The 103,292-nt window shown below is 34.2% G+C and overlaps 5 protein-coding genes across 12 annotated transcripts; 4 read left to right on the forward strand and 1 right to left on the reverse strand.

Annotated features, from left to right (window-relative positions):
* Nucleotides 1-11,957: 11,957 nt before the first annotated feature.
* Nucleotides 11,958-15,576, forward strand: LOC107849761 (hyoscyamine 6-dioxygenase). The gene is made up of 4 exons (XM_016694322.2): nucleotides 11,958-12,186; nucleotides 12,912-13,162; nucleotides 14,107-14,425; nucleotides 15,106-15,576. The coding sequence occupies exons 1-4, from the start codon at nucleotides 11,992-11,994 to the stop codon at nucleotides 15,355-15,357; spliced, it is 1,017 nt and encodes a 338-aa protein (XP_016549808.1). The 5' UTR covers nucleotides 11,958-11,991; the 3' UTR covers nucleotides 15,358-15,576.
* A 20,354-nt stretch (nucleotides 15,577-35,930) lies between these two features.
* On the forward strand, nucleotides 35,931-46,140 carry LOC107851410 (esterase AGAP003155). Of its 7 annotated transcripts, none has more exons than XR_007048118.1 (7): nucleotides 35,931-36,309; nucleotides 37,040-37,138; nucleotides 38,702-38,888; nucleotides 40,085-40,186; nucleotides 43,065-43,163; nucleotides 45,495-45,591; nucleotides 45,810-45,847. XR_007048118.1 is itself a non-coding variant. In XM_016696409.2 (5 exons), the coding sequence occupies exons 1-5, from the start codon at nucleotides 36,094-36,096 to the stop codon at nucleotides 40,909-40,911; spliced, it is 696 nt and encodes a 231-aa protein (XP_016551895.1). In that variant the 5' UTR covers nucleotides 35,938-36,093; the 3' UTR covers nucleotides 40,912-41,029. The 7 variants fall into 7 exon arrangements, 3 of the variants coding, with proteins under 3 accessions (XP_016551895.1, XP_047256593.1, XP_016551896.1); XR_007048117.1 differs by having other exon boundaries at nucleotides 45,490-45,591; nucleotides 45,810-45,839; XR_007048116.1 differs by lacking the exons at nucleotides 45,495-45,591; nucleotides 45,810-45,847 and adding an exon at nucleotides 44,839-44,887 and having other exon boundaries at nucleotides 35,934-36,309.
* Nucleotides 46,141-47,052: 912 nt separating this feature from the next.
* Nucleotides 47,053-50,380, forward strand: LOC107849853 (GLABRA2 expression modulator-like). The gene is made up of 4 exons (XM_016694398.2): nucleotides 47,053-47,531; nucleotides 48,374-48,475; nucleotides 49,203-49,474; nucleotides 49,978-50,380. The coding sequence occupies exons 1-4, from the start codon at nucleotides 47,222-47,224 to the stop codon at nucleotides 50,164-50,166; spliced, it is 873 nt and encodes a 290-aa protein (XP_016549884.2). The 5' UTR covers nucleotides 47,053-47,221; the 3' UTR covers nucleotides 50,167-50,380.
* A 15,182-nt stretch (nucleotides 50,381-65,562) lies between these two features.
* LOC107851138 (ATP-dependent 6-phosphofructokinase 5, chloroplastic) lies at nucleotides 65,563-75,186 on the forward strand. 2 transcript variants are annotated; one of them, XM_016696065.2, is made up of 13 exons: nucleotides 65,563-66,018; nucleotides 67,761-67,851; nucleotides 69,098-69,171; nucleotides 70,008-70,119; nucleotides 70,248-70,343; nucleotides 70,464-70,565; nucleotides 70,649-70,723; nucleotides 71,119-71,259; nucleotides 71,864-71,980; nucleotides 72,066-72,170; nucleotides 73,887-73,967; nucleotides 74,348-74,476; nucleotides 74,586-75,186. In XM_016696065.2, exons 1-13 carry the CDS (start codon nucleotides 65,702-65,704, stop codon nucleotides 74,751-74,753), a joined length of 1,608 nt encoding a protein of 535 aa, XP_016551551.2. In that variant the 5' UTR covers nucleotides 65,563-65,701; the 3' UTR covers nucleotides 74,754-75,186. The 2 variants fall into 2 exon arrangements, with proteins under 2 accessions (XP_016551551.2, XP_016551552.2); XM_016696066.2 differs by lacking the exon at nucleotides 65,563-66,018 and adding an exon at nucleotides 66,187-66,574.
* Nucleotides 75,187-89,894: 14,708 nt separating this feature from the next.
* Nucleotides 89,895-94,097, reverse strand: LOC107851733 (cyclin-D4-1). The gene is made up of 6 exons (XM_016696817.2): nucleotides 93,489-94,097; nucleotides 92,104-92,190; nucleotides 91,888-91,986; nucleotides 91,463-91,664; nucleotides 91,115-91,242; nucleotides 89,895-90,702 (listed from the first exon to the last, which is right to left on the reverse strand). Exons 1-6 carry the CDS (start codon nucleotides 93,765-93,767, stop codon nucleotides 90,436-90,438), a joined length of 1,062 nt encoding a protein of 353 aa, XP_016552303.2. The 5' UTR covers nucleotides 93,768-94,097; the 3' UTR covers nucleotides 89,895-90,435.
* Nucleotides 94,098-103,292: the final 9,195 nt, after the last annotated feature.

The following is a 103,292-nucleotide window of genomic DNA, read 5'->3' on the forward strand; positions in this document are numbered from 1 at the left end:
CGATGGTGTTACTGGTGCTGGTGTGGGTACTCGAGCTGGTGTAGCTGCTGGAGATATTTTTGGTGCCGGAGTTGGTGATTGTGCTGTGGAACAAGCAATGAAAAAGGCTAAGAAGAGGAAAATTGTGAAATATGAAGCCATTTTTTTTGGATTAACAAAGCCCAAAGGATTGTGTTTTCTCTTTTCTTTTTTTTTTTGAATTTGAGAAAGGGAGAAAAGAGAGTTATTTGTATTTTAGGAATGGAAAGTGAATAAAAAAGAAACTGTGAAGAGGAATATATATAAGGAGGTGAAGAGAAAAAGGAAGGTTCCTTTGAAGGAAAATTTTTGTAGTTTATATATTTGGTGTATAAACTACAGTGATGATGTTGTAATATTCATACTTATTAAGTTTCAAAATAACATAAATTTCAATTTTATTATAATTATTTACGCTCTCTTTTATTTTCTTAATTACTTTACTCTTTTTCGATTCACATACATAATAAAGCCGATATATATATGAAAATCTTTGTATATGACAAGATCAATATATGCATAATAAGGCCGACATATACATAACAAGATCGACATAGAAAGCTATGTATATGTATTAACTTAAAAAATGATATTTTTATAATATATTTAAAGAGATGAAATTTGTTATAATAAGTGAAACTTATGTTGTGGGTTTGTACAATCTTTAGTAAGTTCGTGCATTGAAAGGCTAGTCAAATGTCTATTAAAAATAGTTTTTTTTAAATCTCATTTTTGAAATAACGATATAAATCGTGTATATTTATCCTTTTTCATAATTTAATTTATAAAAATAAACTGAATATGTTATTGTTATTATTGATGCATGGAAGGAATTTGTGCAGTTTGTCGTTCATTCATGATATTAGATATTTAATTTGAAATTTAATTAAATTTAAATTTATGTATTATATGGCTATTTTATAGAACTGCTTTTCCAATAAAATGAACTTTTTGTAGTTCATGATCACTCAATATTTGATGTTTGTAAATTTGAATTTTTGCATTGCAAACTCTTATAAAGAATGATTTTTTTGATAAAATTTTCATAATTTATTATTTAGTTTTCAATATTTATATAAGAATTCAATTAAGTTTGAATTCACATATTGCAAAATTTAATTTTATGACAATGTTTTAAAATATATATATATATTTATGTTGAGTAGCTTAAACTCGAAAATTTTGATTAAGAATGAAAGCAACTATCCCAGGACAAATCATGTTGGTCTTGGAGGAAATTATTTGTATAATATATTATTAAATTTATAATCAATTGTTTAGTTTGAAATACAGATATAATGTAGGTGTGTATGTCTGTTGGTAATGCTATACAGTTTTATATTCCATGCATTAGTGTGCATGAACAGCTAAAAATGACTCATAGTTCATAATTCACCACCATAATTTGTGAAGGATGGGATTCATTTACTCATAATTAAAATTCTCGAATTTAAATTATTTTTTAGAAAAAAAAAATCAAAAAAATGCTATCCTTTAATAGATTTTATATAATGCAAATCTAAATTAATCAATATTTCAAATAGCGAACATTAAACATCCAGTTGCAAAAATATAATCATAATTTAGGAGTTGGTTGTGTTGTTATTAAAGATGTTTGAAATTCATGTATTCTAAATTTTAATTCTTTTAAGTTTGTGAGAATTCGACATTACTTAATAATTTATATAAATTCAATCAAAAAATGATTGAGTTTGACTGAATTTGTAATTGACACTTTAACTCTATCGAACTATAATAATAAATTATCAAAAGAAATATTTTTAAAAAATACTCCCAATCGAGTCAATTTTTTTAAAATATAAAAATAAAGTAGTTTTGAGAAGAGAACAAAAGTTTACAACAATGCAACACCTAATCTTTCTAATTTTAGTTTAGGCACTTCAAGCACTTTCTCAGAAACTTGTTGGAACTAACTTTTAAAGCTAAAAAAGGATTTTGCATATTTATGGAAAATGTTATCGTCAGAAGAATATAGTTCTTTTAATATTCTTTAAAGATAGAACAATCGTGAAGTTTCATAAACAATTATACATCCTTCAAGTGTGAAATCTGAGTAATAAATTGACATTTTCATATAAATATAGTGTATTTGAATAAATATAAATATTATATACTTATACACACTTTTTTGTGTGTATAAGTGCGTCTTCAAAGCTACGGGTAAAAATAACAAATCAGCTTGTATACCGATAAAGTTACTGAATCGAGTCAAATATCATTCGCTTCACTATTTTACTACGCATCTCATTGAACTATTGATTGTATTATTGAACGGATAGGAATAAGCAATACCACAAACAAAAGAAAACAAGAAGAACACACAGATTTTATGTGGAAATCTTTGATGGAGAAATTAAAATCACGAGCAGAGGAGGAGGAAATTCACTATAATGGAGAGGAATACAAGGAGGAGACGAAAGTCTCAATGATATATTTTTAAAACCATAAAAAAAAACCTAGATCACACGTATGTAATACGTGCGTACAAATAAATCCTAACCCACTATCGACCCGATCTCTACGCTACCACCACAAACCCTCCAAAAAATCTCAAACATGGATCGCACCAAAATCTTTTCAGGGCCGAATCAATAAAATTCGAATCACAAACTCTAACAGATTAAAATTAATTAATCAAAAATACTTTTAATATGATGTGATATTTTTCGCTTTAAATTAAACTCACACAATTTACTTCAATACAAATCCCGTTCATAAATATTCAACACTTTATACTATTAATTTACACACACAACATATATGTAACCAAATATTTGTTTTGACAAATATGCCAAGGGACCATTTCCTTTTTCTTTAATGAAGAGGTACCTAAAATCCACCAAAGAAAGACAAAACAATTTGGTGGTCATTTTCTCATGTTAAGTAAAATGTCATTATCTACTTAGTTGTAATTTACTTGTATTTACAATTTTCTCAATCATTTGTCCAACTTATTTTCATATTTATCTATTCTTTACATATTCAACGTTAAACTTTCAAAATCATTGACGATCCTTTCATTTTTAGAATTATTGCGCCGCAGAAAATCCTTTTCTATACGAATTGTTTATTTTTTTCAATGTCCAATACTTGTTTTAGGACCCTTGATTAACTCGAATTTGTACAACAACAATAATAACATTATACTTCATATATTTCCATAAACTAGAATTCAAAGAGGATAAAGTGGACGATTGGACGTAGTTCATCTTTACTATCAAATTTTACTATCAAATTTGTATTATGTAAAATTCGTTAAGTGGAAAAAATCTTTTCTATTTAGATTTAAATCGCTTTAAAAGAAATGTAAAGACCACATAAAGTAAGTCAAATCAGTAAATTTCAAATATCGGAGCACTTTTTCAAAAATCATTGTATTATGTAAAATTCATTAAGAGGGAAAAATCTTTCCTATCAAGATTCAAATCGCTTTAAAAGAAATTTAAAGACGACATAAAATAGTCAGATCAGTAAATTTCGAATATCAAATCACTTTATAAAAAAAAAAAAAAAAAAGGTTGATATCAACACTAAGACCGTCCAACCAACATTAACGTGGCCGGCAAATTTTTAATCTTAACATTTAAGTTCCAACACTAATACCACTAACCTCAAATAATTTAATTAGATTCTAATTAATGCTAATTATATCCTACAACTTAATGCTTAATCTAAGTGTTTCAATATGTGTCAAGTACTTATTTCATCATTTTCAATATAAACTATGGTCAAATTAACGTGACTACATTTTCGCTACTACCTATTGCTTCATCTAATTTGTTTATTTTGCTATTTAGCGATCGTTAATTGATTGTCATTGCGATTTTGTTAAGTCGAGAGTCTGTTAGAAATAACTTTTGTATGTCATAAAAGTAGGAATACAATCTACATATATCCCACTCTCCTCATGCTTCACTTATGCGGTTATACTCACTGGCAACGTCAGAATTTTCATTGAGAGGGTTCAGAAGTATATATACGAACTAGTCGAAGGAGGGTTCAACATCTACTATATATGCATAAAAAATATTTCTAACCATATAAAAATAGTACTCTCTCCATCCCATATTATGTGTCGTCATTTTCTTTTTGGTCTGTCTCAAAAAGAATGTCGTCTTTCCTTATTTGATTATTATTTAATGACATCATCCTCATTTTATTCTTACTGGATCCCACTTTATAAGAAAAACAATTAAAAAGTAAACTTTAAGAGTGAGAATTTTGTAAACTTTATAAAATTATCATTTATTTCTTAAATTTCGTGCCCGATCAAATGACGATACATAAAATAGGATAAAGAAAATATACAAACTATATAATTTTTTATTGAAAGGAATTCGAATGAACCTTCTGAAGGAAAGATGGCTCCGCTTGATTATACTGAATATGATGTTATTCTACATCAAATGCTTAATATTTAGTGTCAATATGCGTGGCAAATGATTATTTGATCATTTTAAATTAAACTAAAATTTAATTAATTTCTGCATTATTTTCTTAATGTGGGACCAATGAAGGAGACATACAAACTCTGGCTCATATAAAATAATATTAGTTTTATATTATTATATTATCTTCATAAGTGTGTTTTGCTTAGCTGTATTATAGCCGTTTAACAGGTAAGATCATTGGACATGGGAATTATTAAACTAAAATTTTAAAAAATTAATTTTCTATTAAATTAAACAAAATAGTTAATTTGAACTAGTAAACGGCCTACATTTTAATTTTATAATGTGTTGCTGTCGGTGCACTTACCATAAATCATTAAAAAATAGTGATATAATAACTCTTTTTAGTCTTTCGGGAGTAGTATTTTATTTTTACAAATTTATATTAAGTACACTAAATTTTTAATTAATAAACTCTGCATTTTTTTAAATTTCTTCACTTGTGAATATTCATGAATTTATCGTTATTATTGATCGTTTCACCATTTAATAATTATCGATGTGATATGTTAAATTGGTATTAATATTACTTCATGTTCTATAAGTAGTTAAATATAATGTATTATCTACATGAAAATATATAAAAAAAAAACTCATTTATTAACTAAAGATTAAGTTGATAATAGTATTTTTAGCCCCTAAATTATTGTTAAATTCTGCTCTTAGTCCTCTTGATATATGAAGTCACACATTTTTTGTTGCTGTTTGCAAAGGAATTCGTTGTAACCGCTACTTTATATGCGCGCAACGTAAATTTTACTTTTATATAATTTCTTATAAATTCATAGGAGAAATAAAGTCACATTAGATAAATTTCATGTGACGAATTCAATTGAAAAAATATTCAGTAAATGTTGAATCTGAAACATAATATTTGAGAGATTACCTGTCCAACCAACTCATCCACCTTTATTACTAAATACAAAAAGTTCTTAGGGGTGCGCATCGATCGATTCGATTCGATTTTGTGCATTAACGATTTGGTTTATTGATTTTTCGATTTTTAAACATGCGAAACCGATAACCAAACTAATAAGATATTCGTTATTGATTTTCAGTCAAATAGTTTTGGTCTTTATCGGTTCGGTTTAATCGATAATACTCCCCTAATATTTCTTTATTTTCTCTTCTTTTAATTTATTCTACACTATCTTTATGCATAAAGTCTACACAAATTAAAAGAACTACGACAACAACTATAAATTACAAACGACAATAAGATATGCATACAAAATCTAAAGTCATTTATACAAAAGTAAATAAAAGTATTATTTTAATATAATTTTATTGGGTTACCGGTTTAACCATTAACCAAAACCTTAAAAATCGAAAATCGAATCAATAGCCCAATAAATTTTTTTTAGAGAACCATTAAAAATTGTTAATCCTATAATCCAATACCAATAAATCAATAGCATTTTTATCTATTCATTTTATCAGTTGAATTAATTTTTGCACACCCCTACTTTTATGAACCAAAGTTTGAGGAATTTATTTAATTTATTGGCCAATCATATGGTTCAATAAGTGTTTAATCAATTTAAGTGACTCTACTGAAATCATGAACACACGTTATGTGATGTTGGAAAAGGCATTGAAGTAACTGGCAAATAGTTGTCAAGCACATATGATGATGACTAATTGTATGTTAATTGGTTGGTTGAAACATCAGTATACCCAAAAGTTTAGTTGAACTTAAGAAACAAAAAAAGAAAGAGTGAATATATGTGTTTAAAAAAATCCTAAAATTTCATTATTTTTATGAGTTTCCTACTTAAATTTATACATGTTGCTGTATCTTGGACTATAACTTCCTTTAGATTAAAAATTCTCCAGCTATATGGTGAAACGTTAAGAAATTCACTTCTGAATCTAGTTATCGACTTATCGCTATATATTACTGTTTCTATCATAATTTATGTGACACTTTTCGCTATAAGAAGTCATAAATTTTAAATGCTAAATCTACCTGTATCTGATATATCCATGATTTATTAAGATTTGATATGTCCACCTAGAAGAATCACCTTTAACTTTCGTCTAAAGAAATAAAGACGGAAAGAAAACCTCCACAGGGTTTGAACTCACAATCAACAGAAACATGACACGCACCTTAGGTGTGCCCCTCCTACGGCTACCACTGAGTCATCCCACTACTTAGTTATGAATTTCCACCTGTTAATATTAAATCTATTAATAATTTTTCTAATATAATATTAAGAGCCCGTTTGGATAGGCTGGAAAAAAAGTGGCTGAAAAAAAGTTCTTTAAAAGTGCTAAACTTATTTTAAAAATAAACAGTTAATTGTTTGGATAAAAGTGCTGAAACTGAAAAAAAGTTATTGATGTATTTGGTAAATAATGTTTTTAAGCACTTTTTGGGGTCAAAATGTCTGAAATATCCCTATAGCTGTTAATATATATATATATATATATATATATATATATATATATAAAATTCATGAATGATTATTAATTTATGTGCTAAAAAATCATTTTTTAAGAGTTTAAGTGTTGAATGTTTGTATTTGAAAAAGATAGTTATATATTAAAAGATTATTTATTTCTTCATGGTTGTGTTAAAATTTCGTATTATATTGATGTGCAATTAAAAGATAATTTGTTTCTTCATGTTTATGTTAATAATATTTATTTCAAATATTATTTTAATTTCCTTATATTACATTGTTGAATTTATTGTGATATAATGGTGAAATACTTTATATTTGACATTATAATAGTAGTAGAAAATGACACATCTATCCAAACGTTATAAGTATTTGTGTAAATTGGAGTTAGAAATTTTAAATTAGTAAAGATGGGCAAGACAAATGTGAAGAGAATTTGGACAATTGTGATAATTGGCCAACAGTTAGTATAATTGCTTGTGTGAAGAGAAATGTTACGTATTTTGTCCTAGGTATAATTTGAGAGAAATGTGAAGAGAAATATTACATATTTTGTTCAATTAATTGTCCACTAATTATTCTCTTCACATTAATTGTCCACTAAGGAATAAACCAAATTATACTAACTTGCTTATGCGAAGAGAAATCTTAACTTTTCATTCAGACAAGTAAATCTTCTTTCCCGCCAAGCGAACACCAATAAATGAAAATTATAAGGACAAAAAGTCAATTACTTGGTCAAATATGAATAAATTATAAATTAGAAAAAAATAAGTTAGGATTTGCTACTTTTTGTTTTTGGCTTAAAAAAGTCAAAATTAACTTGTTTTAAGCACTTGTAAAATTTGCCAAACACCTTTTTAATCAAAAAATAGCTTATAAGCTATTTTGACCAACTAATAAATTAAGTCAAACACCCATTAAGACTTGCAATAGCGGGTGGAGGTTTTCGCTACCGTAGATCTGCCCCGATCCAGAAACACCTTTTTTTAGAAAGAAAAAGCATACATTAAACTCTTAAACTGGCCCAATAAGATCTCATAAACTAAGCCCAAAAAGTAGTCACCCAAAACAATGGGCTAGATTTCAGTGGTTTGACCATTTAATGGGGCAAGAGCCAGATAGTCGATTTGAGGAATACTATTTAAGCCATAGGCAAAGTATATAAACTTTTATAGATTTTGAAAATAACATAAGTATATATTTTAACTTTATCATATTTACATAAATTTTCATCTTTATAATATAATTACAAAAATCTCAACTAATTATGTATTTTCGTTAAATGTATAAGGGAGTTAATTATGTAGAGAAAAGACATCTTCTCCCCCCCCCCCCCCCCGCCCCCCCCCCCCCCCCCCACCTTAAACCCTAAAATTAACCTTCCTTTATTTACCCCCCTTAACAAACTTTAAAGTAATTAAATTTCCCCTCTAGGGTTGACGTGGTAAAAAAAAAAAGGGCGAGTGAATTTTTTATTTTTTTAAAAGGGCCACTTTATTGCTATTATTATTTAAAAAGGTCCACTTTATTGCTGAAATTAAAAAAAAAATCAAAGGACATTCTTCTTCGTGAAGACATTTTCATCTTCTTCATCACTCCCCTTCCCCATCCCCACCCCACCTCCAACACTCCATTTCTTCATATCTCCATCCCGTTTCTTCGTAATCTTCTTCCTATCAAGTACTAATTGATTCAAAATTTCATTTTTCGACAATCAAAAGGGCTTCAAGATTGATGAACAAGTTTGGTTCTTGGCCAAGAATTTCATGTCATGCGAATATCATCTATGTTATTTCTGAATTTGGGACTGTTTATGCCATTTCTGTAAACATTTTGAGTAGAAGATTGAAAAGTTGGGAGTTTTTGAGATTTTGTGTTTTGGTTAATGTGAATGAATTTGAATTTGAGATTTTGTGTATTGATGTGTTTTTGTGATCATGTACTTGTATTTAGTCCATTGTTGAATTTGCTCAAGTTAATTTTTTATTTGACAAAGAAAAAATCACCGAAAAACTTGCAACATGGTTCACCGGAATAGTGAATTCCGGTGATGGATGGAGTATTTTGAATGTTGTTTCTGGTGTTCATGGGTGAAATCAAAGGATGTGGGGGTCGATTTTGCGTCAATGGATAAAATAAAGATTATTGTTATTGTTCATCAATTTTTTTTTCAAAAATTCAATGTTTTTAGTGTTTCTGGAATTGGGTTGTACTTAAATTTACATAATTTATACATTTTAATATATATTTTACCTTTTTTCAAGAATCTTTATGAAATTCTTTAGTGTAATTTTGGTGGTGGCAGCCGCCGTGGTGGTGACAGCGGTGGTGGTTGTCGGAAGTTGCCAGCAGAGGTGCTGAGTTTGGAGAGGATTGGAGGAAAAGTGGAAGTGGAGGAAGTTAGAGCTAGGTCTGTTCATGGCCCCTCCAATTTCTTGTTTATGGTTTCTCCTCCTGTGTATAGAATCTGCAGGTTTGAAGACGATAAAAGGTAGGGGGGAGAGTGTTGTATTTTTTTATTTAAAATATTTAAAAATATTATATATATATATATATATATATATATATATATAAAATATTTATATATTTATTTTTATTTTATATATATTTAAAAAATATTTTGCTTGCGTGACATTGACGTGGCGCTGATGTGTGAGCGAGTGTAACACACTCTCCGGTGTGAGAGTGATATTCAGTTTTGAAGGGTGAAATTAATACATTTTAAAGATGTTAAGGGGAGGGGGGTAAACAAACAAAAGTTTAGTTTAAGTACTAAAGTGAGTTTTAAGGACAAGTTCCGGGGGGGGGGGGGGGGGGAGATGTCTTTTCTCAATTATGTATCTTGACAAAACCAAAATAAAAAAAATGTATTGAGAGCTAATTACGAATCTTTACAAGGAAAAAATGTATCTTCGTTGAATGTATTGTGTATTTTGACAGAACCAAAATCGGAAAAAATATATCGAGAGATAATTATGTATCTTTATAAAGAAAAAAAATGTATCTTCGCTGGATATATTAGAGCTAATTATGTATCTTGACAGACCTAAAATTGAGATTTTTAATAATCACACAAATGTTAAGATTTTGTAATTAAGCTCCAGGTTATCAAGATTTATGTTATTTGTACTTATAAATTTTGTCGAGTTAAAATCAACTTTAGAATTATTGGAGTGAAGTTGAAAAATTCGTATCTAGAATAGCAAACTTCACACATATACGAGTCTAACGTTAGACTTGCCAAGGCACGACTTCATAAAAGATGTCCAAAGTAACAAACTTTAGACATGCAAAGATTGAACTTTTGCCAAAGCCAAATTTCATATATGTAGGTTTGAACTTTAGACATATACAAAGTTGATACGTGGAGTTGAACGTCTCTCTACAATGTTGCGTAGGTAGACTGATTATTGTAGGTGACTGTCTCTAGTGGTTTAGAAAGAGTTCTGTTGCTACCAACTTCTTTCTTTGTAGTCTAGTAGATCTACATGCTCTAGTGGATCTAAAGTAGGTTTAACATATTTAAATTTTACGGGAGTCTTATTATCATTTTAGACTCGTTTTTATGTATTTTTGTGCTTCTATTTAATGATGTGGCTGTCAAGTAGCAGAATATTTTTATGCTCTTTTAATTTTGTACTGACTTGGTAATCATGTCAGCATAAAAGGAACACAAAAATACAGAAAGAATGAATCATAACAACTTCGGATATAATTTGAAATTGTACTTGTGCCTCATGTATCTCTTTCCAACGGTTTACATTATTCGTCATTTGGACATTCCTATAGCAAAATGTAAAAGATGATATTGTTTTCGGACCACCAACAATAACATATTCAGTGTAATTCCACAAAGTGAGGCTTGGAGAGAGTATCTTACGTCTACCTTAGAGGCGAGGTAGAAGGTTGTTTCGATACATCCTCGCTAAGACAAAAGCATATTGTTTTTCCACCACCAGCACCACCAGCATACATACAGGGCGACTTAAGCAAATTCGTGGCCTAAGGCTAAAATTAAACGGAGGCCTTAAGTTTTTAAGAAAAATTAATTATTTTTATAAAGTCCATTTTTAAATTATATAATTGATTTCATGTAATAATTCTTTTTTAATTATAATATAGTCAATGCATTATTTCTTGAGATATAATACTTTGAACCAGATATATCAAACTTCTTCTAAATTTCTTTTATATAAAAAGTTTATTTTTCTACAAATAATATTTAATAACTTTTTTAAAAATATAATCTATTATTATTTTAAAAAAATAAGGCTCCTCAAATTTAGAGGTATAAGGTGGGCCACCTATTTAAAAAAAGGGTTGAGCCGCCCTGACAACATATCCAATATAGTCCCATAAAGTGAGGTTTGAAAAAGATAGAGTGTAGGCAGACCTTACCTCTACTTCAGAGACAAGTAGAAGGTTGTTTTCGACACACCCCTAAGACAAAAACATATTGTCGAGATTGAAATTTACTCTTTTAATACTTCAAAGGAATCTAGAAATTTGATTCTCTTTAACAATGGCCTTGTCCTCACTTAATGAAAATGAAATCTCCTTTTTTAGTATTTATAGCACTATCCTTTAATTAAAAACAACAGATCATTTGCTTGTATTTACAGTACTATCTCTTAATTAAACTCAACAAGATCATTTGTTTGCATACATAGTACTATCCCTTGATTAAAAACAACAAAATCATTTATTTGTATATGTATATAGTACAATCTCTTATTTAAAATCAACAAAATCATTTATTTGTGTATATAATATATAGTATCATTACCAACATCAGTTGTGGTGAGATGATTGAGATTTCTCCGCACTTAACCAAATGTCTCAAATTCGAGCTCCTATAGATGAAAAATGTATTCTCTTTGCAGCGTCGCCCCAGAAAATAGGCCCTGTAGTGCATGATACATATTTAATCAAGACTTCAATGTGGATACCGAACACCAGATGAAAACCAAATAAAATAAAATTTATTACTTTTCATTGATGAAATCTATTTCATTTGTCATTTATTCATATCATCTATGTACAAATAGATCAAAAACATAACAAAATTCATTTGAAGAGACAAGAAATTAATGGAAATCTTGATTTCAAATTGGTCAAATGTTGAATGTGTGCCTAAAAAATATATTTTCCCACCAGAAAGAAGACCAGGAAAGCTTGAATTTCCTGTTTGCCATGATATACCACTCATAGACTTTGCTCATAATCATCCTGATGAAATAGTTCAACAAGTCATTAGAGCATGCCAAGAATTTGGAATATTTCAGGTACAATTTGTAGCTAAGAAATATTTGTGTATACGAATTTTTTATCGATAGTGGCGTGCGCAGAATTTTTCGTAAACTACTATGTGTAAATCTGAGCGTCTTCTTCTTGTTTTTTTTTTTTTACTTTATGGTATTGCTTATTCTGTCCGAACATAACATCTAGATGTTATTCTTGATAGATCCTCAACTCAATAACATTACTTTTCAATTTTCATATATACATATTTACTAAAGTGCTGCTACTACAACAACAACAACTACAGAGTAGTATGTACCCAACTTTTATTCCTATCTTGTGAAGATTGAGAGACTAGCTAGTTTTGATGGGCCATCGACTCAAATAACAACAACAACAACAACAATATACCCAGTGTATTTCTACAAAGTGGAGCCTGGGGAGGGTAAAGTGTACACAGTCCATACCACTAACTCGGATGAAGTAGAGAGGCTGTTTAATTTCCGATAGACCCCGACTCAGGATAGATAACAGTATGATCAAGCAAACAAACGAAATACATAAAAAGCACACAAAAATGGGATATTCAACCTGGATATATAATAAAGAAACAAGACACCCACAAGGTAATACTACAAACTATCTATTCAAAACTAAAGACATCACGGAAACCATCGACTCAAATAAAACATATCAAAACAAATATGAAAAGAAAATACAGTAAAAGCATGGAGTACTTATTATTTTTTTTTCTATATATGATGATCAGGTGATAAACCATGGAGTATGTGAAAATCTAATGGATGCTACAATGAATATGTACAAGGAGTTCTTCAAATTGCCTAGTGAATACAAGGCAAAGTTTTATTCAAATGACATCAACAAAAGCTGCAGGATTTATTCCAGCACATTTGCATATGATACTGAAGAATTTCACTATTGGAGAGATAATTTTACCCATCGTTGCCATCCTTTAGAGGAATATATTCAGTCTTGGCCAGATAAGCCCCCTAAATATCGGTAATCTGTGTATATGTTTTTTTTTTTTTTTTTTTCAGTTTATGTGATACTTCTTTTTATTAGACGTTTTTAAAAGGAGTAAAGCATCTAGTATACCCCTTCTGAACTATGACCAAATTAGCTACGACATACTCTGATTTCACGAGGGTCCTATTGTCAATCTTTTTAGCTGACGTGGGCCCTATTTTATGTAATAAAGGTGTCACGTCAGCATAAAAGGGTGGAAAAAATATGCTAAACTTGAGTTCAGGGGAGTAAGAGGATCCTGTGAAGTTGAAGTGTGTCGTAGCAACTTTGACCATAGTTCGGGGATACTAGACGCTTATCTCTTTCAAAAGAGCAAAATATTTTAAATTTGAAAAACAATTAACTTTGCACTTTTATTTATTCCTTAATGAGAGACTTTTGTAATTATACAAATGTTATGACATATTTAAGAACATAAATTTCACTAGTTTTACCGACTGAAATGTCGTGATATGTTTTAGATCATCAGTTTAAAACATATGTTTCTTTTTAAGACCCTACATCGTTTCAAACTATGCCGCATGGATTGAAACATAGGAAGGAACTCGTAATAAATTCATATATCCCACCGAACGTTTTTAGGGCCACGGAATATTCGATAGTTAGGTGCATCATACACATTTTTAATTTAAGATGGTGGGTGGGTGGGTGGGTTGAGCCGAGACATATCAAAATGAGTCGAGTTAAAAAGAACAGGTTAGTAATTAACTCGCCCAAAAGTTACTTGAATTGAGATATCTGGGTCAACATGAGCTAAAGAGTGGGTCACAGCCCAATCCATTAACTCGTTCAATCTTGAGCCAACCCATCATGTTTTCATAAGCTAATTTTATCATCTCTCATCTTCTAAATCCAGTCAAAGTAAGAGTTAAAGTAACATATTATCCTTGTCTTATTTTTTTTTTCTTTTATTGCAGAGAAGTGGTGAGTGAGTATTCAAGAGAAACAAGGAAGCTACTTTACAAGATTTTGGACATGATATGCAAAGGATTAGGACTAGAAAAAGGTTACTTTGAAGGTGAAGTGAGTAAAACACATTTGTTATCTGTGAATCATCATATCCCATGTCCAAATCCAAGTTTGACACTAGGTATGCCAGTACATTCTGATCCAAATCTCATAACATTGCTTCAACAATGTGATGTTCCTGGACTTCAAATACTTAAAGATGGTCAATGGATTGGTGTTCACCATGTTCCTCATTCTCTAATTGTTATTCCTGGTATACAATTGAAGGTACCTTTTAGTGCTAAATGCATGCTATGTTGCTCAGACTCTTCGAAAATATCAACAAGTGTGTTGGATCAGAATCCAACATCGGTGAGAAAACATTTTTGAAAAGTCCGAACAACTTAGACTAAATGTATGGAATTAAAGGTTTTGTTATTGGTTTCAAAAGATTGCATCCAGTGTGATTTAACAAGTGGAAGTGGGGTCAGACCGTGATATTGGATGCAAACCTTAATCCTATCTTTGTGGGATAGAGAAGTCGTTTTGGTACACATCTTTTGAGGTTAATTATCAAATATAAGAAGATTAAGGGTGTGTTTTGGTAGGAAGGAAAATATTATCTTAGAAAGTTTTTTTTCAGTAAAATAAGTGGTTTTCTTATTTATTTCCGATTTGATAAGTATACAAAAAATATTGTTGTAAAAGCATTTATATATTATTTAGACAACACTATAAGGATGACCGTGGGGGAGGGGGGATGAGGGGTGGGAATGCTCGTTGAGGTGGAGGTTAACGGGGATACAATCAACATAAAATGCTAGTTATGGAACTCATTTTGTATTTTTCATATGAGAAATTCTTTTCCTTATATTTAAAATGCTAGTTATGGAACTCATTTTGTATTTTTCATATGAGAAATTCTTTTCCTTATATTTAAGAAACTTATTTTTCTAGTATTTGTGCAGGTAATGAGCAATGACAAGTTCATAACTCCGGTTCATCGCGTGGTCACACACCGGCTAGAGGCTCGAACCACAATTGGTGTATTTCTGGGTCCATCGCCCGAGTTTTTAATAAAACCGGCCACTGCTTTGGTTCGCACTGAACCGGCCGAGTTTAGAGCCTTTACTTATCCAGAGTTCTTTAAAGTATTTAATGGTGGGGCTAATAAATCAGATGCACAACTTACACTCAACCATTTTAGAGACAAACATTAGACTAAGTATGTGAAGAAAAGAAAAAGATTGTTGTAAAAATATAAATGTATGGTTAGCTAGTGGTACTATGGTCACATAATTGGAGAAATTTGTGTAGAAAAACATGTTATGTATGGTTTGGTTTTGTACCTTAATTTACCTTGTCAATTGTAGAAAATTGTACCTCAAAGAAGAGCCATCCTTTAGGTTGTGTTGAGTAATGGCTCATGTAAATTCATGTGATGTACTGTATAGTAAAACACGTTATATATCAATTATACTTATTATTCGCATGGAATGTTTATACTAAATTAATTTGACTAATCTCGATTCCTTTAAACACAAAGTCAAGTAGAGATTTCATGTTCAAACTTTAATCGGTATATATTTGGTGTGAATCTAAATTAGTCCTATTACTTTTTGAATTCTGAAGTAAAATAAAAACACTATACAAGTAAAATCTTACTTATACACATATGTACTATTTTCTTCAAATTTCAACTATGCTTATAATCATTATCGTAAGAATTGGGCTTAATCTTTCCACTATCTCTTCTTGTCAATGGACTCCTCATGTATGCAAAGGATAACGATAATTACTCGTTTCAATCTCAACCAAGTTAATATTGATTATAGGAATCTAGCTTACCATATATATTGCTCCATTTATTCTCAAACTAATATTACACGTGTATAATATAATCGTTATATTCTGTATGGACTATGGACCATATGGCATTATAAAACTATCCTATTTCGAATTATTCAAGAGTAAAATTGGTCATTTTCTTCTGTTTTGGAGCAATTATTAGTAAGTAGGGTGGTTTTGACCTATCTAATTTTTATTTTAATTCCTTCGGGGAGCTACAATCTTACCTTTTTTTGTTCTCTTAGTGAGTCAAGACTCAACCCACAAACTCAAAAGTAGGAGATGGATGATGTCACACCCCCTTTTTAAACGTATTCAAAAAAAATTCAATGTTTTATTAAGGGTCGAAAAGGGTTTTAATTATTAATGTGACAAAAGATGAAAATTTGTTTCGAAAAAGGATTATTTTTTAACAATCAAAACTCAGAGTCGCCACTTGGCATAATCCGGTGTGCCAAGTCACCTTTGAAAAATCCTTTTCGAGACCATTTGACTCTTAAACTGGTTTGCGAACAGAGACTCCGGCTAAGGAATTCTGTTGATCGAGGGGAAGCTGTTAGGCACCCCTCGATCCCGTGGTTCAACCACGGTCGCTTGGTAGAGTGTGTCGACTATTTTGGCATTACGAAATGTATAAACCACACAAAAGCACGCAAAATCATCAAACAATAAACAAAGCAAAACAATCCAAAAAAATGTAAAGTCCAGTCCAATTATACAGTCCGAAAAATAGAAAAATACGAAAATATAAATCCTAGTCTAAACTAAATCTAGGCTAAGCTCCAATGCCCTACCCAATGCCGTGGGCCTTCATCACGATCATTTTCCGCCAACATGTTACATCGGGGCATTCCCCGGTGAATAAATACATCAATCTTCGGGGCATTCCCCGGCTAAGTGAATACATTTGAATTAAATACGATAAACTAGAAAGAAACATTCACACGCACATTCCAACATTCAAACAAAACATCCTTCTTAAATTTTTGCCTACCTGAACTTACATTGCCTATCCGTTTCCACATGTCATAATTCTTTCACGTTCACTCAATGTTTACTTATTTCGGATTGAACGAAAATAATAATAAACCCATGTTAATCTAATTCAACCCTTTTTATCAAGTTCTCAATTCCACCCCCCGCTAGCTTCGTTTTTATCAATCAACAATCAACACATGGTCAAATTCTTTCCTCAACCCACCATAGCCAAATCAACAAACGTAATGATCAATATCAACAATAAAACCAACAAACAAAATAACACCACACATAATCACAACCAATTCGACACACCAAGATAAATAAAAAGAGAGCGGGTTAAGAAATGGACCTTCCGAATATTCTCGCTTGATTAAGAAGAATAAAGCCATTTCGAAACCACAAAGAATACCACAAAATCTCGACTATTATCCAACTCCAACCCGATAACCTCCGAAATCCGATTAAAACTCAACAGGAAAACCCACGACAACAGTGAACACCCAAAACAAAAAATACGAACAAAATCGAGACTGGTAGAAAGAATTTTGACGGGATTAAACTGAATCTTGCCAGAACCAGATTGAACCCCATTGGAATTAGACCCAAAATTGATCAACACGACTGATTCGGACGACCCGAACAGCCAGTTGCTGAATGGATTCCGTACAGAAACGAAGAATAATGGAAGAAGGTTTGACCGTTTATACGAACGACGAACGGAAGGGATGACTCCGGCGAAACTATCGCCGGAACAGTAACCCGAATCAATCCCCGCTTTCTTCTGCGTTACGGATTTCAACCTCTCTCGCAGCTGTCTGTCACTCTTTCGCTTCTCTCTCGCATATCTCTCTCACTCTCTCGCTTCTCTTTATTGTTTTACTCCGATCTCTTCACTATTTCCGATCTATCTCCCTCCATTCATCTTTCTCGATCCCTAATTCTACTGTATTTCTCCTTTTCGATGATGTGTGTGTGTATACCAATATGTGGGTGTGTGCCAATCAGTGAGGACGAGTGATTATTGTGAGCTCGGGTAGTGTATAGTGAGGACGAAGTTGTGTGTGTGAGTGTGTTCTCTGTGTGAAGAAGAAAAGAAAACAAAATCAATGAATCCTCCTGAGATATGTTCTGTGTCTTCTCTGTGAAGAAGAAGATGGAGTTTTTTTTTTTTTTTTTTGTAAAAAAATGATTTCCGTATTGAGAGCCTTTTTTTTTGTGTGTGTGCTGTGCCTATTGTATATATATATATATATATATTTTGGAGAGGATGATATCTATCTCCTCTGTGAAGAAGAAGATGAAAAATATATAGGAGTGTGTGGGTTCCACGGGTAGGGGGTAGGGTAGGTGGGGTAGAGTGATGTGTTTTATTTTGATTGGGTAGGTTTTTAGGATGTGTTGTCAATTTTTGGTTGGGTGGGTTGTTAGGATGTGTTGTCAATTTTTTGTTGGGTGGGTTGTTAGAAGATTAGGATAAGACAAAATTAGATAGGAGGTTGTTATTTTTGTCATTTTGTGGAGGGATTATCACACGGGTGAGGGTACACGGTAGGATAAGGTAAACAATAGGTAAAACGATATCGGGGAGGGACGAAATTAGGTGTCTACATCATGTCCCCTTTGAATGTAAACACGAAGTGTTTTCAAGCAAAGAAATAGACAGCGAGACCAAATTTTGACCCGACCATTATTCAAAGAAAGAAACAGAAGGAAGAAGGACAACCGGATCTTGACTTAAGACATCCTTCCTACCCCAGTTATGAGTGAATCAAGTGACAAGTATCTCAAAGGATTGGAAGGAGGTGGACTATACCGAGTTGGAGAGTCAAGTGAGATTCTATAGAGGTTTCGGTTCGCGACTCTGTTATTACATCAAAAATGAAAATTACAAGTTAAAACATAAATGAAATTACAACAATCCTATCTATACAGCTTCTGTTGGTTCTTGACTCGACTTTCATCACCCTATTCTTCAGGTGGGCTCCTGACTTGCAATTTCATTCAACTTGTTGCTTGGCTTTCAATTGCTTCACTTTGTTGCTTGACTTTTCATTTCTTCACCCTATTCTCCAGGCGGGCTCCTGACTTGCTATACATCACTTTGTTGCCTGACTTTTCATTTTTTCATTCCGTTCTCCAGGCGGGCTCCTGACTTGTTATTTCATCACCCTGTTCTTCAGGCGGGCTCCTGACTTGCTATTTCATCGCCCTGTTCTTCAGGCGGGCTTCTGAAACCCTAAATTAAAATTAGAACGAAAATTATCCCAAACAAAGATTATAGTAAAGTAGTATTTCATTTTTGAAAGCGTTGTCCCATTTTCCAGGAGGGTCCTGAACAGAAAGTAAATTCCCGTTTTTCAGGAGGATCCTAAAAATAAAGTAAAATCCCATTTTTCAGGAGGGTCCTGAACGTAAAGTAAAATTCTCATTTTTCAGGAGGGTCCTGAACATAAAGTAAAATTCCATTTTTCAGGAGGGTCCTGAACATAAAGTAAAAATCCCATTTTCAAAGAGGGTCCTGAGCAAAAGTAAAATCCCATTTTTCAGGAGGGTCCTGAACAGAAAGTAAAATCCCATTTTTCAGGAGGGTCCTGAACATAAAGTGAAATCCCATTTTTCAGGAGGGTCCTGAACATAAAGTAAAATCCCATTTTTTCAGGAGGGTCCTGAACAAGAGTAAAATCCCATTTTTCAGAAGGGTCCTGAACATAAAGTGAAATTCCATTTTACAGAAGGGTCCTGAACAAAAGTAAAATTCCATTTTTCAGGAAGGTCCTGAACAGAAAGTAAAATTCCATTTTTCAGGAGGGTCCTGAAAATAAAGTGAAATCCCATTTTTCAGGAGGGTCCTGAACATAAAGTAAAATCTCATTTTTCAGGAGGGTCCTGAACAAGAGTAAAATCCTATTTTTCAGGAGGGTCCTGAACAGAAAGTAAAATCCCATTTTTCAGGAAGGTCCAGAACATAAAGTGAAATCCTATTTTTCAGGAGGATCCTAAATCGAAAGTAAATTCCCATTTTTCAGGAGGGTCCTGAACATAAAGTAAAATTCCATTTTTCAGGAGGGTCCTGAACATAAAGTAAAATCATATTTTTCAGGAGGGTCCTGAATTGAAAGTAAATTCTCATTTTTCAGGAGGGTCCTGAACATAAAGTAAAATCCCATTCTTCAAGAGGGTCCTTAGAATAAAGTAAAATCTCATTTTTCAGGAGGGTCCTGAACAAGAGTAAAATCCCATTTTTCAGGAGGGTCCTGAATAGAAAGTAAAATTCCATTTTTCAGGAGGGTCCTGAACATAAAGTAAAATCTCATTTTTCAGGAGGGTCCTAAATCGAAAGTAAATTTCCATTTTTCAGGAGGGTCCTGAACATAAAGTAAAATCCCATTCTTCAGGAGGGTCCTGAACATAAAGTGAAATCCCATTTTTCAGGAGGGTCCTGAACATAAAGTGAAATCTCATTTTTCAGGAGGGTCCTGAACAAAAAGTAAAATGACATTTTACAGGAGAGTCCTGAACAGAAAGTAAAATTCCATTTTTCAGGAGAGTCCTGAACAAAAAGTTAAATCCCATTTTTAAGGAGGGTCCTAAACAGAAAGTAAAATTACATTTTTTAGAAGGGTCCTGAACATAAAGTAAAATATCATTTTTCAGGAAGGTCCTGAAGAGAAAGTAAAATCCCATTTTTCAAGAGGGTCCTGAACAGAAAGTAAAATCCTATTTTTCCGGAGGGTCCTGATCAAAAAGTGAAATTTCAATTTTCAGGAGGGTCCTGAACAGAAAGTAAAATCCTATTTTTCAGGAGGGTCCTGAACATAAAGTAAAATCTCATTTTTTGGAAGGGTCCATAATATAAAGTAAAATCCAATTTTTCAGGAGGGTACGGAACAGAAAGTAAAATTCCATTTTTCTGGAGGGTCCTAAACATAAAGTGAAATCCCATTTTTCAGGAAGGTCCTAAACAGAAAGTAAAATCCCATTTTTCAGGAGGGTCCTGAACAGAAAGTAAAATCCCATTTTTCAGGAGGGTCCTGAACATAAAGTAAAATCTCACGGATGTGCATTTCCAATGGTAGCTGAATCAAGTGAAACGAATTTGCCCCTGTTTCAACAAAAAAAATTTGTCAGTTAAAAACTTAGTGGTAGCTTGCAAATCTTGACTTATCAGGTATCTGCCCAGCACTCGTTCCTTTCATCTTTGTTCCAAATCGCTAACACTTACCCTGTCTTGCCGCATCATTGACCCGGACCTAGATTGAGGGAAATGAGTTCTGACTCAAACAACGGGTTTTTATTTTACCATGCCCCTGAGGTGCACTTTTTCCCCAAATCTGAATGTTTCTACGAATCCAATAGCCTATCGGTTGATAGACTTCCTTTGCTTTGTGTTGAATTATGATCATATTTCTTCCTATGCTGTTCCTTGGCTTTCCTCCTATAATTGAAAAGACTGGTAGTAAATTTTGAAATTCTTTCTCGCTTGTTTTGACACAGACTTGACTTAAAATATAAAGAAATGATGGTGACTTTTATTTTGATAAATGACATAAGAAAAGACAAAAAGCATGAATATGTAAATGAAAGAAAAGGGCAATGTCCCATATTTAAAAAGAAAAACTTATCTGAATACGACAACCAACTCCAATGATTATGACATGCATTTTGGATTGAGCTACCTGATCTTCCTATCCAAACTCCCCATTTGTTATTGAGTTCATGCCTTTGCTGCTGAGCCATTTCCTCAAATCCATTGGACTTCTACATCACATTCGACTGACGACATCTTAAAAGACTTTCGCCAGCAACTCTCTTTCTTTTCACTTTTCGTTTTTCTCTTGAACTCTCCATCGCCTTACGGTGCCCATGAGGGTTTTCACCAATAAGACTCTCTCATTTTTATTTCTCTCCACTCACCATCGCCTTATGGTGCCTGCAAAGGTTTTCACCAATAAGACTCTCTTATTTTCATTTTCTCTTAACTCACAATCGCCTTATGATGCCCACGGGGATTTTCACCAATAAGACTCTCTCATTTTTGTATTTCTTTCCTGATTTCTTATGCTGAGGGAAAAAAACGGTACCTCACAATATATCATCATATCCATTGCACACTTAGCCTTAACATTATCAAAAATTGATCTGAAGGACTTTCTTTGGTTGTAACTTGGCTTTATGTTAAGGTTAGAAAAGATGGTAAGGGGCTCAAACGATACTTAAAGTGGGGGTGGGACTTACAACTTTTGGAATCGACTCAAACTACACATTAACTCATGCCCCAGTTTTGTTGACTGGGTGAATCTTAAATCTTTATTTGGTTGGACCGAGCTCGAAATAGGGCAGCCTACGTATCTCACTCTCGAGAGAGGAGAATCAGGTCCCACGTAGTTCCATCAGCTTGTTCTTTGTTCTAATTTGATTTTGATTATTTTTTTTCTTTTTTTTTTTAATTTTCAAAATCTTTCTTTTATTCTCATTTCCTCGACATTTATCTTTGACTCTATTTTGATTTCAAAAGAGGGATATGAAAGAAAAATAAAACGAAGCTCAAACGGGTAAACAAGGGATGACACAATGTTTGGATAGAAGAATAAAATGCCTTCATCATATCAATCTTCAAAAATGCAAGCACTAAACATGCAATAAAATCAACAAAGGATCAAATATCATACATAGTATCTTTTGACCGCATTAGCATTGATAGCCATTTCTGCCATTTTGCCTTCAGTATCTGTCAAATATAAGGCTCCATTGGGCAACACTTTCTTCACAACAAAGGGACCTTGCCAGTTAGGGGAGAACTTGCCTTTCGCTTCAACCTGGTGAGGAAGGATACGTCTCAATATCAATTGACCGACTTCAAAATTCCTGGGACGGATCTTTTTGTTATACGCTCGAGCCATCGTCCTCTGATACAACTGGCCATGACACACAGACATTATCCTTTTTTCCTCAATCAAACTCAAATGTTCCAGTCGGGTTTTTACCCATTCGTCATCATCAATCTCTGATTCTACAATAAATCGAAGAGAGGGAATTTCAAATTCTGTAGGGATGACTGCTTCTGTCCCATACACCAATAAATATGGAGTTGCCCCTGTTGAAGTGCGAACAGTGGTGCGATAACCTAGCAATGCAAATGGCAACTTTTCATGCCACTGTCTAGACCCTTGTACCATTTTTCGCAGTATCTTTTTTATATTCTTATTGGCAGCTTCTACAGCACCATTGGCCTTTGGGCGATATGGAGTAGAATTTCGATGTGCGATCCTAAAGTGTTGACACACTTTTTGCATCAAATGACTATTGAAATTGGCAGCATTGTCTGTAATGATCATCTTAGGAATTCTAAATCTACAAATGATATTGGCATGAACAAAATCTACCACAGCCTTCCTTGTCACTGACTTGAAAGTTACTGCTTCTACCCACTTTGTGAAGTAGTCAATGGCTACCAAAATGAATCTATACCCATTTGATGCCTTCGGCTCAATCGGTCCAATCACATCCATTCCCCAAGCCACGAACGGCCATGGAGCGGCCATTGCATGCAACTCAACAGGAGGAGAATGTATCAGATCACCATGTACCTGACATTAATGACACTTTCGAACAAATTGAATAGAATCCCTTTCCATAGTAAGCCAGTAATAACCTGCTCGAAGAATCTTCTTTGACAAGACATGATCGTTCATGTGTGACCTGCATACTCCAGAGTGTATTTCAACCATGATTTTCGAGGCTTCTTTTGCATCTACACACCTCAAAAGTCTGAGATCTGGGGTTCTCTTATACAAATTTCCCCCACTTAAGAAAAATCCACTAGCCAAACGCCTAATAGTCCTCATTTGATCGTTGGTGGCATATGTTGGGTATTCTCCTAACTTAATGTACCGATTGATATCCAAGAACCAGGGTTCTCCATCGAGCTCTTTTTCAACCGCATTACAGTAAGCATGCTGATCACGACTCTGTATATGCACTGGATCGATGTAGGCTTTATCAGGATGTTGGAGCATTGAAGACAGAGTGGCTAAAGCATCAGCAATTTCATTATGAATCCTTGGAATATGCCTAAATTTTACTAACACAAACCGTTGACATAGCTTCTGCAAGCATTATCGATACGGGATGAGCTTCAAATCTCGAGTCTCCCAATCGCCTTGAATTTGATGGATGAGCAAATCCAAATCTCCCAACACCAATAATTCCTGGACTCCCATATCAACAGCTAACCTCAAACCAAGAATGCAGGCTTTATACTCTGCCATATTGTTAGTACAGTAGAATCGAAGTTGTGCTGTTACCGGGAAATATTGTCCCAATTCAGAGATAAGAACCGCACCTATTCGACTCCTTTCATATTGACAGCTCCATCAAAAAATAACCTCCAACCTGGATCAGCATCTATAACGACTTCATCGACACATGACACTTCTTCGTCAGGAAAATATGTCTTTAATGGCTCGTACTCTTCATTGATGGGATTCTCAGCAAGATGATCTGCCAAGGCTTGGGCTTTCATGGCGGTTCGAGTCACATATACAGTGTCGAACTCGGTAAGCAATATTTTCCACTTTGCCACTCGACCCGTCGGCATAGGCTTCTGAAAGATATACTTCAAAGGATCCATGCAGGAGATAAGATAAGTAGTATAGGATGAGAGATAATGCTTCAACTTCTGTGCTACCCAAGTTAGGGCACAGCACGTCCTTTCAAGAAGAGTATACCTGGCCTCATAAGTGGTGAACTTCTTGCTAAGATAATAAATAGCCTGCTCCTTTTTGCCTGTGACATCATGTTGACCCAGGACACAACCGAAAGAATTGTCCATGACTGATAAATATAAGATCAAAGGCCTACCAGGCTTCGGGGGTACCAGCACGGGCGGATTTGACAAATATCTTTTGATTTGATCGAACGCTTCCTGACATTCTTCAGTCCATTTTAACGCAACACTCTTTTTCAGCAACTTGAATATGGGCTCACAAGTGGTCGTGAGTTGAGTAATAAACCTGTTAATGTAGTTCAGTCTACCAAGAAAACTCATCACCTCCGCTCTATTCTTGGGCAAGGGAAAATCCTGAATGGCTTTGATTTTCGAGGGATCCAATTTAATTCCCCTACGGCTGACTACAAACCCCAACAGCTTTCCAGATGGAACTTCAAATACACATTTTGCCGGATTGAGTTTGATATTATACCTGCGAAGCCTTTCAAAGAACTTTCTTAAATCTTTAACATGGTTGGCTTGACTTTTTGACTTGATAATCACATCATCCACGTAGACCTCAATCTCCTTATGCATCATATCATGAAACATAGTAGTTATGGCTCTCATGTATATTGCTCCAGCATTCTTGAAACCGAACGACATCACTCAATAAGTTCCCCATGGTGTGATAAAAGATGTCTTCTCCGCGTCTTCATCATCCATAATGATCTGGTGATATCCGACATAGCAATCCATAAAAGAGGTAACCTCGTGTTTAGCATAGTTTTCTAACAAAATGTGAATGTTGGGCAGTGGAAAATCATCTTTCGAACTTACTCTATTCAAATCACGGTAATCAACACAGACTCAAATTTTGCCATCTTTCTTTGGTACGGGAACAACATTGGATAACCACATGGGATAGTGAGTCACTCGAATTACTTTGGCTTCAAGTTGTTTCATGATTTCCTCTTTGATTTTAATACTTACATCTGTTTTAAACTTCCTCAACTTCTGTTTGATAGGGGGGAACGCGGGATCAGTTGGCAATTTGTGAGCCACCAATTTAGTGCTTAAACCAAGCATATCATCGTAAGACCATGCAAAAACATCCTTATAATCCATTAATGCTTGAATCATTCCATCTTTTAGCTGTGGCAAAACATGTACACTGATTTTAGTTTCCCTAACATCTTCTTGATCCCCTAGATTTATTGGCTCGGTCTCATTCAAATTAGGATTCGGTTTGTCTTCAAACTGTTCCAACTATTTGCTTATTTCTTCTAGTGCTTCTTCTTCATCATATTCCCCATCCTGCTACATTACATCTTGATTAGTTTGAATTTTAAGATCAAGCTGAAAATTCTGCATACATGTCATGTCATTAGAATCAGCATAAAGAGAACTGTGTAAAACAGAAAAACAAAATATATTAGACACGAAACAAAAGGGACATTTCATTTCATTAAATAAAAGATAGAAGGGTTTAAACACAGATGCCAACATAACATAAACAAACTAAAATCCAAACTACAACCCTGAAATAACTTCGATAAACAGAAAGAAAAACAAATAAACTACCAAAACTCCCTCCTGACGGGGAGAGGAGTGACTTTGCAATTATTAAGTCGGACAGCTGGACTTATGAATTACACGTCTGCTATAATGGTACCTTCTCCTGCTTCGACCATATCAACTTCAATAAAAAGGTTATGGAAGTCATCAACCAATTCAACTTCAAATTCCACATGCTTCGTGACACCGTTCTTAACAAATGATTCACTGAGTAGTGGCATTGGGCGAGGGAGTGACAATGTTTCCTTTTTCCTTCCTTTGGCTTTCTTCAGATCTTCAGCCGTAGGCTTAAATCCCAGACCAAAAGTGCCCACATTCTCACTCGGACATATGGACGAACTATACCATGCAGAGACGCTCCCAAACCCTTTCCTGGCTCAAATCCATATTTCCAAAGTTCACTCACCATCATGATAGAAGCAGAAGACAATTGCGGTTCTGGTATAGCCTGCCATTCTAGGATACGATTTACTGGCACTGTATCAAAAATTTGATAGACGAATGTCTCCTCTACGTTATTTGCTTGAATCAGAGACAAGGGAAAATCTTCGCAGGCTGACAAATCTCCTTCACCATGAATAACTACTTCTTGCATGTCATGCTCAAACTTAATTATTTGGTGCAGTGTAGATGCAACCGCCTTGGCCTTGTGGATCCACGACCTTCCCAACAACAGATTGTAAGAGGAGTCTACATTCAATACTTGAAACTCTATGGCAAACTCAACAGGCCCTATGGTCAACATTAGTTCTATTTCGCCAATGGAATTTGATTTTGCTCCATCGAAAGCCCTAACACATATATTGTTGGGCCTGATCCTGTTAGTACCAATATTCAACTTTTGCAAAGTAGAAATAGGGCAAATATTTGCACCTGAACCTCCATCAATCATAACATGAGTGATGTAGAAATCTTCACACTTCACTGTAATGTAAAGGCCCCGATTATGCCCTGTACCTTCAACAGGCAATTCATCGTCAGAAAAGCTGATCCGATTGACCTCAAAGATTTTTCCAACCATTTTTTTAAGTAGGTTGATTGTAATCTCCCTTGGAACATATGCTTCATTTAATACCTTCAGTAAAACATCACGATGCTCCTTGGAGTGCAACAACAAAGATAAAAGGGAAATTTGAGCAGGGTTTTCTTCAACTGGTCTAATATTGAATACTCTGGCAATTTCATCTTTTTCAAAAATTCTTCAGCTTCTTCTTCGGTGATAGGCTTTTTGATAGATGACGGTCCACTCACCATTGGATGGGACTTTCTTAAGCTTTCAGGCACGAAGCATCTTCCTGACCTAGTCACACCCCTACCTCATCTACATCTTCCACAACTTTTTTTCCGTGATAGGTCATCACAGTCCACCCATAATTCCAGGGAAATCTTTTTGTATCAACTATCGGAGGTTGGGTCACCGGTTTGAGGACAATAGGAGCTGCCAGTGCTCCTTTCACCGTTAAGATGGGCTGACTCAGATCTCCTACCACCGTCAACTTAGGTTTATCCTGACTTGAATCAACATACCTTCTGGTGCCTTGTACTGTTATCAGGGGTTTATTTGTGCTTTCTTGGGCTTTATCTTCTCTCATTCCTTCCCGATTCAATGACATTACTTTCAAAGACTCCGCTACATTTACCGAATTTTCCTTAATGGTCTATATCATGACAATAGGCTTATAACCCCTCGAAGACTCTTTCCCGTCATATATAATTTCTAATATATTGGCTTCAGCATGGGTTGCCAACGGATTCTGGTTAATGTTTGGACCCTCCGGGGCCTGGACCAGCATCTGATTTGTGTCAATTAAATCTTGGACAGCTCTCTTTAAATGCCAGTATTTCTCGATATCATGGCCTGGCATATCAGAACAGTACACACACCTTAAAGAATAATCGAGATTCCTTGGCGGTGGATTTGAAAGCCTTCCTTGAATTGGGCTTAAAACCTTCAACTTTCTCAACCTATCAAACAAGCTAGCATATGACTCACCAAGAGGTGTGAATTGATTTTTGACCGCCTTCACCTTCTTATACTAAGACCTAGGCTGAAAACTGGGTCTGGAGGGGTTTTGGTAATTTGGTGGAGCCAATGGGTGATTTTATGGAGCTTGCGCGCGCCACTGCGGGTAAGAAGGGGTTTGGGCATATGGCTGCGCGCTATATACTGGGTATGGGGGTGGTGGAATGGAATATAAAGGGTTTTGCGGAGGGTAGTAATGGTGGGGAGGAATATATGGAGTTTGGGTATAGACTTGGGCTTGGGATTGGGGATAGGGGCGAGGTGGTCTTTTGGGATAGGAATGGGTTCCAGCTACGATAGTTGCCACGTCCTCTTTCTTTTTTTTACCTCCAAATGCGCCAGATCCACCTGCTTTTAATGCAGCAAAACTCACTATTCGGCCGGTCTTAATTCCGTCCTCTATCATCTCCCCCATTTTGAGGACTTTCATAAAAGACTTTCCCATTGCCGGAAGTAAATGTTGAAAATAGGTCTCATCCTGCGCTTGAATGAAAACTTCTACCAACTTACTTTCTTTCATTTGAGGCTTTACCCTGGCGGCCTGTTCACGCCACCTTATCGCGTATTCCCTAAAACCTTCAGTGCTTTTTTTCTTCATGTTGACCAAGGATTTTACGTCCGAAATTAGGTCAAAAATGTTGAACAAATTCAAAAGCCAAATCATCCCAGCTGTTCTATTTATCGATATCTCGATCGATAAACCATTTTGAGGCCAGATCAGAAAGACTTTCGCCAAAGAAGGCCCTAAGCAGTTCTTCCTTTCCTTCTGCGGCACTCAACTGGTTGCAATAACGTCTTAAGTGTGCCACGGGATCACCGTGTCCTACATACTTCTCTAACTTAGGCATCTTAAAACCCGGGGGAAAGGTTGATGTCTGGGAACATGTAAAGATCTTTATAGGAAACACTCCTATAATCTCCGATTCCTTGCAAATTCCTCATTGCCTGTTCTAAACTTTTCAATTTCCGTGCTATGATATCCTGTTCCTCTGCTGCGACAGGTTTCTCCGTATCAAATGGAAATGCAGGCGGCTGAGTGTACCCATACGGTTCATTCGTTTGCAAAGTAGGCTCCGGGGCATAATACTGACTATCTGAAACCTTCAATACTGGCTCACTGGCAGACCTAGGAAGCCTCATTGTGGGACGCACAACATATATGGGAGTTTCATGTGGTGGCGGAGCCACGAATACCGGTATGATCGATGGCGCTGGCTGAGCAGCGGGTCTTGATTGGGGAGCTTCCAAGGGCACACCAGAACTGCCAGGATAATAATGTCGCGGAGTGAATCCTGACGTGTGCTCAGGTGACTCAGTAAGAGCAGAGAATTGCGCCTGAGAGAGCGGTGGGCAATTAGAGATATTCCCAAGACCTTTAGGGAGCGGAGGAGGAGGTATTCCGCTGGCCCATGCCCGGTGTAAATCTATCAATCATTGTTGAGCCTTACTACCTCATCATTGTGTTCAGAACTTTCTTCCCTGCGATCCTGATCTAGGTCAATGAGCGAATTTTCAATCTCCCTGCTAGCCATGACGAGCTTTGCTTTGGATCTAGTGAAGTATGGGTGACTAGCTAGAGTGCTGCAAACCTACCACTGTTATCTGAAAGAACATGCTCATCAAAGACGACATCCATTAGGATTAGGGCATACAGCAAGCATGGGAATCACATTGGTAAAATTGTCCTAACTTCATGTTCATTTCTACCAGCTTTTGAGGGTAGCGAGGTCATTTTAACATCATCCTGATTTTTGTCTACACTTATTTTTTTCATCTACACTTATTATTATTATCGTTATATTGTTATATTTTTTTCGTATCCATCTCTGCTCTTTTCTTTTCTCTCGTTATCTGCCTTTATTTTATCATTCTTTATTGCTTTTGTTTTTTCTTTAGAAGAGGAAAAATAATGAAAAACAATGAAACAAAATGATTAGATCGAACCCAAAAGTAGGTTGCCTACGTATCATGCTGTACATGAATCAGATCTTGCGTAGTTCAGGCAGTATGTGCATAAACATTACCCTTTTTTTTTTACAAAAATGAAATTAAACAAACCAAGGAAAGACGTAACATCAAAACATTTTTAAGAAAGAAACCAACAAAAACGTACAAAAGTTTGGGACCACTTTAAAACTAAACAACAAATATGAAACCAAATTATAGACCCCTAAGACGACGTAGGTGAAATTACTAATAAATACTCTAATACCAAAACCAACTTGACTTCGACTTAAAGTAGACACCACCTTACAATGACAGACACATGAAAGACTCAAACTGAATAAAGATAAGAAGTGCTCTTTCAGACTGGTGCTCTACGCGACGACCCTGGCTGATATGGACTTGCCTCTGAAGTTCTCTTTCTCCCATTTAAGCTTTGTAGTGTATATTGTAAAGACACCCTGATACCGGGGAGGAAGCTTCGGGTCCATATTCCTGCTTCATGAGGAGTGCACTTGGAAAGATTATTCTGATACCTTTCTACCGTCTTGAACAAATCTGCTAGTTGAACCCTCAGTGCTTCCACTTTGGACCCTACACTTTCATCCTGATGATCGTCTACTATGCATTCTTCCTGTATTCTCCCTCTAAGCTGCGCTGGTAAGGGTTGACTGATACCCCGAGGGATAGATTGAAGCCAAACCCCATATCCTTGAGTGTAGCCCAGATTATCCAAACTTTCTTTGAGTGTGTGCATACACAGCTTTGTTGCATATTTCCAAAACTGTTCATACTTGCTTTCACCTGAGGCTTGGTCCTTGAAGTACTCAACATCCTTCAGAAGATCGACTGCTGGTGGCACGTCCTGCAGCTTACCCAACTGACGCATTACCCTAGAAGGACTGTATGGTCTGGTGCAATTGAGCCCTAACATAACTAAAGGGAATTGCGTCTGACAACCCAACAATACTATCTTTGGTCGAAGCCACAGATAAGTCCACAAAATGTTATCCCTGGTTCTTGATTCAAGAAATTCAATCCAAGCGTCGACTCCCATGGGAAACGAGAATTTATCCAAACGCAACCTGGAGTCCATGGCTTTCACTCGATTGGGAATACAACATCCAACACGTTTGGTCTAACTAAAGAAGGTGCATGTAAATGCTCTATCACCCATATCTGCAATATCAGGTTACTGCCCTAAAAAAATCTCCTTCCCCCCTTCACTTCGGTTAAAGCCTTATATATTTCTGTTAAGATCATGGGTATGAGACTGAACCTTCCCTTTTGATTAATGCCCTTGTCGTTTTGATCCTTATGAAATAGGGCCATCACCACAGATTGCAAACAGGTATTAATACGTCTTTCTTCTAGTGGAAACACTAAAGTACCTAACAAAGCTAGAGTGAAGACTTCAAGACGCTTTCTCTCCCACTTCTCCTTAGTCACATGAAATTCATCCCAAAAGCAATCAAAACCTTCCGAGGGCCCGAATCTAGTGAACAAAAAATCTAGGGAAACCCACGAGTAACTTAAACAACCCAAACGGATACCCTTACTTTTTAAACCACAAGACTGCAAAAATCTCACGCCAGTATGATTTCGTGCTCGGATCATGTCCTTCTCGATATAGGGAAAATGCAACAAACCGGATATTTCTGCCAAAGTAGGAGTCATTTCACATTCCCCAAACCTGAACACCAAACTACTTGGATCCCAAAAGGTCAACAAAGCCTCTATTAAATTTGGACGAGGGGTAACATGCAGAAGTTCTGTAAGATCACCTAATATTTTAATCAGTTTCTGCTGATCAACATAGTTAAATATTTCCCACCATTTGATTAACTTTTTGGGCACTTTGACAACCATCAGAACTCTAGACTTGGTGGACAAATCCATCCTGTAATAACACACAAGACATTGTCTAAAAAAAAATTCGACAGGGGTAGAAGATTCCCAACCCTTGGGATTTTTTGACGCGAACATATGTCGATGGGACAGACCACATCCATGATTCCAATTTGCCGAATAGAAGTACTGAGCGAAATCAGTCTACTTGGCAAACAACTCTAGATTACGGGGCGAGAGACCTAGGCTAATACTAAGACAAAGGTCGACACAAAAAATTACCGAACCCACTGAGGGTTGCCTACGTATCCCAACCCGAGGGAAGGGAATCAGGTATGCGTAGTTCATCCAGATTGGACAATTAACGATTTACTAATAAATTGACCCTAACTTAAGAGACATTACCAAAGGCAAACGAAAAAAAAAAAAACTTTTGAATTTTCAGCTAGACACTGACACCACCAACTATGAAAAAATCTTTTTGGAATTTTTGTTTTTGACAAATAAGTAGAAAAGGCAAACAAAACTTTTTTTTCTCTTTTTTTTTTCATTTTTTTTTCTTTTTGAATTTACGATACTTTACAAAACGTAAAAAAAAATCTTTCTAAGTTTTTGGATTGTGAAAAACAAAAGCCATAACGAATTCTAAAATAAACTACGACATTCCTCTTTTTTTTTCGTTCCTTTCGACTTACTTTTTCTATTTTTTTTCTTTTTCGTTTTTGCCTGCGCGCCTTACTCCTAACAATTTTTTTTTCAAAAATCAGTTCGTCAAATTACCACGTTACCCTTAAAAATGCAGTAGTTAGCACGTAGGGATGCTTTAAAGGGAAGTCTCCTACAAAGGGTCATGTGGGTCCCGCTAGGTCTCCGTATGATGCACATAAGCATGACCTAAAGGCTGACCTACGTTGTGGTTCACTGACAAGGCTATTCGGGAGAGCGTATGGTCGATAGTGGCTGCTTTGCTTTCCACCTACTCCATAACACCGACGGCTCCCCCCCTAAAATAAGGGTGACTCAACTAGAGGTTGTGTACAACACGTGCACTACGGACTTATTGCAGAAAAAAGGTCGGGGGGTGCACTCATGATGACAGATATAAAGCGGTAACACATAGGATAAATACTATAAACAAAGAGCACGAAAATGCATAAAAGTGAAAATAACACAAACAATAACCACAAACAATGCTTATACACTCGTAATGCCAAACAAAGTCGATACGACTCCAAAAATAGCTCAAATTCTGAAAACTTATCATTGAGTTCCCAGCAGAGTCGCCAGAGCTGTCACACCCCCTTTTTAAACATACTCAAAAAAATTCAATGTTTTATTAAGGGTCGAAAAGGGTTTTAATTGTTAATGTGACAAAAGATGAAAATTTGTTTCAAAAAAAGATTATTTTTTAACAATCAAAACTCAGAGTCGCCACTTGGCATAATCCGGTGTGCCAAGTCACCTTTGAAAAATTCTTTTCGAGACCATTTGACTCTTAAATTGGTTTGCGAACAGAGACTCCGGCTAAGAAATTCTGTTAACTGAGGGGAAGCTGTTAGGCACCCCTCGATCCCGTGGTTCAACCACGGTCGCTTGGTAGAGTGTGTCGACTATTTTGACATTACGAAATGTATAAACCACACAAAAGCACGCAAAATCATCAAACAATAAACAAAACAAAACAATCCAAAAAAATGTAAAGTCCAGTCCAATTATACAGTCCGAAAAATAGAAAAATATGAAAATATAAATCCTAGTCTAAACTAAATCTAGGCTAAGTTCCAATGCCCTACCCAATGCCGTGGGCCTTCATCACGATCATTTTTCGCCAACATGATATATCGGGACATTTCCCGGTGAATAAATACATCAATCTTCGGGGCATTCCCCGGCTAAGTGAATACATTTGAATTAAATACGATAAACTAGAAAGAAACATTCACACGCACATTCCAACATTCAAACAAAACATCCTTCTTAAATTTTTGCCTACCTGAACTTACATTGCCTATCCGTTTCCACATGTCATAATTCTTTCACGTTCACTCAATGTTTACTTATTTCGGATTGAACGAAAATAATAATAAACCCATGTTAATCTAATTCAACCCTTTTTATCAAGTTCTCAATTCCACCCCCCGCTAGCTTCGTTTTTATCAATCAACAATCAACACATGGTCAAATTCTTTCCTCAACCCATCATAGCCGAATCAAAAAACGTAATGATCAATATCAACAATAAAACCAACAAACATAATAACACCACACATAATCACAACCAATTCGACACACCAAGATAAATAAAAAGAGAGCGGGTTAAGAAATGGACCTTCCGAATATTCTCGCTTGATTAAGAAGAATAAAGCCGTTCCAAAACCACAAAGAATACCACAAAATCTCGACTATTATCCAACTCCAACCCGATAACCTCCGAAATCCGATTCGAACTCAACAGGAAAACCCACGACAACAGTGAACACCCAAAACAAAAAATACGAACAAAATCGAGACTGGTAGAAAGAATTTTGACGGGATTAAACTGAATCTTGCCAGAACCAGATTGAACCCCACCGGAATTAGACCCAAAACCGATCAACACGACTGATTCGGACGACCCGAACAGCCAATCGCTGAATGGATTCTGTACAGAAACGAAGAACAACGAAAGAAGGTTTGACCGTTTATACGAACGACGAACGGAAGGGATGACTCCGGCGAAACTATCGCCGGAACAGTAACCCGAATCAATCCCCACTTTCTTCTGCATTACGGATCTCAACCTCTCTCGCAGCTGTCTGTCACTCTCTCACTTCTCTCTCGCATATCTCTCTCACTCTCTCGCTTCTCTTTATTGTTTTACTCCGATCTCTTCACTGTTTCCGATCTATCTCCCTCCATTCATCTTTCTCGATCCCTAATTCTACTGTATTTCTCCTTTTCGATGATGTGTGTGTGTATACCAATATGTGGGTGTGTGCCAATCAGTGAGGACGAGTGATTATTGTGAGCTCGGGTAGTGTATAGTGAGGACGAAGTTGTGTGTGTGAGTGTGTTCTCTGTGTGAAGAAGAAAAGAAAACAAAATCAATGAATCCTCCTGAGATATGTTCTGTGTCTTCTCTGTGAAGAAGAAGATGGAGTTTTTTTTTTTTTTTTTTTGTAAAAAAAATTTTTTCGTTTATTGAGTGTTTTTTTTTTTGTGTGTGTTTTGTTTTTTTTATATATATATATATATATATATATATAATTTTTTTTGGAGAAGATGATATCTATCTCCTCTGTGAAGAAGAAGATAAAAAATATATAGGAGTGTGTGGGTTCCACGGGTAAGGGGTAGGGTAGATGGGGTAGAGTGATGTGTTTTATTTTGATTGGGTATGTCAATTTTTGGTTGGGTGGGTTGTTAGGATGTGTTGTCAATTTTTTGTTGGGTGGGTTGTTAGAAGATTAGGATAAGACAAAATTAGTTAGGGGGTGTTATTTTTGTCATTTTATGGAGGGATTATCACACGGGTAAAGGTACACCATAGCATAAGGTAAACAATAAGTAAAACAATATCGGAAAGAGACGAAATTAGGTGTCTAGAGATATGCTTACTGCCTTAGCAGATATGCTTACTGCCTTAGCAATCTCCTAGCTCTTATTACTTTGAAAGATACTTTCGAACTAGTTGACAAACGACCATAACCATTTTGATCAAAAGCGTAACGAAGGGTAAAAATATCCTATTTTAAGATATTTTCAACTCTTTCCCCCCACCCCCTCGAAATCCCTTTATGGGGATATAAATATTAATATAAGAGCCCACCAACCAACCCTAAGCATAGTCAATTTTGGCTGAATGTGAAGATCACGTGACAACCTAGAATCTATTATATGCTTGCTTTCGTTTCGTTTGGCTATAGATCTTGAAATTTTAAATTCTTAAAAATATAAGTTTCTAAATTTAAAATCATATTTGACCATAATATTAGCCATGTACACTTAAGTTGTGTGTTCCATTTTCCATAAGAAAAAAGAAATACTATGGAAAGAAAATCAGAGAAAAAACCAAGAATTCTATGTCTTCATGGCTATAGAGAAAGTGCTAAAATTCAAAAGAGATTAATTCTCCGATGGCCGGAATCAGTCACCGGAAAATTGGATTTGGTGTATTTGGATGCACCATTTCCAGCTCAGGGAAAATCTGCACTTGAAGGTGTCTTTGATCCTCCTTACTTTGAATGGTTTCAATTTAATAAGGTATTAATTAAACACTTGATATATATATATATATATATATTTCTTTTTCTTTTCCGCTAACTATATATTGTGTATTCGAATTTCAATGATCTGATCAATTTGAGGAAAAAATAGTTCATGACAGGAAATTTTCCTCGTTACGAGGGCTTAGCTTGATTGAGATGTTTATTAAGGATAGAACGATCTTATTTGTTTGGACATAATATAGAAGATTAGATTAAGATCCAAATTTGGGTGATGTGTTTGGAACGAAAGAAAATGTTTTATATGAAAAATAGTTTTGAGAAAAAAATGGTTTTTTTAAAAGGTAAATTATTTTCATACTTATTTTATGGTATTTGACAAATAGATAAAATTATATTGTTTTAAAAATATTTATATGCAATTTAGAAAAATACTAAAGGGTGAGAAGAGGAGGTCAAAGAGTGGGGATTGAGGGTGGTGTTGAGAGAAAATAGATCATTCAATGTCCGATATTCGTATTAGGGTCGTCCAACTGAATCTGAATTTCCGTTAAAAATCCCATAATGAGATTTAAAAGTTTCTAACAATGACAATTCCGTAATCAACCAGGCTTGAACTCGAAGCCTCTAACTAAAAATGAATGAATAATTATCACACCATCATAGTTCTTGTTGGTACTGAGGAAATCATGTTTTTATTTTAAGAAATTTACTTATTTTTTGTAAAGGAAATATTTTGTCTAAAACATTATTGTATATTCTTGTAGGATTTCACGGAGTTTTACAAATTTGAAGAATGCCTAGAGTATATAGAAGATTTTATGTTAAAGCATGGACCTTTTGATGGTGTTCTTGGTTTCTCACAGGTAAGCTTCATCTAACTAGTTTTTTTTCCTTCTCTCTTGCAATAACGAGAAAATAATCTCTTATGATAAATTATAATTATAATATCGAGGAAAATGATTATATAAAATTACTTGTGTCATATAGTTGGATATAATAACATCTTTGGTCTCTCAATATTAGTAGATTCTTATTATGATCCTTGTGATATCAGATAAAATACATTTAATCTTTACACTGTTTGGGTGGTTGGTATGTATTGTTTCATAATGTATGATATGTATTGTGTGGTACCGTATTGTTTTAATGGATACAATGTTTAGATAGATTGTATCATTTCTCGTCTTTACATAATCTCATACATTAATAATTTGAAGAATAAACCTACAAGAAAAGTAGAATACGAGATATGACTACTATGATAAGGTAGGATAAAGGATAAATAGGATTTTTTAAATGATAAGTAAAGGTGAAATGACAAAAAAAATAAAGTAACGATGGATACCATCAAACCAGTAGTTACATAAAGTGAAGTTTTTCATGGTTACCTAACCATGGAATCAAATCATATCATATATATATATAAGAAACAATCAAAACAAACATGGTACTCTTAGTAACCATACCATACTCAGGGCAGCTCAAGCACTTTGGTGGCCTAAGGCGAAAATTGAACTGTCACGACCCGAGCCAAGGCCTTAGCCGCGACGGACATCCCTAACCAAGAAGGCCCGAGAAACCCCTTAGCTCAGCCCACTAGTGATATTGTCCGCTTTGAGCCTAGATCCTCACAATTTTAAAACGTATCACCAGGGAATAAGATTTGCTTACTTATATACCCATCATCCCTCCTGTGTTTTGCAGATGTGACACTCCTTATCTAAGTTGGGGAATTACAGAGGTCTTAAATTTTTAAGAATATATATATTATATATATATATATATATATTTTTTTTTTTTCTTCTTCTTTTCTAATCTAGTTTTTAGATATTTTGAGATGCAAACTTGTTAGTATTTTTTTAGAGTCGATTTCTTCATAATTTTTTTCGTTAATATAACTAATGCATTTAATATTTCTTGAGGCATAGTACTTTAAAGTTTAAATACATCAAATTTCTAATAATTTCTTATATTTGTATAAGAAGTTTATTTTTTCTACTAATAGTTCTTAATATTTTTTTTATAAAAAGCCTATAATCTATTATTGTAAAAAAAAAATGAGGCTTATTTTTTAACTATATATAGAGCCGACCCTGACCATACTATACCATGGATAACCACCGTCCAAACAAAGTGTCAGGGGTCATTAGGTACACTAGATGGGATAAATAGGGGTATCCCAATTCATGGGATTATTTTATCTCACCGTCCACATGATATCTAATCTCACCATTTTAGTACAAATGGTTAGATGAAATAGTCGTAATTCCTCACACTAAATGTGAGATAAAAGTTAATCTCAAATTTTATATAGAAATTATTTTTCTGATCACCTGTACCGAACGACTCCTTAGTTAACAAAAAATCATGTGATTTTAATCAGTTTTTTAATTATTTTGTTTTGGTGTGTGCATGTGTGGAAATAGGCAGCTATTTTATGTGCAGCAATATCAGGCATGCAAAGGGATGGAATGGCTCTAACAAAAGTTCCAAAAATAAAGTTTGTGATACTAATATCAGGGGCTAAATTTGGAGGGCCTTCATTTGGTGTACCAAAATTGGCTGCCAATGCATTTTCATCTCCAATCAATTGTCCATCCCTTCACTTCTTAGGTACTTTTCATAATTAAATTTCTTTCAAGCATAAAGAGTCAAAATTACTTTAGAATTATGAGGTGTAGAATATTTTTGCTTTTTGATAATAGTTGAAGTTATCTACTTGACTCGGACTTTATCTGAAACAATCTTTATCTATCTTTTATGATATAGGATAGATATGGGCAGGGGCGAATCTATATTCTGTTTTTTTTTTTTTTGGATATTCTGGCATCCATTAAATTTGACGCGAAATAAGTAAAATTACATAAAAATAAAAATAGGTATAAAATATATAAAAACACCCACTAAAACACAAAGTTAATTGGGTCTATTGACATTTAGGTTGATCTTAAGGTTCTCTACTGAAAGGGATGTCCCGAGTTCGAACCTCATTGAAGTGCACTTTTATTTTTTTTCAATTTTAAAATTTTTTAAACACCCACTATTCTTAAATCCTAGTTCTCCACTGGATATGGGCGGACCTTAGGTGATATAGGTCGTCCGGACACATCCTTCGCAGGAAAATTATATAGTGTATAACGGTTAAATGTTTAGCTATTATGACTGTATATTTAGTTTTGCACTCCATTAACACAATTGTGAAGAAAATTTGTACTCTTCATCAAATTCATGGGTCTTCCACTAGGGATAGAGAGATTATTTTCGATAGATCCTCGATTCAAGAAAATCATTTTTAAAAAACAGTTTTTGGGAGAATACTTCATGAACAAAATCGAGTATAAATACCACCAATGCAGTGGATGGAGGGTTGCTTCTCCCTTAACTAGTGGTCATGATTTTGAGTCCTAGGTATAGAAAAATAGGAGTGCTATATATATCCTTGAATGACCCTATTCGATGCGAATCCAAATTAGTAGCGCTCTAATGCAGGTACCTGACTCGAAATTAAAAAAAAAAAATATAAATGACACAATAATCTATTTGGAGTCTGACTAATTTAAGTTTACGCTGAAAAATCTCATTTTAAAGGTAGGAATATAATACACTGCCTGCCAAAGCCAATTTCACTCTTAGGCTTTATGTGTGTATGAAATCCCTCTTTATTTTCCCTTTTAGGATCAATTTTTTTTTTTCTTTTTTTCATATAATTATGTTTTTAATTTATTTAAATATTTCTACTATTTATTGAACATTTGATAAATTATCCAATTCAATTGGTGTTAAATTCTCTTGTTTTTTCCTTTATTAAGGAGAAAAGGATTACCAAAAAAAAGATGGTGAAGTTCTACTGAAGTGTTTTGTGGATCCTCAAGTGATTCACCATCCTAAAGGACATGTCATACCAGAACTAGGTGAGTAGTTTTGTTTTTTGAAATTAATTTCATGGTCTATTTTTTTTTTTTCAGGTGTGTGTATGGAATATGAATGTGATTTTTTACTTTACCAATATTTAAAAAAAAAAATCAACTAAAACAGTTGAGCATCAACTATCATGATCACAATCACCAAGTTATCAGTATCGTCATGATAATTAACTGTCGTCATCAACTACATGATCAACAACCATTAATGTTATTCATCTTCACTAGCTACTATCCAGAACTATCGTCATTATCTATTATCCTTAATCGCTATTCACAATCACCATTGTTGACCATCATCACTTCCAACTTATCAAGATAATTTTGTAAAATTATTTTATTAAAATATCATTAGATTGATTTAAAATTTTATATAACTTATATGTTTATTAATTTTTAAATAAAGACAAGTTATATGTACTCCGATGTTGATAATAACACAATCCTAATTATCCATTATTCATCAGGACTTAATACAACATCACATTATTCAAATGTATTTTAAGATTCAAACACCTAGATTGTAATGTAAATCTTAATATTTAAATATGCATTCATATTCGAATATTTTAATCTTAATAAAAACAAACTAGACCTAATTATACCTTTATTTTGTCCTTGCAGATGATAGGAACACTGAAATAATGCTTGGGTTTATTGAAAAAAAAGTCAACAACTTCGAGACAACACGAAAAATAGCATTGTCCTCATTATAGTTTTGGTGTGAGAACAATAATTCTTTGTGATATCTTGTAATGGAATTGATCACAAGTAAACACCAAAATTTATGTGAGAAAAGGGTTAGAAAATTTTTTGAACCCTAAATTATTTGAATAGGTTTGATTTACCTTTCGTTACGTCTTTTAGCTCAAAAATAATTTTTAAATAATTTATAATATTTTTCCGGGTAAAATAAGAGAAAATACGTCAACTTTGTCCTTCAACTAAGACGTACTTTCCCTCCACTTTACAATCGGCATTTTGATTTGTGAAAATAGAAAGTCTTTACAACAATAACATATTTTGTGTAATTTTACTAGTGAGGTTTGAGTGAGTCGTGCGTACACAATTTTATCCTTAGAGGTTGTTATTTTTTAAAAAAATATTTATACTACTTATTTTCTTATATTGTTCTTATATGTCTCACACATTCACGATTCACCCACCCATCCCCCAAAAAATAATTTAGGAACAATGATGAAGCTATTTCATTTTGATTTTTTTTTTTTTTAAATCTCATTCCGAATAGTTGGGCTAAATTGACTTATTTTTCCTTGTTTTAAAATTTAAAGCACTAACATGGTCACTTATGTATTGATAAAAATTTACAAGCACCCAATGTATACATCAAATTAATATTTTTTTATCATAATTAAATAATTAAATTAAGTAATTTATTTGTTAATTAATCATGGTTAAGTAACATAAACTCTAAATTCAAACACATGTAATGAATGTATTGGCCTAATGTATACACCGAATGCGTATAAGTTTTAACCATTATTTGATATCATATAATTATTTAAGGTCTTGAACAAATTTTACCTCATAAGCATAATTTTGAAATTTACACCTAAAATTCATTTTCTTATCATGATATTAAAGCCAACTCCACCCATAAAATTTTACTAAACCGAATAACGCACCATGATCCAAGGAAAGCTTGGAGCCTAATTTTTTTTCCTCCTAATTTTCTACTCAATATTCACTACAATAAAAAATTATATTTTAAGAATAGTATGTTACTACACTATTTCAATTTATTTGTTTGATTTCGTGACTTGATATATAGTGTTTAAGGAAGTAAAAAAAACTTTTGAATATTAAGGTTTTAAACTAAAAATAAGATATTCAAATTTCAGCTCAATTGTCAATTAGTAAGCACTCTATCTTTAAAAGTGTAGATCTAAATACGTGATACATCAACTTGATTTGAACTTATAACTAAACAATAAAATTCTATCATAATTGTGCCTCTTAAATATTTTGAAGGTGTCTAAATAATTATTTTATAAATTAAAATATTCAACTGATGCTGTGAAAATGATGGTACCAGTTTTTTTCTTTAAATATCAACAAATTCATATTCAAACTCCAATAATTTCATTTATATGTTTCTGAAAAAAAATACAAAAACCCACCAACCAACACTATGGTCAATTTTGGCTAAATCATGGGGACAACGTGACAACTAATTAGCCATACACACACAAATAAATAGTAATAGGTGCCTAAATAAAATACTATATGTTTAGTGGGACTTCCATTTTTCCATAAGAAATTAAATAAAAAATTTTACTACTATGGAGAAAAAATTAAGAATTTTATGTCTCCATGGATTTAGAGGAAGTGGTGAAATACTAAAGAAATTAATTCTCCGATGGCCGGAATCAGTCACCGGAAAATTGGATTTGGTGTATTTGGATGCACCATTTCCAGCTCAGGGAAAATCTGCACTTGAAGGCTATTTTGATCCTCCTTACTTTGAATGGTTTCAATCTAATAAGGTATTTAAACACTTTTAATTTGCTTCATATCTTATGTTTATTCAAATTATTTTTGTTGACGTGTGTACGTCTGCATGCTCAAAATTGGAGTGCTTACTTAGGTTGTCGGATGAGATGAGTGTTTACTTATTTATTTATTGTGTCTAGTTTCTTTGCGGGACATGAGTTTATATTTTTGTATCATCATATGCCCAAGTATGACTTCAGTTTCTAAAGAACGTCACACAAATATAACTTTACTGTTTCCCCAAGGCTCCCCCGGCCCCTTCATAATCCAAATCAGCTACATGAATTTTGGTCAAGTTCAATTACCACTTATCAAGTCATCAAAATTGTAAAAATTTACTGCATTTTTCTTGTAGGATTTCACAGAGTTTTACAAATTTGAAGAATGCCTGGAGTATATAGAAGATTTTATGTTAAAGCATGGACCTTTTGATGGTGTTCTTGGTTTCTCACAGGTAAGATTTACCAAGTTATATTTTCTTCGTTTTTCTTTTCTGTTGCGGTAAACGAGAAAAATAATCTCTTAGTATATAATTTGAATAAGAGAAAATGATCTTACAAAAACTACTTTTGTTATTTTTAAGGGATAGTAGTTCTTAGTTTTGTCCTTGTTGTATCGGACTAAGCATATTTAACCTTCAATTAATTAAAGTGTGCTTTTTATCTCCCCTTTTTTCTTGGTAACTAATAATGTTTACTTACCAAGTAGCGATGAAACTACCAAAAAAGCCGCAGTTTTGACCACACCGGCTCAAAATTACTTGGCATGTTCAAGGCTATCCAGTAACTATGCTGCTCGGACTCTTCAAAACTGTTGTCGCACCGGTGTCGGCTCCTCCAAAAATGCACTAGTTTTGGAGTATCCAACATATGCACCAGGGAACACTTTTAAAGATCCTGAGCAACATAGTCTTTGCTATCTGCCTTGTCAGAAATAACCTCTCTACCTCCCACTAGCAACAAGTACCAGGTAATTCTTACCACCACGATTAGGACAAATGAAAAGAAATCACCTAATGTTTTTGTCTCTGCCTGCTTCCAAGTAGTTATTTGCATTTAGGATTTTGCTAATTAGCCATGAAGGCTGCTTACATTGAACACCACATACATCCAGGCAACCCATAGCTTATCCTTTTTACCAATCAAAGTTCCACAACAACTTATAAATGGCAGCTCTGTTCCATCCTTGTATGCCCAGCAAATTTAGACCACCTGCACTCTTAGAATACATAATCTCTTCCAAGCTATACGCTAAGTTGATCGGACTCTTCCAAAATGTCTACGGGTGCGTGTCGGATACTCCAAAAATAGTGTATTTCTGAAGGATCCGACACAGGTGCGGCAGCATTTTTGGAGAGTCCGAGCAACTTAGGCTATAAGAGCTTTCCTAGACTTAGTGGTACTACCAGTCCAGAAATATGATGGCTTCAACAAGAAATCACCAGAATGACCCAAGGATCTACCAGAAACAACCTCTCTACCCAAAAAGATAGGAGTAAGGTCTGCAAACATTTTGCCATCCCAAGAGTTCGCTTGTGGGATTACATAAGGTATGTTGTTGTTGGCTTCGATAAGATCTATAATCTTTTCTTGTAGGATGAAGACTTGGGACCAATATTTTTGTATTGCAAACAACACGCTTTTAATCAACTTAATCCTTGCAGAAATAGGACAAAAAAACTTAGCATTCCATGATGAACATTATTATCCTCATCATTTTGGTCCCTTTATATAAAAGGGCAGCCCGGTGTACTAAAGCTATCGCTATGCGCTGTATCCGGGGAAGGGCCCCACCACAAGGGTGTATTGTACACAGTCTTACCTTGCATTTCTGTCAGAGGCTGTTTCCAAGGCTTGAACCCGTGACCTCTTGATCACATGACAACAACTTTACCAGTTACTCCAAGGTTCCTTCATTTTGGTCCCTTTATATAGGAAACATATTATATTTAGATTATTTTTGAAACTGAAGATTGCAAAGAATATAATACAGTGTAATGACTGATACTCATTGTCTTCAACTAATTGAAGGTTCAATATGCTTAGTTAGATATTACAACTGATCTCTCTTTTCTTACCGTCCTCTTAACATTTTATCTTCGTCATTTTTTTTTTGGTTCGCGGAATTAGGGAGCAGTTTTAGGTGCCGCGATACCCGGCATGCAAAGGGAAGGAGTAGCTCTAACTAAAGTACCAGAAATAAAGTTTGTGATACTAATATCAGGGGCTAAATTTGGAGGGCCTTCATTTGGTGTACCAAAATTGGCTGCAAATGCATTTTCATCTCCAATCAATTGCCCATCCCTTCATTTCTTAGGTACTTTCACATTACCATAATATCAGGCGTGATCTATCGAAAACAACTTCTATATCTTCTCAAGATAAAGGTAAGGTCTGCATACACTCTACCTCGCCTACCTCGCCTGCCCTACTTTGTGAGGTAGAGAAGATGTTTCTGATAGACCGTTGGCTCAAGAAAATCGTTTTTCAGAACGAGTTTGAAAGAATACCTCATGAACAAAATAGAGTATTTCATTTAACATTTCATTTTTTTCCAATACAATTAATATAAATGCAAGGTAAGTTGTTGCCATGTGACCAGTAGGTCACGGGTTTAAGCCTTGGAAACAGCCTCTGGCAGAAATGCAAGGTAAGACTGCGTACGATACACTCTTGTAGTGGGGCGCTTTCCCGGACACCACGCATAGCGGTAGCTTTAGTGCACCAGACTGCCCTTTTTTTTTACAATTAATATAAATGCATTTATTTTTCTTCTTAAAGGACAGACAGATTACCAGAAAAAAGATGGTGAAATTCTGCTGGAGTGTTTTGTGGATCCACAAGTGATTCACCATTCTAAAGGACATACAATACCAAAACTAGGTAAGTTTTATTTTTATAATTTTCTGGTCTAATTTTTTGTTTAGAATATGAATGTAAATACTATTAAAAAGTCAACTAAAACATTTTCTTGAAGTAACTCGGGTGGTGCTAGAGTTCTAATTACGAGTTCGGTAGAACTCAATAGCTTAATCTTAGATTTTGTATTATTGATAATAAATATACTTAATTATATTATGCCTTTTATTTTATCTTTGCAGATGATAGCAGCCTTGCAGTAATGCTTGGATTTATTGAAAAAAATTCAACAACTTTGAGACAGGACACAAGTGTTCTGACAGTATGAATTAATTTTCATACAGATATTTTGTCTTCTGATGTTTCTTTGTTGATTTTTGTTGTTGCTTAATATACATTTCATAATTACCTGTAATATGTCGTCCGTCTCAAAATACTTGTCATATTTGTCATTTATACATCTCTTAAAAAAACAATGATTAGAAGGGATGATAAATACTTCTCAATTTTCCAATGATTCGTCTTAAACAATAGGTCAAATACATAATGTTACGACTTTTTACTTAGACGTTTTAAATAAAACTGTTATTTATGAGACACGCAAAATGCATGTCGTAACAAACAAAATAAATAGGGACTTCATTAATCGAAATAAAAGATTTTCAGCTAAAAGAGAAACAACAAATTGCAATCATAATAAAATGAAATGAAGTGGAATCTTCTATCTATAGAAGCTAGCTCGGGTCCTCGGGATGGCGTCAACTGAGTGCAAGGGGTTCATCCGAATATACTTTTGACAAAGAGTTACATTGTGTATGCATGTAAGGTGTTAAAATTACTTTTTAGTTATATGTAGTAGTAGATGTTGAATCCGCTTAGCTTCTTCGCTTATTTATTTTTTTATATTTTAATTTCGCTAAATAAAAATTATGATTTTGTCACAAATAGAAATATGAAGTAGAGAAAGGAAATAATAGCGAGAAGAGGAGAAGGCGAACACCAAATGAAGAACCAAAAAGACACCATTTTTAAGTAAAAATATAACTCAAATATTTCACACTACACACTAAAAAAAGTTGTAAAATACACATTATGTCATATCAACAAGTGTGCTTGGAAGACATTGTGTTATAATTTAGACTTTAGAGTTACAGTTTCAGTTTAAGTGTCTAAATAAAAAATTTATATATTTAGTAGACACATTGAGCATATGATGTAAACTAACAATTTTCAGTTGAAGTGTTTAAATAAAAGATCATAATGACTGTAAGGATTTGCATGTACTTGGCCTAAAAAATATTCAAGGATTATTTAGAACACAAGTTTTAAAAATCTTTATTTTTTTTTTCTAAATACCGTGTCAATATATTTTGTAAACTTGATGTCCCATTGATATTCAACTTAATTTTTTTTTTTTCCAAAATTATTTTATTTCCCTTTTATTTTTAGAAAATATATAAATAGTATATAAAAGATAAAAATAGGCTAGCTGTTAAACCAACCAGAGGTTCAAATATAACTAACCTTCCATACAGTTATCTTCCCGCGTTAAAAATTCTCCGGCCTCTCTCTCCCTCTCCTTTGTCTCCCCCATCGTAACCAAATCAAAAAACTGCCTCGTTATCACGAACAATTCGACATTTTTTTTCCTCATATGAAGAAGGAGCTCCATGTCGATGTTGCAGAAAATAACACGAGGGCGAAGGAGAACAAGATCATAATGAATGATCGGGATCAGGATCAAGGTCCGGAAAATGTGCAAAAGGAAAATAATATTGAGAATGTTCGAATTGGTGATGATAAGGAAAATGAAGGCCTGAAATCGGGGAATGGATTGAGTAAATCGAAGAAATTGGTGCATTGGAGCGAGAAATTGGTGACGGATTCATCAGTGAAGAGGATAACCGATGGCAGTGATCATTCTCAGGTTCCGGTTGGTGATTCTGGTTCAGTCGATATCAAAAGTTAGTTATCTTTTTCTCTCGATATACATATAATATACACATATATTCAAATTCACATGCCTATGTATACATAAAGGGCAACTCGGTGCACTAAAGCTCCCTCTATGCGCATAGTTCGGGGAAGGGCCCCGCCACGCGCAAGGGTGTATTATACGCGGTCTTACCTTGCATTTGTCCCGGAGGTTGTTTCCAAGGCGTGAACCCGTGACTTCCTGGTATACATACATGAATAATAGATATTGTGAACAGAGTCAAGGATTCTTTTTGATAACCGTGGTGTCCGGACCAGCTTGTGCGCGCCTCGATTAATTCCACGGGATACATGAGTTCAATCTTAAAGTTTCTAAATTAATCTATCAGTTTCAATTTATTTGTCTGATTTTGACTTTAGAAAAGGAGCACGGCTAAAAACCAACCTTAGGGAAGACCTTAAGTACTGAGTTAATGAAATTACGCTATATAGTGAAAAATACATGAATTTTAAGAAAGTAAACAAACTTTTGAATTTTGTGGTCATGTGGTGTTAACCTAAAGATCTGTTAATGGTACGAAAATGTTCTTTAATCCTGTGTTTTTAAGCATTTCATGAGAAAGTTAGTATTAAAAAGTTGTCAAAAAGGAAAGCGAGTTCTTTTTTTAAATGGACTAAAAAGGAAAGTAAAACAAGCAGATTGAAACAAAGGGAGTAAGTATTGTTTTAAAACAACGTGTTCGTACCTTCTATTTGTTGCGAAATTAGTGAACTTTCATACATAAATCTATGTTGCATGTTAAAAGTACTAGATTCAGATAAACTCGATGCCTGCATCTGACTGTGAGGATATTATTTTCATCTATGTTAGATAAAATGGGGAGCGTCAAAGATGTACTTGGTAGATGGGGAAAGAAGGTTGGTGAAGCAACAAAGAAGGCTGAGGATTTCGCTGGCGATACATGGCAACACTGTAAGGATTAGCTTCTTGTTCTTTCGTTTTGTGGCCATCCCTGAGTGATTTGTAATTTTTAGTTCAACGTATATAGTATAGGTAAAGAGTTTGTTGTTGTTGTCTAGCAAAAACCTCTTTGGAGGAACTTATAGATGACATAAAAGCCCTATTTTTATGTGTATTAATGATGAATGTTATCATATGAGTAGCTGAAAAAAAAAAAACAAGCAATATCCATTTAACATGAGCTTAGATAGGAGGCTATGGAATACGCAGATTAGCGAAGAAGGCTAGTAGGTAGTGGAGTGTTGTTTCACTTACCTGTCTATACTAGTAGTCGTAGTAGTACTCTTATAGTTTCTTGATCTTTCAGCTTTGTTACTATATGTTGTTTCTTGACTTCAAATATGATATTATTTTGTTGTAGTTAATGTGCTGCAATATGTTTTGTCATGCTATATTTAGTATTTTGTCGTGGCTTCTTCAATTTTATATTTCTTTTCCCAAACTGCTTTGATATGCTTTTCCTTGAGCCGAAGGTCTATGAGAAACAACCTCTCTACCTCCTAAGGTAGAGCTAAGATTTGCGTACACAATACCTTCCAAGACCCCACTCGTGTGATTACACCAAATATGTTGTTGTTGTTGGAGTTGCTTCCTTATGAGGCTACAGTAGCTCTTTTAGTAAAAAGTTAAGGAAATCGATGGCTGCAATAATTTTAGTATCTTTCGTTGACTTGTATAGTTAAAACGAGCCCAAGTATTGCTGATGCTGCCTTAGGAAGAATTGCTCAGGGAACAAAGGTTCTGGCTGAAGGTGGTTATCAAAACATATTCTGCCAAACGTTTGAGGCAGATCCTGAGGAGCAACTTCAGAATTCATTTGCTTGTTATTTATCTACATCAGCTGGTCCGGTAATGGGAATGTTTTATTTATCTACCGCAAAGCTTGCATTTTGCAGCGATAGCCCTCTTCACTACAAAATCGGAGACAAAATTGGATGGAGCTATTATAAGGTATATCTCTATACATTCAATACTACTTGAAGTACTTAAAAACCTGTTTTTGCTATGAATTGTTCCATCTGTTTAGTTATCAGTCTCGCGTGGTTATTTACTTTAGCTTCCTAAAGACGCTGAATCATTTTCTTCAAATGTAACTAATTCCATATAATCTGCTCGTTTGCATTTTACCTCTGCGCAAAGCAAGTTCCTACCTGGTTTTACATATTAGGAGATGTAATATCTTGTTCCTTTTGGATATTTTTACGCATCATTCACTATGTGCCATGACCCTTCGGGGTGGCTCAGATGGTTTGCATTGGGACCTCCATAATGGAGGTCTCAAGTTCGAAGCCCCTTGCCTGAGATAGCAGGGGTTGGCCTTCTGAGTCAAGCTTGCCGCACAAGGCTTGCCTAGTGCAGTTTACGTCTCTAGTATGGTTTTTGATAACTTTGAATTAAACATTTGAGGAACCGTATTTACTCACATTTCCCTTGTTTACTATTGATCTGAGCAGGTAATTATCCCGTTGCATAAGCTTAAAGCAATTAATCCTTCGTCAAGCAGAACCAATGCATCAGAAAAGTACCTCCAAGTTATATCTATTGATAACCATGAATTTTGGTTTATGGGATTTCTAAATTACACCGGTGCAGTAAAATGCCTGCAAGAGGCGCTACAGGCAAACACATTGCAAGTCGTGTGAGTTATGAGATGGCGCACAGTCACCTTCATACATCTTGTTGCCGTTGAAGATTCTGAAGATTCATTTATACGAAAACTCAGTGTCCTCGGCACCTATAGCGGATTATCTTTCTAATTGTATCATTTTTGCATCAATGAACTTAATTAGCAGCTTAGCGATGCAATGCATACGGAATCTGAGGCACTTATATATATAATACATCTTTTATCATATACTTCTGTTGGCTAGTTTTGCCTCTTCCTTTTGTTGAACCTCTCTTTCTGCATAGTCTGCTGTGTAATCATCAAATTAGCCAAGCAGGAGATAACTCGTGAACCATTTCAGCAGATGCTCTTTTTTTTTTTTTTGGGAACATTACAACTCTACTTTCTAAGAAAACCTATACATCACGTCTAAAAAAGGGCAGCTTAGTCCATAAAGCTCCCGCTATGCAGAGGGTCCGGGAAAGAGCGCCCACCGCAAGGGTGTATTGTACGCAGCCTTACCTTGCATTTCCGACAGAGACTGTTTCCAAGGCTTGAACTCGTGACCTCCTGATCACATGGCAGCAACTTTATCGGTTACTTTAAGGCTCCCCTTCCTATACATCACGTCTAAGGATAAAAGTTTAGCTCCCTAAGTCTGTTTGTAATCTAGAGAAGTTGCTACCGCTTGAATGAGTTTCCTGTATCATCAGTTGACGGACTTGTTGAGGGCTTTGTGGATTTCTGTTGAACACTCTATGATTGCGTTGAAGGGGAGTCTTGGAGTAATTGGTAGAGTTGCTGCCATGTGAACAGGAGGTCACGGGTTCAAGCCTTGGAAACAGCCTCCGGCAGAAATGCAAGGTAAGGCTGCGTACGATACATCACTTGTGGTGGGGCCCTTCCCCGGACACCGCGCATAGCGGTAGCTTTAGTGCACCGGGCTGCCCTTTTTTTACTCTATGATTGCGTTCTTGTCAGATGTAGTATAGAGCGCCTGCTAAAGTCGGGTGATAAACATCCACCTTTTATGATTGGGAAAACGTGATTGGATAATAATCACGTTTGATAATAATCAAATCTACCACCCGACTCGGTGGATGCACTCGGTGGATGTTTATAATAATGAACACTTACTCCACATTATAAGTGAGGCAAGAAAAAAGAGATGTCTCGCGCTGTCGTCATCGCACGGATTCAGATTCATTTATTTTTGGGAAAACGCAAACGCAGTAAAATGTTTTTTCTTTTTCCTGCAGTGTTTCAAACCTCCATTTATACGTGCATTCAGAATTCAAAACAATGTTTGGAACCTCCACCTTTTCAGAGAGGCATGTTATGGCTATATAAATCTGCTTTCATTCACAGGTTTAGATACGAAATTTACAGAATACGAAATTCTTCCTGTCTTTAAAATTACTCTGTGTGATCAATCAAAACGTTCTGTGTATTCGAAGATATTCCAGTTGTTTGAGGTACCACTACAATTGGTCTGTTTGGCCATTTTATCCTGGGAGGAAAACTTCCACAACCTCGGTTACAGTGAGGGAAATTATTTTCTTAAGGAAACTCCGTGAATTCGGACGACTTGGTCATTTCTGTTTCATCTTGATTTCTGAAAATAAAATACACTTCTAAAAACAAGAAAGAACACTTTGATCTTGTGTTGAGGGTATTTTTTGTACTTCATTGAGTTCTTGTTTTAAACTTTAACTAGTTGAAGTTCTTGTTCTGCATATACAGATTCTGCATACCCGTAGAAGGAAATAACAATCTTAAGGAAATAAATTTATAGAATCTGTATTACTTGTTTTGGAGATTAAAGCTTTAAGCTTTCTACTCCGCTTGAATTTAACTAGTGATTAGAAGACATAAAATCTTCATCACAAGTTAAGTTCACTCGGTTGGCGATTTGAAGTTATAAAAACTTCATCGTTAACTAGAAACAAGAAGAAAAGTTTAAAAAGTTATTTAACTTTATAAGTAGTATTCTGAAAATACTAAATTTTTCTGTCTTGTGGTGACAGGAAAAATGACAAGCGATAGTCAAATGCAAGATGCAACGTCTGTGAGGGCAACTAATATTGCCACATCAAGTCATACAAATGCTTCGCCTACAATGGCACCGGCGGAGAAGCCTGAAAAATTTGCGGGCATTGACTTTAAGCGATGGCAGAAAAAGATGTTCTTTTACCTCACCACTTTGTATCTGCAACGGTTCACTAGCGAAGACGCTCTTGAGGTGCCCGAGGAAACCTCGAACAAAGAGTGTTTCGTAATTGTAGAAGCTTGAAAACATTCAGACTTCCTTTGCAGGAATTATATTCTGAGTGGTCTCCAAGACGACCTCTACAATGTTTACAACGGAACTAAGACATCAAAGGAATTGTAGGGGGCACTTGAACGAAAATATAAAATAGAGGATGTGGGAATTAAGAAATTCCTTGTTTTACGGTTCCTGGACTTTAAAATGATAGATAGCAAATCAGTTGTCTCTCAAGTGCAGGAGTTGCAAGTCATCATACATGATCTCCTAGTAGAAGGTATATCTTTGAAAAATACCTTAGTTGAACAAATTAAAAAGGTTCTTAATACTCACATAAACTGTTTTATAAGTTTGATTGTGAATGATGCATTTCAAGTAGCAGCGATAGTTGAGAAGATACCACCTTTGTGGAAAGACTTCAAAAACTACTTGAAGCATAAACACAAGGAGATAACTGTTGAAGATCTTATTGTCCGACTGCGTATTGAAGAGGATAATAAGGCTGCCGAGAGAAGGTCAAAAAGGAATTCTACAATTAATGGAGAACATATTGTAGAAGATGATCAAAACAATTCTAAGAAAAGGAAGAAAGTTGAACAAGGAAGTAATCAACCCAAGAAGAAATTCAAGGGAAAATGCTTCAATTGTGGTAAGATTGGCCACAAGTCCACAGATTTTCATGCCCCTAAGAAAGGCAAGAAAAAAGAACCAAGCTAATATGGTTGAGTCCAACAAAGAATGTGATGATCTTTGTGCTATGCTCTCAGAATGCAACTTGGTGGGGAATCCTCGCGAATGGTGGATGGATTCTAGTGCCACCCTCCATGTAAGTGACAACAAAGAGTTGTTTTCATCATTTTCTCCGGCTCAAGTAGAAGAATATATCTACATGGCTAACTTTTCTACTGCTAAGGTGAAAGGAATAGGGAAAGTGTGCTTGAAAATGACTTCGGGCAAGGTCTTGACACTTAACAATGTCTTGTATGTTCCAGAATTATGTAGGAACTTAATTTCTGTTTCACTTCTAGACAAGAACGGATTCAAATGTGTAACCGTTTCTGAAAAAATTATAATTAGCAAAGAAGAAATGTATGTAGGAAAAGGCTATCTCATCGAGGACCTTTATAAGATGAATGTAATGAATGTTGAAATAAATAAAAGTTTAAATTCTTCTTACTTGCTTGAGTCCCATAATTTATGGCATGAACATTTAGGCCATATTAATTACAAAACGTTACAAAAATTGATTAACTTAGAAGTTTTGCCAAGCTTTGAGTGCAATAAATCAAAGTGTCAAACGTGTGTGGAATCGAAGTATGCAAAGCATCCTTATAAGTCTGTTGAAAGGAATTTCAATCCCTTAGACTTAATACACACTGATATTTGTGATATGAAGTCAACACTATCACGTGGTGGGAAAAAGTATTTCTTTGCTTTTATTGACGATTGCACTAGATATTGTTATGTCTACTTGCTATATAGTAAGGATGAAGCAATAGATGCGTTTAGGCAATATAAAACTGAAGTTGAAAATCAGTTAGACAAAAAGATCAAAATGATAAGAAGTGATAGGGGCGGAGAATATGAATCTCTGATACAAGAAAGACAAGGGAAACACGAAACAAATACCAAATCAGTCCATAAGTTTAAAGAACCGAGGACCCCTTTGATGACCACTCTCGGATTCACTACAACAACAATGAAAATACAATAACAACAAATATTGAAAGTGTAAATACACCAAAACAGCAACAATATGACGAGATGGACAACAATAACAAGATAGGAAAAACACACGGTTTTACTAACTAGAGATGGAGACGGTTACAAGAACACAAACTACTATAAGATTACTATAAAAGTAAAGGGATAGTTAGATAGATTTAATGAAGGTATAATCTTAAGAACCCAAGAGCATATTCCACTCTTGGACCCTTAACACTACACACAACATTCACCTATCTCTTACGAAGACACAAGGTTAGAATCCACCTCCCAAGCATCACGTTTCCAAGCCATGAGATCAACAAGAGTGATTCCACACTCTTTATGCCTAATTTCGATTTTGGTGCCTCAAGGAGAGAGGACTTGTGTTTCTTTGTGTTTCAAGACTTACAACATCATGAGCAATCTAAGTCTAAAAGCCCTACAATATTCTATTTATATTAGGTTATAAATTAAATACAAAATGTCCAAAATGCCCTTTTAAGAGCTAGGATCCCTTCAAGTGTATTTAGGGCTGCCTTGTTGTGTTCCAAGGCTCCTCTTTACACTCCAAGTGTGAGATTAGGGTTAGTTTGGTGTGTTTTAAGTCCTTTACTCACACACTCCAAGCCCCGGGTTCATTACATTCTCATATGCGTCTATCTTCGTGGTCGTACTTGTATCATCCTTCCCTCTTTAAAAAGGATTCGACCTCGAATCCATGCCTTGCAAAATCAAAGAAAGACAAACAAGCACACTCCCTCATGGCATGAGGTTTAGGGTTAGAAAAAATAAACAATAATAATATTCACTCAAAACAGGCCACAACAAAAAAAGAAACCGAGGACCCTTTGAGTTCAAGTCTCGGCCAACAACAAGTCTCGACATGCCAAGGTAGTTCATATTTGACATATAATCAAGAGTCTTTAGTGTTAAACATTGTGAATCTATCGAAAAATTCACCATGGACTTGGCTATGATAAGCACCCAAAAGAAATGCACCTAAGCCGAGAGTAAATCTTCCCCACCCTAAGATGGTACCGGGATCAAATGGGAAGAGTGGCCATAGACACGGGTATAAACAACACACCCGTTTCCCATAGTCTTTACCATAACCACACGGCCTGCTCTCTACATTGGCATACATATCATCACAAGTAAAGAGAAAGTATAGAAATGTGGCATTCAATTCTACTTCTACTATGGTGTCCTCGAAAAAGCCACACAAAGTAGAAAAAGAAGTAATTTCCAAGACCACACATTCCTTACCCTTAAGAGTACTCTCATCTTCCAAGAAGAAATTTCTATCTTTAGGAGGAATGTTGTCACACCATACTGGGTTAGCATTAGGCTATAGCTTCCAAGGCAAGCTATACCATCATTTTCACCACTTGGCCTATTAGGAGTGTTTAAACTACCTTCAAACAAGACATTTTACCTAAAGAGTGAATGATCTAACCTGCAGACAGATTTGGAACTTTCACTCTCTAAGGAATCATTATCAAGTTTCAAAGATATGTCAAGCACACAATTAACCCTATGAGCCAAGCAAATATTAGAATCTTTACAACAACATAGGCTCACGGGTTCACTTTTTTTTTTCTTGACCAATATTTTCAAACTCTTCACTCACTTGAGACTCATTAATCATATCACACATATTCTCAAGTGGTGGGCAAGTTTTACACACAAGTTGGTCAACACAAATTTCACTCGACGATGTACTTTTATTCAACACAATAGCGTCAACACTAGGTGGACACAAATCGATCTTACTAGAAGTGTCGATTCGGTCATCTATAGGATTAACTAGTGTATCCACTCGCACAACATGTACATCATCCACAAGTGGTAAGGAATTAATAGACTTATACGTAGGTAAGCTACTACTCACACTCAATGGCTTATTAGTCACACGTCCATCATCCACATGTACCAAAGTGTAAGAGATAGATATTTTACCTTGACGTTCATGAGTACGTTCGTCTTTAACTTGGTGTGAAAGTCCTTCACAAGTTTGGGCAGCAAATTCCTTTGGGAAGCTCTCACCACAAGGTGTTTGAACCTTAGATTTTGGAATTGTTGGGATAAGTATGGATACCAATTGGCGTAGCCTTTGAACGTGCCATTCCATGTCTTCAATATTATCAGTGATGCGGTCAAACGTGGCATTAAGATTGGTCGCAGCCACGGTACCTAAGAAAAGACAACAACGAACAACAAAACAAACAAACTTGTTAGCTCAAAACTGCCTCACCACACTCTTACTCTCAATTTTTACCCCACACTTAGTTTCACAAGTGTTGAAAGCCAGCTTGTACTTCGTAAGTGATTGAGGGAGGAGTTCACCTTGGCCCAGAATAGATTTTTGTTTGAGTTGACTTAAAGAAAATTTGCTTACAGACTTGAACCAACAAGATACAACGAATTTACAAAAGATAAAAAGCACAAAAGAAACGTAGACACGAACAATGGATTCTAGAACTAAGTGACAACCTAGTAGAAGTTTACTAGATTGTTAATTAGTACTAGGATCAATTAAGCGAAACTAAGAGACAACAAAATGAAACTAAGAAATCTAAAATTTGAGCTCCAAAATATTGGGTGAACAGTAGCAATGATGACGTGGTGGCCATGTATTGGTTCGATTTCATTAAATGGTTATTCTCAAATGTTCAAGTCTTGGTCAAAAATTAATTTGGATTGGTGGAATTTATTTTAGGAGGAAAAATAAGTCTTGGAGCCTTTTTCAATTTTCAAGACTTAACTTTTTCTTGTACTTCTCCTTAAAACATGGATCCTTAAATCATGGAAAAGTAGTTGAGAAGTGATATAAAGTCTTTTGGTGGTTAGGGGTCTTTCAAGACTAACAAGTACATACACCTTTTTCCTTCACCTTTTAGGATCTAGCACTCACTTTATGTTCTAACAATATATGAAGGAAGGTGAAGAACTTCAAGAACAACAACAACCACACCAATAACAATAACAACAATCTTCAAGAACAACAACAATTCCAATGGCCAACTCCAATCCACAACAACAAACGGCCAAGTCTCTTTAGTGTTGTGTCTTCGATTTTAACAAGAGATGAAGGTTGTGAAGAACTTCAAGAACACAACAACATTCAGCAAGAACTACAACAACAACACTCTTTTCAACAACAACAACAACACACATGGCCAAGTCAAGTTTTTCAACAATAATGTCTACCACACGGTCTTACTTGTTCACGACAACAACAACAAAGCTCAAACTTAGATATGGACTCAAGTTTTAGTAAAGAACAAAGATAACACTAGAAACACTCAAGACAAACAAAAATCTCGGCCAAGACACAACAAGAACGTAATTCTCGTCCAAGAACACAACACGGGCAGATTGCATTTTATTTTTTATTTTTCAGCTTTTCAATAATTTCTTTTTTTGAATTTTCTAATCAAGCAAGCCCAAGAGTGATCTTGTAGGAACAAGATCTATCCATGCTTTGATACCAAATGATATAATAAAGACAAGAAAAATATGAAACAAACACCAAATCAGTCCATAAGTTTGAAGAACCGAGGACCCCTTTGGTGACCACTCTCGGATTCACTACAACAACAATAAAAACACAATAACAACAAGATATTGAAGGTGTAAATACACCAAAACAAAAATAATATGATGAGATGGACAACAATAACAAGATAGGAACAACACGCGGTTTTACTAACTAGAGATAGAAACGGTTACAAGAACACAAACTACTACAAGATTACTATAAAAGTAAAAGGATAGTTAGATAGACTTAATAAAGGTATAATCTTAAGAACCCAAGAGCATATTTCACTCTTGGACCCTTAACACTACACACAACGTTCACCTATCTCTTACGAAGACACAAGGTCGGAATCACCTCCCAAGCATCACGTTTCCAAGCCATGAGATCAACAAGAGTGATTCTACACTCTCTATGCCTAATTTCAGTTTTGGTGCCTCAAGGAGAGAGGACTTGTGTTTATTTGTGTTTCAAGACTTACAACATCATGAATAATCTAAGTCTAAAAGACCTACAATGTTCTATTTATACTAGGTTACAAATAAAATACAAAATATCCAAAATGCCCTTTTAAAAGCTAGGCTCCCTTCAAGTGTATTTAGGGGCTGCCTTGTTGTGTTCCAAGGATCCTCTTTACACTCCAAGTGTGATATTAGGGTCGGTTTGGTGTGTTTTAAGTCCTTCACTCGCACACTCCAAGCCCCGAGTTCATTACATTCTCACATGCGTCCATCTTCGTGGTCGTACTTGTATCAATCTCCCTTTGCGCAAATATGTGTAGAGAATGGAATCATTCATCAAACTACGTCCCCATAGTCACCTCAATCTAATGGAATTTCGGAAAGGAAAAACTGAACTTTGAAGGAAATGATGAATGTCTTACTTATAGGTTCTGGTTTACCGTAAAACTTATGGGGGGAGGCTATCCTTACAGCTAATCGTATACTTAACAGAGTTCCCCATAGTAAGACACAATCAATTCCTTATGAAAAATGGAAAGGAAGGAAACCCAACTTGAAATATTTCAAAGTGTGGGGGTGTCTAGCAAAGGTCCAAATTTCTATGCCTAAAAGGGTTAAGCTAGGACCTAAGATGGTGGATTGCGTGTTCATAGGATATGCTAAAAGTAGTAAAGCATGTCGATTTTTGATTCATAAATCCGAACATCAGGATATAAATGAAAATACGGTAATTGAATCAGATAATGCTAAATTCTTTAAAAATATTTACCCGTATAAACTTAGACATGAACAGTCTAGTGGAGGATCTAAACGACCTCGAGATGAACCAAGTGAGAATGTACATAATGAAGAAAATCTAAGATGCAGTACACGTCAAAGAATGCCAACTTCGTTTGGATCGGATTTTGTAACATTTCTCTTAGAAAATGAGCCTCAAACGTTTAAAGAAGCGATGTCGTTGTCAGACTCATCCTTTTAGAAAGAGGCAATCAATAGTGAGATTGATTTAATCTTAAGCAACCATACATGGGAATTGGTTGATCTTCCTCCCGAAAATAAATCTTTAGGTTCTAAATGGATTTTCAAAAAAAAAATGAAAGCAGATGACACTATTGACAAATACAAGACAAAACTTGTAGTAAAAGGCTTCAAACAAAAAGAAGGCCTTGATTACTTTGATACATACTTGCTAGTAACAAGGATAACATCGATTCGAATGTGAATTGTCTTGGCTGTGGTATATGGTCTTGAAATCCATCAAATGGATGTGAAAACCGTTTTCCTAAATGGAGAATTGGATGAAGAAATATACATGGAACAACCTGAGGGTTTTGTGGTTCCAGGAAAGAAGAATAAGGTATGTAGACTTATTAAGTCATTGTATGGACTAAAGCAAGCACCTAAACAATGGCACGCGAAGTTTGACCAAACCAAAATGCAAACGGGCTCAAGATAAATGAATGTGATAAATGTGTATATATTAAAGACACTCTAAATCACCAAGTCATTATTTGTTTATATGTGGATGATATGTTGATCATCAGCAGAGACATTTCTGACATAAATACAACCAAACGAATGCTCGAGAGCAAGTTTGATATGAAAGACCTTGGAGTTGCAGATGTGATCTTAGGTATAAGAATCCATTGAACTCTATAAGGGTTAGCATTGTCACAGTCTCATTATATCGAAAAAGTACTTGACAAGTTCAAATATATGGAATTCGGTATTGCCAAGACTCCATTGGATGTGAACTTTGCACTTCGAAAGAATGAAGGTGAAAGTGACTCACAATTGGAGTACGCAAGAGTATTGGGATGCTTAATGTATATAATGAACTGTACACGACCCGACATAGCATGTACTATTAGTAAATTGAGTCGGTACACGAGTGATCCCAACAAAACTCATTGGATGGCAATGAAAAGAGTTTTGGGGTATCTTAAATACACTCAAGATTATGCTTTGCAGTATAATAAATATCCTGCGGTACTTGAAGGATATGGGGATGCAAATTGGATAACCGGATCGAACGAAGTAAAATCCACAAGTGGATATGTATTTACTATCAGTGGAGGATCAGTCTCTTGGAAATCATCCAAACAAACTTGTATTGCTCGCTCTACAATAGAATCTGAATTTATCGCATTGGATAAAGCCGGTGAAGAAGCAGAATAGCTCCAGAATTTCTTAGAAGATATTCCTTATTGGCTCAAGCCAGTGGCACCAGTATGTATACACTATGATAGCCAAGCGGCAATAGGTAGGGCAGGGAGCATGATGTACAACGGTAAATTTCGTCACATACAACGGAGACATAATACCGTTTGGGAACTTCTCTTTAGTGAAATTATCACTGATAACTATGTAAAGTCAAAGGATAATGTGTCGGATCCACTTACAAAAGGCCTATATAGAGAAGGAGTGGAAAGGGCATCCAAGGGAATGAGTTTAAGGCCTAGGATAAGTCAGCATGACGGTAACTCTACCTAGCAGACTGGAGATCCCAAGAGCTAGGTTCAAGGAGATCAAACAAAGTTGTGTCTGACAGGTTCAACATTGTCAATTACCCAACCCATTCTCATGATGTAGACAATGTATAGTAATCAAGGATAAGACTTAAAGTGAAAAGTCTTTTAATGATTATCTAAATTTGGCAGATTTGGCCAAATAGTTTAATCTATAGGATTGAACGTTTAGAAATCACCTATGTGAGGAAGAAGTGGAAGCCTCTTCAAGGAGAATGTTAGTAAAGGACTATTCTCTAAGCTCTCATGAAATTGGAACGTGTTCATGGTTGAAAAGAGCAAAACCGTGAGAACCATAAACGTTAAAAGGCTGGTTGTATGACATGTATTGTCTAGGTGTACATTAAAGCTCAACGGTTTAAATATATCAAATCTACTGATTAACCGAGTGCATTCGATGCATGTTCACTATGGAAAGTTCAAAGTGAAACCCACTTATCCAGATGCAATCAGTCTTTGCTTGATGATCACATACTTGTAAAACTTTTACGAAAAATAGTCATTCTCCATTCATGTGGGGGATTGTTGGGTTCAAATTGTAAAACTTTTACGAAAGATAGTCATTCTCCATTCATGTGGGGTATTGTTGGGTTCAAAGTGTGAAGAAAGTGTGAATGGAAAATGAAGAGAAAAATGGTGGAGGAAAGGAGACAGCGATTTAAAAAGTGTACTCCCAAAATTGAAAGGGAACTTTGGAATGTTTATAATAATGAACACTTACTCCACATGATAAGTGAGGCAAGAAAATAGAGATGCCTCGCATCGTCGTCATCGTCGTCGTCGCTCGGCTTCAGATTTGGATTTGGATTTGGCAAATGATCGATCGATAAGATCTATCTTTTTGGACAAACTTTATTTGAATTTCGAAAAAACCATTTCTTTTTTCTGTAGTGTTTCGAACCTCCATTTATACATGCATGCAGAATTCGAATACTTCATCAAAGCCACTGTTTCGTGAAATGGTACACTGTTGGAATTTGGATTTGGCAAATGATCGATCGATGAGATCTGGTGCTAACTGGTGCCACTGTTTCATGAACTGGTACACTATTTTGAGAACAAACCATTTAATTGAACCAATGCCACCTTTTCAAAAAGGCATGTTATGTCTATATAAACCTGTTTTCATTCACAGGTTTAGATACGAAATTCACAGAATACAAAATTCTTCCTGTCTTCAAAATTACTGTGTGATCAATCAAAACGTTCTGTGCGTTTGAAGATATTCCAGTTGTTTGAGGTACCGCTACAATTGGTCTGTTTGACCATTTTATCCTGGGAGGAAAACTTTCACAACCTCGGGTACAGTGAGGGAAATTATTTCCTTAAGGAAACTCCGTGAATTCAGACGACTTAGCCATTTCTGTTTCATCTTGATTTCTGAAAATAAAATACACTTCTAAAAACAAGAAAGATCACTTTGATCTTGTGTTAAGGGTTTTTTTTTGTACTTCATTGAGTTCTTGTTTTAAACTTGAACTAGTTGAAGTTGTTGTTCTGCATATACAGATTCTGCATACCCGTAGAAGGAAATAACACTTCTTCCAGTTGATCCTGTCACACCCCTTTTTCATACTCCAAAAGATTATGGATTAAGTTTCGAAAGGGTTTTTTGTTATTAAGTGACAAAATGAAGAATTTTTATTTCGAAAAAGGATTATTTATATTTTTTATTCAAAGTCGCCACTTGACATAAATTAGGTGTGCCAAGTTACCTTTGGAAATCCTTTTTCAAAACAATTTGACTCTAAAACTGATCCGCGAACAGAGATTCCAGCTAAGGAAATCTGTTGACCGATGGGAAGGTATTAGGCACCCCCCGATCCCGTGGTTCGACCACGGTCGTTTGGTGAAGCATATCGGCTAATTTGACACTACGGATGTATAAACCACACAAAACACATAAAAAAATAATCAATCAAACAAACCAAACATACGAATCCCAAAAAATAGTGTACAGTCCAATTATACATACCCGAAACATAAAAAAAAATGTGGAAATGTAAACCTACTCTATTCTAAACTAATCCTAAGCTGATCATAAATCAAACTCCACCCGACGTTCCGGGCCTTGATCGTGCGCCGTCTTCGTGTACAAGATACTTCGGGGCATTCCCCGGTGAATAAATACAATTCCTTTGGGGCATTGCCCGGTAAATGAATACAATTTCAATTTCCTGAGATAAACTAGAAAGCATTCAACACATTCAACATTCCACACATTCAATCCAACATCATTCCTAAATTTGCCTTCCCGAACCTAAACTTTTGCCTATTCATTCGACATATCATGATTCTATTGCGTTCCAACAATATCCATGCTCATTCTGAATTAAACAAACAAAAATAAACCAAAATTAATCTAAATTCTCCCTTTTTATCAATTTCGTAATTCCGCCCTTATTTATTATCAATCTCACAACTAACCCAATTCTCAAGTATTCAATTTCGAGATAAAAATCAAGACAATGATAATCAACATGGCTCAAACAAACTCACAAACACACCATACCACCAACATTTAAACACATTCGAGATAATAATAAGAATAGTAGAGTTGAGGGATGGACCTTAATACCGCTTTTGATGAATGTTATTTGACGAAATAAAGAGAACCCGCCTTCGATAACTTCGACTTAAGCCTCAGCGACGAATCTATCCAGCTCGGTATTGAGAAATTGAAACCCAAAACTAAACCCAAAACCAGTAACGAATACCAAAGAACTTGAGATGAAAATCGCAACAGCACAAACCAGTCCCGTTCACGAACTAATCTTGAAATCAAAGGAGATGATGAGATGGGGAGATTTAAGATGGAATTGATCGAACGATGAACTGAAAATCAATCAAAACTGAGCTCCAGTGAGTTGCGAAGGGCAAAACTAGCGAAACCAGTCGAAATCTGGCGACTATGGCGCCGAAACAGTAACCCGAAACCTGATTTTGTTTTCTCCCTGTTCTCTTTCGCGCATCACTCTCTTCTCTCTCATTTTTCTCCCTCTCCTGGTGTTATTACTGTGTGCGTGCCTCTCGTGAGCGGGAATTTGTATTGTTGTTGTTATCTCCGGTGAGTGTAGATGGGGGTCTAGGATTTTTGCGTGAAAATCAGCTGGGTGTCTTCCCCTATCCGTGAATGTGTGTGTGCAAGTGTCAATGGTGGGTGTTCGTTTTTTAGTAAAAAAAATGGAATTCCTGAAGATGAGTGCTCTGTGAGAATTACTGGTGTTTTTTTGTGAGGGTCAGTAATGGATGAGAGGCGTGAGGATGAGTGGAAAGCATTGTGAATAATTATGTGAAAAAATGGAATTTTTGGAAATTTTTTGTGTTCTCTAATGGAATCTGTGGTGCATGAATGAAGATGATGAGTGTTTTTTTGAGTGGGTTTCTGTGAGTAGGAAAATAGAAGATGAATGAAGAATCCTAGAAGTTCCTTGTGGCCCCTTCTTTTAGTTTGTTATTGTGAGAATAAAAATGTGAGTGGGTAGGGAGGTGGAAGCTTTTGATTGGGTAGGTTGTTAGTATAAGATAAATTAGTTAAGAGGTATTGTTTTTGTTTATTTTTGTATTTTTGTGGGATATGATTACATGGGGTTGGACACATGGTAAGGTGAACTAAAAATAAATAAAATTAGACTTCGGAAGGGACAAAATTAGGTGTTGAAGAGTAGCTTGTAGTTCCTGATTCCATCCATAAACACTCCAGGTGATGCCAAACCATGTAAGCAGTTTGGTCCATATTTCAGCAGAGTGGTCTGCAGAGTCGAAACTGTTTAAGCATGTCATTTTGTTATGGTTGAGAAAAGTAATTTCTCTTACATATAAGTTCTTGTAAACTACAAGTTAGTCTAAGCTTGATGGGATCCTCGTCCATGTACTCTCCACTTGCCACAGCAAAAGCTTTGTCCACACTGTGCCAGCAAAAGTGTGATCAATGACTTCATCATCCCCTTAGCATACCGGACATGTCGTAGAATCTGCAACGCCCCATTTAGCCTATCTGTCCTTAGCTGCAAGCCTTCTATTCATTGCAATATACACGGTGCACAACCACCAAGAGGACAGTTATGTTACCTCTGCTGCAGCAACTCTTGGGGCTGGTTTGTCCAAACTGCTGCTTTGGTAAATAAAGTGCTACTTACGAAAAAAAAAAAATCTCATAGAAACCTTAATCAGAGGTTCTAAGTACGAGCATTAGTATGAAGTTGCTTTTGTTGGACAGTGCCTTGTTTAGTGGGACCGCATACCGGATGCCAGACTTCACGCAATCATTTGAATTAGATCTTGAATGCTATTCGAAAATTAAAATATTTGTCTAAAAAAAGAAGTTAATGAACATCACAAAACAACTTTGCCTAGCAACATAATGTTTGTATTGCTATGTCACAATCCCACAAGGCAATCTTAATTATAGTCCTAGTCATGACAGAGTTACAACTTTTGATAATAGAATTCAGAAAGTTAAAGAAAAAGAATGTCTTTAGCAAGAGTCGAATTCGCAATAACCAACCTAATCCATACATTAGAATTTTTCAATAAAATTTTTAACTAAATCTCCTTTAACACTTTTATAATTTCGATTACAATCTCAAAATAACCTGATTTTGAACCAAACGACCGTCACAATTCGCCCTGAATGGAAAAGACTCCACCAAAATGTCTTTATTTGGAAGGCCTAGTAAACTCCACTCAATTTAATTAGAAGGCCTAGTAAACTCCACTCAAAATCAAAATATGTATATATAAAAGAAAAAGACAGATTGATACACTAAAATTTTCCATTATGTATAAGGTAGTTCCATCACAAGAGTTTATTATCCGAAATCCTACCTTATATTTTGCCCAAGACTATTTTCAAGACTTAAACTAGTAATCTTTAGTCGAAGCTCCCTTCTCAAAACGGAAATATATTCCATATATATGAGGGAAAAAAAGCGAAACAACTAGAAAATCCACTTTTGACTTTGTTCTTCCTTTTTCCCTCTTTATACAAAAAAAAAAAAAAGAAAAAAAACAAAAACAAAGCAGAAACTTTTCTACATTATTCTTCGAAACTCCTAGACATTTTACACAAAATGAATTCACTTTCTCCGGCGATCGGAACGAGCACGATCCGACCATCAACAAATTTTTACGGCGACCATGAGCTACTACTCATCAGCTCCGTTAAGTTAATAAAGTTGTCTCCGCCGTTAACTTGCCGGAAAATGAGAATGAGAGTTGTAGCACAAGCAAAAAGCGCCGTTGTTGTATCTAACAATATTGATTTCAGCGATCCGGAATGGAAAGTGAAGTATCAAAGAGAATTCGAAGCTCGTTTTAATATTCCTCATATTACTGATGTTTTCCCCGATGCAGTTTCGTATCCTTCCACTTTCTGTCTCAAAATGAGGTATTTTCATCATAACACTCTGTTTGAATTTTATTTTTAATGTTTTATTTGACTCTGCGTTTCAAAATAAGTGTCTTTTAGCTCACTTTAAGCTGAAAAAAATATTAAAATAAGTGTTGTTTTAGCTCATTTTACGCTAAAAATTATTAAATAAAAGGTATAGTTGAGTGAGTTATTCCTGTTTAGTAGATGTTTTATTGAGAATTAAATACGGCTAAATAGAAGAAGAGTATAATTGTAAAAGCATATATTTTGCTTCAATGAATTCGCTTTTGCTGGCGATCGGAAAGAGCATGATTCAGCCATCAATGACTATTTACGGCGATAATGAGCTACTACTAATCAGCTCCGTTAAGTTAACAGAGTTGCCACTTGTAACTTGCCGGAAAATGAGAATGAGAGTAGTAGCGAAAGTAAGTAAGGAAATTGATTTCAGTGATCCGGAATGGAAAGTGAAGTATCAAAGAGAACTCGAAGCTTGTTTTAATATACCTCATATTACTGATGTTTCTCCTGATGTTGTTTCGTATCCTTCCACTTTCTGTCTCAAAATGAGGTAGTTCTTACTTTTATAACATTGTTTTGCTGTGTATTTTATCACACCTTTTGAGAATAAACAGAATATAGCTCATGTAAACATGACAAAATTAGCTCATGAAATCATAATCCATTCAAGTTTGAGCTGATTGGCAAAATTAGCTCATGAAATCACGACTTGTTCAAGTTTGAGCTGATCATTGGCTCGCTTATTTATTATCTGATGGGTTGACACATAGCCAAATTGTTCCATTAGAAATTTTATCAAAACATGTTTTATATGGTCATAATAAAGAAAATAGTAATTATATTTTATACTAAAAAAATATAAAAGTATAAATAAAACAATTAAAACTTAGCAGGAATTAGGCTTGACCTGTATTTATTAACTCAGTCCATGTTGACTCACTCAAATTCAGTTCAGTCCGCCCATTTGCCACCGATAAAACATATGCATGGATGGAATTCTCAGCAAATTAAAAAAAAAAAAATACAAACTTTATAGTTTAAAATGCTCATATTTTCATAAATATTGATTTTTTTGTGCTATTTCTTCTTTTCTAGGTTTGCTATTGACTATATCTATGTTCTTTTATTTATTGTTTCTCATTTTTCTTTCTTGAAATGGAGTATAAATGGCTTGATTTGTTTGTATAAATGCCTTAGCTTTCTTTACTGTTTTCTTGTTGTCACACTCGCTCATTTTACGTTGTGGTCATAGTTCGCTCATAGACTGTGGACGACGCTGTCCTCCAGATTTGTCCTCAATCTCCGTTTTGTTTACGTTATTTATTCAGTTTACTTACTTTCTTACAAACTCACGCTACTAACACAAAGCCAAAGACCCTAACACGTGCTCTTGACCCATCTACAAATCTAACTGTCTCGAGATCGACAGTAAACTATGTAAAAGTGGACGGATGCAGTATTTACAGTTTAGAATTCAATGTATAGTTATTCAACTATCTTAAATCGGCTAACTTTCTGCTTGATTTACAACTGGTTCATTTCTCAAATATATCTGGCATCATTGAGTATCTTAAATAGGCAACTTTTTTGGTGTATAATTTGTTGGAATGTAGTCGGCTAGCGGATTCAGTAGTTAAATTTTGCCAAGAGATACCTTAGATGGTATTCAATAATTGTGAAAGAAATACTTGTTTGATAGTAATATTACTAACTTTAGTGCAACAATTGTGTTGCAGGACTCCAGTCACTGAGGATTTTGCACAAGGTTATCCCTCAGATGAAGAATGGCATGGATACATCAATAACAATGATAGAGTACTTCTTAAAGTAAGCTTCTTTCCTTCTAATCTAGAACTCGTCATCCATTGATAGCCCGTTTCCAGTTTGATCATAGTGGCAAAAGGCAACTTTCTATAATCTGTACCAATGGTGTTAATCAATCTAACATTGGTGAATTTGATGTCCAAAATGGACTAATTTCACTTCTAAAAATCATGCGAAACATAGTGAGATTCTTGATCGAGTTTTCACTCCCACATGATTTGCGGGTAAAGGATTTGTTCAGAATTCTTATAAAGCTTATTTATGCTTAATAATTGTCAGATATTGTTCAGCCCTAGTGTCTCAAATAGATAGGTATTTCTTCAATCTAGATGTGGAAAAGCTTTGCTCTTTATTGATTAAGGTTTAAGTAGTGTTTAATTTGGTGTAGATCGAGAAAATTGCTTCTATGATTATGAACCTTTTTCTCCATTGAATTCGATAAAATAACACAGGCACTGTTTTAGAGCAGTAATCCCCAACTAGCTTGGGAGACTCTACTGATTGTTAAAATCAAAACTTTGATAGATGACAATTTCAAACTTTCTTGGCAGAATGGAGTTCCAGGTCTCGTCTGGACCGTTCTTGATTGAAAGAAGAAATATCAAAAGCCAAAAGTCTCAATTTCGAAGTTGCAAGTACTTTTTTCTCTGTTTCCCTTTCATTCGGGGCTCATAGTACATTCCTTGGTGAGTATAGAGGGGTGCAACATAAGCTGGAGAAACAACAATTTGTATGTATATTTGACTCGTCTTTGAGAGTCAATGCACCTTATGATGGCAAGAGGTTTCTTTGTTGAAAAGAGTAGCATCGACCTCTATGGAAAAGCAGAAAATAAATTGGTTCTTGTCCTTTACTTTTTTTAATTGTTTCTCTACCTTAGCAGTACAGAGAAAAGTTGCAGGAGGGGTGGGGATTTGAGCCTGAAGCCTTTTGTATTATTTCATTGTCTTTTTATGGAGACTTAAAAGGGGCCATGCATACTCCTTCCCTCTGCCCTTATTTTGTTGAAAGCAATGTGAACTGTTAGAATGGAACAATGATAGCTAAGAAAGTAAACTGCTTATTTTGTTCTGGAACAATTATAGCTAAAAAAGTAAACTGCTTATTTTGTTGTGGAACAATGATAGCTAAGAAAGTAAGCTGCTTATTTTGTTGTATACAGATGAAGAAATGAACACATGTTCCTTTTTGTTGCCTTATTACTCTATCTTTTGCTAATCCATTCATGCAAACCTCTGTTACTTTTCAGACTATTAATTATTCCTCTCCAACTTCTGCTGGCGCTGAGTGCATTGATCCTGATTGTACATGGGTAGAGCAATGGTAAACTTCTTTACGGTTTCTGTAGCAACAAGTTACATGGCAATAGTTTATGTAAATGTGGCCTATACAATACTACACTGCCACTAAGATGATTGAATCATCTTCGACATCCACATGCTTTTGTTTCATGTTGCTATTAGTTAAATCCTTTATCAATTTTTTCCTTTTTTCATCATTCGACCTACCAATCCCCAACTTAGGTCTGATCCATTTCTATGCTACCTTTCTGAGTCAAAGATGTCCTTTCTCAATTCATTGAAGTGGAAATAGACAGTGGAAGATGCTATACTTGAGTTGATGTTCCACCTCTAATAACAACTCCTCTTAATAAGTCTTCTAATAATATTATAACTGGACATATGCATTGCTAAGAATTACTGGTTATATATGTTACTTGATGTTGTATGAATCTTCAGCAGAACAGAAGTCACAATTATGACATTTATTATGCAAAACTTAATTATTTGTATAACTATAACCTGTGCGTTGATCTTTCTGATACCGATACTAAGGCTCTAAGAATCCTTTTTTAATCAGAACTAAGGAGCTAAGAATCCTTTAAGCAAAAAGAAAATATTTGGCCTTATTGAATGTCTCCAGAAAGTCTCTAATGTCTATTTACTAAATAAAATCTTACTGAACAAAACAAATTGTTAACTTCTTGTAAGTCATTGTGGTGTTTTTAGATGTATTGAACGTCACCTAATAGAGGTTTGACTGTCTTGTAAGAATTTCCACTCTGGCCCGAGATAAAATGATTTTAACAAAGGAATTTAGTTTGAAATTCATAGCTTGTTGACCTTATAAGTTGTAAATATGTGATTTATCTTGTTTAGGGTTCATCGTGCTGGTCCTCGAGAGAAAACATATTTCAAACCAGAGGAGGTGAAAGCAGCTATTGTAACCTGTGGTGGGCTATGCCCAGGTCTTAATGATGTTATTCGACAGGTCTTAACATATACTTTGTTATTTTGCTCATTCTTATTTTAAAAAAATTTCAGCCATGCTAGTTCATTGTACAGCATCGGTGTTTTATCTATTTATTCTCCTCCTCCCTGTTTTTCCAATGAACGCAGATAGTTATCACCCTTGAGATATACGGTGTGAAGCAAATTGTGGGGATTCCATTTGGATACCGTGGGTTTTTAAACGAAGAATTGACTGAAATGCCAGTAAGTTGCTCCTTGTTACTCCCTATGCAGATGCTCCTTGTGTTCGTTATTGTTGTATGTTAGAGTTAAGTGCAAAAGGCTTAATTTAAGTATATAAGTCGTCATATATTTTGTTACCAGTTATCCAGGAAAGTGGTACAAAATATTCATCTATCTGGTGGAAGCTTGTTAGGTGTATCACGTGGAGGACCTAAAGTTTCTGACATCGTGGATAGCATCCGGGTTCTTGACTGACTCTATAGTTCACTTGCACCAGAATTATTGTGCTGGCTTTATCTAAGATTCACTTCTTGTCTTAATTTCAGGAAAGAAGAATAAACATGCTCTTTGTGCTAGGCGGAAATGGTACACACGCTGGTGCAAACGCAATTCATGATGAGGTTGTCAAATTGTGGCCTCTATATATGATGCTCTTGTAGACCAATAGATATGTTAATATTGTTATGTTGGAGTCTGTTGATCTTAATTAGGATGGCCGTGTAGCAGAAAACTGCTTAAAGAACTGACTTTTCTTTAATACATGATTTTCTGTAGTCTCCTCTCATTAGACAAATAATGGGTATCTTGATATGCTTTGTGACAATATGTTCTCACATCAAATTGAAAGTTTGCTTGGTCGGCAAAGAGGAAAAACGTCATAACAGATAATAATATCATGTCTGCCTTTTCTCCTCTCCATGAAAAAATATATAAACTCAGTAGTTTCCAATGGTATAACTTTGAAGTAATGATGTCACTTAGGAATTATAATTTGCTTTGTGTACTTGATGTGCAGTGTCGTAGAAGACGTATGCAGGTAGCTGTAGTTGGTGTGCCAAAAACTATAGACAATGATATTATGCTTATGGACAAAACATTTGGTTTTGATACTGCTGTTGAAGAAGCACAGAGAGCCATTAATTCTGCTTATATTGAGGTACTACTTTACAGTTTTGCTATAAGTTTTGATTCCCCTGCTTCTGATTCATCTATAAACGAAAACTTTACCCTTCTTTTTTTAGAAGTAAAGGATGTTTCACTATATGGACAAGAAGGTTGCAAAGTATGCCGAAATCCCTACACTACTGATAAATAACCGGCCTTTTGCTTCCACCCTTCCAACGCTTTGCTCCCGTTGAAAATCTGCTGGATTTTCTCTGACTTAATTCTGCTGACTGTGTAATCTATTTCTCTTTTTCAGTGTCTTCAAGTGCATTTGAATTCTCAAAAATCTCAATAAAAGTTCGAGACCAATTTAGTCATGATTTATTGACAAACTTGCAAGCTTCTTCTTGTCAGATCCCTTTGATTTCATTCTTGGAATTCCTTATAATCCCTATCAACTTTTTAATCTGTCCTTTGTTCTGACAACCTGCTTCTTTCCCCTCAAATGTTTTGAAGTTTACTCCTCCAGAAGGTATCTCATGGTATCTGTAGAAAAAGATTGCTCATTTACTTTGCCATCAACTGAGACAATCATGCATCAAAACTCTTCCCTGAAATCTATTTACTATATCATAAAGGGCTTTTCTTTTCTGTAGGCACATAGTGCATATCATGGTATCGGAATTGTGAAGTTGATGGGTCGTAGCAGTGGGTTTATAGCTATGCACGCATCGCTAGCTAGTGGACAGATAGACATATGCTTGATTCCAGAGGTTAGTCTAATCTTAATTAGTTGTTATGTGATCAGTTATTTTTAAGGACGGCCTTCTCAATAAGATCATGTCTATTTGATCTCAGGTGCCTTTTAATCTGCATGGGCCTCATGGCGTGTTGCAGCATCTAAAATATCTGCTTGAGACAAAGGGATCAGCCGTGGTTTGTGTAGCAGAGGGTGCTGGGCAGGTTAGTTGTGTTGCTTTCTCTCGTCTCTGCTGCATTTGGACATGAATTAAGCAGTAATTTTATAACTCTATATATCTGTTCTCGTCTGTAATTGACAAACAAAACGTTTCAGTCTTAGCTATTACCTTGTGTTCTTCTCTTTTTCTATTATTGATTGCAAAATTTATCAACAGGTCAAAATATAACAAAAAAAATACTTTAAAATGATCACATTTCGCCAAGGTACAAGCATACAGTGGATAATGAGAAGGCCAGCTGAGATGGTTTAGTCATGTTTGATGTGGACCTTAAAATGCATCGATCCATAGCTGGTGGCACTACGATTGCCTAAAGTTTAAAACTGACGAAGTAGACCTAAAACACATGAGAGAAGTAAGTTGTCTAGACTCACTAAACATTGAAATCTATGTGGATTTAGAAACAGAACAGAATATAGTGAAAGCAAAACATTTTAATAGGCGATATCCCTTTAATTTGAAATTAAGGCTTGCTTATTCATGTTGGGGAACTCTCCTATGTCTGGTGTTTTCATAGTCTTTTTAATCTGTTTAGTGACTTGTTTAAAAATTTGCTTGTCAGTGAAAATGTAAAGGATTTCTAGTGTCAGAGAACCTCCTGGTTATCTTAGCAGATCAATTGCACCGACTTCAATGAACGGTGTCCAAAAGAGTGGATATTGATATTATATAGCTGAGCCTACCAGTCTAGGATTGATGCTTAGTAATTGTCGTTGTTGTACTGATTAGATAGAACAACACACCCAGTGTAATCAGACCAATGCGGTTTGGGGAGGTTGGTGTGTATGCACCTTTACCCTATCTTGAGATGGTAGAGAGGCCGTTTCCGATAGACCATCGGTTCAAGTAAAGCATATCAAAAAACAAGTACGTAAAGTAAATACATTAGTAAAGAATGCATCCTGAAACAATGTAGAAGAGAACAGTAGTAACAATATATAATATGATAACCGAAGCCAAGGTGAGGACAAAATTGAAGAACAAGCTAGTAGGAGAACAATGAAAAAATACTGATAAGGAAAACTAGGCAACGCTCGACTACCTACTAACCTTCTATCTTAATCCTCGATCTTCAAATTTTCGGGCCATGTTCTAGGTAAGCTACAAGTGTGTCATGTCCTGTCTAACACCTTTCTCTAATACGTATTCAGTCTACGTCTACCTCTACCTCTGCTCATACCGACTATAGCCAACCTCCCACTCCACCTCACCAGGGCGTCAATGCATCTCCTCTTCACACAAACCATCTCAGTATCACTTCACTCATCTTGTCCACCACAGTGGCCACTCCCACCTTATTAGATGTTGATAATAAATTTATTTTAATGATAACCTAACCAACAGAACGTATGTAAATCCTCTCTACTAATTAACAGTTCAAAAAGACTTGAAAAACTATTAACTACCGAAAATGAACATTTAATTATTCTAATAGGAAGGGTGAACAGTACTGACCATCGGCTTTCGAAAAATTATCTAATAGAGAGTCACTGCACACAAATTTTTCTTTGCTTTTTACTTTTCTCCAGTTTTTATTTTGTCAAAGTAATATAACTTAAAGTCCTAAACAATCATTTAGGTGTTTCCAAGTTTGTCGCCGTTTTATCATTTATAGTTGATTCGAGCAATGAAAACAGACAGAAGTATCACTTCTGGATGTTATATTATTTAGCTGCTATCTTACTCAACCTTCTTGTAGGATTTCCTAGAGAAAACCAATGCAAAGGATGCATCTGGAAATGCTGTACTTGGAGATATTGGTGTTCACATACAACAACAGGTTTGTGGATGGCAAGCTACACATTTATGGGATTGCTACTAGATATTTCTTGACTAGTTTTGATGTACATGCGAGTTGCCTGCACCTTTGGCTTTTAGGAACTTCGCTACCTTTTTGAGTTTTCATCATGTTTAAGAAGTCATACAACCGATTTATTGAAGTAGAAGAAAAGAAAAATTTAAAGCAACTTAATAGAATCACTTGTAATGGCCCTTTGTATCTTTGTCCAATAAGAGCGTTATACAATCATTTGTTCATAGTTCACTGTTTCCAGTTTCCTTCATCCCCGTCTCTATGCTTTCTTATTCCGACAATCTTTTGTGCGTGTTCCTTCTTTTCTTATAGAGTAAATTCAAGATGGTATACCTGTTTTCTTATAGATCAAGAAGTACTTCAAGGAGTTTGGGGTTACAACTGATGTAAAATACATCGATCCTACATACATGATCCGTGCATGCCGTGCAAATGCATCAGATGGAATTCTCTGCACTGTACTAGGTCAAAATGCTGTAAGTCTCTCAACCTCACTCAGTGATTATATTAATAAATATTCTTGGTATTTGTTGGTTTACATTAGATGATATTTGACAATTTAACTAATGCTCGGTCTTTTGATAGGTTCATGGTGCGTTTGCTGGATTCAGTGGCATCACAGTGGGTATATGCAATACTCACTATGTGTACTTCCCAATTCCAGAAGTCATTGCTCAGTCCAAGGTTGTGGACCCTAACAGCCGCATGTGGCATCGTTGCTTGACATCCACAGGCCAACCAGACTTTCTTTAAATTGGACGCGCGGCTCAATTTTTTCGGGTGAAACTGTACATTTGTTTTAAAGTATAGCAGAGGAGCAGGGAGCCAGATTGAGCAAATCACGGCATTGCCCTATTCCCGGCTGTTAAAAGAATAACACGAGAGCATGGGACGACTCAATTTTTTGTAAGGTACACAACTTTAGAATACCCGTTCAGAAGGGTATGTGTAAAATTATGTTTCTCGGATCATCCAAAATGGTTACCACACTCATGTCAAATCCTCCAAGAATGCATAGCTTTTGGAGGGTCTGACATAACATAGATGTAGAAGAAAACTATCTTAGAGATCCAAGTTAGCATTTTCACTTTGTTCCTTCACAACGCGATAAAACATTCTTCTGATTGAAGAAATTCATCCTTCAGGATCATTTGATGAAAAAATAAATGAATGTTTCATCGATGTATCATTATATGTATGAGGTGCATTTAGTGCTAGTAGCAGATAATTAATCCTGCGACGCAACATGCCTGAGTTTGTTTTACATTTCATCGACTGTCTGTAGCATTTGCAGATATAATCATAGCTAAGTGTTATGCAGATGATCTGAAATTTGTTTTCTTGTAGGTGAATATCAACTCTATGTTCATTCTTCATTATTATTGTGGTCCTTTTAGACTCTGATTGACCCTTGAGTAAGTGAAATGGCCCGCGTTATTTTAATTGTAAATGTTGGTGTAGCACTTATTGTCAAATATATCTCAGTAACACTGGAAAAAAAAATCCAAAAGTGTAAAAGCACCTCTTAGCTATTGCTGTTCCCACCTAATTTGAGTGTGTTTTGTTACTACTAAATCAGAATTTAACACTTAACTATGATATATTAACGCAATTTGATGCAGTGGCGGAGCCAGGATTTTCACCAAGGGGTCACAAATGAACATAAAATTAACCAAAGGGGGTTCGACATCTATTATATATACATAAAAAATAATTTTAATCATATATATATAATATAATTTTTTGTCGAAGGAGGTTCGGATGAACTCCTATCCCAAGTATAGCTCCGTCCCTAATTTGATGTATGCCTACTTTACTCCATAACACCCCCCATCCCCTCCTTCCAACAAAATTTTTAAAAAATGAAAAATGAATTGGCAAGTTAAAAGACGAGTATAATTCTTCATGTGATCAAGATGAGCATTCACGTTTTAAAAAATGTTATCGTCATGGGCCGTGGAAATAATCATGATCAAAAGTTTCAGGTTTGAGTCGTAAAGCAGACTTTCTTCTCTAATGATTTTATGCGATATGAATTTGAATTAATCGAATCATAAGCATCATAAAGCAGATATCGAACAGAAAATTTAAAAAAAAAAAAATCTCACGATGTCGCTTTGTACTGGTCCTATCCCATAGTAAAGTGAAGTAGTTGTTACCATGAAGAAGGAATTTATCAAGTCCCAAGATGTTACTTTGTAACATCCCACCATTTACTTTTATTTGTCACATTTTGACAGACATGTTCATCAAAAAAAATAATTATTGGCATGTCTATTTATCATACTATTCCCTATTAATTGATGTTTAATAAGTATTACGTCTTGAAAATAATTTGAACAATAAATAATTAATATTAAGGATAAAATATGAATAAAATTTTTATTTCTTTTGATATGTTAAAAATGATAAATTAAATTAAAAATATATTTTAGAAATTAATTGGTCGCAAGTAAAAGTAAACGGAGGAACAGCCAAGGTTACAAATAAAAAACATAAGACTGGTCAAAGACTAGCATATGTTATCCTGACAAGTGATTAATATTTGCTAGATTCATTTATACTTTTCTTACAACAAGGACCCAAAAACTTTAATAATAGAAAAGCCCACGGATTTCTGTTCACTCACTCGGTATCTGATATCCACTTTGAATTATGTATTACTCGTTAAAAGGGAAAGAGTTCTTTATGATCATGATTCTTGTTTTCATTTTTAACGTTTCAACTTGGCATCTCTTATTAAGAATGAGGGATCACATTCGCGTTATCACGACCCTTCAACAACATAACGTACTCGGTGGAATCTAAAAAAGGTGTCCACTTCAAATCGTGTATTCCTCGCTAAAAGGGAAAGAGTTCTTTATGATCATGTTTTCATTTTTAAAGTTTCAACTCGACATTTTTTATTAAGAATGGACGATCATTCGTGTTATCACGATCCTTCAACAATAACAATGTAACGTACTCAATGGAATCTAAAAAAGATTTCCACTTCAAATCGCGTATTACTCATTAAAAGGAGAAGAGTTCTTTATGATCATGGTTCTTATTTTCATTTCAAGGTTTCAACTCGACATCTCTTATTAAGAATGGAGGAATCAAATTTGTGTTATCACGACCCTTCAACAACAACAACAACATAAGTACTCAGGAAATCTAAAAAAAGTGGAGTGTATTTAATATTTACCTACCTCAAATTAAAAAATTATTTTCGATAGAGCGTAGGCTTAAATAATAATACCCTTTCTATGGTGACAAAATGCTGTCATATTCCCCCACTAACTAAAAATTAAAATTCTTGTTCAAGTTATATTATTATTAAATAAAAAATACTTTCCATTTTAAGATTCTGTCCTCCAATCCATTCAAAAGCACAAAGGAATCCTACTTATAATACTAGAAAGTGCTTCTGAATTTCTTTTAAAAAAAAAAAAAAAAAACTTTAACCATCTCATAGAAAAGTCCTTGTTTTGGATAATGTGTTAAAAAAATGTGATAATTGTCATCAAGAATCATATACTAATTGATAGACCAACATAGGTTGTTATTCCACCCTTAGTCAGAGATTTAGGTTTGAGCCTTAAGTATGGAGAAAATCTTGTTGGAAGCTTCACCTCCAGAATGGGTCCTACAATGCGTGATCCGAATTAATCGGAACTCCAATGTAGATACCGAACACCGAATGAGAAATCAAAAAAAATATACTAATTGAGGTGATGTCTAGGGCTGCTGCCACAATGGGGAAAAGGACTGAGGACAATGTCCTATCTATATATGTATAGCTGATAAATTTCTCAACCACCTAACAAAAATTTTGCAATTGTAGTGTTTGTTGTTGAGATTTTGTGATCCAATAAATGAGAGGTGAGGGGCCAATGCAAGCAAGTATATTTGCTAGGCACAATAATAATACTAACATAATCAGTGTAGTTTTCGAGTCAAGTCTGAAAAAACCAGTGTGTATGCATATCGTAACTCGTATCCCTACAAGGTAGAGAGATTGATTCCAGTAGAGAAGCGTTTGCTAGTCACATTGATTGATAATTTGATCTATAGAGTGTGTGATCCAATAAATGAGAGGTGAGGGACCTATGCAAGCAAGACATTAGATTCTTTTTATAAATTACTATTTGCTAGGCAAGAATCTTGTTGACCGGTATTTTGTTAAATAGAGTGTAACGAAAATAACATATTCAGCATAATATCAATAATTTAGGTCTGAACAGAGTAGAGTGCGCACAAACTTTATCTCTATATTTGCATGAAAAAGGGATTGTTTTAGATAAACGGTCAACTAAAAAACGAAAACAATGAAAATTCCACTTAGAAACCTAACTTAACCTCATTTAGGTGATCACTCTCGCACATTAATCTTTACCAATTTTTCATCACCAAGTTTACCTACTAGACCATTGGCTTTCAACCACTATAAACCACTTTAGTCTTCATGATATTGCCATAAATCATTTAGAAGTTGAATATTGGGTACCTTAGTTTGTTTTAACATTAGGAGGTCGATATAAAGCTTTGGCATTGCTATTATTTTGAGAAGAATTCAATGATGGTGTTCTTGACCCCAAAATAATGACCTTATTATTCAAAGTTCTAGGATAAAATTGACTATCTCACATAGTTCAGTGGCAAATTTGATTACTTTCACTCATAAACCCGTATTGAAAAACTTTCATCGTTAATCAATAAGGGCAAATTTAAGGGTTAATTTAACCTTAAATATGAATGGAGACAAATATAGATCATCTCACCATGTTCATGGGAAAAAATTGGACCTCTACCATTTTAAAATTGTTTATTCATGTGCTTTATTTTCCATTGTGTTATTTAATTGATGGTCTTAAATATGGAATAATATTTATATGGCTATAACTTATAAGAATATATTATTAAGAAAATTAAATGTTATGCTCTAAAACTATTACTATTAATATATGGTTACAAACCTCAACTCACATTTTATGTAGTCAACCACAAATGAATTAGATATTCAATGTTATAATTTTGTTATTAATTTAACTCCACTATAAATCTATGAAATCTTTATTTTAAAAAAAAAAAAAAAAAAGTGGTACAAGAATTACAAAATGGGGAATCGAATCATCACCAATAAGGTGAAAATTCAGATAGTAAATAATTGAGCTATTAGGATTTTATGTATAAATTTATAAAATCGACATGTCATTTATTGATATTTTATTCTTGACCTTTTTTTCTTTTTCTGTAAGAAGTTAAATGTCCATTTTTAAAAAATAATATCCAATTCCAAGAAACACAATAAAGTTGTTAATGAAGCCTTAGTAGTAATCCTATAAGCTAATAGCAATCATAACTAGATTGAAGTTAGTTTGACATTCAAATTGACCATTCAACAACAAGTATTTGCAATTTCAAGGCACTTGTCTTTAGGTTCTTCCTTGGAATTCATTCATATAAATTTAAATATTGGTTGATAAATGATTAAAGAAAGAGTCACATTTAGAATTTAAATTTGATAGATCAATTTATTAAAGAGCCAAAAATTTATTATGTTTAGTCGCGCATGCAAGTATATGTGGTTATTCAAGTAGTATAGGATGTTAAGTTCAGATATCGTACCCACAAAATTTGAAAGATCACTTGTCTAATTCAAATTCTTATTTCACTATTCGAGAAAAGAAACAATTCTTTTAGATTTATCTATGCTATGCTTAACTTGAAAGCGGTGAAAATAGCGCTCAAGCTTTGTAGTTGTTTGCGTTTAAAATCAATTTTAGAAAGAATTTCAGGATCTTGGAGATTCCAATAATTTAGTTGAGTCTTTCTATCATCACATCTATTAGTTTTTCAGAGTTATTAGTTGTAAGCTAATTCCCTTATAAAGCGTTTTTCCAACAACTCTAAAACTACTCAACTACTTCTAACGCTTATATTTCTATGATCGTCAGTTAATAGTGAGTGCATTAGGATATCGTGTGTATCAAGTAGACCAAGTCACAGAGTATATATCAATTTTCTTTCCCTATAAGGCTCACGAACTAAGCCTACTTCTTCTTTTTACACATGTAGTTCCCTTTTTCAAATTCAACAAACAAACCTTCTATATTGACATTTCGTTCCAGTTTGGTTGAACTAGTAGTTGATAAGTTATATTTGTCATCAGAACTAAAATTTGAAATTTATAGGTTTTGAATTAATCATCAAATTCATAACTCGTTTTAATTATTAGATTTACGATTGATTTTATACTTATTTACATATTTAATGAGTTTTTTTTAATACAAGTATAGGATAATTAGGATCTACGAAATAGCTCCACTACCCATGGAGGACCAAAAGTTATTTTATTTATTTATTTTCTTTAAAATAATTCCTTTTTTTATTTAAAATAATTCATTTGGAGGCTCTTGAGTTTTGACCATGATTAGCTGTTTTTGGTCAGTCAAAACTCAATTAAGTATACACTAATTTACCATTAATTTTTACTGTCTTTGTCTCCATCTATGCAAAAGGTATATTTCTATTATTTGTTTATACTAAGTAGTAAAAGCAAATATTAAAAACATTATCATTTGTGGTCTTTGTGAGTGATTGTGCAATCTGACAATACTATGCTTTCGGTAGTACATTATGATTTATGAATTCTAATACTAATTTTTTTTTTTTAACCTAAAGAATTGTTAAGTGTAATGGATGAAAATAATTAATTGTGACAGTATGTTACCATGACATAGCTATAAGTATTATTTATCTTCAAAACAAGGTGAACAATAAGTTATCACAGATTACATACCGTTAATCTAGAGGTTTATCGAAAATAATCTTTATTATCTCATCCAAGATCTCTAGTTAATTAACGTGTGAAGTTGTGGAGAAATTTTAACCATTCCACCACAATTGATATTAATCCTCCGGACAATTTATTCAACCTCGTAAGCAAATAAACCGTGTGATATACTACATCTTATTGCAATTTAAACATTTAGAGTTCGTGATTCAAAATGCATAATAGAAAGTATATGCTTTAATTTTCTTAATATTACGTGTATGTAATTCGAGTAAAAAATTCAATCGATTTAATTGATGAATTCATATATCACTCACCCTAAATTCATTTCAAAGCGATCAGCTAGAAACAACATTTGTTATGTCAATGACATCAATGGATGTTAAACGAATGTAATTGCGATATGATCAATGAAATATAATAAAATAAAGCTACTTCGAGGTTCTTTATAAAATGAGGCATGTAACGGAATATTAATTACTAACAAAGACGTTACAAATATACGACATTTCGAATTCAATTCTTGATAATGAATACCTAATTGAAACATTTCCTATAATAAGTCATACGCAATACGAATTCGATCTAATCAAGTCAATAAATATCAAATACTAAATAATTTTATATATAGATTGTGTCAATAATTTTATATAAAGATTAATACATATAACTCTCCTCAGTACCCATAGTTTTCTTGATCATAATTAATAATTAGTTTGTATTAGTCTCTTGAACTTGGAAGAAAATACAATTAGAGAACCAAGACTAGAATCTTGGTCAAAAATTAAACTTCATTTTCTTTTCATATTTCTTTTAAAATACTTTTATGTTTGTTTAAGTCACAACCACTAGCAACCATACCTCAAACCATAACTCCATCTAAAGAAAAAAAAAAATATTAACCATCAAACAAAAATAAATGTGCATTTATATACAAATATGAAAGATACGAACTCATGTGTGATGGAAAAACATAAAATAACTAGTATAAAAGGAAAATACATGGCGACAGACCCGTGGGATCCATTAACCTCGTAGTCACATATCATGAATAGAATATTAAATACGCAATTGTCGACCAATGAAATCTGAAGTTAGATAAAAATTAACATTAGAACCAAAGAAAATAAACAATGAACAGTACTTGTAAATATGTTAGATCAAGTAATTAAATACCATCAACATTTCTTTGAATGGCAAAATTAAGCCAAGGAAATGGACAGTGTAGCTCAGCTTACTACCAGTACCAAAACACCGAACAAGAAAACGGTAGACCAAAGTATATCACCTCCTCCGACATAAAGCACCAAAAGCAAATCAGCAAAACTTTAAAAATATACATATAGATAGTAAATAAAAAATTAATATTATATTTTTTTTATTGTTACTGTAGTATTATATTTCACATAATAATATTATTATTTATAATAATAAGGATTGATTCAAGTCAATAAGAGGTTAACCATGCATTTTCAATATATTACCTTGGATGTTGTTATAAACATATTATTTATCATTATAAAAACTTGACTAGTTTAATTCAAAGTTTCAAAATATTTCTAGTAAATGATAGGTTTTTTTTTTTTTTTACTATATTCAATATTGTCAAAAAGAAAATAAAATTATAAAATTAAAAGTTAAAAATGTTTCAGATCTTGAGATATTGCGGGCCCAAAGCAAAGGTTTTACTAGCCTCACCCTTAAGTCGCCCCTGTACACGAGATAACGGTAATAATTTTGAGATAAAATAATTTGGGATTACTGTATATCATATTTTGTTTGAAGTATTAGTTAGTTCTAAAATTATTTTATCCTACCATTTGTACTAAAGTAATGGAATTACTATCCCATATAGTAAGTTTTGGGTTCGAAATCGAGAGGGTGTAATGCGGAATCTTAAAGTTTGCAATCAAAAGATGATAATTCAGATGACAAATAAAAGTATACTAAAAACATATATATTATTAATATATTTGGTCAAACGACCTACATATTAAAAAACTAAATTGAAAAACACAAAATTTATTGGAAGAAATGTCCCCCCTAGACAAAACTCTTAAACCACTACATTATGCATACTATTGTATTTTTGTATAAGAAAGGGAATCTTTTTATTTATAAAGTTCCAAAACCTTTCCTCCACAAGATCAAGTAGAATGGATTAGGTTTGGAACATAAATTTTTGAGCCAAAATCCAAATACAACAACAATAACAATATAATTCCAATGTAATAAAGGGCGGTCCGGTGGATTAAAGTGTCCGCTATGCACTAAATTCGGAAAAGGGCCTCACCACAAGGGTGTATAAGTATTGTATGTGGTCTTATCTAGCATTTCTGTCAGAGACTGTTTCCAAGACTTGAATTTGTAACCTCCTAGCCACATGACAACAACTTTATCAGTTACTCCAAGGCCCCCTTTCATAATTCCAATGTAATTTACGATCGATTTAGACCCTAGATTTGAAAGAAAAGTGCTCAATGAGAGATTATAGTGCTTTCTTCGTTTGTTTTTACTCATCACATTTTGCTTCTCAAGAATCAAACTATATGAATTTTGATCAATATTTTAAAGACGTATTGTTTCATCATATTAACTTGAGAAGAATTGCAACTTGTGGTATTTCTCGTACAACCTTTCAACATTTAAATTTCAAATTTAAATATTAAATTAATTTTACTCAATTTAGCTCTTGAGATTAGTCAAATCAATTCTCATAAAACGAAACATGATAAATAAAAATTCACTGAAGAAATAAAAGTAAAATATAAATACACAACAAATAGTGATACACATTATATTAGTAAAAAGATTTTGAGCCAAATATGTAAGAAAAAAAGTCGATGAATTTTAGAGTGAATACTTATAAGACTTGTGATGAGTATATGAATATATTCATTACATGTGAGATAAACAATGAACAAAGGAACAATCCAAAAATCATTTAAATAATTTCACACATTCCCAAGGTTTCTTATATGCTTCAGATATGTCTTTTATTTATTTATTTATTTATTTATTTATTAATTATATACAAACTGAGTGAGGTAGAGCTAGTCAGTTCAGTATTGTAAATGAGCAAACCAAGATGTTGACCAGTCTACTCACTATCCTCCATTTCTTATTATTGCCAATATGTCTTTTTTTTAAATATTCTTTTCATTTTAAAATAATTGGCCCACATATTTATTAAAAAATTATTCTCATGCTTAAACGATTAAGAGATAATTAATCATTTTTCAGTTATATCCTTATTAATTGAACAAGATTCATGTAATAAGATTAAATAAATAATAGGATCATATTAGTCAATTTGCATCCCTTATTAATTTTTCGTTAAGAGTTGTGCAAAATTTATATATAGCAACTATTTGGAGACAGAGGGAGTATATATAAGAGCATAGGGTCCTTCGAAAATAGAGTCGAAAATAGTCTCTCTATTTCTATAATGTAGTGGTAATATAAGATTTGTATACACTTTAGCGTCCTCGGGCGCCACCTTGTGGTAGTTTATTGGGTATGTTATTATTGTTTTGGTATATATAAATATTACTCGTAGTCAGGGGCGGAGCCACCTTATGGTTAGGAATTCACCCGAACCCCTTCAGTGAAAAATTATACTATTTATACATGATTAAAATTATTTTTTGTATATATAAAATTGATTTTGAACACCCTTCGACTTGTTCCCACGCCTACTTTTTTCGATTTTGAACTCTCTTAGTGAAAATTCTGATTCCGTCACTACTGATAGACATCTTACAAATAAACAACTATTCATCGTATGATTTATGTGTTTGTAATGGAATGTATTTTCGGTAATATGGTAAACTAAATGACCCTTGAGGTTATATATTCTCATAGATTAATATATATATATATATATATATATATATATATATATATAATATTTGGCCAAAAAAAGTTTTTCAAAAGAAAAAAATGTAGAGAAAATTATCAAATGTAGTAGTTTCGATCATTTTATAACTCTTTATAGTGGTACTGTAGACAATTAACATAACTACTTATGTATTTCTATAGTCGAATACATGTATTACTGTATCTAATAATCCTAATAGTGAGCATTAGCTCGATAGCGACGACAATAAATACCTGATATACAGATAATACTTATTTTAGTCAAGTTGATGGTTCGCACACTCTACCTTGTAAAAAAATAGGCGGCCGTCTTAGGCCCCCAAATTTGAGGGGCCTCATTTTTTATAATAATATAAATAAATTTTTTTAAAAAAAAATTGAATATTATTTATAGAAAAAATAATTTTCTTTATATAAAAAGAAAGAATTATTAGAAGAAGTTCATATATCTAGTGTACTATATCTCAAGAAAGATTAAATGCATTAATTATATTATTACTTAAAAAAAAAATAGGAAAACTTAATTATATAATTTTAAAAATAGAGTTCATTAAAAGAAAGTTATTTTTTCTTAAAATTTTAAGGCCTCCGTTTAATTTTTGCATTAGGCCACGAATATGCTTGAGCCGCCCCTGACACATACATATATACAACATACAATACTTCATATATACTACACATATCCTTTAAATACGGTCGATCTTCGATACAGTTGGCTTGTATATACAATGTGAAAACTTGAGTACACATAAATCCAATTTCTTCTTTCACAATACATACATAAAGTTCATATATACAATTAAAATTAGATATTGTATCTGCAAAATTTCAATTATATTAAATATTATATCCCCACAAAAACAATATACTTTGATACACTTTGAAAGAAAAATATTGCTATATTTTTTGCTATATATTATAAAAAGGCTGATAATAATGCTACTTAAGAAATTTTTTCAAAATAATATTCCATACGATAGATGATCTATTGGTCCGACTCTTCTTTAAACTCTATGTATAGCAAGAGTTTTAATGCACCGAATTGTCTTTATGTAAGTTAAATTTTAGATATGTAGAGTATACTGTACGTATAGCAGGAGTTTTAGTGCATTGAGTGCACCGAATTACCCTTTACGTAAGTTAAATTTTAGACATGTAGAGTATAATCTCCGTATAGCCGGAGTTTTAGTGCATCGAGTGAGCTGAATTAACCTGTACGTAAGTTAAATTTTAGACACGTACAGTATATCGCAGGAGTTTTAGTGAACCGAATTGCCCTAAACGTAAATTAAATTTTAGACACGTGGCTATATGGTCAAAGGAAACAGATGTGGGCCATAGCTCATGGCCCAATATTGCCAATTCGGATCCCCAAAAAGTACATAAAGCCAATCATTACCAGAAACAGCCAAACGACGTCGCATCATCATTTGCTTGATTAATAATTTTTGATACTCATATAAGTAAAATTTAGAAATTATTTATGCCAAAATTTTGATGATATTTTTATATCAATACTGGATGTAGAATAACAATCGCGGATTTAATTAATATCGAGATGAAACAATCAAAAGATAAAGATGACATTCTTCAAACACTTCTTTCTAAAATCATTTAATTAATTAATCCTTGTAAAGGTTAAAGTTTAAATATAATTATTGTCTATAAATTGACTTAGCATTTAAAATAATTTAATTAATAAATCTTGTATTTATCATTTTAGTTTAAGAAAGAGATTTTTTTTTTTTTACAAAATGACGTCTTTATTATTTAATCTTTTATATTATAGTTCTCATATTATAATTTCAATATATACAAGTTATTCGCAAAACAAACAATCCCTTAATGAAAAACTTGGTAATCCTTCATAATCGATAAAAACTTTGGACACTATTTTGACTGTCCTTTTTTATAATACTATTTCCTTTTCAAAAATTGTTTTCCATTGTGGTGCATAACAACAACGATAATAATAATAATATATTCAATAACACTCTACAAGTAAAGTTTAAAAAGAATAAGATGCGATGTCTTTGTTCTTACCTTTGCTGGATAAAAAAAAATTATTTTTGATAAATTTTCGACTAAAATATAGAGAATAATAGAATAAAATGATAAGTTCATTGGAACGTAGTCTTTCAAATTTTGAAATGTCTTGCTCTTGATAAGAGCTATCCATATTATAACATGACAGAAAATGACCATGATCTATCAATTTATTCAATGCCAATAATTCAACAAAGTTTTAAAAAAATTGATTCAAATTATGGATCTTATCAATTGAATGTGGCACATATGTGTCCCTCCCGTTAATGAAAACTTATCCGCTTCGAAATATTTATATCAAATGAATAAACATTTGATATGCATCTCTATATACACGCATCTCTATATACACTTATATAACGTAACATGATTAATAAACAGGGGCTGATGCACAGCTTTACATGCGGATTCTCGGAAATTCATAACTTTCGTACGGTTCTTGAATTTATATTGAAAAAACTAGTAAATATATAAGAATTATAAGTTGAGAACCCACAAACAAAGTGTGTTATTGGTCTAGTGGTAAAAATTATAAGTTAGGAACCCACAAACTTTAAATTCTAGATCCGCCTCTGTTAATAAACGAATATATATATATATATATATATATATATATATACACACACACACTATATTAAGTCTCTTAATCATAGTAAGTTGAGCTGGTTTAATGTAAACCGGGGTGCGAGTAAGTATTTATCATGAACGTTGCAAAAGTCTAATTATTCTTTAAATTTTGTGGGAAAAAAAGAAGATGAAAATAAATAAAATCAGATATTAATTTATTATCAAAGAGGGAAACAAAAATCAGTTGAGATCTCTGCTAATACATTTGTGGTCGTTGGTTATGTAAAATAAAATTTTAGTACAATGTTTGGTAATTATTTAAGTTGTATTTAATGGACAATTCAAAGTGTACCACCAAAAAGTAGTATAGTATAATGTTTCAATAATTCTGTACTAATAGTCTAGACCCCACTTTGTAATAGTTTCAGTTCAAATGTTGGTAATAATTTATGTAATATTTCCAACAACAACATAGTGTATGTGTATTCTCGTAAAGTGAAATTTGGATGGGTAAAGTGTACTAGTTGATATCATTACCTAAGATGAAGTAGAGAGGTTGTTTTCAATAGACCCTCGGCTCATGATAAATAACAGTATATCAAGCAGAGGGCATAAAAATAAAAAAACTATGATAACACGCCACTAGATAATAAAAGAATCTAGACAACCAAAGAGTAATACTATGAACTATCTAACCAAAATCACTAACATCCCTAAAACACCACGAGTAAGAAACTACAAGACACATCCAAAACGCTGTGACTACAGGTAAAATTGTCATGCAAAGCACCCCTCCCTACTGGTAAGGACGCACACCTACCCATTAACCCTCTACCCTAATTCACGTCCTCCACATCTTCCTATCAAGGGTCATGTCCTCGGTAAGCTGTAACTGCTCCATGCCATGCCTAATCACTTTCCTCCAATATTCCTTCGGCCTACCTCTACCCGTCTGAAATCATCCATAGCAAGTCTCTCACCCCTCCGTACTGGGGCATCTGTGCTCCGCCTCATCACATGTCCAAATCATCTCAACCTCACTTTCTGCATCATGTCTTCCAATGAAGCCACGCCCACCTTCTCTCGAATGATCTCGTTTCTAACCCTATCCCTCCTAGTAAGTCCGCACATCCATCTCAACATCCTATCTCCGTGACCTTCAACTTCTGGATGTGAAAGCTTTTAACTGGACAACACTCCGCTCCATACAACATAGTCATTCGGACTGCCACTCTATAGAACTTACCTTTAAGCTTAAGAGGCACCTTCTTATAACACAAGACTCCCAAATCGAGCCTCCATTTCAACCACCCTGCACCGATACGATGTATGACATTCTTATCAATCTCTCCATTCTCCTAGATCATTGATCCAAGGTATTTAAAACTATCTCTTTTTCGAATGGCCTGAGAATCTAATTTCACTAACACGTCAGCCTCATGCGCCAAAACACTGAACTTACAATCCAAGTACTCCGTCTTGGTCCTGCAACCTAAACCCTTTAAACTGTAGGGTCTGTCTCCAAATCCCCAATTTATCTTTAACTCCTCCCCGATTCTCCTCAATAAGCAATACATCGTCAGCAAATAACATACACCAATGCATATCTCCTTAAATATACCGAGTCAAAACATTCATCGCCAAGGCAAATAAAAACGAACTAAGAGTCGATCTCTGGTGCAAATCAGTCAAAACAGGAATGTGTTATTAATCTCCTTCTACCGTCCCCACAGGAATCTTTGTTATCTTACATATCCTATATCGACCTAGTGTACACCACATGTATACCTCTAACCTCTAAGCACCTCCATAAGACCTTCCTAGGAACTTTGTCGTACGTTTTCTCCAGATCGACAAACACCATGTGTTAGTCCTTCATCCTCTTCCTAAAATGCTCCACTAATCTCCTCACAAGATGAATCACCGGTAGTCGAGCGACCTGACATGAAACCAAATTGATTCACGAAAATAGTCACGAACCTCCTCAGCCTTAACTCCGCCACTCTTTCCCAAACCTTCATAGTATGACTCAACAACTTAATATCCCTATAGCTATTGCAACTCTGAACGTCCCCCTTGTTCTTATATAAAGAAATCACCGTACTCGATCTCCAAGCTTCAGACATCTTTGTCGTTCTAAAAATGATGTTAACAACCTTGTCAGCCAATTCATACCTGCCCCACCAGTGCTCTTCCAAAATCCACAGAAATTTCGTCTGACCCAGTCGCTCTATCCCTACGCATCCTACGAATAGCATCCTTGACCTCCTCAACCTTGAAATTCCTACAATATTTGATTGACAAAATTTCAAATCTCTTCTCCCTTGAAGAGTCATTTGAGTATCTAAATGACCCTTTACTTGTTTGTCTTGGCAACGAAGTACCTAAATAGGTCCAAGATGTGGCAAACTGAACTTAATCCATATATGTTTTGTTGATGATCTAATCATGTGTTGCTACTAAAAAGACCCTGAATTCAAGTTGATTCTATTTTAACTCTTCCTCATAAAACGACGATCAAACAATTCCCAATCATTTGACTAAAAAAAAATAATACACATTCTTATACAGCATCCTATGTATGAAAAAATATAGATCCATTTTGCACAACACAAATGCATCACTAATAAGAAAAGCACAAGGCCATTTTGGATGTTTTATTCCATAGTACCATGAAAATACATCTCGAATTCATTACATAATAGAAATAATAAAGCAATAACACCACTTAATAAGCCTCCATTAACTATACTACTTTAGTCCTCTATTTTCCTTCCCCCCCCCCCCCCCACCCCAATCCCAACCCTCTTCCAAACTCTTTTTCATTCTATATATTTTTCATTTAAAATTTTTAAAAATTACCCAAAATTTGGAAGATAGAAAACTCCATCCTTCTCTTCAACCTCCTATTACTAAGGTTGTTGACAACTCAGATTTATTTATTAACAGCTGGTGACAATTCTTTTCATGCTAAAAACATGGACCCCTCTCCCCCCAACCCCCCCCCCCCCCCCCCCCCCCCTCTTCCTCAATGCTTTTGTGACTATTAAAGCCACAACATCACTTTCATTTAGCCAAAACTGATTGGACTTTGATGGTTTGAAGCTCTAAAAACTAAAAAAAAAGATTAAAAAATGTTGACTTTTTTGTTCTTTCAAGTCCCCCTCATGGAATGATGTTTGTGTCAAGTTTCCTCCTTTTAGCATCTGGATTATCAGTGTTCGATAAATTTGGACATACACCAACTGTTGTTGTTCCTTCACCACTTTTATAGCTCAAGCAACCAACTTCCAACACCCCATTGGGACTTTGAGGTGCATATGCTACTGCAAAACCTGCTGTTGTTGTTGCTGCTGCAGTATTAGTAGTAACACTAGTCCCACTAACCAATGTCAAATCTTGAATCAGTTCAAGGCACTTCATCACTCTGTCCTGCATTGTCATTAAAAAGAAGAAAAAAAAAAAAAATGAAGCCCCACATTAATAAACTAATATATAAAACCAAGTTGGTAAATTTTAGTGCATCAAGAATCACGGTTAGTGGCGCACGGTTCGAAACTCAATGGACAATGGCTTGTTGCTTCTTTGTCCAAACTTAGACATTAGCAACGTTTGAGCTCGTGAAGTGCACCTAATCAATACGTGGGGCACGGTTCGAAACTCAGTGGACAACACTCAACAGTATGACCATGTGTTCAAACTTCAACACTACCAATGTTTGAGCTTGTGACGAGCATCTAATCTACACATCACGGTTGGGCTACTTCCACTAAAAGAAAGCCTAGGGGGGGGCAACGAATCAAGAGTTATAATATCGCTGGGGCACCAACGCAAAATCTTTCACCTTTTGAACTTGTATGGAGTAGCAAGACATTGCCTTATCAATGTCTTTTGCTTGTGGCCTTTCCCATGATGCAGACATTGCCACTGCTGCTGCAATCTCAGAAGGCCTGAATTCCAAGAAGTCAATACCTGCATTCAATTTTCCCAACCAAAGACTCTGATCAATCACTTAATGATTTCTTAGAATCAAGAAATGGTACGATTTGAATTCAATTCCAACCTATACGCAGCTCGGACTCTTCAAAAATGTCAACACAATTCCGACACAGGTGCGACAACATTTTTTCAGAGTACGAGCAACATAGATTCCAACCATATCGAAAAGTACTCAGAGTGGTGAAAGCATAACCTTTTGTCGTGCTTATTATTAGTTGAATTGATCTAGAAACTGATCGCATTGATGGGATTTCATCAAGATACATCTTTCTCATAAAATAATCTATGAATGTGCAAGGTGTATAAGCCTTCATTCTCCATCCCAATGTTCGCCACACCAAAAGTTCCATCTTTTGTATTGCTTTACCTTCAAATAAATACTTAGGCTCCCCTACCTGTTCCCAAAAAACAAAACAAGAAAAAAACTCAATCTTTACTAAAAGCATTCTAATTCAAGTAAGTTTACAACAACAACATACCCCGTGTAATCACACGAGTAAGGTCTCAGGGAGGGTAGAGTGTACGCAGACCTTACCCCTACCTCGACAAGATAGAGAGGCTGTTTCCGATAGACCCTCAATAATTCAAGAAAGTTCTTGAATGGATATTTTTATTCACCTGTAAATCAACACTCAAAGGAACAGTAATTTCTTCCATTTTGACTGCAAGGGATAAACAGGCAACAGCTAACAACTGAACTATCCAAGAATTACCTCTCTGTAAATCCAAGAAACATAAAAGCAATTTAGCAGAATGCAGAATAATAAACCAACATTGTAAAGTTCAAACACAAGGAAACAAAGTGTAAGACAAAATTATATAAAGTAGACTTACTGGCAATTCATACGAAGACAGAAACCTATCGAGGTAATTTATTGACAAACAAAAACTCATCTCTCCAAACCCATAATGCACATGAGCCTGCAAGTCACAAAAACACAAAAAAACAAATCAGAAAAATAATTACTACTATCAGAATCTTCAAGTGTGCATTTTTCAACTTTTATTTCAAAGTAAAACTTAAATAAAATGCCACAAAAAGCTTGTATAAACATCAAAAAAAGTTCACATTTTTACTCTTTTGTAACTTTAACAATCAAAAGATTCCTACAGATTCCTACTAATCAATGTGCATTTTCAAGAAAAATCCAAGAACTAGAAACTCAATGAAAAATCAACATTTACCAAAAAAGGGTATAAGAATAAGATTGAGATTAATGCAAACATAAAGTTGATTAAAATGGAAAAACAGTCCAAAGCAGTCAAACGAAAGAAGTAACGGAAATAGTAATGAACAGAAACTATTACAGAACAATACGATAATCGAGGTACAAGTAATCAACATATAGTGACAGTTACAGTAATCGAAAGACAACAAATTACAGGAGCAATACGACGACTACTAATATAAACGGACAATCCAAGAGAATGATCAAGATTGAAAAAAAAAAAAGTTTTATTTTCAGGAAAGAACTAGAAACTCAATGAGAAAACCAACAAGTAAAAGGGTTATAAGAATAAGATTGAGATTAATGAAAACATAAAGTTCTTTTTACTCAATAAGCAATCATTAAACTAACAGTAATAATGATCAAAACCAAATGACAACATTTTCAAGAAAGGGAAAAAATTGCAACAACAACAACAAAAACAAAAGAACATATAGTTAACCTTCTAAATCCAAGAAAAGGTATAAACATAAGATTAAGATTAATGCAAATATAAAGATTGATCAAATTAACAAGATTAATCCAAAATTAAAATGGAATTGAAGTATTAAAGCAATCATTAAATTAACAAAAGAAGATGATCAAAACAAATGCCAACATTTTCAAGAAAGGAAAAAAATTGCAACAACAAAAACATAAAAAGACATATAGTTAATTTCCAAATCCAATTAACAATAAAAAAAAAAATGATCAAAACAAATGCCAACATTTTCAAGAAGAAAAAAGAATTCAACAACAAAAACAAAAGTAAAAACAAGAAAAAACATATAGTTATAGTAAATATTCTAACATTAAATTAACAAAAAATGATCAAACCAATACCAACATTTTCAAGAAAGGCAAAAATTTGCAACAAAAAAAAAACATATAGTTAACTTTCCAAATCCAATTAACATTAAAAAAATTGATCAAAACCAATACCAACATTTTCAAGAAAATCAAAAAATTCAACAACAACAAAAACAAAAACAAGAAAAACATATAATTAACCTTCCAAATCCAATTAACAGCCTCTGTTCTAACATTCAAATCCAAATCACCACTTCTCAATCTCATAAGATAATCATTTTCTGGTAAAAAATCTTTTTCCTTTTCAACCATTACACAAAAACTTTCTTCACTTAAAGGACTTGGCAATAAATCAATCAATGCCACTGATCTGTCATTGTTAAAGCTCAAAACTTTACTCTTTTCTTGATTTTTTTGGTCATCATCATTCACCAAACAATCAAGATCATCAATAACACAAAAATTGTTATCTTCCTCCATTAAAAACTAAGCAAAAAAAATATTTTTTTTAATTCTATTAAAACCCCTTTAATCAAAATTCATTCTTTACAAGACTGAACACCATTTTCAAGGAAAAAGCAAAAAAAGTTTTTTTTTTGGGGGGATAAAAGTCCAATCTTTACAAGATTGAAGCAAACCCCATTACTATTTTTTCAAGAAAAAAGATTTCTAAAGATTTTTGCATGTAATTACTAGCATATATTTGTTCATTTTTTTGGTTTTTTTTTTTTAAAAGGAAATATTATAGAGAAAAAATAGGAAGAATAGACAGAGGAGGAGAGTATATAGAGAGAGTAAATTGTGGGGTTTGGAGACTGTTTTTATAAGAAGAGAAGAAAAGGTTTAAGTAGGAAATGGACACTTGGGTTTAGGGTAAAGGAGGAATTTGCGGATGGAAAAAGAATAAATATTATATTTATTTTGTCTCAGTTTATGTGGTATTTTTTTTATTTTCAGATGGGCATATTTGAATTTAAATATTCAAAAAATTATTACATATTTTTATAAGTTATTATTTCCTCGTGGTTTCAAGACATAATGAAACTTCTCTCGATTATATCGTCATCTTAGATATATCGAAACATCTCTCGACCATCTTGTTATTTTGAATATTTTAAAACTTCTCTTGACTTTATTATCTCATTTTAAATTTAGAGATATTGAATCTTCTTTCGACTGTGTCGCTTTAAATTAAATTTAAATACAATAAATCTGTCTCGAGTGTATCGAGTTAGGTAGAAAATGGACACTTTCTTTTAGGGTAATTAAATGAGGAATTTGCGGGGGAAAGTTTATACACCTGTGGATTCTAAACAGAGTAGAGGATGAAAAAAAAAATGTTATATTCATTTCGTCTCAGTTTATGTGGTATTTCTTTGTTTTTAGAGGGACATGTTTAAATGTAAATATTCAAATATTATTACATAATGCTATACGATATGGTTTTTCTCGTGGATCCAAGAGATATTGAAACTTCTCTCGACTATGTCGTCATCTTAGATATATTGAAACTTTTCTCGATCATATCATCATTTTTGATATTTTGAAACTTCTCTTGAATATATAGTCTTATTTTAAACTTAGAAATATTGAATTTTTCTCTCTACTGTATCGTCTTAAATTAAATTTAAATGTAATAAAAGTTGCCTCGAGTGTATCGAGTTAGGTAGGAAACGGACACTTAACTTTTGGGTAAAAGAGGAATTTGTGGGGGGAGAAGTCTATACAATTGTGGATTCTAAACAAAGTGGAGGATGAAAAAGGAAAAATATTATATTCATTTGGTCTCAGTTTATGTGGTGCTTTTTTCATTTTTAGAGGGGCATTTTTAAATTTAAATATTCAAAAATTATTACATACTTCTGTAAGATGTGATTTTTCTTGTGGATCCAAGAGATATTGAAACTTCTCTCGACTATATCGTTATCTTAGATATATTGAAACTTTTCTCGATCATAGCGTCATTTTAGATATTTCAAAACTTCTCTTGAATATATCGTCTAATTTTAAACTTAGAAATATTGAATTTTTCTATCGACTGTATCGTCTTAAATTAAATTTAAAAGTAATAAAAGTTGTCTCGAGTGTATCGAGTTAGGTAGGAAACAGACACTTAACTATTGGGTAAAAGAGGAATTTGTGGGGGTAGAAGTCTATACAATTGTGGATTCTAAACAAAGTGGAGGATGAAAAAGGAAAAATATTATATTCATTTCGTCTCAGTTTATGTTGTACTTTTTTCGTTTTTAGAGGGGCATTTTTCAATTTAAATATTCAAAAATTATTACATACTTCTATAAGATGTGATTTTTCTTGTGGATCCAAGAGATATTGAAACTTCTCTCGACTATATCGTCATCTTAGATATATTGAAACTTTTCTCGATCATATCGTCATTTTAGATATTTCAAAACTTCTCTTGAATATATCGTCTAATTTTAAACTTAGAAATATTGAATTTTCTCTCGACTGTATCGCCTTAAATTTAATTTAAAAATAATAAAAGTTGCCTCGAGTGTATCAAGTTAGGTAGGAAACAGACATTTAAATTTACGGTAAAAGAGGAATTTGTGGGGGAAGAAGTCTATAAAATTGTGGATTCTACACAAATTGGAGGATGAAAAAAATATTTTTATTTCGTCTCATTTTATGTGGTACTTTTTTTATTTCTAGAGGGTATTCAAAAATTATTACATACTTCTGTAAGATGTGATTTTTCTTGTGGATCCAAGACATACTGAAACTTCTCTCTATTATCATCATCTTAAATATATCGAAACTTCTCTCAACCATATCGTCATTTTAGATATTTCAAAACTTCTTTTGATTATATCGTTTTATTTTAAATTTAGAGATATTGAATTTTCTCTCAACTATATCGTCTTAAATTAAATTTAAAAATAATAAAACTTGTCTCGAGTGTATCGAGTTAGGTAGGAAATGGACACTTGTCTTTAAGGTAAAGGAGGAATTTGTGGGCGGAAGAAGCCTTTACAATTGTGGATTCTACACAAAATGGAGGGTGAAAAAAGATTATATTCAATTAGTCTCAGTTTATGTAGTACTTTCTTCGTTTTTTGTAATACCCCGAAAATTTTAGAATCGCCGTGCACCCAATGATGTATAAAATGCAAGTACATGTGAAAACAAACATCATATTCTTCAGAGTATTGGAAGAGATTTATACATGTATTAAGGCCTCAAGTAACTCCAAACTCTCCGTCAAGTCAAAATCTCCCTTACCGATTGATTTCTCATGAAATGTCTTGCCATAGTCAACTTTAACGAGTATAACTCCTAGATTATATAGTTTTTTTGAGCTCAAAACCTACCAAATGATAGATAATTGAATTAGCTTTCCAACGCATCCAGTTTCGTCTTAATCCGATGTCAGTGTAAGAATTATGGTCATTTTACTGAAGCCGTGTCAAGCTGTCTACCTAATTAAGGGCCGTAAGCACTACTTACGGGACATAGTACTATTTATGGGAACCGTAAGTAGGTTCGTAAGTAGGTCCTGAGAGCTGAAAAAGGTCAGATACTTATGACCCTATTTATGGGCCATAAGTACTACTTACGGACAGTAAGTTGGGGGTCGTAAGTTGGTTCAGAGAGCTGAAAAAAAGGATCTAATACCTATGACCCTACTTAGGGTCGTAGGTACTACTTATGGAGGTCGTAAGTGAGGTCTTGGGGACTTGTTTATGAGAAATTTTTTGAGTAATCTTAGGGGTAGTTTGGTTATTTTTTTATGAGGTCCGATCCTTATATACTTAAAATCCTTTCTGAACACTGAATTACGAGGATTCGCAAAAAGAAAACATCAGCAACTCTTCCTTTTCCCTCAAAATATTCTTAGAGGCAAGAACACTTAGGGTTCCAAATTCCAGACTCAGATTCAAACTTTATTCATCAAAAAGATATATTGAATACTTCCTACATTTATTATCATCACAAAGTATGTATTTTAACTATTTTCGTTTATGATTAAATTGGTGATTTGAAACTAGGGTTGAGGAGATTGTTGTAAAAAAAATTATATTGATTTCTCTTCTTGTTTTAGGGGCTTTCTAAGCACTATTAATAGGTTTTGAGATGTAATATGTTCTATGAAAATGATGAACTTGTTAACATGAATTTACGACCTTTAAGGATTTTGCAAGATAAAAGTATGACCCTCAACCCCTTTTCAAAACTTGATGTTGCATAAAACTATGAATTTTACTTCGTCTTTTGAATAATTCATGGAAAATATGGGCAAAGATTTAAATGACTTTTGAATGCCCATGGGGGCTATATTTATGACTTTTGCAAGCCCTTGGGGAATGGGGACTATGATTATGAATTTTAAGGTGAAATTTGAAGTCAAAAATGTTTTAATAGAAATGAAATAGCATAATATGAACAGCTTGTAAGTCTTGGTATAATGGTGCCAATAGATGAATATACCTAATGAACGATTCCATGATTAATGTTATGTGAAGAATGTTTTAATGAGCTCTAAAGGAAATTACATAGCTTCAACGTAAAGGCGTAAGTCCTTGTGACTAACGCTTGAAACCTATATTTGTCGGCATAGGGATGTCGCTCCTTAACCTAATAATCAGCTAGTATCCTCAAAATGAGGATAGTCCTTAACATGAAGAAAATATGTATGGTGGCTCAGTCTATTGTTGACTCTTGCCTAACCTCAGTACGTGCGACCAATATGTGTTGGGGCCCTGCGGTTAGGGAGTTTTAGACTCATATAATTCGTGGACAGAAGAAATGACGGTGAAAACTATATAGTTCAGGACAAAGTTTAAAATGATCATGTAACAGGTCCCTTGCCTCTATACTGGCATCTTATTACAGTTATGATTGTCGAATATATGTTTTATAACTGATTTTGGTAAATTTGCATATTTTATCCCTCTCCTTGGATTGCATATCAATACTCGTCGTACTCATCATCTCCGAACACTACATAGTTTCATGATGTAGGTTCTGAAGGCTTTTCTTGTGATCCCGTGCAGCGTTAGGTGGTTCGATATTCCCATTGGACAGCTGGTGATAAATGGTGAGCCATCCATCATCCGGAAGACGATTGTTCATTTCTCTTATGTTTTCATTCTATCATTTTTTTTCTCTTTGGTATAGTCGGGGATCATATCCCAATTTAGGAGTTATTATTAAAGTTAGAGGCTTTACATACAGGTGTTGGGTAATTGTTTGAATTTGATTTTTAAGACATGGATGTTTCTTTATTTAAATGTTGAACCCTTTTTTATGGTTTTGTTTCCGCAACTTTAAATATGAATATGCTTATGATATAATGCTAATGGTCATCTCAGACCTTTATTGGTTTGGAATGCTCGTCACGGTCAGGACCCCGATCCGAGTCGTGATATTTTTAGAGAGGCGTGTTTAAATTTAAATATTCAAAAATTATTACATACTTCTATAGGATATTATTTTTTTTGTAGATCCAAGATATACCAAAACTTCTCTTGCCTATAAAATCGTCTTAAATATATCGAAACTTCTCTCAATTGTATTTTCGTTTTAGTTATTTTGAATCTTTTTAGATATTTTGAAACTTCTCTGGACTATATTGTCTTATTTTAAATTTAGAGATACTGGATCTTCTCTTGACTATATCGTCTTAAATTAAATTTAAAAATAATAAAACTTGTCTCGAGTGTATTGAGTTACGTAGGAAATGAACACTTACCTTTATGGTAAAGGAGGAATTTGTGGGGGGAAAGTCTATGCAATCATGGATTTTACACACTATTAAACATACAACAACACAAAATGGAGTATGAAAAAAAAAGCAAAAAATTATATACACTTCGTTTGTGTTGTATTTTTCGTTTTCAGAGGTCCATTAAAAAATTCTCTCAATTGTATCGTTTTCTTAGATATATCAAAACTTCTTTCAACTATATAGCCTTATTATAAATTTATAGATACTAAAACTTCTCACAACTCTATCGTCTTAATTTAAATTTAGAATACGGAAAAGGGTCAGAAGTACCTTTCAAGTATTGAAAATGGGTCAAGAATACCCTTCGTTTAGCTATTGGGTCAAAAATACTCTTCCATCCACCTTTTGTAGTCAAAGATACCCTTATAACTAACAGAAATTTTTAAACAATAATTAGAAATTCTATTAAACATGTGGTACCTTTTTATTGGTTGTAAATTAAATTCGAATTCAATTAAAATTCCGATCTATGGAGAGTTTGTGTGGCGCTATTGGCAATAGTTGAAAGACTGTTGATTCAGTACTGAGATGGTTTCTACATAGATTATTTGAAACGTCTATGGATCTATTTTTTTCTTTTTTTGGATTATAATTTGGTTAAATTCATATAAGAAGTAATTGATCATATAGAGGAATATTGGATTCAGTTGTTGCTAGTAGTTAGACAGTTTTTATATTGATCATTTGAGTGTCTACGGATCCTTTCTTTTGGATTATAATCTAGTATAAATTTGTGTAAGAAGTATTGGATCATACAGAGTAATAGATTCCTTTTGTTGCTAGTCTTGTACACATACAGAATGTTTGGACTCTAGATTCAGTGATGGATTCTTTTATGATGGTTCAAGTTTGCAACAGCTATATTATATTTTTAGACAATCAACATAGTAGTAAACTTGCAGCTCTGTAAAGGAACTGACAGAGCAGACAAAGCTTGGCTACTCTAGTTTATCCTGATTGAGCTCATTGATTTGTTGAACGAGCTGAGCACAGGCTCAATTACTAAATGAGTTGATCTCCCGCTGCTTGGTTCTGCTTGTGTGTGTTTTAAGAACAAGCTTATTTTTATTTTTTATTTTATTTCTTCGCATATAAGTCTTCTTGAAAGCATGCTGCTTTGGCTCCACCAATACTGATGTTTAGGCTCCATTATGTTGGATCTTTCCTCCATTTGCCCAGACTATGACAGACGTTGTTGGTCGAAAGTCAGACCTACTTCGATAACTATCATTTCCCTCCATATCTATCCGACTGAATATTAACTTTTCTATTGCAACAGGTGGCCCCCGAATCAAATTTGGAAGACTAAATTTCACAAAAGTTATTTGCTTCAGTTAGATAGATGGATAGATAACTCTCCATGGGTCGGGCATTTTAATTGAATCCGAATTTAATTTAATATTTTAATTAATTTAATTTACAACCAATAGAAAGGTGCCACCACGTGTTTAATAGAATTTCTAATTATAGTTTAAAAATATTCTGTTAGTTATAAGGGTATACTTGACCCAAAAAGATGGATGGAAGGGTATCTTTGGCCCAATAGATAAACGAAGGGTATTCTTGACCCTTTTCCAATCCTTGAAGGGTATTTATGTCACGACCCAAAAATAAGGGTCATGATGGCACTTGTCGCGGCGTACCTTGACAAGTAAGCCTATCACCCAAACTGATACGAAAAGAAGAAAAGACAGAAATATCCCACGGTAAGGCTTCTAGAACGAAGCCGAACCATATAAGTAATCATAACAATGTGGAAAGAACTTATCCAAAATACCAATCATGCCCAAAACTAGGTGTCAATAGTGTAAGTACTACTAATACAATCCAAGAGTCAAATATATGGGAAAAATAACCATAAGGGAATAATAACTGTCTCCGTATACTAATAAAGACATAACAACTATAAAAAGATAGAGGTGAACTTCGGACGCATGAATGTCCAACCGCTAGCTTGAAAGCTCCAACAATCGCCCGAGTCAATCAAACTGAGACACACTCGAGCTAAGACCTGCACCGAAAGGACGCAGTAGGCATGAGTATGGTCCACTTGTACTCAGTAGGTATCATAGGCCGACCAAGCAAAGTAGTAAACAAAGCATACAAAATATATACTAAGGGCACGCCACCTGCAATCAGAAAATGTCCCACAACGGTAGCCCACCCTACACCGCTTGCACTAACAGTTCTAATATATAACAGTTCTAATATATCTCACATATATTACAACAATACACCAATGTACAGAACACAAGTATACATTATGTCACATAGAAATAGAAAAAGAGAGAACGTGTAGATACAAGATCATCAAATACAAGTAAAGGAAGGTAAGACAAATACATAGATGACAAGTCCATAAGTCAATGCAACACAACATAAACACAATAAAGTAAGTGCAATGCATATGATGATGATGATGATGATGATGATGATGCACGAGGTCATCACACAACCTCCGAGATCGTCGCACAATTCCCGTATACACCTACGGAGCTAAAATTTCCCGACGTAGGATCCATGGGGGTTCGTCAACCCATATTCAATCCACATATCTCATATCTCCTTTCTGACACATCCCTCGGAAAGGGTTTTATAAGGTGTTACAATATTTTAAAAAAAAAGTGTTGTCACTGTTTCTCAAATGTTGCCACGGTGGTACCAATGTTTCATGAATGAGTATGATATGAAGATGTAATGCTCACAACCAATCACAATGAGTATTTTCATAACCAATCACAGGATATATTTTCACAACCAACCACAATGATACATTCCCACAACCACATGAGCCAATATCCACTTATTATTTTCGTTTCATCCATGAATTTCCACATGTCTCATATGCCAATAAAGTATGAATATGATCACAATACGCCAGTGGTACCACATTAAACAACCCAATACAATTATTCATATGTATTCAAGACTATCAATATTACATAGGACCCCACATGGTTAAACATATCGCATAATATCTCAATTTCGATAATTACATCACATATAGGGCCTCACACGGGCACAACACATAGATAGCCATTTTTCATGATTAGTTCCCACCCTTAACATGCATTTTGTACCATCATTTACTACCAACTCAGTCTGAAAAGTTAAGCCATAACCTACCGCGAAAGTTGAAATCGATCTGCTACACTTGAACCCGCGACCTTAATTTTCACGAACAATCCCTAACTCTACTAAAAATATCAAATATGAAATCTACGCGTCAAGACAAAACCAACGACACCCACATTGACTGCTTTTGGTTCGGGGTTAAAATGGACCCTCAAAATGGATTTTCAAAAAAAAAGGGCAAAATCGAAACTTTACTTCAAAAACATATTCCCCATATTTTTAGGAACCTACAGCTGCAAACCCAAGTTAAATCGAGTAAAAAATGGAGTTCAAATCGAAGAAAATATATTTTTGAGCCTTGCCGGGTAAAAATCTTTGAAATTCTGGTTAAAATTAAGAATCAGAGTTGTTTTGAAAGTTAAATTGATGAAAAACTAGTAATTATAAGATAAAAATATTATTTAAGTTAAAGGAGTGAAATTTAAATTTAAAATTATGCCTAAGATTTTTGAAATTTTGAAGAATTTATTAAGAAAGTGCTAAGAAAATGGGATGAATTTTTACCTTAAATCCGTAATAAAATCAAGAAATAAATGTTAATCTAGCTTACCGAGCTCCCACTAGCTTCACTTTTAAGCTCCCAAACTATTTAGGTCTAACTCTCAAGAGGCAAGATAAAAAATGAACAAAATAGGCCAAAAAGGGTGAAAAAGCTGTTTATATTGCAGAAAATTTGCAATATAACTGCTGGGATTTTTTTTTCTTAAGTCGAAACGGATTTCGACGGGATGTCCGAAATTCGTTCAGAGTCCGATATATACAAACGAACTATGCAACCATACTAAATTCGACATTCCATACGCGATGACGATATCATATTTTTAAAAAAAACATCGTTGTCACAAAGTTGACCTCCGAAACCCGAAATTACAATTTTTCAAATCGAGAGTCGAAATGAGATTTAAAAGGCGTAAAATCATACCAAACATTCTAACACCCTAAAATCGACATTTCGAATCTGCTGGCGAAGTCGGATTTTCCATCCGAGGTCGTTTCAATCAAATGTGGGTCCCACACCCATATTTACAATTTTCCAACTTTCCGATCAATAGGTCGAAATGAGCTTGGGTGCACCCGGGCCCGAACCAAAGGTCTATGTAGCCTAAAATCGATATTCTGGA

The sequence above is a fragment of the Capsicum annuum genome, chromosome 12, assembly GCF_002878395.1.
Source record: "Capsicum annuum cultivar UCD-10X-F1 chromosome 12, UCD10Xv1.1, whole genome shotgun sequence".
Lineage (NCBI taxonomy): Eukaryota > Viridiplantae > Streptophyta > Magnoliopsida > Solanales > Solanaceae > Capsicum > Capsicum annuum.

Bases quoted from the DNA above. Each gene is read 5' to 3' on its own strand.
- LOC107849761 (XM_016694322.2), top strand. From the start codon at position 11,992: ATGGAAATCTTGATTTCAAATTGGTCAAATGTTGAATGTGTGCCTAAA. The intron at 12,187-12,911 runs GTACAATTTGTA...TATGATGATCAG, and splicing joins AAGAATTTGGAATATTTCAG to GTGATAAACCATGGAGTATG. The intron at 14,426-15,105 runs GTACCTTTTAGT...GTATTTGTGCAG, and splicing joins TTCCTGGTATACAATTGAAG to GTAATGAGCAATGACAAGTT.
- LOC107851410 (XM_016696409.2), top strand. From the start codon at position 36,094: ATGGAAAGAAAATCAGAGAAAAAACCAAGAATTCTATGTCTTCATGGC. The intron at 37,139-38,701 runs GTAAGCTTCATC...GTGTGGAAATAG, and splicing joins GTGTTCTTGGTTTCTCACAG to GCAGCTATTTTATGTGCAGC. The intron at 38,889-40,084 runs GTACTTTTCATA...TCCTTTATTAAG, and splicing joins TCCATCCCTTCACTTCTTAG to GAGAAAAGGATTACCAAAAA.
- LOC107849853 (XM_016694398.2), top strand. From the start codon at position 47,222: ATGAAGAAGGAGCTCCATGTCGATGTTGCAGAAAATAACACGAGGGCG. The intron at 47,532-48,373 runs GTTAGTTATCTT...CATCTATGTTAG, and splicing joins TGGTTCAGTCGATATCAAAA to ATAAAATGGGGAGCGTCAAA. The intron at 48,476-49,202 runs GTAAGGATTAGC...TGACTTGTATAG, and splicing joins TGGCGATACATGGCAACACT to TTAAAACGAGCCCAAGTATT.
- LOC107851138 (XM_016696065.2), top strand. From the start codon at position 65,702: ATGAATTCACTTTCTCCGGCGATCGGAACGAGCACGATCCGACCATCA. The intron at 71,260-71,863 runs GTACTACTTTAC...TCTTTTCTGTAG, and splicing joins TTAATTCTGCTTATATTGAG to GCACATAGTGCATATCATGG. The intron at 72,171-73,886 runs GTTAGTTGTGTT...ACCTTCTTGTAG, and splicing joins TAGCAGAGGGTGCTGGGCAG to GATTTCCTAGAGAAAACCAA.
- LOC107851733 (XM_016696817.2), bottom strand. From the start codon at position 93,767: ATGGAGGAAGATAACAATTTTTGTGTTATTGATGATCTTGATTGTTTG. The intron at 92,191-93,488 runs GTTAATTATATG...TGTGACTTGCAG, and splicing joins CTGTTAATTGGATTTGGAAG to GCTCATGTGCATTATGGGTT. The intron at 91,987-92,103 runs GTAAGTCTACTT...TTGGATTTACAG, and splicing joins TGTCTTCGTATGAATTGCCA to AGAGGTAATTCTTGGATAGT.